Source organism: Syngnathus scovelli, chromosome 5 (assembly GCF_024217435.2).
Source record: "Syngnathus scovelli strain Florida chromosome 5, RoL_Ssco_1.2, whole genome shotgun sequence".
In the NCBI taxonomy this organism is placed as follows: domain Eukaryota; kingdom Metazoa; phylum Chordata; class Actinopteri; order Syngnathiformes; family Syngnathidae; genus Syngnathus; species Syngnathus scovelli.
In genome coordinates this window covers 12702101-12838789 of record NC_090851.1, presented here as the reverse complement: position 1 = coordinate 12838789, position 136689 = coordinate 12702101, and the positions used below count along the sequence as shown (strand labels likewise).

The 136689-nt window shown below is 39.9% G+C and overlaps 5 protein-coding genes and 2 long non-coding RNA genes across 13 annotated transcripts; 3 read left to right on the top strand and 4 right to left on the bottom strand.

Moving 5' to 3' along the window:
• The first annotated feature begins 15359 nt into the window (after window positions 1-15359).
• On the top strand, window positions 15360-19944 carry LOC125968771 (uncharacterized). Of its 2 annotated transcripts, none has more exons than XR_007481362.2 (3): window positions 15360-16609; window positions 16732-16850; window positions 19176-19944. It is a non-coding gene; the product is annotated as an uncharacterized lncRNA (long non-coding RNA). The 2 variants fall into 2 exon arrangements; XR_007481361.2 differs by having other exon boundaries at window positions 15364-16609; window positions 16732-16828.
• On the bottom strand, window positions 17381-26661 carry LOC125968755 (multidrug and toxin extrusion protein 1). 3 transcript variants are annotated; one of them, XM_049720135.1, is made up of 17 exons: window positions 26484-26626; window positions 25749-25999; window positions 25510-25611; window positions 23496-23564; window positions 23164-23312; window positions 22442-22484; window positions 22317-22361; window positions 22103-22200; window positions 21512-21609; window positions 21035-21216; window positions 20207-20315; window positions 19869-19944; window positions 19586-19655; window positions 19380-19512; window positions 19192-19286; window positions 19039-19105; window positions 17381-18061 (listed from the first exon to the last, which is right to left on the bottom strand). In XM_049720135.1, the coding sequence occupies exons 2-17, from the start codon at window positions 25893-25895 to the stop codon at window positions 17847-17849; spliced, it is 1698 nt and encodes a 565-aa protein (XP_049576092.1). In that variant the 5' UTR covers window positions 25896-25999; window positions 26484-26626; the 3' UTR covers window positions 17381-17846. The 3 variants fall into 3 exon arrangements, with proteins under 3 accessions (XP_049576092.1, XP_049576093.1, XP_049576094.1); XM_049720136.2 differs by lacking the exon at window positions 25749-25999 and having other exon boundaries at window positions 26484-26661; XM_049720137.2 differs by lacking the exons at window positions 25510-25611; window positions 25749-25999 and having other exon boundaries at window positions 26484-26661.
• Window positions 26662-35191: 8530 nt separating this feature from the next.
• LOC125968753 (multidrug and toxin extrusion protein 1-like) lies at window positions 35192-47642 on the bottom strand. The gene is made up of 16 exons (XM_049720133.2): window positions 47364-47642; window positions 46501-46602; window positions 44265-44333; window positions 43898-44046; window positions 43312-43354; window positions 43170-43214; window positions 42970-43067; window positions 41733-41830; window positions 41133-41314; window positions 40484-40592; window positions 39854-39929; window positions 38466-38535; window positions 38255-38387; window positions 38087-38181; window positions 37932-37998; window positions 35192-36030 (listed from the first exon to the last, which is right to left on the bottom strand). Exons 1-16 carry the CDS (start codon window positions 47517-47519, stop codon window positions 35804-35806), a joined length of 1719 nt encoding a protein of 572 aa, XP_049576090.1. The 5' UTR covers window positions 47520-47642; the 3' UTR covers window positions 35192-35803.
• Window positions 47643-52380: 4738 nt separating this feature from the next.
• On the top strand, window positions 52381-55615 carry LOC125968763 (RIB43A-like with coiled-coils protein 2). Of its 2 annotated transcripts, none has more exons than XM_049720149.2 (2): window positions 52381-52646; window positions 53958-55615. In XM_049720149.2, the coding sequence occupies exon 2, from the start codon at window positions 54058-54060 to the stop codon at window positions 55060-55062; it is 1005 nt and encodes a 334-aa protein (XP_049576106.1). In that variant the 5' UTR covers window positions 52381-52646; window positions 53958-54057; the 3' UTR covers window positions 55063-55615. The 2 variants fall into 2 exon arrangements, with proteins under 2 accessions (XP_049576106.1, XP_049576105.1); XM_049720148.2 differs by having other exon boundaries at window positions 52381-52661.
• A 700-nt stretch (window positions 55616-56315) lies between these two features.
• Window positions 56316-76477, bottom strand: LOC125968746 (coiled-coil domain-containing protein 40). Of its 2 annotated transcripts, XM_049720118.2 has the most exons (19): window positions 76125-76477; window positions 75950-76037; window positions 75619-75740; window positions 75250-75333; window positions 74901-75120; window positions 72755-72912; window positions 72561-72683; window positions 71663-71784; window positions 71224-71467; window positions 70964-71146; window positions 63783-64028; window positions 62589-62802; window positions 62324-62493; window positions 62142-62233; window positions 61927-62041; window positions 60189-60377; window positions 59939-60097; window positions 59301-59556; window positions 56316-58968 (listed from the first exon to the last, which is right to left on the bottom strand). In XM_049720118.2, coding segments are annotated over exons 1-19 (2916 nt in total). In that variant the 5' UTR covers window positions 76254-76477; the 3' UTR covers window positions 56316-58966. The 2 variants fall into 2 exon arrangements, with proteins under 2 accessions (XP_049576075.1, XP_049576074.1); XM_049720117.2 differs by having other exon boundaries at window positions 56316-59556.
• Window positions 76478-76850: 373 nt separating this feature from the next.
• On the bottom strand, window positions 76851-96996 carry LOC125968742 (testis-expressed protein 2). 2 transcript variants are annotated; one of them, XM_049720109.2, is made up of 14 exons: window positions 96265-96996; window positions 96038-96176; window positions 95518-95609; window positions 88326-89832; window positions 88002-88202; window positions 87218-87521; window positions 86821-87044; window positions 85942-86106; window positions 82648-82747; window positions 80878-80995; window positions 80207-80314; window positions 78856-79071; window positions 78618-78738; window positions 76851-78474 (listed from the first exon to the last, which is right to left on the bottom strand). In XM_049720109.2, exons 4-14 carry the CDS (start codon window positions 89811-89813, stop codon window positions 78331-78333), a joined length of 3189 nt encoding a protein of 1062 aa, XP_049576066.1. In that variant the 5' UTR covers window positions 89814-89832; window positions 95518-95609; window positions 96038-96176; window positions 96265-96996; the 3' UTR covers window positions 76851-78330. The 2 variants fall into 2 exon arrangements, with proteins under 2 accessions (XP_049576066.1, XP_049576065.1); XM_049720108.2 differs by having other exon boundaries at window positions 80207-80320; window positions 96265-96981.
• Window positions 96997-99229: 2233 nt separating this feature from the next.
• LOC125968778 (uncharacterized) lies at window positions 99230-111894 on the top strand. Its single transcript, XR_007481369.1, has 2 exons — window positions 99230-99279; window positions 108426-111894. It is a non-coding gene; the product is annotated as an uncharacterized lncRNA (long non-coding RNA).
• Window positions 111895-136689: the final 24795 nt, after the last annotated feature.

The following is a 136689-nucleotide window of genomic DNA, read 5'->3' as shown; positions in this document are numbered from 1 at the left end:
GTATATATAAATAACATAGGAATACAATTAACATCTTAACACAACATCTCACCTACCTGTTGTGTTTGACAGTGACTGAACAGCCAGCCTGACACCTCGCACCAAAAACCTCACACGCTCACAACATATAGGAGAAAAACATCTCCTCTCTCAGGCTGCCTGTACTGTGTTGCTTCCTTACAGTTTGATTGGTGTGTACTGTGTGGATGTGAGTGCCTCCTTTCTCAAGACTTCCACAAAGCCCTCCTTGTTTCTCTCCATATGGTTTAATGCATGAAGTATTAAGTAAATCACATGGGAAGAAACGTTGCTACAGCACTGAAGAATAGAGTTCACAAAAGAAATGTACCTCAAGCTCTCTACTTTCACTTTGAAACGCATCTAGACCCCGGCCGGGCCTTGTGTTTGACACGAGATAAACATTTCAATTTTAATATCTGCCTTACACACACTCATCCTATCATATAATGCTACGTTTGATCAGGAATTAAGACACATTTCTTAAGAAGTTGGTAAGACTTCAGGACAATTGTCTGTTTGGGAGCAGTTAGGGTAAATTAAGGCCTTTTCTGTTACAGTGCAGAAAGCAAGGTCACTCTTGGATGAATTTGGTGTGAAAGAACAGTTTCAGATAGGGGCAACCAATCGTTTACTATATATTTTTCTTACCTTTTTGACTTTCTGCTCATGCAGTGTTTGCATGCTCTAATATGATTACAAGTCTGACCAACAATATCGTCAAAAACCAAGTCAATGAATGCACATATTAAACACTAACAGAATTCATTGGCGTCATCTGATCAAACTTTAAACAAACATTACACACAACTGGCAAAAATAACAATGTACAATGGGCACTGTCCTGGCACTAGAAGTGAACTTTGCAGAATGCTGTCGTGGAGATTTACAAGTTAACAACTTCCAGGCATTACTTTTAATATGCCCAGCGGGCATGAAAAGAACAGATCATATTTGACTGTCACTCTAAAAAAGGCAACAAAAACACCAGTGGTGTGAAATAGGTCCGAATTAAGTACATGTCATGATGTTGACCTACAATTTCATAGAGTGAGTTTAACAGATAGTTCAAAATAAATCAGGATAATCAAAAGCCATCAGTCAGTTTAGGTAAGAGAGATTTTCCTCTTGTAGTTTGCATGTAGTACCAGCAATGAAATGCATCAAAAGGAAAATTGAACTCACAGCGACTGGTCGGCAACAAGTTTAAGGTGTACCCAACCTTGCGTAAAACATGGAGTCAACTGGTAAATTTCCATTCCCAAAACTAACAACTACACCAGATTAGCTCTGCTTGTTTGGCTGCAGTTAAACAGGAGTGATCACACCTTGGAAGAGCTGTTGCATAAAACATGAATCATGGCTCCAACATGAGAAACAAAGGAGAAGATTAGCAAACTTCTCAAAGAAGGTAAATGGTTATTCACAATCAACAGTGATAAAATCTGGACCAAGAACAAATTGATTTGGTTTGGTAAAGACAGAAAAATTAAAACAACCTCTTACTAGAAACTACAAAATGCACAGCAGAACAAATGAGGAACAAATGGAAGGAAACTGGATTCAGCTCCTGTGATCGAACTATTAGAAACCACGTAAAGGAAATAGGATTTACATATCCAAAAAGATTTGAGAAAATGACTGCCTGAAGAAAACATTTCAACAGTCATATGGAGTCATATGGCTCGCATGCATCATCCGGACTGCTTTTTCTCCAGAGTTATGGGCTTGCCGGAGCTTATCCCAGCAGTCTTTGGGCGGTCGATGGGGAACACCTTAAATTGGTCACCAGCCAATCGCAGGGCACATGTAGACAAACATCCATTCACTCACACCTACTGAAAATTTGGAGTGCTCAATTGACCTACCATGTATGGGACAAAACCCACGCAAGCACGGGGAGAACATGCAAACTTCTCACAGGAAGGCCAAAGCTGAGATCAAACACCTCAGAACTGTGAGGCGAACAGGCTAAGCATAATATACATATTTAGATTTGGATCCTTTTTTTTTTTTTTTATCTATCAATTGAATGTGGAACAAGGAGATTCGGTAATGAGTAAATCATTTTTCAAGACAATAACACATCTAGCCGTAATGTAAAAATTGTCAAAACATTCCTTAAAGACACATACGGTCAATGTCAAGTCCTGCAAATGGTTCATTTCTCAATGTAACTGAAAATCTTTTCTATCTGGTGAAAGTTTAAGAAAATGGTCCAGGACAAGAGACTGATCTGACAACAACAGAATGATGAAGAGTTCTGTTTATCACACATTAAGTCTATGCCTCTGAGACTACAAGCTCTTATATATATAAAAAAAAAGCCAGACAATATATTTGTGTCATTTTGAAGTGTTCTTTTGTTGTTGTTTTTCCATAATGTCATAATTCTCTCCTCAGAATTAAGTGATTCCATAATTTTTCCTAGATTAGTTCTAGTTGCATGATTGAAACAATTGAATAAAGATTCTCCAAGACTGGTAATTCTATAATTTTCACTAGGGGTTGTATGGAAAAACAAGCGTACAGACAGAGTTTTTGTTTTAAGGGAGCAACTGACAATTGAACCCAAACTTCAGAACAAGGCAGACGTGTTAGCCAAATGACCACTGCATGCTAACAAATACACATCATACACTACAAAACACTTCTAATTTCAGGGATGACGCTACACTAGCCCGAGGGGGTGTTATATTGGCCCACCAGTTAAGCCCCCCCAACATTTTATTTGATAAAAGATTTTCTCACACTTAGAGAAAATGAGTGAATAAATAAGCATTCAATAAACATGTTACATGCATGAAAAACCCACAAAAGTCCAGGTGAGAAATTGGAAACTACATAGAGCAGGTATGGGGAAACTACGGTCCGCGGGCCACATCCGGCCCACGGGACCGTTTAATCCGGCCCGCCAACCCTAAATAAATTGTATTAATTTTTTTTTTTCTTTTTCGGCCATTTTGCCTGCAATGACTGCGTTTCCCCAGTAGATGGGGAACCACCCGCCTGTGCATTTACTACCGGAAGCCGTGTCAGAAAGCTCAGTGCACGCTCACAAGTGCGTGTACGTACTCACTAGTACGGAAATGGCGCACTCGCGCTCTATTTGTATCAGTGCCGAATTTAGAGCGTGGGCTGTGACGACAGCATTCTTGTAATTTGCGCGCCGAGCTTTCGGATACAGTTTTACGCTAAAGCCACCCACAAACCTTCCCCTGGAATCCTTCCATTAAAATGAGTCGCCCAAGGAAAAGCAAGGTGGACACAGTGCCGAGTGTTTAAAAAGAGTGGCCAATTTGGCTCGACGTACGCGACGTGACGTTCAGCCACATGAACGTCAACATCAACCCGTCACAGATCTAGGTAAACGGACCAACACCTCGGATCTCTCCTAAGAATTGCCACAACAAATTTTACTCCAGACTATGACACACTAGCAAAAAAAGGGAGACCAACAACACTGTTCCCACTGAAAATGAAGGGGAGGCTTTCAAGTTTGTTGTAAAAAAATGCATTTTGAATGTGATCTGTACAAATAGCAGGGATTGAAACTAGCGACCATTCTCATTTTCAAACAATGCAGGATGCTCAAGGACATTGATGCGCCACCTGTTTGTGACTAATCTTAACCTGTAAAGTTCTTAAGGCTTACTTTAAGGAAGTGTTTCCCGTTTCCTCACCTCTCTTACCAGGTGTTTGTGAGTTAAAACTCTGCTCTGATTTTCAGATACCCCTCACCGTGTTGCCGTTTTGATTACTTTATTTGGATGTATGCTTTCACCGATTCTTTAAGATGATATATTTGGTCAGAATGTTTGCCGTTTGATGTGATCTCATAAGATAAACATACATCTGACCTGCAGGCACTGAAGTGATGGAGACTGTTATTCATAATAACAGTGTCGTATTTTATGAGAATCACTGATAGCAGTTTTTTAGGGATGTTTTTTTTTAATGCTGTTAATAAATGCATTTGTTTTCAAAAAACCTTTTTTGAATATCCATGCTTTACTACCTACTAAAGGCCAAAACCTTTTATGCAATGACCTTTACAGGTCGTTTATATTACTTCACACAAACACTACATCCATCTGCTCCTGGTTCGGACCCCCGGTCAAAATTTGGAACCCAATTCGGCCCGCAAGTCAAAAAGTTTGCCCACCCCAACATAGAGTAAGGCCTGAGCGGAGGTTCCGATATTGGACCTTCCTCTTGACTATGAGGCAGATGCGCTAATCACTGTCCATCCATCCATCCATCCATCCATCCATCCATCCATCCATCCATCCATCCATCCATCCATCCATCCATCCATCCATCCTCTGGACCAATTATCCTCGCTGAAGTCACGGTGTGCTGAAACCTAACTCAGCTACCTGCATGAGGTTGCGTATAACCCTGAAATGGGTGCCAGATTGCAGGGCACATATAGACAAACGACCATTCATACTCACATTCACAACCATTTACATTCTTCACTTGACCTACCATGGATGCTTTTTTGAATAGGGGAGGAAACCGGAGTACCCGGAGAAAACCCACGCAGGCACAGGGAGAACATGCAAACTCCACGTAGCAAGGCCGGAGGGTGGATTTGAACCCACAACCTCTGAACGGTGTACAAATGTGCTTGATTAGTTCTTTCCCACGTACTTTTTACTATACTGCATACTCATCAGGCTACTTTTTGCTTTTATTTGTTACATTTAACACCAGTATCTGTACTTTTGACTTGATACATTTTCAAAAAAGGTTTATTGTTACATTAGTTCCAATGCCTCTCATCATTTAAATTAAATAGATTAGACTGAGATGAAAAAGCTGCAGTAGCACATTCTGTGCTTTTGGGCATATGAAACATCCTGCAAAAATAGTTTACTTTTACTCTTCAAGTACATCAGTGCCTGTAGTCAATTTCTTTTTTACTTGAGTAGATTTAACAAAGTTGTTTCTTTACACTTCTGTTCAAGTAAATGTGAACATATTTGCATCTGCGCTAGCCGCTAATCACTAAATAAACTAAATTTTACATGCTTAGTTTAGTGAATTTACTTGACACAAACTATTAATTTTCAAGTCTCAAATAATTGTAAAATCACCACCGTGTACATTGCATTACAAAGTGTAATATTGTAGAAAGTTACATTTTAGCAATTTAATTTATATACTGTCTGCATGTACAGAAGTATATACATACATAATGTTTAAATGAGAGTTTTGTAGTGTAACGTTGCTATTTTCTGCAAAATCGGTCCGACTCGAGAGTAGTCAGACCACGAAGAGACCCCATGCAACGTCCAAAGCTTCGACTGATCCCCACCACATCCAAAACGGCTTCCATAGCAACCCCAAGTGGTAGTGCATTAGTATTTATTTTACCATATTGAGTCCATCATACTTACATTTCTGTTTAAATTCCTTTCTAAGTAAGACTGTTGCTGAGTACTGAAGTAGTTTCTATTTGAAACGGTGCGTTTATGCGACACCTGTAGTGCAGTAGAATTTTGAAGCAGTTTATTATCAGACAACGTGACCTAATGCTGTAGGCTACGAAAATATGTGGCGTTTGACATAACGTTAAACCTTTTGTGGTCATATTTTTTTAGCATCGACATATGCCGGCTATGTTTAGTCATAAACTTCAGATAACACAATCGAGACGCGTCGTCCTTTCTTTCTCTGCTGCGAATATGCGTAATTTACGTCACACGTGGGTAATATGTTCATGACAAGGTGCTTGTTTATTTGGATTATAAATGAAGTGCTGAGTTGTTTCCGTAGAAAGATAAGCACTCCTGCAATTTAGAATGTTGCACATCTCATAAAAATATAAACTCTCTAAAAAAAAAAAAAAAAAAATGTACCAAGCATTTTGTCTACTTTTATACGCATGGATAATAAAAGCAGAACATTTGGACATTTTACGACAATGACTAACATTCATTCATTCATTCATTCATTCATTCATTCATTCATTCATTCATTCATTCATTCATTCATTCGTTCATTCATTCATTCATTCATGACAGCATGTGTGTGTGTGTGTGTGTATAAACTAGCAAATGCACGTTCATAAATTAACACAATCTTATATGTAACATCGATACATATTAATTTCTAACACTTAATTTTCTTATTTTTATTTTAAGAACTGGTGTCCTGTTCTCTGTGAATAAATGTTGATGTGAATAAATGTGCAACTCGATGTTGACGTCAATACTATGATGTGAATAAATGTGCAACTCGATGTTGACGTCAATACTATGACAGTGATCTGACTTCCTAGGTAAATGGAACGTGACACCATTCCATGATGACGGGGGTTGTGCCGGGCTGTGAGGGCACGCTGCCTCATACTTTCAGTGGGTAAACATGCCAGTTAGTTCTTCACTCTGCTGCCTTTGGCTTTATAATTCATAGAATCTCTTATTCTTTGCTCGTTCATTTACTTGGATAATATCTAATGTGTCACAACTAATCAGTTCCTGTGCCAGTCAATCACACGAACAAGAGTAGAATAGAAAAGCTTTTGTCATTGCACAATACATAAAATAAATTTGTACATTTCCAAACTTGAGTTTGGTTTTGGTGCTCAGGACTCAGTTCTTTGCACCACCAGCTTCCCGAGGAATTTTATTGGAGGCGGTCATACAATTTGGTATTCCTGTGGGCTGTCAAAAATGTAGTAATTATTAAGAGCAATTAAATGCTTGTATTGCCGTTTGCTTTTTTTTTTAATGTAAACATCTTGCAATCTGAAGTCCAAAGAAGACCTACCCAAGATCTTCATATAGTCAACAGACTAGCTTCATTCTGTCTATCCAACAACTTGATCATTCAACTGACATGGCTTTGACCAAATGGGAGGGACCAGAACCAGATTGACCACCTAATGATCAATAGCAAATGGAGACGTTCATTGAAAGCTGTCAAAGTGAGAAGGGGAGCAGATGTCTTCAGCGACCATCACCTTGTAATAGCAGACATCAAATTAAAGTTAAAAAGATCAGGACTGATGCCCAAAGGTGGCCCTAGATTTAACGTCGGCATGCTGAAAGACCCATCCATCAAGAAGAAATTCACAATACAACTCTGGAACAGATACCAAACTCTCTTCGGTACTACAACGGACAATGTTAGTGAGACTGACATCGACCAGCATTGGACAAATATTGTCGAAATATACAAGGGAAGCAACAAGAAGACTATTGGACACAAAAGGAAACAGCATAAAGAATGGATCAGTAGGGAATCATGGCAGACTATTGAAGAGTGGAAAAACTCAAAATCCAGAATAAATAACACTAAATCAGCAAGGATCAAGTAAGAACTCAAGTCCAGTACCAAAATACCAACAAACAGGTTAAAAAGCTAAGAATGAGAGACAAAAGAGCCTACCTTGAAGAACTGGCAAGTTTACAAAATAACAAACCAAAAGTCAGAAACACCACGCGCATCAAAACCAAACAAGGACTACTCACCACAGAATAATAAGACCGCTGAACAGAATACTTCAGAGAGATCATCAATAGACATCCCTCTCCACACCCAATAGAAGCACAATTAACTGAAATTGTTGATCCGAACAAAGCAATTAAGTGTGGCCTGCCGACTGCATATAGGCAGGCATACGCATATCATAAGAAAACGGATGGATATAAAACTCCAACTGCACATACAATATCTTGTACTGTGTTATTTGTACTGAACAAAAAAAAAAAAACACGGCACAACCATTAAGAAAAAAGCCAATGGCCTCAGATAAAGTAATTGGATAACAAAGGAGAGAGTGTGGATATTTTGAGAGATGGATTGCAGTGATCACTCACTACACAGGTGCATTCCAGCTACGAAGACTCAACATGTCGTTGCAACATGGTCCAGCGGCAAACCACCTGAAGATGTATAGATATATGGTACACTGTCAAGCTGAATGCAAAGCAAGGGAAAAGATTAAAATAAAGAAAAAGCAGAATCAGGTGGTTGGGTTCACCGCAATGAACACTGGAATAGTACTGGAATGCAGGTCTATGGGTATGGTGGAAGTTACAGACTAAACAGACCAGCAAGTAGGTGGCAGGGGAGGATAAAAAGACACCAGTGATACATATCAGGGCAGGGCCATCAGCCACAGCTGCAAGAGAAGCCTTAGAGAAAATTCAAGAATCAACACTCGATGAGGGAAAAAGCTTACTGGTGCCAGGCGAAATTGACGAGAAATAGCAGAGAGTAGAAATTGCTGATCTGATGACAAACATGACATAAATGAAAAATGAAAACGTTACCCCGACAGGATCTAATTTATAAGGGATTTTGTTTAGATTAGGATTTTGCTTCAGCAACCCGCAAAGATGCTAGACACTTTAAACTATCACCTAATTAATCGCCTTCTTCATTTCATTTTGTCTGGTGGTCATGATGGTGGTAACGCTGCCACAACATGCATCGACATCTTTGTTGACCCCAATCGGACCATCTGAATTTGTTCATTTTGTGTACCCTCCACCTGCAGGAAACGTGTTCTTCCCCAAATATTTACTAAACGTTAAAACTACAAAAGTCACAGTTTTTTTGATATTGATAATCTCTCTATTCAATGTTTTGGGGGAAAATCCTTGACAACCCGATAGTGGCTCCACAAGGGCGCACACGTTTCCTATACAAACACAAATGAACTGATTTACGAATCATGCCAGTAGAAAACAATTTTTTGTCCCAAGGGTAAGAAGTAAAAGTTCATGCTAGCTTCACTTTAATGATTACAACCTGAAAAAAAGTAAAGGTACAGAGAATTATGTGCTGATAAAAGGAGCTATATTCAAATCTGCAAAAATTAAAACTGTTACTCTTCACAATGCAGAGTTCAATCACAGCAAGCAAAGGCAATGAAAATAGGAAAAAGCAATGTTGACAATGTACTGAATCAACAGACACTATGGCTTTCCAGACAAAACAGGTCCGTTTACAACACATCTGAAAGAATGGGGGTCAAATCTTGGTCAAGGTGGAAATTATTATTGCAGTGGTGCTGAATGAAGTCAGAGGGATTTTATTGTTTCAGATTCTTGGATTTCAGTCCAGCTTTTTGCCCTGTTTAGACTGACTTTTGCGTAAACAATTTCCCCTCAGCAAAACAAATAAATACACGCGTAAAGGAGGCAGAGAAAAACAGACTTCAAAAATATTTTTGAACACGTGGCTGCCACACTGAAGGGGAGTATGAGTGCACACAGCTCACTCTTCTCATAAACATACTGTATAAATGTCATTGGACAGACAGGGCCTTCAGATTTTTGTCCAAAAAGGATTTGATCCAGACTATTGGATGTGGCAACCAACTGTGGATTATTCTTGGTATCAAAATGACTCAAAACATTCATAATTAGAATGGGGGGTAGAAAGAAAGACTGGAAAGGTTTTACAGAGTTGGAAAGACTTTCGAAGCTCAAAGATGAGGCTAGCCTTTTAAATAGATGCGAGAATTTTTATTTGGAATTTCAATTAGCAATATTGCTGATGGTGTAGGGGTACGCGCGGCTGACTTGTGTGCGGGCAATGTGGAATTGATTCCTGCTCAGTGGCAGTGTGCATGTGGGTGTGAATGGTTGTTCGTCTCTTTATGTGCCATTTCAGGGTGTAGTCTGCCTTTCGCCCGATATAAGTTGGGATAGGCTCCAGCGCCTCTGGCACCCCTGAACAGGATAGGCAGTGTTGTAAATGAAATGAAAATGGATGGATGAATTTCAATTAGTAAACGGTGAAGAGTACCCTGAGAAAAGCCACACTAGTAGTAAGAGCAAAGCATGAAAACTCCATATAGGAGGGCTTTAGATTTGATCCCATAACCTTTTGACAATGAGGCCGACCAGCTTACCACTACTACAAATTTTGTGCATTATTTTGAGCACAGAGTCGAGGATGAACCGAACCTAATGCCCTATTGAAGTTATTTATTTATTTATTCATTCACTAAAATTCTGCTGTTTACTTATTTACTTGTTTATTTGTTTACTTACCCAAATTCTGCTGCTAAATACATGTAAAGTGAAGCTTCAGTCCGTTGACTATTGTCAATACTTACTGCTCTAATGCTTCGATTTTTGTAATAGAGTGACCTTGAAGTACGTGAATGCAACAAACATTTTGTAATGTTAAAAGTCATTTGTGAGTGTTTGTCAAATTGAAGGTTGGTTTATGTTGCCGTGTTTACTCTGAATCGTATTTCTTAACCTTCACATGTTCGGCAGCAGGTGTGCTTAGAGTCACCCACATGGCCCATGTACCCTGACTTAATGTGTTTGGCGTGTTGCTGCGTAATTAAATAGCTTTGATAAGGTCACTGCAACTATTATTGTTGTTCCCAGTAAGGATAGGGTGTGAGTGGCATTGTGAACACATTCTGATTCTGTGGATTTATTTCATCTTGGCGATATGTGCCCGTTGAGAAACCTCTACTAAAACCCTATGACACATGCTGATTGTAGTTGTGTCAGTTCTCAACCTTCCAAATGATGACCTCAAATTGGAAAGGCGTTAATTGATAATTTGTGAATAATTGGTAAATTGGTTGGTTTCCTTGTGTGGCATTGACGCATTTTTTATAGATCATCATTTGAGTTGAGATGAAAATGTGTACATCTATGTACTTAAAAAAAATATTGAGTGTACCTGTTAATAGCCACGTCCACAACAGCAAAAATTGTAACTTTTTTCACGTACACCACAACATTTCCACTTTGAGTAACTTAGGGTTGAGTTTCTTGCCCAAGGGCACATTGCTCATTCAGATCTGAGATTCAAACCAGCGACCCTTCAGTTACTGGACCGGCTGCACCAAGTGAGTCAACATCTTAAATTTTGCTGTTTGCAAGTGACTCAAGAATGAATTAGCTCAGTTAGTCCATTTATGGCACCGGTGTCAAACTCAAGGTACGGGGGCCAGATATGGCCCACCGCATCATTTTCTATGGCCCACAAAAACAAATTGTGCATTAAATTTACGTCATACTAAAATTGCAAATTGTCTTAACTTTTAAAAAATCATCTTTTTAAAATATTTGAGAATTTCCACTAGTCTGATTTGAAAAAAAATATTTGTCAGTTTGTTTTGTGTATAATGTGAGGCATTCATTTATTTGGGTTGACAGTTATTATGGCCCTCCGAGGGAAACTATGACTACAATGTGGCCTGTGACAAAAATGAGCTTGACACCCCTACCCCTGATCTATGGCATTTCCTACTCAAATAGATGGAAATGGCAGTAATGCTGTATTGTAAGTACTTTGAATGGAAGCTGTGAAAGAACACTTTGCCTTTCATTTGGAGAACTGATTACATTTTTAGCAGTTCACTTTTGAGGGAGGGCAGACAATATACAAGAGAACAACAAGAACTGACGACCTTAGTGTAGGAAATAACTGGAAATGGCACAAAGCACAACACACATGATAATATACTGCTAGTGTCACAACAAAATATGTGCAGTAAAAGTATTACGTTGCCTTTTTGGAATGAAGAATGCATGCACTTCAGTAGAGCATATCTGAATACAATCCAAATGCTTCAATGTGCACGGGTTTAAAACGGTGAACTGATAACAACATGGAGCTTGTTAAAAAGCCATAAACAGTAAACACAATTTTGTTGAGCCGGGAATAGAAAATAATGTGACGTTATCATCTGCAAATGAAACACATCTTTGGTGTTCAAGCCACGGGGTTAAAGCTTGGGAAAGAAGTTACATTTACAAATTTGAACTTCACTGTAATTGAACTTTTACTACATGTACAATTCAGACCCTGTCAAAAACAATGACTGAAATACAGCATTGAGATCCTGAAATTAATATAATGATTTCATAATGATCCCTAATGAAGGCGTTCTACTGTTTTGGCAAGTACCAAAAACAAGTTAGGACAATCTGCACTGATTTTAACAGAAGAATGGTTAGTAAGAACATTTTTTAGATTCAGATATGTCATGCGGTCGCGTTTATTTTTCCGGGTTTCTGTCTCGTCGATGTCGTAATTTTACTTCCGGTTTTATTTTGTCGTCCCTTCCGTTTCAGTTTGTGTTTCCTTCCTCGGTGTTGGTTGTCTTGTCTTCCCTGATCCCGATTGTGTGCACCTGTGTAATTGACAATAATGGTCAGCACCTGTGTCCACGCCCTTTTGTGTGTATTTAGTCCGTGTCTTCCCCTTGTCCTGTGCCGGTGTGTCTTGCCTCGTCCCGACCACCAGCGATTCCTTGATGTCCGAGTTCTCAGTAAGACCCCTCCTCTTTGTCTCGCCACCGAGCGACGCTTTTGTTTGTGCCTGGATTCCCATAGCCCTTTTGTCTCGCCTCAGTGCGACGCCTTTTGTTTGTACTTTTTGCCACGTGTTTTCCCTCGTAAGAGGCGTTTTGATTTGTACTTTTAGCCTTTTTTCTCGCCTCAGTGCGACGCCTTTTCCCTCGCCAGAGGCGTTTTGATTTGTACTTTTGATCAGTGTGCTTGCTGGAATAAATCCAAGAAAGAAACGACTCTGCATCCGAGTCCTTCGCCTTGTTCCCTGCCTGACAAGATATAGTTGAAAGTTGCATCTTAATGGCCTTAATGTAGTGAACTTTGCTAATATAGATGAGAATGTGCAAAATGTGCCAAAGCAATTTTGAAGGCCTCATTTTCTCATTAGTGGCTGGTGTGTGAGAATCACCTTTAGTGCTAAACATTTATTGAAGTTTTGTTTTTACTTGTGATGTCTTAAATTCAGCAGTCTTTTTCTTGGCTATTGGAGGCTGTTCTTTTGTTTCATTTCTGAAGAGGCTCTCCAAAGTTGTTTGCTTGTCATTCAGTTTTTGAGTGCTTCCATTCTTACAACCGTAGAAGAGAACCGCAAATATGCGAAGGTCACTTTTACAGACTTCCACGATCACCAAAACGGGATCACCTAAATGCGTTGTGGAATTTTACTGTCCTTGTATGCTGTCCCACTGAACTAGTGTTGTCCTCGCAATGACCGGGTGTCACATTTCTCTATCACCCGTCGTCTTATCATTGTTTAATTTGACCCTGAGATGTTCATAACTCATTTGCTGAAGCTAAAGAACTTTCCAGAGTATTACTTCCCTATTACATCCCTACTACAATGAGCTAAATAGTTTAAAGGTGGAAAAGTTTCAGTCAGTTTAAAAAAATTATAATTTAGACAGAGAGACCCCCCAATTTTTATTCGGGACTTTTATTTTTAAATTTTGCACCCTCTTCCCGCCAAAAAAGGAGGTAAAAGAATGATATGAACACTTTAAACTTGAAAGGGTTTAAATTATTATTATTCACTACCTCACTTTGTGATTGGCTGCACGTCACTGTCAGCCAGCTGCGTGTTCATTCGCCCTCGGAGGACACAACACACAATGCTAAGTCAGGTCAAAACAATCCAACACATTGAATATCCCCAATTTGGGGTCGGACATCCTCCAAGCAGCTGAGATCAATCCGAGCACATTCTCTGCTAAGTTTATCTTTGAAGCCATTACGAGATTTAGGGCTAAAATCTGGGCAATATGTATCAATGGAACTGTATTTGCTTTTGAGATTATCATTCCCAGTTGACACTGTAACACCTATGTTTATATAATTGTACATATTTTTGTACAATGTAATGTAATTTGTATGCGATTCACTCCAGTTCAGGCTTTTCCGAAGCTCAAGCTCATGACCCTCCTGTAAAAAACTAAAGGATAGAGGTCAAATCTTTATGGTCAAGCAAACAATCATACCCATTCTTTATTATCAACACCAAATATGAAACATCAGTTAAAAGTATCACCAATTAATAACTATGCAAGGAACTCTTCATCTTATGTTGCTCAGTCTTTCAAAATCTTTTGGAAATGAAAACAGACACACCGTTCCAGCTAGTCATTCATTAATGGCCTAGTTGTTTTGAGGATGTAACTTAAAAGATGCTGCCCTTTCCAGTCAAAGCTTGAGAATTAAATGTTCACACACAACATTTTAAATTGTAGTGGAGCTGCCTGATAATTAACTCATATCAATAAATAGTCACAACCCATTGAGCGAAAAAAAAAAAGCAATCTCTCATCTCATAGTTATCATAGAGTGTGGATAAGTGACTTACTTGTGATGGAGTGACCTGAGCTTCAATCTGTTCACCATTAAATACCGTATTTCACGTTGAGTATGATGAACTACTGTAGCCTACGAGTTTTGCTTTTCAAAGCAAATTATTAAAATAAATTGACTCTCCCCTGGTTATTGGCCATGCACTTGGACATACGATAGATGTGTATGCAAAAAGAATAGCTTTAGAGTAAACAAAGGATCAAGGAATTTGAAAGGCTAGTGTCTCAGCCAGAATGCCATCAAGTGTCAGAATGAACATCCAGGTGCAGACAGGAGTTGATGGCGGAACTTACATTTAAGTTCCTCCATCAACTCCTGAAGAAACAAAGCAAGTATAGAGCAACAAAGTAATTGCTTTTATATGGATCCATGTACATATATTGATTCAGGGCAATTACAGAGCAGATAAAAAGCCACACACACCACAGGGAAACAGCAGATATGTTGATTTCACGATCAAAAACAGAAGGGAAGCAAGTGACAGGGAAGAAAGTAATGCTTAATGAAAACAGTTGAATCAGGAAACTAAATGAAGACAAGCAGTCAAATAAAGAGGGAAATATGAGTAGAGGAGGCAGTAGCCAGAAGGGGGAGTCCAAGGCAAGTAGACTGAGAATAGGATGTTCAAAATTGAACATTTTTACACTTTTTATTACATCTAAGAGTTTTGTGAAAGATGCCACGACATAGGGCAGCATGTCATGATCAGAGGCAAAAAATTGTACTTATATTCTAAAATCACTCATTTTGAATCAGTTAAGAAACTATATACTTCTATTATTGCCATATTTGTAAGCAACAATAATTTTTTTGTGGCCGGTTTTATCATCTTACGTCTGTGGTCCTCACATATTCCCGTAGCAAAGTTAGGATGAACATTTAGCTTCCAGTAAATGCTAACACGCGTTAATGGTCAGCTGTACACATGATCCACTTTTATAATTTGAGTAGTTTTAAAACAATTACTTTTATATTATCACTTAAAGCTGCTTGACACACTGATCACTTGTCAGAGTAACACGATCTCATATACTGTGAGACATCAAGCCTATGACAGAATAACGGTGACATAATAAAAGAACAAAGCACAGCAACTGCATAGCAACTGATACAGCAAGGAATTCTGACACATGGAATGAGCAAATAAAGTACATAGCATAAAGGATTTAAGACATAAAGGACAAAGCATAAAGGATCTGCAACTGTATAGCAACCGCTACATCAATAAACGACCGACCAGTCACCCTAAAGCCCCAAGTCCAGAACAAGAACCAAAGCAACTAAACAAACACAAGACAACCAGCATGGCTAGAACAGAAAACAAACAGCAGCTAGAAATGACAAAGACAAAGGAATTAAAGAAATCAAGAAACTAATGCTGATTCAGAGGGCGGCGGAAAGGGTTGCACTGCTGGAGGAGGGTAGAAGGACGGCGACACAGCTTGTGCCACCTGAGTGAGGTCAGAGGGTAGCCGCAGGGCTTGTGTCGCTGGAGAGAGGGTTGGAGGCTTGTGCGTCCAGAGAAGGGTCTTGGAGGCTTGGGCAACTGGAGCAGGGTTGGAAGACGGCCGCGGTGCACGCAACACCGGGGCATGGTCGGGCGACGGTCGCCGAGCGTGCATTGCTGGCGAGGGTTGTGTGGTGGTCACAGGGCATGCATCTCTGGAACAGAGTCTGGCAATAAAGCTAATTCTGATCTGATTCTGTTTCTGAATGAAGTGGCTCGGGCACATGCTTGCAATGAAACAATTATGGGAGGAAAAGACTGAGCTTACACAAAGAGCGTGGGGGTGGTCGGCAGGCTGAGGGTGGTAGTGGTGAGTAAGATGGAGTTTGTGATGGTCTGAGTGACCCATCAAGGAGGAGCAACAAGAGGCATTCCTGGCGAAAAGGTGAAGCAGTAGCTGGTAAGATTATCACTCTCTGATTGGAGGTGAAGGGATTGCTAGGAGAAGGTGGTGACATCTCTGTCTCGATGGAATGTGTCGTTGTCGTAAGTCTGCTGGGTCCATGACAGGTCAGAGACGCACATATGGAGCAGGTTTGGACCCAGAAGCAGACATGACACGAAAGTTGAAAAGGAAGTTTTTACCAACTATCATGAAAGAGCAGGGCTGGATGCAGAAGACATGGACGAAAACTAGACATTTCAACTGCAAGAAATCTCGACAGACTGAAAACCTGAGCATGCGTATATACCGTCAGACATCAGGCCTATATGACAGAATAAAGGTTGCCATAACAGGACAAAGCATATAAGGGGAAACAGCGACTTCATAGCAACAGATACATTATGTAATTAGGCTTTTGACAGAATCAGAATGAACTTACAATAAAAGGATAGAGCGTGAAGGATCAGCAACTGTGGAGCAACTGCACCATCGAGATACGACCATTCACAGTCTGTTCAGACAGTGAGTACCCTGTCTTTCGGCTTAAGTCACCTGGAATGGCCTCCAGTAAGTATTCCGATTTGTCTCTCTGTGCCTTGATCAAATACACGAAAATCGATTTTGACTACCTGCGCTTGGAAGAAGACCCGCTTTTCCAAAGTCTAGACTTCAAGCCATTTCTTTTTCAGCACCCTAGCGACGGCCACAGTTGTTTTGATGTCATCAATGGTGGTTCTGACATCATTCAACACCACTCTCATCATACAAGGAAGAATGTGTGCCAAGGTATCATGTTTAAATGTATGATGTAAGTATATGTGCTTTTAAAATAGGCTGAGCCATCTCTTAGCACAGCAGCCTTTTTAGGGTGTAAACAATCTCATCAATTTTTGTCAGCGATATAAGGTGACAGTCTAATAATACCAAATAATTCAGAGGGGTTTACTTGAAATTATTGGTTACTTACTTGTGGTGTACAACATATAGTATTCAGTGGTCTTTGACAAAAGCAAATGAGATGCCAAGCAAATGAACATTGGCATAATGAATCAGTCACTGTCTTTTTGGTCACTTTGACACTCATGATTTCCCGGTGTACAGAATGTTACAAAATAATGTTTCACTCTTTGGTTGTTAGTCACATTTCAATTTGCATCATGTACTTTTTATATTACATATACAGCATATAGGCGCACCCAAGCGCCATTGAATTCATCACAACTCCGAGTAAACTGAGCAGACAGCAACCTCTGGTGGCAGTTTGGGAAAGAAACAAAGAGGAAAAGACGACCCATTTTGCAATCAATATAATACAATATAATTACAATACAATTACAATACAATTACGAGTCTTTATTTATATAGCATATTTCACAGCTGTGCAACAAAACACTTTATATATACATAATGGTACAACCACAAAGACAGCAAAACAGTCAATTAAAAAAAGTTAATATTCAGTATTTTCTATATTTATAAAGTAGACGACAATAGAAAAATAACAATAGTCAGTCTAATGTTGAGTCAGAAGCCAAAGACTAATAAAAAAAAATCATTGGCAATATGTAGAAAGGTTGTCTATATTGTCAAGTAAATACTAAATTAACATAATTCAAAGCCATTCTAATGTACTGTACACACATAATTATTATGATACAGTGATTTATGATATTGAGTTTGATCACAACGATAAAGCACGTGATTACTGGAAGTGGTATATAATTAGAAACTTAGCTCTTTCACAATGCTCGGGTCATCATAACATGGTCACCTGATAACTCTCAAATATAAACCAAGCCGAGACTCACTTCAATTGTCCGACAAGGAAGTGACTGGTAATGATTCCAGCCACACAGATGACAATCATGACAAGTAGAACCAAGCTACGACGTAAAAGCAGTTGTTTCACTGTGAGAACATCGCCGACTATGGTGACTGCAGTTTCATGCTGGTCTGGAATCTGTTGGTCCTCTGCAGTATTCTCACATCTGGGTGCAGGAGCAGGACCCACTTCAGAGTCTAGAAATGAAATAAAAGCGTGATGTATTGATTGATGGCCAAATAATATTACAATGATGTAGCTTCTCATCCAAGTATGTTGCACTTGCTGGCAGTTTTGACAAATTTGACCTCCAAATCATTGTATCCACTTTCATGTTGTCTAAAACAGGCATTCAAAAGTTTGAGGACACTTAGAAATGTCCTTGTTTTTCAAATAAAATCTTTATTTTTGAATGCGAATATCATTAAACTGATCAAGAAAACACTCTATACATTGTTAATGTGGTAATTGACTATTTTAGCTGCAAACGTCTATTTTTTGATGCAATAAAAATATAGGGGTATAAAGGCCCATTTCTAACAGCCTTCCCTCCAGTGTTCTAATGGTCCATTGCATTTTCTAATTGTGTTGGATGATTGAAACCTAGTTTCATGGAACATGGAAAACACCAAAATGTGTTGCAGACGGCACGGGAGAACAGTGTTTAGTACGTGGATTCCACCTGAGGCCCTTACTGTGTGGAGTTTGCTTGTTCTCCCTGTGCCTGTGTGGGCTTTCTCCAGGTCCTCCTTTTTCCTCCCACATCCCAAAAACATGCTTGGCAGGCCAATTGAGCACTTCAAATTTCCCATAGGTGTGAGTGCAAGTGTGGATGGTTGTTCGTCTCTGTGTGCCCTGCGATTGGCTGACAACCAGTTAAGGGTGTCCCTCATCTACTGCCCGATGACGGCGGGGATAGGCTTCAGCACGCCCGCGACTCCCGTAGGAACAAACGGTACAGATGATGGATGGATGGATGGATGGATGGATGGATGGATGGACGGACGGACGGACGGACGGACGGATGGACGGACGGATAATTTATTGCCCAGTTTTTGATGTTACTGATATATATGTTAAAACTAGAGAACCATCAGTATGTGCATGTTCAAGCCAAGTATATTACGTAATTGCAACATGGGGATAATCTGCATTATTGTAAGCGTGGACTTGCCTGTCTCGCAGTCTTGCATTTCCACCGTGTCTTCAACCTTGACCTGAACATCTGCTCTCCTTTGAGCCTGACCAGACATATACAAATATGTCAAAATTAAAATAATTTGAATTGCATGCCATGTTTGTGTTTTCCAGCAAATTAGTTATTCACATCTTCGGCAGCCTTTCTCCAATCAAGACGGCACAAATATGCCACGAAGAAAATAGCCTGCAGTACCACACAGATCGTAAGACCAGTCCAAAGTCCTGTTCAAGAATCAACAGAAACAAACAGAATCTCATGAGCCACACTGTTGTGATGATTGTGTAACGTAAAAGACGATTATGCTTGTTTCTTACCTACAACGCCCAATTGTGTCTTAAACAATAACGACACACCTATTGGAAAGCCAATGAAGTAGTGTCCAACCAGGTTGGACACAGCACCGACCTTTTGTTTTCCAACTCCTCGAAAAACACCTCCACTCACACCCTGTGATGAGAATTGCAGTTAATTCTTTTAGATGTCAACAGTGATCACTTTCGCATGAAATTAGTTTTCTCACCGCAATAGCATCAGCAAGATGCATGACACCAAAAACAACCATGACATCAGCAGTCCTCTTCAAAATGTCTCTGAAGGAAAGAGGAAGTTGGAAAAAAAACACAAAATACAATACAATGTTAATGTCAGAGGTGGGCATTCTGTACCAGTGATGGAATGGTCTATCGGTTGCTCTTTGTTTCACGCTCAGATAAGAGTGTGGCTGTTGCCTGTAAAGCATCAGTAACCACGCCATCCTTTGACGACAGACAAATTTGTTATATTATCAAGTGAAGGTGACTCACGGATCTGTGGTGAAAATGTAGCCAACTACATTTCTGGATAGTGTAAGGCTAAGTCCAACACAACAGGCGACTGCAACTACAATGGGAAAGAGACAAACAGAATAAAATTTGTGAAATGGTAACTCAGCGTGATCCAAGAATGTTTTTGTATTTAACACTCTCCAAATTCATTTTACAGCATAATTTTTGGCATGGATGGCAAATCAGCTCATTTGAGGGGCCATGAGACAGATGTCATTCCACATCACTGGCATGTTCTCTTTTTATTGCAGTGACAACCAGTGGGCTGAATAGTTTGGGCGTTAGCTGTCTTGCTCGTCTGTGTTTTTGCCTCTTACATGTACAGATGATGGAAACTTTACAAGACAGCTTGGCTTGCATACTGTTTCCTGCACCAAGAGCATTCCCTACACGGACACTAGCTCCAGCTGCCATTCCAATGGGGAACTGAAAAAGTCAAATGTATAGAATCAGAAACACTTTTGAGTCATTCAAAATTCCATAATGTAGATCAGAGTGGCCAACATAACGCTCATAAAACACATGCAACTCTTTGGCTGTCTTTTTTCTGTCAGTCGGTCCATTTTTAAATGTTTCATATTTTATATATTAATATTGTGAAGCCTGGTTTCATCTGCACAGCCATCTTGGAAATTGGAAGGAAAAGAACTGAGCAGATTGATCCTATATTTCAAAATTGGTACTAAATCTTGATTGACTGGCTTTTAGTTATTATTGGAAAGATACGGTATCCCTGTTAGCCTGCTCCGTTCTCTACACGGCTTAGTTTTCAGTGGCTGAATGAAGGCACATGTTCCACTTTAGAAGATAATCACAGACAAGGACTTCTGCATTATAAAATTTTATATGTTGTGCAGCGAAATGGAGAATTCTGCTCTCCAAACCTAAAAATGAGTGCAAAAAATAGTTGAATCTCCTACTGTATAAACCGAGATCAGAAAAGATCAACGCTATTCAGGTATGGTTTGAAATTTACTATATGTCCCATAGCTAAATCCACAGACCAGCAAATTTATTTGTTGTGGACACAAAATCTTCACAATATCGCCTTACAAAGATAATGTTTAGGTTCAAGAAACACAGTCAGACTTTCAATGCTAATTGAGTTGGCCACCATTGAATGACATGAATTCCATTTGAGTTACCATGAAAGCTACAACAGTCAGGTTATAGATCACAGATTGGGCTCCCAATTCAACTTCACTAATTATGCCAGCAAGACATCCTCCCACTTCAAATGCCCACCACTCAAGGCAAAACATGAGCATGCTTGGCATGGCCAGCTTGACAAAGGGTCCCCACTCCTCGAGACACTCACGTGACCAGCCTGAGGGTCAAAAATTAAAGTCATCAACAAATATTTGTGAAGTGTTACATTTGATTATATGATGTGAAACCACTACTTTTGACCATCGTGACTGCCTCCATCATTTAATCTGCCCATCTCCATGTATAGTTACAGTCATTAACAATTTAGTTGAAACATCATCACATATGTACTACACTAACTGCTGGAGTAACAATAAATACTGTACACTGTACAGGCAGTGTACTATTATAACTTAATAAGATACATCCACTTCTCCATTCATCATTGCATTTTAAGTTAGAAGGCAACTGACCTCCCCATGTGGCTTTGTGCAACCCCTTCCACCAAATATAGGCCAGTAGGATGATGGAAAAAACACACTGTGACATTGCATTTGCTGCGGCAGACCCACTTTAACAAACATAAACAATGAATGTTTTAAACACGGGTGTGAAGTTAGAGTGGTTAAGAGCTAATGAGACAATATTGAGTTGAATGTTAGAAGCAAGAAGAGAACGAGTGCCAAATAAACTAGGACTGCAGTGTGACCCCCGTCTCCCTGTAGTGTGGAGGACGGAAGGGTGCTGGACAAAAGACAGAGGGCGAACTGGCAAAATTGGTCAATTGGTCACTAATTAGGAGGAAACAGTTACATTTTGGCATCTTTACAAATCATATTTTGTATAGTAACACTGAAATAAAAATACCTTCAAAATACATTTAGGCAAGTAGAGCGTGCATTGCATTGTGGCAATTAATATCAGCCCAAAAATATCAAACACCTCTGCATGTTAATGATACTGAGTAAATATTACACAAATTAAAAGTTGATCTTCACCGTATTTGCAAAACATACAAGATCTGTATTTTTCTAAATAAAAAAAATATATTCTGGGAAACTTACAGAACTCCTAGTTGCAGAAGATGGAGGAAAACATAATTGACAAATGCGTTTAAAATGTTTCCAATTACACCGGTTACGACCTGAGGCCAAATGATTCCCTGCAAAACAAACAAAACAATGCACGCACACACACATGCGCACACACAGGCTCTTGAAATGTATTATGTCTATTATTAACTTTCATATAAAAAAATATTGTATTGCTACACAGCACCTGGTTCTGAAGATATCTTCCCAGCAGCTGGTACATAAATGCCGCCTGATGGAGAAAAATCATAATCCGACTACATGATAGAAGCAGTCTACATAACTTATGGACAGAGACAAAAGGGAACTCACTGGCAGAGAAGGCATGACGATCTTCACATACATTTGTGCCAGACTGTGAAGCACACAAAACGTCACGTGAAATTGTGGTATGGAGACATTAAAATATAGATCACATGCATTATTACATTATAGTAATGTTTAGGATGTCACGATATCGCAAGGTATCTCGGTTTCAAAATTCTCCCCATTATATTGCTGACTCTGCACACTCGGACAAACGTCACCAATGATATTGATTGAAGTGAATAACTGAACTCTGTTGTCAACTTTGGCTAAGGCCAAAGAACTGTGTGCACCGGTGTGGTGCATCATCATGCATGGAGATAGATGCTTACATGCATAATGCATGTTGTATTTTTTTATATTGCCCAAATTTTGAATTCTTAACTTGACTGTTGATGAGCTGTTTGTGTGACTTTTTATAAACTGAATCCAATTCAATAAAAAATGAGTCTGCATAGGAAAATCAAACCTCCTCTTCATGTTAATGGTAATAAAATTTGCTAAAAATCAAGGGATTTTTTTACAATAAATAAAATGTGCGATTAACAATGAGTGAACAATAAAAAAGGAATTAATCATGATTACATATTTTAATCGCTTGAACACTAAAAAATAATAGTCGCATTACCTTCTTTATTATACCAATTGTTAACTAATAAAAAATAAAAAATAAAAATGAATAAGAAATAGTAGGCTAAAGGTGATGGGAGGATTAAAACGTGACTTACCTGGCAACCTCTGGGGTCTGTTTAACGGCAAGTAAAAAAGGTTCAGTATTGATGAGAACAGCCCAGCAGGGGAAACACGCCAGAAGGAGAATCAGAACCCCTCTCTGAAGGATCACCCCCACACGCTTCAGGTTTCCACTTCCAAAGGTCTACACAAGAGCAGAATCAAATAAATAGCAACACCGGAAGCCCACTAATGAATACTGTGGTTTTGATAGATGGAAGAAATCTTGATAGAAAAATCCAAGGTTGAACTGTTTTGAAGTGGAGCTGAGAGTGAGCCCAAAGAGGTTTTGTTTCACTAAAAGTGCAACCTTTCGTGAGGGCACTACCTGAGATATAAGGGTGTCACAAGTCAATGACAAGCCAGTTCCAACGGCAATGCCAGTCACATTAACCACCTGCAATTAAAGAAGCATTAATAAAGACATGGCGTATTACGGCCGATATTTCTTTGACACAGAGGTTTGAGCACAGTATTCAGTCAAACGTCTCTCTCAAATAAGCTAATTTACAATGTTTTTCCATCGTAAATGTCCTGTCACCGAGGCGCCATCTCATGGAAAAATAATCCAAACTTCTGGCATTCAAAAAGCACTACCTCTTAACTGTGGAATTCCCATTGTCACTCTTTGCATCGAAGTACTACACCTTAGCCGATATCTTTAATTACAACGGCCAACTACAGAAAAGAGCATACCATCTGCCAGGCAAGGTTATTTTACTAAATAATTAAGACTAAAATTGAAGAAACATTTTGTTAACGAAATGAAGTAAACATGAAAACAAAAAATTAACAACTTACTTCTTACATTTCCCCAAACTAACTAAAACTAATAATAATTATAGTGAAAATGTCCTTTGTTTTTATCTTTGGCACTGAGTTTCATACAGAAGCCTTTGGGGTTGATTTAAAATGTATTTATTTTGATATTACTGCATGGTCGTTTCAATCAGTTTTACTCATCGACAAATGCATACCACTTATCCCGCCCATCTGAAAACAGAGGTTATGAAATAATTATCTTTTTATAGTATATTATGTCTGTGTATACTGTATATGTTATACACGCTTTAATAAAACAAACACACTAATATGTTATTGAACAGTTTGTCTATAACTCTCGCTGGTGAGATCACTATTTACCCAACAATTAAGTCAGAGAAGCAATGTTTTGCCATCTATTTCAGATCGTTAAATATGATTTTTCATAGTATCCCTGACTCAAAATGTCACCAGTTTTTGTTGACTAAAATTAGAGGTGGCAAATCCAGATTCAGAATGGCAAAGCCTTGTCACAACTTGGAATTCAACCACAGCTGCTTCTACTCAACTGGCATTCTACAATAAAAAAACAAAAAACAAAAAAAAAACATAATAATGTAACTTTTGCTGCTGCTTTACAGCAATAAGTTCAGGAATGCTCTGCGTCACTTTGGAAATTACCACCCTCACATATTTTTGTATCAGTCAGCTACTTTGTTTTATTTTATTTTTTTTGCTACAATTTTTGAAAACAATTTAGATACGTCAAAAGGATGGGAGTGTTGTTTTCTTTTTGTCTCAAATCATACAAGTGGTGTGGACAAAACAGACTGCATTTGTTCTTTGTCCTCCCCTGAACCCTTGAGGCTGGCTCACAGAATATCTGAGTAGTAAAGAACCACTTCGGAAGAATGTGCAAAATATACAGAGAAACAATCACATCTCACTGTTGAGTCAATCTTTTCTTTCCAACGAAATCAAAATTTTGTCTATACATTATCTTGCCAATTACATCATTCTAAGATCATTTTATGAACATTTAATACACTGTTGCTCATAGATTTGGAATACAATGATCTTGTTTTACAGCGGCAAGCAAATGTTATGAACATTTAATACGTCGTTGCTCATAAATTTGGGATACAATGTCTTGTTTTACAGCGGCAAGCAAATGTTATGACATCATTTCATCTATGCCTGATGCATGATGAAATCTGTGCCTTAGGTTAAAAGTGATAAAAGTAATTCATTTCGAGAACTATAATTATGGCCCAATGTTTTCCAGCTTTAAACAAGCCACTTCACAGTTTCAAAACCCTAGCAAACATTTCAAAAGTTCCACAAACTGACACACGAGTCGTGCTGCACATGCTCAATCAAAATGAGCAAAATGATTGCTCTGACAATTCCCCATCCAACCGTTGTTCCGGCTGACAAATTACAGAGCACTTTAAGGTAAAAAAAAACACAACAGCAATAAAACAAAAATGCATTGATTTTTTTTCTGAAAGTAACGTTTGTCAGGCAAGTTAATTGTGTCAATGTACTAGTAGAAATAACAATGGGGCAAATGTCCTCACCGCAATTGCCAGTGATACAGCTGCAAATTGTGTTTTCCCTAGATGACCACAAAACACCATGCTGATGATACTGATCATGAAGATCATCATCTGGGAAATGACCTGGAGTAGTTACAAACAAAGTGGGAAATGGTTTATCACCAGTATTAAGATTGATCAAATATACCCACACATACATATACAATTACACAATTCGAGCCAAATGAAGCTTTGTCAATCATTTCATCTTGGGATCTTACCACAGGTCCTGCCAGCTTCAAAAGGAGAATCACTTCGGTGCGGTAACTGGACGGGATAAATCCTCTAATGCGTCCCAAACACAAGGCGCAAGAAGAGGCTCTATTCGCCTCTGAATCTTGTCTCACCTCTTCAGAAGTCTCAACCATGATGCTTATAGTGGGCAGAGTAGGAGATCATACAAAGGCTCATTTGAAGCTAATCTCCTGTGCAGTTGTGTGCCAGTGATGCAAGTTACTTGATCCTGCTGTGACTGACCCAGTGGAAGGGAGGGTGAGGAAAAGGGAGTCAACTTGGAGGACAGCATAATCCCATGAGAATTAAAACCAATAGTTGTGCAGTCACAGCCTTCAAGGTCTTCTCTGCTGCTCTAAATACACTCAGAAGCACTGAGCTGCATTTTCAACTTACATTAAATTGTATAAATTTATTTCCCAAAAATATAGCTTCATTATATAGCTTGTGTCTTGGCTGCCCAGCTTCCAGCCAGAGTAATGAGGAGGACACCTTTTACAAGTGAAGTGTGTGTATTTGCTAGTTTGTTTATAATTTAAGGTAACATTTTCAATTGCATTTGATCTTTTTTTCATTTTCAGTGTGAAACATTCTACAGTCGCACATTTGCACAATTTTCAACTAACCTTGCCATGCAACCGCTCTTTTTGGATGAGCTAACGTGTCTTCACAGTGCTACCCCATCGAAAAGTTTTCAATTCAAGCAAAACTTAGTGTCTTACCTGCAGACATGGAGCGGCGCTGTGTTGTTTAGGCTGTAGTAGAAATCGCACAATCGGTAAGTTGGTTGACAACTCCAACGACAGTTGCCTCATCTACATTTTAGTTCCTGTAAATGTCCTCCAGCCCCAAAGCCCAAGCCACTACAGACTGAAATCCTGCTGCCTGATGATACCACAATCTCCTGGCAAGAAAACCTGTTGTGCAACATCACAGAATGTTTACATATTGTAATTACAAGGTATAAAAAGACCTGCAATTTTTTTTTAACAGAAAACACATGTTCTGAACAGTTAAGGGAAAACTTTCTTGTTGCCTCTGTTGTTTATGTTCTAAATGAGAAGCACAACATTTAGCTTTTTAGTCTTTTGTTACATCAATAAAACATGTGCTAACGTGTAGTAGGCCGATTGTGAACTCCAAAATGCCCGTAGGTGTGCGTGTGAGAGCAAATCTATGTGCTCTGCGATTGGCTAGCGACCAATTCAGGTTGCCCCACGTCTACTGCCTGAAGTGCCAGAAAAGAATACTACAGTAAAATATTAAATGATAATAAAAATAACACCAAAGAAATATGGAATATAATGAATACTGTAATAAAAAATGGCTCTAAAAAAATTAATTATCCTAAATATTTTATTATCAATAACACTGAGAAGCACGATATGCAAGAAGTGGCTAATAACGTTAATAAATTCTTTGTAAGTGTGGGACCTGATCTGGCCAAACAAATCCCAGATTCAGTGACATCTGAGGAGCAGCGTAATAGTTTAATAGATAGGAATCTGAGCTCAGTGTTCCTCAAAGCAGCGGATGAGAAAGAAATGATAAAGATAGTCTCCCAATGCACAAACAAGACATCCAAAGACTGCGATGACATTGCTATGACTACTGTAAAACGAGTGATTGAGGGGATTTCTAAACCATTAACATACATCTGTAACCTATCATTTCAGACCGGTATATTTCCAGATAAAATGAAAATAGCAAAAATCATACCTTTGTATAAAACTGGGAACAAACACCACCTGTATCATTACTATCACAATTTTCTAAAATACTGGAATAACTTTTCAATAACCGACTGGACAAATTCATAGATAAATATAATTTACTCACTGAAAGTCAATATGGATTTAGATCCAAAAGAGCAACATCACTGGCACTAATTGACTCAGTGGAGGAAATTACTAACGCAATAGACCTAAAACAATATACAGTTGGGATATTCATAGATCTAAGAAAGGCATTTGACACATTAAATCATGAAATATTATTCAATAAATTACATCGGTATGGCATCAGGGGGAAACCATTAGAGTGGATCAAGAGCTATTTAACAAAAAGGAAGCAGTTTGTGAAGTTGGGTGACACTTGTTCAACGTGTTTGGACATTATTTGTGGCGTCCCTCAGGGGTCAGTGTTGGGCCCTAAACTTTTTATATTATATATAAATGATATATGCAAGGTATCACATATTTTGAAGATGGTTTTGTTTGCAGATGACACAAATATTTTTTGTTCTGGTAGTGATTTACACACCTTAACAAGACTAATAAATAATGAATTAAGCAAATTAAAGGTATGGTTGGACAGCAATAGATTATCCTTAAACCTAAGCAAAACAAGAGTAATACTTTTTGGTAATCACAGAACTAATTTGAAACTAGAGATAAACCTGGATGGGTTTTGAAAGAGTGAATGAGATTAAATTTTTAGGGGTGACAATAGATGATAAGATCAGTTGGAAATCACAAGTTAAACATGTACAAACTAAAATCTCAAGATGCATCGCAGTATTAAATAGAGCAAAACAGGCTCTGGATCATAAATCACTCCGCATCCTTTATAATACACTAGTTCTTCCATATTTCATGTATTGTGTAGAAATTTGGGGTAATAATTACATAAGCACAATATATCCACTTATTATTTTACCAAAAAAAGCAATACGGATCATTCATGGGGTAGGATACAGGGATCACACAAATTGATTATTCTTAGAGTCAAAACTCATCAAAGTCAAAGATATAGTGGAATTCCGGACAGCACAAATACTTTACAAAGCAAATAATAATCTGTTGCCAACTAATATTCAGAATCTTTTCACTGGAAGCGAAGGGGGTTATAATGTAAGGGGGGCATTTAATTACAGGATAAGGAAGGCACGCAGAACAAAAAAAAAAAACATTCTGTATTTCAATTTGTGGAGTTAAGTTATGGAATACTTTGGAGGAAACGCTCAGGGAATGTTCAAACATCTATCAGTTTAAGAAAAGATATAAAGAAGAAATTATTTTTACAAGGTACAGAAATGAGGGTGTATGAGTATCAGGGGGGGCTGAGTAATTATTGATTTACGTTTCTTTGTTGGTTTTGTTTGTCTGTTTGTCTTTGTTTCGTTCATGCTGTTATTTTGTTTATTTTTATCATTCAGGTATCTTTGTATTGTATTTAAGGTATGTATGTATGTTAAATGTCTGTGTGTAAGATATACGTATGTATTAATATTGTGTAGCTACATGTTTAGTGTTTAGCGATCAGCAGGTGGGAGATGATTTAGTAATTTAGTATTTTGTTGGGATAACTGAGGCAAAATGATTTATAGCTGGGTATTTGGGATTATTAAAAGGGGGTGGGATTAAATAAATTATACTTCTTCCCACTCCTTTTCAGGCATGTGAATGTGATTTATGGTTTCTTTGCGGTTATATCTTTATTTCTACTTTTTTAGTTTGCGTGTATGTATGTGTGCATATGTATATATAGGTATATGTACGTATATTTTATAGGTATATATATATATGTATATGTATGTATGTATGTCTGTATGTGTATATATGTATATGCATGTATTTTGTCATGTCTTTTCATTGTGTACAGTAATCAGATTTTTTTTCTTTCACGTTTGAAAGAAACGAAAGTCAACTGGAATAGTCTCCAGCACGTCTGCTACCCTTGAGAGGAGAAGCGGTTTGAAAAATAGATGGATGAAATAAGACAATTATGCCATGTGGATTATGTAAAACTGTGTGTGTGTTTGCGTGTGTGTGTGTGTACTAGTTAGCACGTCTGCCTCACAGTTCAGAGGGTTTGATTCCACCTCCGGCCCTCCCTGTGTGAGTTTGCATTTTCTCCCGGTACCTACGGTTTCCTCCCACATCCCAAAAACCTGCTTGGTAGGCCAATTGAGCACTCCAAATTGCCCCTTAGTGCGAGTGTGGATGGTTGTTCGGCAGTGTGTGACTATCTACATGAAAATCTTTACTGTATTCATTCAGTTCAGCTACTTGAATTGAGTACATGCCGAACTACTCACAGTTTTGCTCAGCCGGCCTCTATGCACTACATAAATGTCAGTAAAACACCTTTTCATAAAAACTACTGTATGTATTTTCACAATTTCTACAACATACTTTCAGTTCCCCTGATTGAGCAGAAAAGATTTTATATGAAAAAATATTTACATCTCAAGGACATTATTCATTCTTAGCAAGAGCTCGTCAGTCCATGCCGTTAGTTTTGGCTGCTTGTCTTTCTTTTGGACTGCAATTATTCCAGAGAAAATCTGTATGCATGCAAGATTTTTAAAGTACAGACTAATTACGAAAGGAAGGGGCACATGGATGTGACAGAATTTGTCTGAATTATTTATGTTTTGTCATTATTGCAAAATTTCACAGCAAACAGGCTGAGTATGTTAAATTGACACATTGGGGGGAAAATATCAGAGAAGTTTACAGCAAGAGCCTTTTTAAACCAACAACAGCATCTACAGTAATCTGGATTTAATTGAAGAAAATTATGAGAATAAAATCTTTCTGATGTAAAATACAATGTTTCCTTTATTTATTTATTTTTTTCCCTTTATTTAGCCAGCCATATAACGAGCTCATTAGGTATACCATAATGATAATAGCATTTTCAATTCAATCAATACAGCATAGCGAGTAGTTATTGGATATTTATGTCATGATACCGCATGGTGAACAATGAAATGGGCATGGCGGGGAGGGTATGGGCCCATTGGGCCACTAATAATCCCCCCCTCTCAAAAATCTCGAGAGATCTACAGCTAACAATCTTTGTTTGAACACAGCCAAGTTAGGTGAAGAAACCAAATCTCAGATAAAAAGTTACAAGGGTTAACTACCCTATTTGAGAAAAAGTATTTTCGACAGTCTAGCCTCGATTGCTTTTTTGCGAGCTTGTGTGTATTTGACCTGGTCGCGGCATAGGGTGCCCACTCGAAAAGCGAATTGAAAGGTATGTCAACTAACCCATGAATAATTTTATAGACCATGTGTAAATCAAAACGTAATCTTCTAAGTTCTAACAACTCAAGTTTTGCAACCTCCAAGCGAACTGCGTACGGTACTTCCGACAACCCAGGTAGTCGCCTTGTGAACAATTTCTGCACGCTTTCAAGTTTCTTTATGTCTCCGAGCAAGTATGAATTCCAAACTTGCGTTGAACTTTCAAGTATGGGCCTGATACAGGACTTGTAAATCAAAACGAGAGTGTCTATATTTCTTGACTTGAACGATCGATAGAGGAAACAAATCATTTGCTTAGCGTTCCTGCTGATGTTCGAAACATGCGCTGAAGATTTTAAATTTTCTGTGATCGTAAATCCTAGATCCTTGAATTGGTTTACCGAGGGTATTAAATTTCCATTGATGAAATATTCTTTTTTCGGGTTGCTACGCCCTAGATGCAAAACTGCGCACTTAGCGTATGATAAATTCAGTTGAAATTTTCTTGACCATTCGAAAATACTTGTCAGGTCATTTTCTGCAAACGCAGTGTCGTTCAAATCTTCAAATACAAAAGAGAGCTTCGCATCATCTGCAAACATTTTTACATCACAATAATTGACACTACTAGGTAGATAGTTGATAAATAAGGAAAAAAGGAGAGGACCTAACTTCCCACCCTGTGGTATCCCTGATCCAATAGATAAATTACCAGATTTTCTCCGTCTACGAACACAAATTGAAAACGGTCACTAAGGTAACTTTTGAGCCAGTCGAGCGCGCGGCCAGTAATTCCTGCAGCATTCAGTACTTCGATCAACTTTGGGTGAGAAACGGTGTCAAAAGCTTTAGATATATCTAAATAGAAAATATCTACATTTCTATGCGCATCCAAGGCTTTCGTCCACTGGTCTAAACACATCAACATTTGGGTTGTACATGAACGGCCTTTTCTAAATCCGTATTGCTGGTCCGATATTATATGATTGCGGTCAAAAAAATGATTTATATTTAACTTAACCGTTTCTTCAAGAATCTTACTCAAACCTGGTAACAAAGCGACGGGTCGGTAATTTTCACATTCTGATCGGGAACCTTTTTTAAATATGGGGGTTATCTTTGATTGTTTTATACAATTTGGGACAATGCCATCTCGCAGCGATGCCTCTATGATTTTTGTTACGGGCAGAATAAGACTTTGCTTCAATTCTTTTAAGAGAAATTGTGGAATTTCATCGACACCAAATCTCTTTTTGCCCGCCAAACTTTGAATCGCCTCCAGAACTGAATCTTCATCAACATCAAATTGATCTAAGACATCAGTGTCAAACAGAGTTGGTAAGTTCGCCATTATCAACAGTAAAAACGGTTGAATAATACTGATTAAAGGCATCGGCTTTTTCTTTCGCATCGGTTAAGATCTGCCCATTTCAGAGTTTGAGACATGGAATTTCAGCCTTGACTTTGAATTTGCCCTGCACAACATTCCAGAAAGTCTTTGAATTAATATTTTCAAGCATTTTTGTCTCGTAGGTCAAATAATCTAGCCTTTTTCTATCGCGAGCTTCTTTCGAAGCAGCCTTCCATCTTCGGTAACAGTGCTCCGTTCCTCGTCTCCTGTAGACGCGGTGAAGACTTTTTTGCCGAACATGCAATCTGTGAGATTCTGCCGACCAAGGAAATTTGTGATTTCGCAGATTGCATGGAGGCACGAACCTACTTATTCCCATCTGTATAATTTCGGTAACTTTCTTCCACATGGATTCGCAATTTAGACCATCGAACTCTCTAACCCAATCAATTGAATTCAAAAAATCTCTGAAAAGATTTAAGTCAGTTTTGGAAAAATTTTTTGTCACAGGTTTGGATTCGTTAAATGAGACGAAGGGACCAAAGAAGCCTTGAACAATGAAATGGTCGCTGAAACCTAAACGCTCAGCTTGGCCTTCGTGGGTGTAGAGGTTAGGCTCATTACAGAAGACCAAGTCTAACGTATTACCATTTTTGTGGGTTGGGCCAGTAACTTGCTGCATGAGGCCGTTGTCTTCAATGAAATTGATAAAATCGGACAAGGCAGTGTTGACAGAATACGGATTCTCCCATTGAATCTCAGGGTAGTTAAAATCACCCAGCAAAGCGATGGGGCCTTCGAAACGGTATTGTCAGGCGCAGAGCAGGGAGAGGACTCGAATGCAGAGATTCCAAAGTTCAACAAAGTGTTTATTGTCTCCACTGATGGTCGAACAAAAAACGCCTCACGAGGAGGGAAAAAAGGGGAAACTAAGGCGCCTCGAACCGAGGGAGAAAAAGGAGAAATCAAAGCGCCTTGAACCGAGGGAAATACAAAAACAAGATAGCAATGTAACCAAGTTAACATCGGTGATCAAAGACGTTCAAACAAGGCTTCTACGTGGACTCAAGGGTTTCGTGATCGCTAGTGTTCTCAGCAAGGCAAGACGCACTGGCACTGGATACTAGGAAAGACGCGGGTTATATGGACACAGGAGGGGAACACAGGTGAAGACAGTTGGTCATTGACGCAGGTGCACACACTTGGAATCAGGGGATCACGTGACCGGACGCACAGGGGAAGGACACACTGACTGGAACGAGAGGAAAATCACACAATAAAACAGGAAATGATCCGGACTACACATGACAGCATGACAGGCATAAGTTATATAGAGCTTGAATCAAGGCTGCAGTTGAATTAACACGATTCGGAGTGGGGGAACGATAACATACAATCATTCTTATAGGCTCCTTATTTCTAGCACCAGGCGTTACCAAATCAATACACAAAAGCTCGAAAAAATCATTAGCTAATGCATCAACTAGTCTGTACTTAAGTATTTTTGGGATCAAGCATAGGACACCACCTCCCGGGCCCCTCCTAACACTGTCATCACAGCGTTCTAAATTAAATTTTTTCAGGATTTCCGAGAAAAAAACGTCACGTATAATAGATGATAGCCAAGTTTCACAGACACAGTAAATGGCATCGGGTTGAATGTTAGTGAGGTATAGAAACTCAACGAACTTATTGCAAATACTCTGAGCGTTCAGTAAAAATACGGTATACGAACACCATTAGTTTCACCTTTGCGAATACTATCACGAAATGCCACATTGGCTCCATTCTGACCAAATGTCACTCGTTTCCCTGTTGAGAATTTCCAAATTGCAACGGACGATCAATTATCTTCCCATTTCGAATAATCACATCCCGCCCTCCCTCGCGCAATTTTCTAAGATCTTCTCGGAGCTTCTGGTCTTCACGTCGCTGTGTGAATGTCAAGTCAAATCGCACAAATGGGACAAATTTGAGTCCTCTGAAGTTGGAATCCTTTTCGAAACATTCCCGTTTGGCATTCTTTAGAAATGTCATTCTCTGGTGCCCACAGCCATCGTCGAATACTACCTTCATAACCCTGAAGCCCTTCTTCCTTCCATCCCGAAATGTCTTTTTGATGGATCCGGGATCCATGCCCAAAGTGTCACAGTACTTCTGAACCATGGCCAGATCCATACGATCCTGTGTCGCCTTATCCGGTTCTTTCTCGGGGACACCCACGACCACTAAGTTTTTCCGTTTTTCTCGGCGCTCGACGAATTCCTCCATATACTCCATCGCAGCTTTAACCGCCGCCGTTGTGGCAGCTTGAATTATCTGCGACAGCTGATCCGGTGCCACAGAACCCACAACCGAAGACCCTGGTGGTCCTGAATCCTCGGTGCCTGATCGGTTCACGAAGTGGTAGACGTTCCCGTTTTCACTCAGACCGGCAAACGATTGTAGATCTTGGCTGGACAACGAAGTAATGCAGACTTTGCAGATGTAGCTTGCAAGTTTATCGTTGATCACCGAGCTGATTTCTGATACCGTTAACCCCAGGCATTCGTAGTGGATGAATGCTTTACAGTTGGCGCATTGGATCATCGCAGCATGGTCGCCTGATCCGCAGAAACAAGGCTTGGATACCGGTGTCCTTCCTCGCGGCATTCCAAATTATGCAGTTGATGCGGTGAGCTGCTGATTTGATGCGGTGAACGCCAGGCAAAACGCGCAACGACGCGACGCTAGCTAGCTAGCATCTGGTCCAACTCCGATGGCTGTATTTAATTCTTGTTTGTGTCACTTGTCTGACACAAACAAGCGACAACCAGCCAGTTGAGAATTCTATAATAGGATGATCTATTTGTTTTCTTGACCGTTTATGACTCGCTCGAGGACGGGGGTGTTCGTGCGTGCGTGTGCGTGCGTGCGTGTGCGTGCGTGTCCTCTCCGACAAGTTCAGACACACGTCAAGGTGTGGCGAGTCATGGGGAGGAGGCCAGTGCCTCAAGTGTCACTGGAAATACTTTGCGGAATTTCCCCCTCATGTCTTGTTGTCACTGTGTGCCATGGCTATCTTTTGAAGGAGGCAAGTCCCAATGCGACGGAGTAGCAAGAGTGTCGACGCTGCTTAAGCATTTAATTACACAATAAGTTGTCACGAAATGAATCTGCCACATCTGTAAGATATACGATGCATATTACATACAAGAAATATGTATAAAAAAACATTTTTACAATAGGAGCCCATTTGCTATCACCATAACTGTCTCATCCATTGAATAAGCAACCCAAATTTATACATGTTTCTCATCTGAAAAAAATTAATCAAGACTTGTCTCCTTGAGTTGCCGTTTGGAGTTAAACTTCCGTTCCCACTCACAGAGCTTGATTGTCTTTTCTTTCTCAGGTGGAGTGTATTCTTCAGTCAATGCTTTGTTTTGTTTAAGCTCCACTTTTGTGCACGCTCTGCCTGCACCTAGTTTTCAGTCTTGCAATCATTGGCCCATATCAAGGTGCAGAATGAACACTATTGCTGAATAAACACCAAACACAGTGCAAAGTGATTGCATTTACATACATTATTGACACGTTTATGATCGTGGGTTTGATCGTGATGATTTACTCATGACATATGAGATGAGTTGATATTAGAAGCAACTAATAAAAACCCACTATCGAGTCCTCCAGTGTTCACTTAATGACTGTCCGTTACAAACCAACACGAGGCTCATTTTAGCAGTTTGACAAGGAAGTGACTGGCGATAATTCCGGCCGCTAAGATGGCAACAAAGATAAGTAAAATCAAGCCACGCTTCAAAAGCAGCTGTTTTACTGTGAGAACATTGCCGACTATGGTAGTTGCAGTTTTATGTTGATCTGGAATCTGTTGGCCCTCTGAAGCGCTCTCACACCTGGATGTAGGGGAAGTAACTGGGTCCTGGTTGGTGTTTGACTCTGAAGATTCAAAAACACAACTATAGTTTTAACACTTAACAGACAAAAATATTTGCTTCACTTTGTACTCAACCAGAGACAAAATACTCATATTACGATATATCGCATTGCAATGGCTCCATATACAGAAATAACACTCGAGATACTGACACAGTTTCTGGCCAACATCCGAGTATTTGCAGTTGCAACTTAATGGTGAATTGAACTTTGTCACCTCAGAATGTCTGTATTCATCTCCATGTTGAAAATATTTTCAGCACTACTTATTTATTTAGTATTATTTATTTATATTTTTAGTATTGTTTGCCGACCTACTTTCTTCCTTGTGGTATTCAATGGCGCCCAAATAATATTTTATATTTTTCAGCCATCTGGTTTAAGTGGTTACATTTTGGTTACATCAGGTAAAAAATACCTGTGTGCTCTAAAGATTAGGTTCCATCCATCCATCCATCCATCCATCCATCCATCCATCCATCCATCCATCCATCCATCCATCCATCCATCCATCCATCCATCCATCCATCCATCCATCCATCCATCCATCCATCCATCCATCCATCCATCCATCCATCCATCCATCCATCCATCCATCCATCTATCCATCCATCCATCCATCCATCCATCCATCCATCCATCCATCCATCCATTTATTTTCTGTACTGCTTTATCCCCACGGGGGTCACGGGCGCGCTGGAGCCTATCCCAGCAGTCATCGGGCAGTAGGCAGGGGACACCCTAAACCAGTTGCCATTCAACCGCAGGCCACACAGAGACAAACAAGCATCCGCGCTCGCACTCACATCTAAGGGCAATTTATGGTGTTATTAAATAGTTATAATGAGAAATGAGTCATAATGAGAAAATTTTAGTTTTTTAGGTGCGCCTTATAGTCCGGAAAATACGGCTGACTAGCTCAATCAGTAAGTCACGTGACTTACAAACGGGAGACCCGGGTTCGATTCCCGGCAGGGGCACAATATGAGCAATGAGCGATTACCTTACCAACAGTCAGTGTGGGTCCTTAGGCAAGACCCTTAACGATACCGCCTACCTCAGAGATAATGAGAGTACAAGAAACGAAAGACATGCCGGCTCAGACGTCGCGCGGACAAACAAGGTCTGCGTCAGGTGCTGGGGAACCAGAGCACCCTGATGAAAAATGGGCTACTGGAACAAGACACAAATGGGCGAGATGCGAGAATAAGGATCTGTTGGTATGCTACTACTCCAGCAACCCGAGCGAGAGGGGTTACATGCGGAGAATGCAGGAACAATGGCAACTTCAATACCCACAGTCAACACTATCGGCCAAGCAACTAGTAGCTCAATGTTCCAATATCCATAAACGGCACCTGCTATCACAGCTCGAGATTGATGAGATACAACAAATGCCATAGCGAAGGTCAACCAGAGCACCAGGTCAGAGACGAGTTAAATCCATGTACAAGTCCAGAGGTTGGGTACGAAACCTCCGAAGTTCATTCAATATATTCAAGGTTCATTCAATATATTCCGAAATTCATTCAATATATTCCGAAGTTCATTCAATATATTCAAGGTTCATTCAATATATTCCGAAATTCATTCAATATATTCCGAAGTTCATTCAATATATTCCGAAGTTCATTCAATATATTCAAGGTTCATTCAATATATTCAAATATTAATTTCCTGAACGGCATGCCATATGTGTGTGTGTGTGTGTGTGTGTGTGTGTGTGTGTGTGTGTGTGTGTGCGTGTGTGTGTGTGTGTATGTATATATATATATACACACACACGCACACACACACACTATATATATATATATAGTATTGTAAAGTGTATTGTATAGTATTGTAAAGTGTTTTTTTTGTTAAATCATCAAAATAAAGATGGCTATTTGTACGCCTGAACTTACCGAACTTGCAATCTTCTGTCTTAACTGTGTCATCATAGGGGACCTGGACCCCGGCTCTAATTTTAGCCTGATTGAAGGCATTAAAAAATGTTACAATGCAAATCACTTGATTTCATAAAGTCACATTTGTGTTTTCAGAGAATTGAGTAACCCACCTTTTCAGCAGCCTTGCTCCAATCTAGTTTGTATAGATATACGAGTAAGAAAGTAGCTTGCATTAAGACACAGACAGTAAGACCTATCCAAAGCCCTGTTGAAGAAACAACAGCAGCGTTTCTGAAGCTCACATGACACATTTTGATTCCAGAACATGCAAGTCTTACCTAGGATGTTCAATTTTGCCGCAAAGGTTAAGGCCAAGCCAATGGGAAAGCCAATGAAGTAGTGCCCCACCAGGTTACAAAGAGCACCAACTTTTTGTTTCCCAACTCCTCGAATGACACCACCGCACACACCCTGCAGTGATTGTTGCAAGTTCACACAAAGCACATTTAAAACTTCTCCTAAAATGTCAATAGGATTTTTTTTTCTTACCGCAACAGCGTCAGAAAGATGCAAGAAGATGAAAACAATCAAGATTTCAGCAACCCGTTTCAAAATGTCTCTGAAAGTTATGAAACAAATGTGATGAGATACAATATGAAAATTCTAGCAAAAGAAAAGCAAGAAGCTCTGTGAGGTGCTGACATGTAAAAATATTCCAAATAATTTATGGCTAATAATATGTACGTAATGCCTTCTTCACAAGCTATAGTCTGAATTTGTGAACTCATTGTTTTTCATTGTAATTTGTTCCCACTTGCATAGCATGGTATTAATTATCTGTGACTTTAAATTTTGATCTACAATCACATCAGATTACATCTTAATTTTATTCACTTATATATAGTAATATTTTTCTTTTTTAACATTTTTAGTTTAACATTCACTGGTTTGATAGTTCATCGAGAACTTTCATTCCTTTATTATTCACTGGCAATGGGGTGCATTCAATGCAATTGCATTTGAATTAGATTTAGCACTGTAGGAGAATGTGAATAAGTAATTCACATTAAATAAGTGTAAATAAGTGTTAGTCGTAACAAAAACATAATACAGTGAGCCCTCGGTTTTTGCTGGCGATGCGTTCCAGAACCACCTGCAAAAAACTGAAATCTTCAAAGTAGAAACAATATATGGATTATTTATAAAATAAAACACAATTGTATTGAAATTTCCAACACGTAATGTTATTAGTTGGTTGCTAGGGAGCACAGGTGTAATGGAAGTCATTTAGAAAGTGTCTGCCTTCAGAAATACCACATTACGCTAACCCAGGGGACATCATGCATAGCGAAACCAAAGTGAGTCGGTTGCGGATGAATCTCCTGTTGCATTGTGGTCATATACACAATATTAAAGGCTCCTGAATACTTTTACGCTTCATAAACTGTTCCCATTCCTTAATAACCATTCCCACACTGTTCTGTACATGTATGGTACCTTTTACAGTAAATAAAAGAACAAACACGTGATATTGTCACGTGCTCCGATTTCATCTGCACCAGTTTCTGCCTCCTGCGCTTGAACTCAGTCACGTTCACAGTAATGCACATTGCTCAGAGGCACGTGTGTATTTAAACGCTATTCGCCCGTTACTTATAAACCTGTGAAGTAGCGCATTCGCAAAAGGTGAAGCGTGAAGTGGCGAGGGATCACTGTAAACACGTTTTTAATCTCTATCACAACTTTATATTTATTCACTTTTCACCCCCACAACAAATGACTGTTGTTTTAACTTACTAGATTATAATTAAATAATTCATTCATTTACATATTCTGATAGTTTTTTAATGTGAACTACTGTATTCTTTAAAGACAGTTCCTCGGTGTGGCACGTATTACGAGCGTCAAAGTTACTAATATGTAACAGTATAACTCACAGGTCTGAGGTGAAAATGTAGCCAATGACACTTTTGGCAAGGGTGATGGTAAGACCAACAAAAAAGGCCACGATAACTGCAATGGGAAACAGATACAACCAATAAGAGCAATACATGTTTACATTTCAGTCACCAGATTAAGGATGACAAAAATGAAAATAAGTGTCCCAAAGGTAGTGGTGGTGGAAGGGTATAGACCAGGGGTGTCAAACTCATTTTTTTCACGGGCCGCATTGTAATCATAGCTTCTTTCGGAGGGCCATTATGAGTGTCAACCGAAATAAATGTATGAGCACCTCATACTATATACAGTAAAAGCTACAAAACAAACTGTCAAATAACCCGTTTTTAAATCAGATGAGTAAAAACTGGTCAAATAATTTTTTTTAAAAAAGATATTAAAAGTGAAGACAATTTGCAATTCTAGTAATGACACACGAATTTGATGCACAGTTTGTTTCTTATTCAGACATTTCTGTTATCTATTTCACTACCTGCCTATTACTACATGCCATGTGTCCAATCTCCAATTAAGCAGTGTTTTTATGGCCTTATCCTTGCTGCTTAGCAAATGTAAAATTTACCGATATCATTTCCAGTTTACAAACGTACATACAAACGTTTTCTTACATGCACAGATGATGGAAACTTTGCTTGACAGTCTGGCTTGCTCAATGTTTCCTGCACCAAGCGCATTCCCTACTCGAACACTAACAGCAGCAGAAATTCCAAGTGGGAACTGCAAAGGTAGAATGTAGAGAAACAATTATGCATTATTTAGGATTCCATCAAATAAAACTGTTTAGATCAGGTTGTGGCCAACACGAGATTTGTGAGATGAATGCAAATCATCATTTATTTTTTTATTTGGTTATCAGAGGTTTACCACTTTCACAAACTTCTGAAAAATGCTTTAGAATATTATTTGTTTCAATGATTATACAGCATACAGCTGCTACGCCAAGCCAAACACTGATTGTGGCAAGACCAGAAACTGGTTGTGTAGCTTGTTTGCATGCATTTCTTCCATGTCATTTACTAGAAAGTAGTTTCTAAATAAGCCCACAGTTAGCCTAGCACCTTCTAGTGTTTGTTCTACTACACTTTCTTCCCCATTTTGTTTTGGCAGTCTGGATGGCCTGTGCTACCATTATTATTTATTATTATTTGTGTCCACTACTGTAAGATACTTTTATTGTGGTATCGCAGGCATTAATTTGTTGTGTGGCTGCCTGTGCTTATGATGCTGATCAAGTTTAGATGAATTTGTTTCACTTACCATGTAAGCTACAACTGTGAGCTGATATGTAACGGACTGGGCTCCCAGCTCTACTTCACTAATTATACCAGCAATGAATCCTCCTACTTCAAATAGCCACCATTCCAGACAAAGCATGAGCATGCTCGGGATGGCCAGCTTAACAAAGGGTCCCCACTCTTGTAAACAGTCGACAGACCAGCCTGTGGATCAAACCATTAAAAAATAATAAACACAACTTTCATAAGATTGATGTGTTAAAGATAAATAAGTATAATAATTAATTTATTAATTGAAATTGAGCATGCATACAGTATGTGCTTAAATGGATAAATGGAGAAAGTAATCACTGAATATGTGCAGTAATGTTATGTTAAAAATAATATGTAGTGCTTCTTGATAGGCAAATAATGAAAGTGGGAGTCATCACCTCTCGAATCTGTTGCATTGTTTAGTTACAAAATGTAACCAATTTTGTTCAAACATCACACATTTGGACTTTGATCACAAAAGTACTGTATCATCAAATGAAATAATGTAACTGGATAGGAAAATAAATCATAAAGAAACACTAATCATTCATTCATTATCAGGCTTAAAGTGAGTGAGAGGGAAACTGACCTCCCCATGTGGCCTTGTGCAACCCCTTCCAATTAATGTAAATAAATAAGACCACAGCCAACACGTACTGTGAGATTGAATTGGCGGCAGCGGAACCACTTGAACAAAGACATAAACAGCAGGATTTAAACACAGCTAAAAAATTCTAGAATATATTAACGGCATTTAAACTATTCATTTTCTAAAAGGTGATATCAAAGTAGAAACTTATTTATTGACCTGAATTATTTTTATAATAATTGACAATCATTGGAGGCAATCACAATTGTCCAACAAAGAAATGAGGGAAATCTGTTCAATAGTGCCATCCACAATAAAATGTCAAACAAAAACATCCTTGGGATTATAGATGTATTTAAAATTACGCAAAGGGGAATGCGCTTTGCATAATTAGGACTACAATTACAATGAATTATGCAATGAGAAAAAACCCTGTTCTGGAATATTAGCAGGCGAATTTCAGGTCTGGCTCCACTATATCAACAAAACATATTCTGACTACCGTAATTTCCGGACTATAAACCGTGACTTTTTTCCAAAATTTTGAACCCTGCGGCTTATAGTCAGGTGCAGCTTATATAAGATTTTTTTTCGTGATTTTTGTGACGACTTGATCACTTTTATACACTCGTAAAAAAGCTGTGGACCACTGTTGTGCGGTATCTTGAAGAAAAAAAACAACAACAAAAATACTATTTTGAAACACTACTATGGCTGCTGCTTATTCTGGCTGTGTTGCTTGTGACTATTATGAGCTTTAGTAGGAATGCACGCTAGGTGACCTGCGTCAAAGGGCTCTAAACCCTTTTTCATACTCTGCCATGTGACTCAGAGATTACACAAAGCAGTGGCGCTGTTTGGACCATCTGCATTGCATTAAAACCCAATCAATCAGCATTTAAATTCAATTCTTCTGACATTTTGCTCACCAAAAACAAGTTGTAATGAATGTGAACTTTTAATGCATTTTATTCAGAAGGTTACTTTGAACCCTGAGGCTTAAATGGCGGCGCGGCGTATTTATGGATTTTTACGGCTTTCTGTGTACTGTCTTTCTTTGTAAAAAAGTCATGTGCACGTGCGGCTTATAGTCCGGTGCGGCTTATGTAAGAAAAAAACTAAAATATCCCTGAATTTTAGCTGGTGCGGCTTATAGTCCGGTGCGGCTTATAGTCCGGAAATTACGGTAATATTATTTTCCCAAATGAACTGCTAATACTATTAAAAAAAAACTTACGCAACTCCCAAATGTAGAAGATGTAGGAAAACATAATTGATGACTGCATTTAAAATGTTCCCAACTGCACCGGTTATGACCTGTGGCCAAATGATTCCCTGCAAACAAACAAACAAACAAAAAACGGGAAAAAAAAAACACACTCGCAAACATGTTATTTTCATGTATATTATGAACTTGTGTGCCTCGCTTTACGGAACCTGATTTTGAAGATATCTCCCTTGCAGCTGGTACATAAATGCCGCCTGAAGGGGGAAATCATAATCTTACATGATAGAAGCACACAATGTATGTTAAGTCTAGTGCTATAACTCATGCAAACCAAGATGAATGTGAACTCACCGGCAGGGCAGGCATGGAGATCTTCACATAAAGTTGTGACAGACTATGCAACACACAAATAGCCATGTGAAATTTTGGGTTGGAAACATACATGAACATATGTATTACATTGTACATTACAGCATACAATATAGGTATTATATTTATTTTGTTAACTTCCATTACTAAACTGAACATATGTATTACATTGTACATTACAGCATACAATATTACATTGTACATTACAGCATACAATATAGGTATTATATTTATTTTGTTAACTTCCATTACTAAACTGAACATATGTATTACATTGTACATTACAGCATACAATATAGGTATTATATTTATTTTGTTAACTTCCATTACTACTACTACTAACTATTACTTTTACGATAATTCAAATGGGCATTAAGCAACTGAAAGAAGCCATGAAACACAGTGAAGCATTGGTTTATAAAGTATCCAAGAGTCTGACTGATTTGATAAAATGGGATAATAAGAACAACAAAAACAATTATTAATATTATTGTCATTATTATGATGAACAATAGGCTCTTTCCAAAATTATTGTAACCAAGATGCTGCAGATTGAAAAGTGACTGACCTGGCAACCTCTCGGCTCTGTTTGGCTACGATTAGAATGGGTTCAGTGTTGATGAGAACAGCCCAGCAGGGGAAACAAGCCAGCAGTAGAATCAGAATCCCTCTCTGAAGGATCACCCCCACACGCTTCAGGTTTCCGCTCCCATAGGTCTACCCAAAAGCAGAATCAAATAAGCAGTGTCAGGAAACACTAACATCACACTAATGATTTGTTTAGATTCATGAAATGTAAACTAACTTGATACAATATATTATTGTTTAACTGTTTTAGTTGGAACCCGTACAATCTGAGAGCCCGGTCAGAGTGGTTTGTGTTTCAATATCACTAATATAAATAAGGTAGAAGTGCAAGAAGTTGAGGACACTACCTGAGATATGAGGGTATCACAAGTTAAGGATAGCCCGGTTCCAATGGATAAACCAGTCACATTAACCACCTGCAATTAAGGAAGCATTGTCAATAATATGTTATTTTACAGTAAAACACAGTAAAATGTTTACCGTGACCCTTTTCACAACAGTCATTTTGACATTCAGTAGATACATACGTAACAGAGGATAAGAGTTCTCCATGCCATAAATATATGCTGAGGATCTGTATGATTGTGCAAATACAGAAATCAATTTTCCCATTTAACTTGGTCCACTTCACAGAATGATCATCGAATCATTTGATTGTTTAGAATGATCTTAGCATGACAAAAAATACTAATGTATCCTTTCTTCCTTTTTTTCCACCTTTCCTTTTTCCTTTCCTCCAATTTTTTAAAATGTTGGTTAAGTAGTTGACCAAAGTCTCCATTTTACAGTATGCAGTATGCTAGGGATCAGCAACTGGTGGCCGCACAGACCCCTCAATTGATTAAACTAAAATAATAATAATAATAAATACGGAGGGGGGGAATTATAAACTATTTTCCTCTATATCTTGTAACCTTTCCTCTATTATGGTGGACAACATTTTTTTATTTATTTATTTTTTTGTTTTCCTGTTAATTTTTTTAGTTTTTGTTTTTTTTGTGTGTTTTTTGGGCTTACATTAAAAAAAAACTGTTGGGACCCATCCCCTCACCCGAAGGAGGAGTGACGCTCTTGGTTGGAAACTGGAGTGAGACCTCATCTGCTTGTTTGTGTCTGTATTTGTGTTTTATGTGCCCGTAATTGATCTCTGCACATCATTGGACAATTGCTTTGCCGTAACAACCCTGCACATTGACTGCTGGAAGAGCAATGATTGTTGTGGGCTCAGCTGAATGGCAAGCTTCAAATTATGCTGCTGTCAGTGTCAAGACTGGCCTCGTTGACATGTCCCTCCTTGTCACCGTCACCTTGAGTTTCTTGTTATTGTCTTGCCCTTGAATAGAGTAGATCAGGGATTGTCAATCGGTGGTTCGTGGCTCTCTAGTGGTTCGCGGCGGTATTGCAGGTGGTCCGCAAAATTGGAAATGGAACATAATTGTAACGTTTTTTTAAATGAAACTGATGCATTATTTTTGACTTGATTAATTTTCCAGATAATTTTGTGATCAATCAACTGACTTTGAACAGGTTGCCCCCTCCCCAAGCCAAGTTACAGGGGGGTACTAACTCTAATAGAAGCCCTATTAGAATATGTCAGCTCGTGAAAACAAGTACCCCCTCCCATTTTCAAATTCCTAGCCATCAACTTTTTCCATCCAACGGTGATTCCTGACTGCCTATTTATCACGTGGCTCAGTCGTAGAGTGAAAGTCTCCAAACCTGTCGGTGCTGGGTTCTATCCTCAAGCCCAGTGATCATGTCAAAGTGTCTTTGAGCAAGGCATATTTTGCTCTCAGAAGGGCTTGGCAGCGCCATTCATGGCAGCATCAATTTACTTTTTCTGTCTTCTTGGGTTTTCACCAAGTGTAGCATATTTTAACAGGTTTCTCCCTCCCCAAATGAAGTACAAGGGTCGGCTTGGTTATAGAGTAATAGACTTCAACCAAGAAGGTGGTGGGTTCAATCGTCAAGTCAATTTAGACTTGAATTTTTTTGCAGCTAATTTTGTGAATCAGTTACGCATCCAAATTATGTCAAAAGTAGCTGAGATTCCCAAAATAGATGCAAATAAATAGCCTCTATAGGTCTGTCCTCCTTCAGTGCCAAATAAAATAATATTCTGCCAAAGCAGTGGTCCCCAAGTTGCTTCTTGGTTATATTGGTGGTCCCTTGGACATAACCAGTTGAAAACCCCTGGTGTAGTTTTTTGGTTAGTTGAATTTGTGAAGACTGTTGGGATAGGCTCCAGCACGCCCTCGACCCTTGCAGGGATGAACGAGCGGTACGGAAAACAGCTGGCTGGATGGATGAATTTGTGAAAGCTAGATGTGTTTGTTATTTTGGCCCTGGCTTACTCTGAAGGAACTCTTCACATGGTATTAATCCACTTCTGATCAACCGTGTGGTATTTTATGTTATATAGTAGACCAACTTTTAGATAGTGGAGCAACTTTGAGGTGTACCTGAAAGCCAGTGAATGAATGCTTTTCCTCACCTGAATGGGAGAAAACTACCAAAATGTTGTGGATTTGTGGACATAACCAGTATGTATTAATCACAGATAATTGTGAAAAAATAACTTACTGCAATTGATAATGATACAGCTGCAAGTTCTACTTTTCCCAAATGACCACAGAACACCATGCTGACGATGCTGATCATGAAGATCATCATCTGGGAAATGATCTGGAGGAGAAAAACGAATACAATAAATATTGTCACTTGTTTCACTGTACTTTAAAAGTAATGGCTGCCCATTACCCCCCCCCCCCCCCCCACACACACACACACACACGCACACACACACTCTAACTACATTGATTTGTGCTTGGCAAATTGGTCTTCTGGATTAAATACATCCATTTTAAATAGAAATTTGAAATACCAAGCATGGCGGACTTTATATGAATCTGGGGGTGCAGCTACCGATTAGTTTTGTATTCTAGTTATCTAGCGATTATTTACACCAATTAATCAGATAAAACATGGTTTTAAATACGGTATTTTGAGAGAAGGTTATGGCAAATTAAAATATAATGTATTTTGTACAGATAGGTATGAATATTCCAAAATACTGATATGCTAGTAACTACAAAATATATGGGGGTCGAAATACTTACACTTTTGGACATGTAAGTAATCTGTATGTATAAACTGATTTATAAGTGGTTACATTTATTACCCATCTTGTATTCATTATTTCGAACCATTTTTTCTGTCTTTATTTTTGTATTAGATGAGTTGAATTTAGTTGTTTTTCCCCAAAGTTGCTGAATTATCCTGTACTCTTTTGCATCTTCGAAATAAATCTTAAAATAATAACATAAATAATATAATAACTAAAAAGACTGGAAGAAACACAGAAATACACTGTAAAGGAAGAAAAATACAGTACATTAATTACGTCTATGGAAGGAAACCTGGTGCTGCGTTTATGGTCATCTTACCACGGGTCCCGCGAGTTTGAGGAGCTGAATGAGTTCAGTGCGGTAATTGAGCGGAATGCATCTGCCAATGCGTCTCAGACAGGAGTCCTTGGAAGCCGCCTCGTTAACTGAATAAACCCCCTTGGAATTTTGCATTGTCTTCAAGTTGATGTCCATGTTGACGGAAAGTGGCAGCGAGCTCTTATTAAAGTTAATTTGAAGCGTCCTGCGTGGAAGCGGCTCTCAGTAGAGGTGTCAGGAGGAAATGAAACTTCACTTGGAGCGTCGCGGCAATATTCCCTTCTCCCGCCCCCTGTAGGAGTCGGTGTTTAATGCACGTGGATGGTGCACAAGACGCATCCTGTCCAGGACGGCAACCGCGGGCTAAATCGTTCTCCAATAATATATGTACACTTGAACACGTCTGACTATTGTGATAACATAATGACATATGAACTTGGGCATGATAACCTTACTGTAGTATCCAACAATTGGGTGACCTTGACTCATTGAGCAAATCTATCAGCTGCAGATGTCATGGAACGCCGACCAACATACATTTTCTTTGAGACGTTTGACTAATTCTAATAAAATCAGTGTAATCAATTGAGGATAGCAGATTTCAAGAGCGACTGCATTGTTGCGAGAGCTCAGTGGATGGGCAGTACAAATATAGTAGAGCAAAAATATCGATATGTTGCAAAGATATGGAATGTTGTTCTTATGGAATTATTATCTGAATTTCACCAGTTAGACAAAAAATTTAAATGTGCGTCATCATCCACAGTTAAACCATTATCTAGGTCAGTGGTTCTTAACCTGGGTTCGATCGATCCCTAGGGGTTCGGTGAGTCGGTCTCAGGGGTTCGACAGAGCCCCCACTGAGGAGGTCCGAACAAACCTGTTTTATCGTGTAGCTTCTGATTTGCCAGTATGCAATTTGTTGCGAGTTCATGCATTGTGTTGGTTTTGTTCTTTGAACAAGGTGATGATGTTCATGCACAGCTCATTTTGTGCACTAGTAAAAAACATCTATGTCTTGAATTAATAAAAAAAAAAAAAAAAAATTCACTAACGAGGGGTTCGGTGAAGGCGCATATGAAACTAGTGGGGTTCGGTACCTCCAACAAGGTTAAGAACCACTGATAGGTAATTACTAGGGATGAGCGAGTACCAATAGCAATTATCGGTACTCACGACATCGGCTGATACCCTATTGTGGCAGTTTTATGATAAGAAACTAAAAATGAGAAATTATAAAGAATAGAAAATTGTCATTCATTTTCATACAATTTTAAGGTAGATGGCTATATTGGGATATACGTAGGTATTTTCCCAAAAATTATGTCATTGTTTTTGGGGGAAACTTGATGTAGCAAAAGTACTAGTGGTATCGGTGCTTGGTATTGGTGACTAGTCATGTACTGAGTATTGTACTTGTATCAGTCTGAAAAAAAAGTGGTATGGAACATTAATTGGCTAAGCATTGAGCTTACTAAATTTTCTGCATGAAACATGATATGCGATATACTAGTTGTTGACTATAGCAATATTGATATTGTTGCAATATTTATTGTACCTAAGAAAAATGATATTTTGTAACAAAGGAATTACTTTATTAGAAAATGTCATTTTTCTTAAAGTAAAGATTTTTTTATGCATCAAAAGTTGCCACTGAATATTCCCTCAGGGTGAAATCGACTGCAACAGAAACTATTTGTGGTCAAAGGGGCTGTTAAGGATCACTGAAGCTTATTATACAATGACGCTCTAGTGTCTGATTTTTGGTTAATGTAAAACTGTCTGTATAACATTGTGAAAACAAGCTGCAGAAAACTTTTGTACAACACAAATGTGACTAAGCAGTGACAACCGATGATGCCAGTTAAACTGCATTTCAAGAGGACATTAGTTTGCAAAAAGCAACTGATACAGCATCATAGGACACATAAAAAAAAGTCAAATATATGTGTATATATTTAAAAAATCCGGTAATGTGACTGAGCAGAATGACAGCAGCAGTGTATGTGTCAACGATACATGAATAGACACTGCAGTACGATGTAAATACTATATAATATTATTGTGTTGTATCGTATCGTATCGCATCGCATCGCATCGCATCGCATCGCATCGCATCGCATCGCATTGGATTGGATTTATTACTTTTGAGGTACTTTTTAGTTGTCAATTAAATGTTTTATCTCCCATGTTAATAGCATGGATTTCCATCTTGAAAATGCTAATCTCTCTCCTTCCTCCATTTTTCATGGAGTTGAAACGTGACCTCATGCATTTCACTTTCCCCAGACGGAACACTAAATTGTGACGTTCCAGAATGATTAGCTTTCAAGATCTACATCTTTTTTATGTATTCTAAAATGTACCGGTGTTTGCTGTGTGTCGTCTACTAGGAATGGGGTCTCCTGTAGTTTTTGTTAATTAGTAGTTTTGTTCCATGCACAGGCATGAGGGAAAGAACACCGTGGTTGAGAAATGTCATTTCCATTCACGTGCTGTGAAATGTTTCTCACAGTCACGTGCCACTTGATAGTGGATGACAAGTACTTTTTCAGCATGTGAACTATTGATAAAATGATCAAGTCAGAATGATCTACCTATATGTAGTATATGCTCGTGTACCTTGTACAGTGGTACCTCTACTTACAAACTTAATTGGCTCTGTGGTCAGGTTTGTAAGTGGAATTGTTTGTAAGTAGAAGCAACGTTTTCAATAGGAATCAACGTAAAAGCAAATGTGTGCCGGACTGTCCAAAAGTCACACTTTTTTGTAAGGATTTGTAAGTAGAAACGTTTGTAGGTAGAAGCAATGTTTTTCATAGGAATCAATGTAAAAGCAAATAATGTGTGCTGGACTATCCAAAAAGTCCTACTTTTTGCCCTATTTTTCCATGTAAAAAAATACACAAAACCAAAACAATACCTCTAGTTTTGCTTTTTCAAACCTTTAGAATAAAAAATAAATGTCACTTTATTCTTGACCTCCAAACTTTGCTTAGGGAGGTTCAAACTTATTAAAAAATACCCCTGAGAAGACACAGAAAAAGTCAAGCTAAAAATTCACCACAAACGGCGCTACCAGGCCCTACTGGGAGCAAGATAAAGTTCAATATCTTGCGCAAAGACAATATGATACGATAACAGGGGTTAATGAGTTTTCTGACTGTGTGAGTGGTCATTGAAAGCGCCATTCATGGCAGAATCAATTTACTTTTTCGGTCTTCTTGGGGTACTCACCAAGTGTAGAAATTTGAATAGGTGCCCCCCTCTCCAAGCAAAGCTTCAAGTGGCGTGGTTCATTTATAGAGTGATAGACTTCAACCTTGGAGGTGGTGGGTTCAATCTTCAAGTCAATTTAGACTTGACTTATTTTCTAGTTGATTTTGTGAATCATTTACCCATCCAAATGATGTCAAATGTAGCTGAGATTCCCAAAATCGACATACAGATGCAAATACTAAATAGCCTGTATTGGTCTATCCTCCTTTGGTGCAAAATAAAATAATTTTCTGCCAAAGGTGGCTTTTTGGTTATAATGGTGGTCCCTTGAACAAAACCAGTTGAAAACCCCAGATCTACTTAATAGGCATTCCTGTTCTGGGTTTCCTAAAGCTTGTTGCTAATAGCTTGCATTGCATCTAACAATTTGTGAATATGTGAAGAAACTGAAATTTGATTATTTCACAGATCTAAATAATGTCTTAGATTATATAATACTGTACAATTTTGATTTTTAAACCAACCCAGCATTACTGGTGACATCTGGTATTGCAATGCATTCTCAGACTCAGTAATTCAGTAACATTTACTCATTTACCGCCTCAAAGCAATATATTACTGTAACGTGACCTCCAACACTGCATGTGAGCGTAGGGAAGCAGTGGACTTCCCCCTGCTTACATCACAAGCAGCGGTCTTGCATAGTGACCTCCCCTCCAAAAAAGGCTTCAAGTTGTTTAATAACACTCTCAGTTAATGGTTACTGTCAAATTAAATGAAAAACCTTGAATTCTGCTATTTCAGTGCTATTGCATGATAGTAGACGTCATAGACAGCCGAACGATTAAGCATCTATGTGGCAGTGTTTTGCTTTAAGTAAACCGGTGGTCTGGTGTGGTATTGCAGGTTGTCTGCCAAATTTTGAAATGGAAAATAATTGTAACTTTTTTAATTTACTTTCCAGCTAAATTTGTGAACTATTTGCCCATCTAAATGATGTCAAATGTAGCTGAGATTTCCCAAATAGACATACAGGTGCAAATAAATAGCCTGTATTGGTCTGTCCTCCTTCGGTGCAAAATGAAATATTCTGCCAAAGCAGTGGTCCCCAAATTGCTTCTTGGTTATAATGAAGGTCCCTTTGACAAAACCAGTTGAAAACAGCTGCCTTAAGAGACATGTAGCGAGACAATACTCACAGATAACAATAATCTCACTTCAGATCAATGAGTCATCTAGACTAGTTCTTCATTTATCTGCACAAGTATATTAAACTGCCTCGCAGTGGCCAAGTCGTGCATAACAGAAGAGCTTCAATGACTTGTTCATGATGCACAAACTGTCAAAGCTTATATTGTTTTTACCACAAGACGTACAGTAGAAATAATGTTTACAATATGAGTTTTGCAGTATTGCTTACAGTGAACAAAATATCCATGAAATACATGACAGCATTCTGAACAACAACAAAAATACAACAATAAAAAGCCCAAATAAAAAGGGGGCACTAAAAAGAATCGCAAAATTACTGTTATCCAATGTCAGTGAACTTCAGGCTGAGACACATTTTCATCAACATCGCATCTAATATTACTGTAAATCCGTGATACAAAATACGGTAAAAAAATATTAATTATTCTCCATGAAAATACCTTGAGGTCATGATGTTGTTTTTCGATGATGTCATCCTTTGTACTTACTCTGGATGATGTATTACTTTGAAAACTTTATGATGACAGAAGTTGTAACAGTACATGACGGATGAGTTCATCTGGGTAGTTAGGCACTCAGGGCTATGTCAAAGGATGATGTCAGTCTTTTACACAAAAGGGTGACAGTAAATTCCCTTGAGTTTGAAGGTGATGGGATGAGTTGTGTTGATTTTGTAGTAGAGTACAATAGATTAAGTAGAAAAGCAGGAGGTAAAAGAAAGAAAGGATTTTGAGGTGGAACATTTATAGCTTGACTATTGTTATATCAAGAAAGTTCCAGGACTTAGCGGGTTTATTTTAATTTATTTATTTTTTTAACAAAAAGGAGGCTATGACAACACTGTTGCCTATGGTGAGACAAAAACAGGTGATTGAGAACCACACTGTTTATGAATGCTAATGTTTAAAAGGTTTTTCAGGGTGCACTTTTCAAGAAAATAAGTGCCACCTGGACTGCTGATGTTAGACAACAAGGCAACGAGAACTACTGCTGTAGTTCCATTTAGGAACAGGAAGGCATGAGCTCTTACTTACACTTGACAAGTTGAATTGGTAACATTCTGGGATTGCATACAATTAAAAAAAATGTGTTCCTAGTCCTACAAAGCAGTTGAAAGGATTTGAAAATTGTGGCTGATTGTGGAACGTCAAGTAGCAAAATTCAACAATTCAGTGTTCACAAAAGCTCTGATACAAATTGCATTCTACTTCAATTTTTCTTAACGTATTTCATATTTCAGTGGAACTTTTTGGACTTGTGTCTTGTAATTATGTTACTTTAAAAGTTGGAATTCTACTTTAATAATTCCAATGAAAAACAAAACAAATTATGAGCAATTCAAGAGTTTGATTGTCTTCCATGAATCTACTCTTTATAGTATACTAGAAACCCTTAATTTTATTCATTTCTTGACAGTCAACAATTATTTCATTTGAAATAATTTCAGGAAATTTAAATAATCTGAGCCTTGCAGAGTAGTAATTAGGAATGTGTGACATACCCTCATATTCTAACCCACTAATACTCTTACTATTTCGTGTTAGATTGCTTCAAATCACAAGGTCAGAAATAGATGTTTTTTGATTTTGTGCTCTCCTTATCACAACCTGTGCAAGCTTGCAATTTTAAGACATCAGAGATTTTAAAATGAAAATAACTAAAACAGCATGAGGAGGTAATGCATTTTTAGTTACACCTTGGCCTTTATTTGTAAAGAAGTTATACTGTGTGTGTAGTTTGAAAAAGTCATTGCTCCTTCCTGATTTCTTATTTCTTTGCATGTTTAGTGTGAAACTATGCAAAAATAAAAATTTAAAAGAAAGCAAACACTTTTTCATGGCAATATAGTGGCAGTGTAATACTGCATATATTGAATTTTACCACGTTCAATGTCCTTATCATTACCATTCCGCACAAAATAAGTATGCATTTAGTGAATGAGTATAGTGTGTTTAATGGGCAAAGTGCCAAAAATATAAGATAATGTTTTGAGAAGCATTGGTTAATTTTATTGATTAAAATATTTTAATTGTCCCATGTTAAAATGTATATATTTTTTTTTTTTACAGTCTTGTCTCTTTACAGCAAGTAGACACTTATTCAGCACATGAACATTTGAGTGAAAATCTTATGGTATTGTTTTTCTGTGTGTGTGTTTTTCAGGATCAGCCATAACAGAAATCAAGTGAACCGTACATCAGTGTGTTGTAAACCACTCTGAACAAGCTGGTCATTTTAACACAAACTACCTTTGTGAGCCAAAATGTGGAGTGGCTCTAACTTTGAACGGGCAAGTTTAGAAAGACGCAAATACAATGAGCGACAAAGAAAAGAAAGAATTTTTAACGACAAACTGAGAACCATCGGTATTGACAAGCAAGGCCTTGACAGGCAGCTGGATGACAAGAAAAAATGGAAAGATGCAGAAAAGTTTGAACAAGACACTTTTGAGGCCCAATTCCTTCATGATAGCAAGCAAGCGTATCTTCTTCAACGCAAAGAAGAAAGGGAGAAATTTGAAGCGGAGAAGAGCAATTTTCAGGAACAATATGCGCGTGCCATTCAGGAGAAACTGAACCGGGATGAGTCTGAGGAGCCGCTTGAAAACATGATGCCTCCGGGAATGGCAGGCGAGGACCCAAACAGCGAAAACCGAGTATGCAGGCAGAAAGAGCAGCTGAGGGAGTGGCTGCTCCAGCAACAAATAGAGCTAGCCAGAGAGAAAGAAAGACAAAAGAATGAAAGGTTGAACGATGACAAATTCAGAGTACATATAGACAATGTCGCTCAGGGACTGGAAACTGCCGTGTTAGAGAGAAGGAGAAAAAATGCAGTTGAACTGAACGAGTTCAATCAGGCATTGGCTGAAGAGAGGCAACGGTATGAACGGGAACTCAGAGATGACTTCAGAGAGATACGGCCGAGTCAGGTGGGGGTTCCTGGTATGTTGCACGCCTTTGATAGAAGGCCACATCCCGAGAGCTCTGAGCAAATGAAAAAGTTCTGGAACCTTCAAGTTGAGGAGAAAATGATGACAAAATTGGAGGGGATCAAAGAGAAGCAACAATACGACCGTTGGTGCTCCAACACGACACGTACGGCTATGATCATAGAGAGGCAGCAGGAGCGACTGAAGAAAGAGCAACGGCAGGAGCTGGACTATAACAACACCACCACTGCTGAATATGACAGGCGCAATAGACCTGATATTAAAACAGGACGCATCGATGAAAGCTTCTTCGCCAAATTTAACACCTGCAGTCGCTGAAACGGCACTCGGACATCTCCATAGATTCCAATGGACATGTATTATTTCATAAGGGCAGATTCCAAATCATATTCTAGAAATGTTTACTTGCATCTCTGACTAAACGATATGTTAAAAAAAAATATCGGCGTAATTAACGTACCTATAAGTAATTATAATTGTCCATGTTTAAAATTTACTGGAAGCCATAAATGTATCACAAACTATGATCCGAAAATACTTTTAATAGCATTTCAAATGCAGAGAAGAATTCAAACATTGCTGTTGATGATGGTGAAAAAGAATTACTGTAGCGGAGCAGTCCAGTGGAAAACTATGAAAATTTGACTTTAATGATTGACATTTGATTGTACTACAACAGGCAGGAGTTACATTCATGGTGCCAATGATCCTGCGGGACTGTTGGAGAGAAACTTATCTTGGGCTGACGTAGAAGCTAGCGCTAGAAGGACTAGGTTTTGTTTTATTTACTAAAACGTCGGATTAATTTGTGCGCATCAAAAATGCTTTTGTATATCTTTGAGCAAGTTACAAATAAATTGGAATGATTGTCTGTTTTCCCTTACATTATCAATGAGCCACTTATGGGTTGTGCAGGTTGGAGCATTTTTTTGGGCTTCCAAAGTGGCATTCAAAATTGTTGGGAAGCAATGCAGTCAGCGCTGATTTGGACTATTTTCACCCATTAGTTGATGTGTTTTTATTTATTGTAATCAATTTTAAACATGCATAGCGTGTTCAGTTTTATATTCAGTACTGCCCTCTTCTTGGATACTACATTATTATTTTTATTATATATATGTTATTTTTATTACATCATTTCTTCAGTGAGGGATTAAGCGGCTGAGAGGTTTTAGGCGCGCCTCCGGGGAGTTCCGTCCTTTGTGTCCAAAATAAGCCCTCTGAAGCTACTTTAACAGCACACAATGTATTTGTAGTGCTAATACCATGTTCTGCCTCTTGCACTAGCCACTGTCTTTTTCCTCAGTTATAAGATAGTGACAAAATAAATTTACATTAGTCCATCTTTTTTATCCATCCCAACCTTTTTAGTCAGGAAAGTATATGGTTTGCTGAAAAAGATATAACAAAGACTGGAATGATTAATCCACATCTAATTGATTATCAAATCAATCGATATTTATTTTTGGTCATTAATCATTTAGATCAGGGGTGGGCAAACTTTTTGACTTGCGGGCCGAATTGGGTTCTAAATTTTGACCGGGGGGCCGAACCAGGAGCAGATGGATGTAGTGTTTGTGTGAAGTAATATAAACGACCTGTAAAGGTCATTGCATAAAAGGTTTTGGCCTTTAGTAGGTAGTAAAGCATGGATATTCAAAAAAAGTTTTTTGAAAACAAATGCATTTATTAACAGCATTAAAAAAAAAAAAACATCCCTAAAAAACTGCTATCAGTGATTCTCATAAAATATGACACTGTTATTATGAATAACAGTCTCCATCACTTCAGTGCCTGCAGGTCAGATTAATGAAAGATGTATGTTTATCTTATGAGATCACATCAAATGGCAAACATTTTGACCAAATATATCATCTTGAAGAATCGGTGCAAGCATACATCCAAATAAAGTAATCAAAACGGCAACACGGTGAGGGGTATCTGACAATCAGAGCAGAGTTTTAACTCACAAACACCTGGTAACAGAAGTGAGGAAACGGAAAACACTTCCTTAAAGTAAGCCTTAAGAACTTTAAAGGTTAAGATTAGTCACAAACAGGTGGAATAGGTGCATCAATGTCCTTGAGCATCCTGCATTGTTTGAAAATGAGAATGGTCGCTAGTTTCAATCCCTACTATTTGTACAGATCATATTCAAAATGCATTTTTTTACAACAAACTAGAAAGCCTCCCCTTCATTTTCAGTGTTCATTTGATGTTGATGTTCATGTGGCTGAACGTCACGTCGCGTACGTCGAGCCAAATTGGCCACTCTTTTTAAACACTCGGCACTCAGTGTCCACCTTGCTTTTCCTTGGGCGACTCATTTTAATGGAAGGATTCCAGGGGAAGGTTTGTGGGTGGCTTTAGCGTAAAACTGTATCCGAAAACTCGGCGCGCAAATTACAAGAATGCTGTCGTCACAGCCCACGCTCTAAATTCGGCACTGCTACAAATAGAGCGCGAGTGCGCCATTTCCGTACTACTGAGTACGTACACGCACTTGTGAGTGTGCACCGAGCTTTCTGACACGGCTTCCGGTAGTAAATGCGCAGGCGAGTGGTTCCCCATCTACTGGGGAAACGCAGTCATTGCAGGCAAAATGACCGAAAAAAAAAAAGTTTAATAATACAATTTATTTAGGGTTGGCGGGCCGGATTAAACGGTCCCGCGGGCCGGATGTGGCCCGCGGGCAGGATGTGGCCCGCGGGCCGTAGTTTGCCCATACCTACGGGCATGGGCAATTTAGATACTAAGTATCTAAATTTAGTATCTATCTAAATTTTAGATACTGCTTTTCATTTAAAACTGTCAAAATCAAGATATCAGATTTTCAACAGTATTCTTGACCAAGCTAGGGACTGAATCATTATGATTGTCCATTTTCTGCACTGTCAATTTGAAATGTTTTTTTTAATATAGGAGTGGAAATTGAGACATGTTTTGTGTATCTGATTCACTGACTAGGGCAAAATAATTGACAGATTAATCTGTTATTAAAATAATATGTTGCAGCCCCAAAATACATTTTTCCTCCATCTGAGGGGCTTGCGGGATAACTGCACTAAGGTAGTACTGCAACAACTGCGCTAAAGTATTTTACGATTTAGAATAATTGTATTAGATTGTATTGTATTTTTTTTTCTCTGTGTTTATTTTGCTTTCCCAATTACATTTGGTTCTATGAAGGGATTTTGACTGATACCAAACGGGATATTGTTTGTGTATTTGAATGTTCGGAATAAAAGTTGTCAATCGATCAATCAATCAATCAATCAATCAATCAATCATAGTCATCAAAATTTAAGATGCAGTTAGAGCTGAGCGATGTGATGACATACACTGCCTTCCAGAATTATTGTCACTCCTGGCTATTCTATAAGATTTTATGTGACCAAATTTGAAAAAAGTGGACAATCCAACCTTTAATTCAAAGGCATTTATTTGTGTGAAAAACAATCTGAATTGATAAATATTTATTTACATCAAATCAAGTGTGCCACAATTCTAAGTATCCCTGATGTTAATACATTTTACAACCCCCATTTGTTGACAAAAGACCACCTAATTCTGTAATGTCTCACAAGATGGGACAACACAGAAAAACGGATCTCAATCATTCCTCATTCTCGAAATCATCCAGCGACCTTGTTCTACATTAAACTCTTGAGCTCACTTGACGGGCTTTCAATGGGGTTGAGGTCTGGAGATTGAGATGGCCGTGGGATGAGCCATCCAGACTGATGAAGTAGCCATAGGGTGGCGCAAATCCCTCGACTTGTTCTATATATAGCAGCTGTTCCATGCTGGAAGCTAATTGTTACTTAGCAACGCTTCCTGCCGCACAATCGGCATTTGTCAAATTACAATATATAATTCAAAATCGAGCTTTCCATGACCATTCTTAGAATGAGTGCAGTTGTAAGCTGAATTTATAGACACTCCAAGTCGCCAGCACAAGTCAGCGACTGTTCGGTCACGCAGGTTTCATCAACGGAGCATGAAAGCGGTTAATTGAATCATAACGTTATGAGTTTCACTTTCAAGATGCACAAGTTCTTGGTACTTCCTCTTGAGCACGCAAGAGAAAAGATGCTTGACAGTCTGGGAGGATCTCCATTTGACAGTGGCCCTCTTTATGTGCCCCGTGACTGTCACCAATCCAGTCCAAGATGTTTTCTGCCTTTGTGCCAAAGATACCTCGCCCTTTTTAATAACATATTTCTGAAATTGCAAATTTTTTAATTTTCTCTCTCCCCGTGTCCAAATTCACAGGCTGAATCATCTGAAGGCCGCAGTTTCTGCAGCATGTCACTTTCCGGCATGACTCGACCCCACTTGGTGTTCAAATACACATCAAGCCTGTCCAAATTCTTCACAGTTTATGCATTCATGGAGGCTCCATAAGGAGGAGCCTTAGAAGATATCAAAAGAACTAGCCTGCAAGTTGTCTTTCTAGAATTTGGAAACCATGTGCGGGCGGGTCTTCCCAGAACTGACATTATGCACCTGAAAAATGCAGCCTGTATATCTCCTATACTTTGCATTTCACTCACATGTTGTTGCTTCCTTCTCCAGGAGACTGTGTGTGCCTGCTGCCAATGGCAGTAACAACGCACTGAGAGCTGCTCGGTGATCCGGAAGCTCCTCACACACACGTTCTATAACGGCGCTGACAGCGAGCAAACGTTCCTTTAGGCTCCGCGTAGCTGCTTCCACCGATCCAGATGAGGATGAAGGTCGATACTTTCCATCTGTCACCTCTTGGAGTTTCTTGGCCTTGCTCTGAAATTCCATCAGATGAGCTTGGTCCTAGAGAGGAGGTAGAAAAGAAACTATGTGAATATGGTGGTTTTGGTGAGAATAGATGGCTCAAGCTGATGTTGTCCTGCTGTGGAAAAAATATATAATTTCCCAACATTCATTTAACCAAGGCACACGGTGTATTTATAGCTTCTGCCACCTTGTGTAAGATAATTATTATTTGCAGTCAATACTTTTTAGACTAATGAATTTCACATAGCACACCACGGATATTTTCACAGCTAGGAAACATTGCTCAATAGCAACAACGCTTTTTGTTGAGATTATCTGTCTGGCTATTGAACCTGCACAGTCTCAGGTTGAACCTGACTATGTTAAAAGAGGAAAATATATGAAAAAAAAAAAAAAAAAGTTGTTTGTTGCATCATACTGTGGTTTTAGCATCCTGGATTTTTGCAAGATCAGCTTCAAGGACCCCACTGATGCCAGACAGGTCCATCAGCTGCTGTTTGTGATGTGCGACAATGTTGTTCAGATTCACCCAGCTCTCCTGCAGTTCTTTAATTTCCTGGTCCCACTCTTTGACCATCTTAAAAACATGTCAGGTAATGTCAGGTAACAAACAACACAAGAACAACAAAACAAAAACAAAGGTAACATAAATCACGCAAACAGACAACCTTTTGCGCTTCTTTTATTTTGCGCCGCAAGCCATCATTGATGAGATTTAGCTCGCCCTTTGTAATTTGCTTTTTAGCGCTTCCGGTCAGGGCATCATTGCGCTCAATGATATTTCCTCTCTTTTCCACGGCCGCGACACTCTCCCTCACGAGCTGCTCCCGCTGCTTCATCAGCTGGTTAAGCTGCCGCTGTTAAGTACATAAAAGAACACATTTTGTTGGCACAGATGCAGAAATTTACAATGACATGAAACACCAAAACAAAACATTTTTAATTGGGGAAATGTAATTTCTTTTCAAAGTCAAAATGAAGCATACATTACTTGCGTGCAAAACCACTGTGTTCAAAGAACAAAACAAGCAAAATTATTAATTCCACATACAAAACAAAAACTTAATAATTTCCGGCAAATAAGTGTGACTTACAGAGACGGGTTAAGAAATGTGCGGCAGGTGCCACTCTTACCATTTCCGCAACAAAGTAGGAGGACTGCTTGCAAGATATGTTGTAACAAATTGCATGGGTATCTTGAGGCCTTTCTTAACAATGGGAGACTATGCTAAGATGAGTGTTGATCCGCCACTGCCGAGCAACCATGGCCCACACATGCTGGCAAGTCATTTCAATGGATTTTGATGGTCATTGATCAAATAAAAGCAAATGATTCAAAATCTAATGAAATTATTTGTCATTGCCGCTTTCAAACCCTCGCTGCCATGAGCATAAGGAAATTCTCCTCACATATGAAAACAGTCCCTTTGGAGCTGAATAATTTCTTCAGCAATTAACGTGATAGAAGGTCAATGTTTGGGCACAATATGGCCGATATGCGCATGTATGGGCCAGGTGTGTTGTGACGTACATACATATATGCACTACTTGCTCATTTTCATTGTGAGTGTGCACATGAGCACATGTCTTACTGCAGCACTGCCTAGATCAGGGGTCTCAAACTAATTTTTGTCGCGGGCCGCATTTTAGTCATAGTTTCCTTTTACTATAATATTTATTAATATTTATTACTATTATCAACGCATTTTAGAGTATAAGCTACACAACAAACTGATGACCAAATAGGTTTGAAACTGGAGACTAAAACTGTTCAAATATTTTAAAAGATCAATGGTAAAAAAAATTCTAGCAATATCTGTATTTCTTTAATAGTGAAGACATTTTGTAATTTTAGTATTGACACAAGAAACCGATGGGCAATTTGTTTTTGGGGGCCACATAAAATGATGTAGTGGGCCGTATCTGTCCCCCGGGCCTTGAGTTTGACACATATGGCCTCGATCGCAACAGGATGGTGGGGAGCCACATTGGGGGCTTGGGTCTAGGCCCCCCCCCCTCCTCCTCGAAACCACCACTACTGACTGGCCACATAAAATCATGTAGCGGGCCGTATCTGTCCCCCGGGCCTTGAGTTTGACACATATGGCCGAGATCACAACAGGATGGTGGGGAGCCACATTGGGGGCTTCGGTCTAGCCCCCCCCCCCCCCCCCCCCCCCCCTCGAAACCACCACTACTGACTGGCCACCCCTGAGAGATTAAACAGCTTGCTCTCATTTTACCTAGAGCCACCTTGAATTAAGATTATATGATCATTGAATGTTTTATAGATGAGGACAGTTATGCCATCATTGTATTGCACTAGATTATGAAGGACATCACTCTTATAATGTGATGATCAACACTCGCATTTTTTCACATATTGAACCAGTACAGGCACAGTACCTCCATACGGTGAACGTCTTCCTTCATTATCTGGATTTCTCCATGACTCTCCTCCACTACTAAGCGTGTCTCTTTCATAAGGTGAGTCTTCTTTTCCCACAGCATGATCTGTCGCCTGTCATAAAACACAGAGGGATGTTAGTGAATACTGCATTCGTTCCAGAGACGTTTTTAATATGAAAGATAAGTGAATTGATATTGAGTAAACAACTGACTCAGCCTTCAGCAAACTGCTGAGAAGTTTCTCTTTTTCCCCCTGGGTCTTCTCCAGTTTCAATTCCATTGCAATAGACTCCCGTTCTGCCTCCTAATCACATTATATTGCAGATCATTAACATTTAGCATTACCATTCAAACGAGAACAAGAACGTTGGTGTGTCAAACAGAAAGGGTATGCCTTGAGTTGGTGAAGGAAGTCGGTCTCTATCATAGCGTTCTCCTGCTCGACAGCATGGCCCAACTGGGTGTTCTTGCTCAGAAGCGTGTTGAGCTTCAGCAAGTCTCTTTGAAGCATCTTATTGTTCTTCTCGACCTCATTTTCGTCACGGTGCATGACTTTAAGCTGACCTGGTGGGGTTCGAGTCAGCATGTTAAGAATTACATTTTACAAATGGTAAATCTGATCTTATTTGTAAAAATGTGTCATAAATTACGTAACGTACGCTCCAGATAAATCTTCTTCTGACACATCACAGTGTACTTTGCCTGAAGTTTGTTGTATTCTTTGTTGTGTGCCTGAATCTCTAGCGCCAATCCGACAAGTGTTCCCTGATGCTTCAGCCACAGTTGCTGATCAGTCTTGATTTTTTCTGACAATTCCTCAGATTGAGTCTTGATTGCCTCAACTTTGATTTGCAGAGGACTGAGGTCTTCATGCTGGCAAAACAGGTACACGCACATTTAAAATTTAGATTCTCAAAGACACATTCTAAAGGTGTCAATCTAATTTGTATTCCCTACTATATTTATACGCTTGACATTACCGACTATATACTTTCTATTTTTTTTCTTTCAACAAACTGTATTTGAAATTAGATTTGACTCAGATCTGATAGGCTAAATTGGACTGCCAGATATTTTGCATTTATGCAAAATTGGTCATTGTTTGTAATGTCATCATTTGTTAATCGATCAATGGCGTCATCCGCAAAATAAGACATTGGGGTTGTAATGTGTTGCCTCACTTAATAATCCAAGGTTTCTACAGTCATATCCCTCCCACACACAAACTATTTATTTCCAATATATTCATTTTCCTCCCATTCTGCTGTTCTGTGTATTGAGTGTTTATCAGTGTTTTGGGGATATTTTTTAGGACTGAATTATTATTTTTTTCCCCAATACATTTCAATGGATGTGAAGTTTACGCAAATCTGGGCTAGTTGTGATTTAGGCCAGTCCCATTCACCAAGGAAACGGGGTTTAAAACTTTAAATACATTAGATAGATTGGTCCACCTTTTAGTTGAATTGTTGAATTTAGTTGACCTGTCAATGTTTTTTTTAAATACCTGCTGATCGTGATCGGCAACAAAAGCCTGATTGTGTACAGCCGATTTGTAATGAGAAGTACATTTCATTATACAATTGTAGTTTAATCCATTTCTATTTATGAAGAAGGGATTGCATTAAAATGTTTGTCATGTCTGTTAAAAGTGAGGAAAATTTGCAAATTTGGTCCAGATTTCCTGTGAAAATTTAAAATGTAACAGATCCATTTAGTAAGAAACAGCACGACATTATTTGCTTTCTCAGGCTAAATAAAATGGTGTGATGAGCCAGATCTGTCCCCAGGGCCTTGAATTTGACATCAGTGCTCCAAATGTTCAACAAGTTAACCAATCAAGGAATCCTTACCCCAGTGCGAGCTGCGATGAGATCCTTTTTTTTGTTGTAGTTAGCAATAGCGGTTTCTTTCTGTGTGATAAGTGCATCAATGGAAGAACTGTCAGCCTGATTAGATGCGACCACCTTGTTGTATTTTGTGATTTCCTCATTGAGCTCCCTCTGAGATCGGGCCAGGTTTTTCAGTTTCTCATCGATCACTTTACTTTCCACCTTAGCTGACATTATGTCACTCTCCAAATGCCACAGCTGATAGACCTAATAGGAGAGAAGGAATTGTGATGTCATGCTGGTCTCTATCTTAAGTAAGACCCAGATGTAGGAAAACATGTATAAAAAAAAAAAAAAAAAAGAAAGAAACATTTCATATAGTGTTGTTAGAGCCCATTGGGCACCATAATGTAGTGTTTGCAAACTTGTCATGTTTTGGTAAGGTTTTATGGACACGTTGTAACGTTACAACGTTGGGTGGGATGGGTAGCAGAATTTCCTGTAGGCCTCGTGTGGTCCTACTCATTGTCTAGTCAAGGTAAACTTATTTGCTCCTATGTTAGACAGCTAAGTTCATTTACACAGTATGTAACCTGAATAATGACAGCATTTATCATATTTTTTGTGGTTTTATTTTTTATAAAGTAAAATAAAAACAAGATTACATGTGCAATGCAATCAGGCTAGATACACTGGCTTGTAAGTCACGCTCAGTATACTAGGTGCATGCAGAATCAAGGCTAACACTACTTCAAATATCAAGCCACTTCATCTTCTTCTTCTTCCTTCATTAGCAGTGATAATCCCAGAAACAGTTCCTGTCGTCTTTGAAACAAAGATGGACATCACACTTGTAGCACTGTGTGTCGGTGTATCCTGTAGGGCAGTGTCTGCAGCACCCTCTCTTCTTCGTCTTCATTGGGAAATGACCAAGAAGGTCCTTAGGCACATCCGGTGGTGGGTGTGGACATGTTTTCTTGGGTAGGACGCTGATTGGATTCTCATTAGTCTGGATTGTGCCCTTCAGAATGTGAGAGGATGCTAGCTGTGCCTGGAACAGTCTCAGGTTCAGTGTCTCTTTCAGAGAGACCCCGAGAGCCTTAGAGTCCCGCTTGTAGATGAGCCAGGCGTTGGCCACAGCAAGGGTGATGGTGTGCCAGAAGATGTACATGTACCAGCGGCAAAATTTCACAGGGAACTTGTATTTGGCTGTGAATGAATCCAGCAAATCCACACCTCCCATGTATTTGTTGTGGATGCCCACAATGTCAGGCCTTTCAACTTCTATGTAGGTCTTGTTGATTTTGTCCCAACGTTGGATCTTCTCCACAGGCTCAGTTTCAGCAAAGGACGACACAAGTGTGACCGCTCGGTTGTCATACCATTTGACGGCAGAGATGTTGTGTTTAACCTCCACTCTGTGGTCAAAGGCTCCTCTCCCCTTCTTCTTCAAACTCTTGTCATCTTCAAGGTTGCAGTTGGTTCGGCGCACCTGCCTGGCTGTTCCGACGTAATGTATTCCTTGATCAAGGAGCTTCCACCAGTGGAACAGAGGTGAAGAAGTTGTCTGCATAGACCTTGCAGTTGTAACCTTCTGGCAGTGTTGAAGCTAGCGTTGTCACAACATCACCAGACAAGCCATGTTCTGATTTGGCTCGCAGTCCATTGTTGCTTCCTTGGTCAACATCAACAGAGACTCCAGTTCTCACCCATACTTTGAAGCCCCATGGGTGTGGCTTGCCTTGCATGATGCTGCTGAATCTCCCTTCGAAAGGAATCATCATCTCATCCACAGAGTGGTGCTCTTCTGGTATCACCTGCAGGCAGCTCTATCCGAATAAATCAAGCCAAGGTCTGATCTTCCACAGTTTGTCCTTCCTTTCAGTCTCTGGTACTGTCAAGTTGTTGACGAAATGTAAGGTTGTCAACAAAGACTGGAATCTGTTCAGTGGCATCACGTCAGCAACAGGATGGTGTCGTGTGTCTTCCTCCCAGTACATACGGGTACCAGCCATTTGTACTAGGCCCATCTTGAGGTACATGCCCAACATTTTCTCAATTTCCTTGGAATTGATTGGTGTTCACACATGTTCCCTTTGTTTGAAAGCTGTACTCATTTTTGTTTGTCGTCAGAGACTGAATCATTTCTTTAGAAACAAACTGGTTGAAGTACTTCAGTGGTGTGTGGAGAGAAATCACATCTTTGGTGAGAGGTGGACCAGACAATTCAGTATTGGGGCTAGTGAAATCCTTTTTCTGCTACCGATATCTGTTGGCCTGTTTGGATGGTTGTGGCTCAATGTTCGTGTCAGTGGGTGGTTGGTTCTCTTTCACATCACCACAATCTTCTTCATCTAACTCAGTTTCATTGAAGTCAATGTCCACATCACTCTCTCCGTTCTGGACAGCATCTATCACATCCTGCACACTGAAGCGAGAAGCTTTCCTTGGAAATACCATGCTGAAAATGAAAAATAAAAACCATGAGTGCATTTCAAAGTCAAGTCAAAGTCAGCTTTATTGTCAATTTCTCCACATGCCAAAGACACACAAAGAAACCGAAATTTCGTTCCCCCCTATCCCACGGTGACAAGACATGGCTCACAACAGACAAACAAGTAACAAGTATAACAAAAGCGTGCTGAATAAATAATGAATAAATAACACAACAATAAATAAATAAATAAGAGGAGCAGAAAAAAAAGGAGCAAGTGCGCGTACAGCAGACATTCCCGAAAATAGCGCAACAGTGCCACACGCTACGCAGAAGGGGGTAGCGAGTTCAGGGCCCTAACAGCTTGGGGAAAGAAGCTGTTGGCAAGTCTGGTGGTGCGGGAGCGCAGGCTCCTGTACCTCTTCCCAGAGGGCAGAAGGTCAAACAAAGAGTGAGCCGGGTGACTCACATCTCTGGCAATCGAGGTTGCCTTGCGGGCGAGATGGGAGGTGTAAATGTCCTTCAGGGAGGGGAGCGAAGCACCAATAATCTTACCAGCCGTATTCACTATGCGCTGCAGGGCCTTCAAGTTCTGTTCAGTGCAGTTACCACCCCAGACAGCGATGCAACTGGTGATGACGCTCTCAATAGTGCCACGGTAAAATGTAGACAGGACTGCCTGAGGAGCACATGCACGCCTGAGCTTCCGCAGAAAGTACAGGCGGCGCTGAGCTTTCTTTGCCAGTGACGAGGTGTTTTCGGACCAGGAGAGGTCCTCACTGATGTGCACCCCCAGGAACTTGGTGCAGCTCACCTTCTCCACCGCAGCACCGTCGATGATCAGCGGCAGGTGTGTTGTGTGATCCTTCCGGAAGTCAACAATGATTTCCTTGGTCTTATTAACGTTCAGCAGGAGGTTGTTGTCCCTGCACCACGTGGTCAGAAGGTCAACCTCCGACCTGTACCGAGTCTCGTCGCCCTTTGTGATGAGACCCACCAGAGTCGTGTCGTCAGCAAACTTCACTATGCGGTTGTCGCTGTAGGTCGCAGTGCAGTCATGCGTCAGCAGGGTGAAGAGTAATGGACTGAGCACGCAGCCCTGGGGGGCCCCCGTGCTCAGCGTGATGCTGGCGGAGATTTTGTCGCCAACACGCACCACCTGAGGCCTCTGACAGAGGAAGTCCAGTATCCAGTTGCAGAGGGAGGTACTGAGGCCCAGCTCGTCGAGTTTGCAGATGAGTCGCTGCGGCACAATGGTGTTGAAGGCAGAGCTGAAGTCCACAAACAGCAACCTCACATATGAGTCCTTTCTCTCCAGATGGGTGAGGGCCGAGTGGAGGGCAGAGCAGATGGCATCCTCAGAGGACCGCTTGGCACGGTACGCAAACTGGAAAGGGTCAATGGTGGGGGGGAGAACGGACTTGATGTGCTCCATGACCAGCCGCTCAAAGCACTTCATGATGATGGGCGTCAGTGCCACAGGGCGGTAGTCATTGAAGCAGGACGGTGCAGGTTTCTTCGGCACAGGAACGATGGTGGCAGCCTTGAAACACGAGGGGACGATGGCCTGCTGCAGGGAAACGTTAAAGATGTCCGTGAAGACACCCGACAGCTCCCCAGCGCAGTCCTTCAGCGCTCGACCCGGGATGTTATCAGGGCCCGCCGCCTTACGGGTGTCAATAGCGGCAAGCGCCCTCCTCACACCGTCGGCAGAGAGGCGCAGGGGCTGCTCGTGTGGGGGGGGAGTGGTCTTCAGCGGGCAAGTGCTGTTCTGGGCGTCGAAGCGAGCAAAGAAGCGGTTCAGATCGTTCAGCAGACGGATGTCGCCCTCACAGCTCCTCGGCGCGGGCTTGTAGTCCGTGATGGTCTGAATGCCCCGCCAAAGGCTACGTGCGTCCTTGCTGTCCTTGAAGTGGGTGGAGACCTTGCACGAGAACGCCTTCTTCGCTTCTTTGATGCCTCGGGACAGGTCGGCCCTCGCTGTCCTCAAGCCAGCCTCATCCCCCGCTCTGAAAGCCTTGTCCCTGGCCCTCAACAGTCTGAGGACAGCCCCCGTCAGCCACGGCTTCCAGTTCGCGCGAGTGACGACGGATTTCAAGCAAGTCACATCATCGATGCACTTCGTGATGTAAGAGGTAACAGAGTCTGTATACTCCTCTATGTCCGTCCAATCGTTGTAGGTGGCTGCCTGCTTAAACAAGTCCCAGTCAGTGGTGTCGAAGCAGTCACGAAGTGCATCGGAGGCACCCTCAGGCCACACTCGAACCTGCCTCCGAACCGGCCTGGATGCCTTTACCAATTGTCTGTATGCGGGCAAAAGCAAAACGGTGAGATGGTCAGAAAGCCCCAGATGGGGGAGGGGGGTGGCTTTGAAAGCTCCCTTTTGCGCCGAGTAGACTAGGTCCAGGAAGCTGTCGCCACGTGTCGGAAAAGGAACATGCTGGTGAAGCCTCGGGAAAACAGACTTCAGGTTGGCATGATTGAAGTCTCCAGCGAAGATGGTGAAACCGTCAGGGTGCGCTGTTTGCTGTTCACTGACAGCCTGGTACAGTTCACCAAGCGCCGCGATCCTGTCTCCTTCGATGTTGGAAGGCGGGATGTATACCGCGACTAGCAGAATCGCGGTAAATTCCCTCGGCAGATAAAAAGGACGGCACTTAATGATCACAAACTCCACAAGCGGCGAGCAGTGCTTACATACCACCACAGAGTCCCGGCACCATTCTTCTCGGATGTAGACGCATATTCCACCTCCACGCGACTTTCCCCCTCGTACAATGGCACGGTCCGCCCGATAGCACGCTAGCCGCTCCAGGTGCACCGCAGAGTCCGGAATGTTGTCACTCAACCAGGTCTCGGTGAACACGAGCACACAGCAGTTCCGCACCGTCCGGTTCGTAGACCTCAGCAGGCGAACGTAATCCATTTTGTTGTCCAGCGATCGAACATTCGCCAGAAGAATGGAGGGCACCGCCGGTCGCGCTGGGTTGGCCGCCAGCCTGGCCCGGACGCCTCCGCGCTTGCCCCTCTTCTGCCTCCTCGCACACCGTTTCCGACGGCTCCCAACCGGAGGAGGAATAGCGGGTGAGGTCGGCGACGTTTCAGGACGTAGCAGTCCGAGCGCCTTTAATGTCGACGCTTCAACATTGCATTTACACATTCCACTGCAGTAGTCTATTAACATGCCACACAAAAGTGTTTGACCAACCTATTGTTCTGTGACGATCATGGTAAAATTAACCCCTCACTAACGACCCTACCTTCACATTCCTCAACATAGACAAAGAGGTTAATAAACTGAGTTACTTGGATATATCCTCTACACCAGGGGTGTCAAACTTATTTTTGTCGCGGGCCGCGTCATAGTCATGGTTTCCTTCGAAGGGCCATTAAAATTGCCAACCCAAATAAATGTCTGAATGTCTCAAATTATATATAGTGTACGGTACTCAACAAACTAGTGAATGACTAGATGAATAACTAGTTTTCAAAACAGAGACCAAGAAAAACTGTTAACATATTTTAAAAATATGAATGGTAATAAAAATTGCTATTTTTAAAAGTGAAAACAATTAGTAATTTTAATATTGACATGTGAATTTGATGCACAATTTGTCTTTGCGGGCCACATAAAATGATGTGGCGGGCTGTATCTGGCCCCCGGGCCTTGAGTTTGACAAAAGTGCTCTACACCCTTGTTTACAAATGTTACAAATACACACAATGTGTAAATATATTAGAAGATAATATAAACGGGAAGATCCATGCTGATTTACACTCCACTTTTCACAATTCGGGCCTTTTTTGCTACCACGCTCTCCCGGTGTTGCATATCTGCAACACATATACTACATGCACTAATTTACATTTGGGGTATATATTTAACAAAATAAGCATATGCACAGGTTCTAGACATTCTAATGATCACCCCAAAAAATATAAAAGCATTTTACTTACTTTTCTTTGATTAATCCAGTCTAGTGTAGCAAAGAGATGTGTCCTTCACGCTGTCCGGTGAGGTGTGAGCTGAACAGCTTGTGGGTGGGGCTTAAATAACAATGTTCTAGCCAGTAGCAGAGAGGGATAATAAACAATAGGACTACCTGACTTATGTTTATGTGGAAAAAAAAGAAAAATAAAGAAAACACTATTTTTAATAGTTTTAAATTTTTTTTGCAGATCTCCCATTAATTCAAAGAAGAATATAAGAGTGGGGAAACAGTATCAAGTATCAACCCATGTTAGGATAAGCAATTTTCAAAACTGTTTTCATCATGGGCCACATCACTGCTATGGTTGCCTTCTGGGGGCCTATGAAAAGTGTGAAATCATATACAGTAATGTAAATGTACCGGTAGTTGCTTGATGTCTCTTTTTGCACGTGTGGTCTTTCAACAAATTTTGCCATGAATGATTACAATGAGAGTATTACAGTTCAAAATAAAGTGTTTTATGTTCCCATTATTGGCCCTGCAACTTCTTGTCTTTTTAAGACAGCTCATTCATGGATAGCTCATTTTTAAAGTCAGAAGTCAAGGAAAAATAGTAGCAAGACATTTGGCAGTGAAATCCATTTCCATCAATACATAAAATGATGCAGCCTGAATTGTTCCCACGGGTCTTGAGTTTGACTCCTGTTGTCTAGTTTCAATTCGGCTTCTATACTTTCTAAACGAATTGCATTTTGAAAATGAAAATTATGTGAGGGTTTGAACCTGTAATTGTTACCACTACAGCCCGTTACCAAAGATGCTTCTTTTAAGTATACCTTCTCTTTCTTGAGTGAGGCTTTCTTGTTGGTGAGTCGTTGGTAATACTGAGCGGCCTTGTTGTCCATGAGCTTCTGTAGCATTTGAGTCATGATGTAGTTCTCCAGTTCCAGGTGTTTTTCTTTGTTTTTCTCCAGCTTTCGTCTCTGATCAGTCACCTCAGCCTCAAGAATGTTGTCCTCCTTAAGAATTAGAGAAGGAGACATTCAAACTCAGGCCAATCAAGTCACAACTGCCTCATTTGAGGTGTTTTGTCAACCTTCGTGAGTTCAGCGAGTGTCCGCTCCGTCTGCCCCAAAGCACGGAGGTAGATGCTGTATTGGGCCCACAGAGTTTCATGATGGGTCTGCTTCTGAGTAATCATCTTTTTAGTCACATCACAGTCCATCTGGCCACAGTTCAGCAGCATGGTCAAGGTCTCGCTTTCTTCCTGTAGCCCAGAGATGGATTTCTTAATGCCTTCAATCTCTCTGTCCAGCACAATCACTTGGTGCTCAGCCATGCTGTGGGAAACATAAGTAGCGGTAACTAAATGAAAGAAATTGATGCACACCTTTGTTTTCGTATTTATGTCTTGTGAGCAGTAGTTTTGTGTATTTTATTCCTTTTTTCAGACCATCAATCACATTTTTGCTAAAATGATTTTTCCACCTGTAAGAGACTTTGACATCAATCCATTGTTGATGTAGAAATCTCACCGTATAGCCTCCTGCATTGCTCTGAAGTCTTCATCTCGTCTCTTCAAGTCCACCAGGCTCTTGTTCCACTGCTGTAAAAGCTGTTTCTGTGACATTGCCAGAGACACCATTTGCATTTCCGCCTGTAAACGAATGTAAACACGCACGCACGCACGCACGCACGCACGCACGCGCGCACGCGCGCACACGCGCACACGCGCACACGCGCACACGCGCACACGCGCACACACACACACACACACACACACACACACACACACACACACACACACACACACACACACACACTGATTTACCAATACCAAACAGGGTTACTGCATTTTCACAGTTTTGAAGATTGTCTGAGTTTCTCTGACAGAGAGTAGCTGGAGATAAACAAATATTTTGTCCAATCAAAATATTTGGTCAACCTAAGATCTTCAACAAATCCTTTGTGAGACAGCGCATCAGTATATAGTATACAGCACAGGTGTCAAACTCAAGGCCCGGGGGCCAGATACGGCCCGCAACATCATTTTATGTGGCCCGCGAAGACAAATTGTGCATCAAATTCGTGTGTCATTGCTAGAATTGCAAATTGTCTTCACTTTTAATAATATCTTTGTTTTTTAAATATTTGACCAGTTTTTACTCGTCTGATTTGAAAACGAGTTATTTGTCAGTTTGTTTTGTAGCTTTTACTGTATATAATATGAGGTGTTCATACATTTATTTGGGTTGACAGTCATAATGGCCCTCCGAAAGAAGCTATGACTACAATGCGGCCCGCGAAAAAAATGAGTTTGACACCCCTGGTATACAGGCTGGTCTCTACTGCTTGAATAAAGAATGTTTGTTTTAACGACAAACTTCATTTAATTCACAGTCCACAATTGAAGGTATGCTGTGCTGTACTTACCTCAGAAAGAGCTTCCTTGGTTGCCTCAGTTGTCTCTGCCTGGGCTTTGGTCTGAGCCTCATACATATCCTTCTGTTGTGTCAGTCTCTCCAAGACCTTTGTGAGGTGCTCCACATACATGTCCTGTTGGTGTTGTCATAAAAGTAAATCAATCAACAATGACTGATCATGGATAGAGCAGATAATGTGTTCACCTGGTTGAGTTTCTGGTCTTCGACTTGGGACTTTTTAGCTGCTGTTTTGCGTGTGATGTTCTTCATGGCTTTTAGATTAGAATGCAGATCTTCACTGATTTCTTGAGTGAAATTGAGCTGTGAGTTCAGTTTGTCTAGCTCGGTTTGTAGGTTGGATACTATGGATAAGAAAACCACATGTTTTTAAATTAAGCTGATGTGATCATTTCCAGCACCAAGCAGTAAACATGTTTGCTTCAAAGCTAAGGTTCTGGGTTAAAATCTCTGCTTGGGCCGACATGTTAGCTAATGTTAGCTAGGACAGGCTCCATCTCACCCGTGAGCCGATTGAGAACTCACGTTGCAGTAAATGAATGAATAGTTGGATGATATCCTGATTTTATTTAGTAGGAATCTATGTCCCATCAAATGTTTATGTCTCTATCCATATAATGACTTCTCTGAAGACAATCATCTTCAGTAGCGATGTTTCCTTGCACAGGATTGAAATCACAGCAGAAGGTGCAAGTCTTCTCATTTATCACAACGACCAATCTTTGGAAGGTATTAAAAACTTTAAGATCATTTTAAAATGTGGAAAGACAAACCATTTTTTACCTGGTTGAAAGAAGTCATTTAAAATGAAGTTTTTATAGGGGCGTGATTGGCCAATACGGTATTCATATCTAACATTCACATTGCTGGTGTCTGGCTCGATCCTCGTATCTCCAAAATCATCACTTTTCAGGAGACGCCCAAAATGGCAGGTTTGTTCAACCATTAGCATTCCACCGTGAAAACGAGCAAGCCATTGTCAACAATTTTGATCGGTCAATATTTTCTAAGAACTAACACCCACACGTCGAGACAAACCAAAACTGTAGACTTTTAAAAAGATGACAATTCCACCAAAATATGACTTCTGAGTTTTTGGCCTGATGCGAGCGACATGCATTAACAATAACGTGATTTAAAAATGCAAATTCAAGCTGAACATGTAGGAATTTCCTGACAAATACTACATCCTAAGTCCACAATCACAAGACGAGGTCTGGTAACAGTCTGTGACATCGGCAGGTCTGTGTGTGTCCCTGACAGACGTTCTGTCACTTATCCATGTTGTAGAAACAAAAGCATATATAACCTGTCATCTCTCCCAAATGAGGTGTAATGTATGAAATAATTTGCCTCATTACAGAAATATCGATCATTTAATGAACACAGAAAGGTCAGATTTTGGCAAGACAAAAGTTTTGTCGCCCACAATAAAGTAATGTGAAAATCAAACAAATGATTCAGTTCAAATACAAAAATGTTTCATAACATTGGTGAATGGAGTTGTTATGCTATTATAGACATATTTAATATTTTGTCTGACTTCCATGAGCTTGAAGGACTGCACCCATGCAGTTTGCTAATGATTCATACGATTTATTGATGAAGTTGTTATGCCGTCTTACATGGCTGTCAGAGTTCATCAAGATTTTTTGCTTTTGTCTTCTAAGCTTCCTCTTTCATTCTACCCCAAACATGCTCAATGATGACTGGGCTGGCCAGTCCTGGAGCAACTTGATCTACTCTGCCTTGAGGAACTTTGATGTAGAGATGAATGTATGAGATGGAGCGCCATCCTGCTGCAAAATTTGACCCCTTTTATGATTGGGAATATAAGAGGTACGTAGCTAACTTTTGTCTTACCAAAATCTGACCTTTTTGTGTTCATTAAATGATTAATATTTCCGCAGTGAAGCAAATTTATATTCATACGTTACACCTCACTCGAGAGCATCTCAGCTTTAATACGAGTCATTTCTAAAACCAATGGTTGAATTTAAAGTCAGGTTATAAGCTTTTGTTTCTATACAACATGGATAAGTGACAGAACATCGGTCAGGAACTGTATCTGGGTGAGAGCTGTGGCGACCATAAGTCAAATGTGAATGTGCCCACTGCATTTTACTGTTCTCCTTGCGTTCAATAGATGACAATTATTTAATAGCTTAGAAGCATTGCTTAACTTAAGATTGTCAAAATGCTCAGAATTTCAGTCTATTGACACTAAATATGTTCTCAGAATTCTCTCCTCTTGTATGAAAACAGACACTGTGTTTATTCAGAGTACTAAGTGGTATGGTAGATAAATCTCAGAGCAATTCAAGCATCTCACCATCAGCTCTCGTGTTACTGCACTGGGTGGTAGCGCTGGACTGGCATAACTTTACTGCCTCAAGTTCATCTTGCACTTTTTGATGTTTGCCTTCAGACAAGACCTTGGTCTGCTGTTGGTCATCTAGTCTTGTCTGGAGACGTTTGAGCCTCTCCTGTTCACTGTACAACTGCACGTATATTTCCTCTGTTTGGCTCGCCTCTGCCTTCTCAAAACCCACCTGCACAGATATCCGAAAGCACACACACAAGTCTATAAATATCAAATGAGTGATCACAGAAATGTTGACAATAAAGACATGTGAGCTACACATTATCTGCCTCAGCATAAAATGGCAATCTAATCCAACCTCTTCCCTTAGATCCAGTTTGAGTCTCTCCAGATCCTTGATGAGTTGCTTCTTCAGTGCAGCTTGCTTCTTTGCAACCAGAGGCTGTCAACAGACCAAACATGACATCTGAATCATTCTGGACACGTGTGCAAGAAATCCTGATCTCTGCAGAGCACTGATTCCCAACCACCAGACATCATCATTTCAGTATACATAGACTTTTTGTGAGATTGGGAAACAATGCTGCAGAGAATCAAAATTGTTTTGGCAGAATGTACAACCCATGTACTGTTGGACTGAATTGGATTTCATCATTTGAGTTTGAAGTGAGCTTTAAATGAAATCTACAATGACATTATTTGTAGAAATATTGAAGAAGCTACAAACATGTTCAGCATCAAGAACAATGAGCTCATCCTCATCCTCCATCATTGGTTCTTCTTCCTTCATGTCCTCTGATGACTTTGCAAAATGGGTTGGTGATCCAACCTGGGAAGTATTGTCCTGCTCTGATACAGAAGAAAACATTATACAGTATTTTTTTTTTAATACTGTACTGAAGAGTTATACAAAAATCAATTGTGATTATTAGTTTGCCTGTATACTGTACTTTATTTTAAAGTAACTCACAATGGATCTTTATGGAATATGCCATTACATACAACTTTGTTTTTAATTGCAAGAAATTTGACAGTTTGAGTTATTTTATAAAACAGACCAGTACGACGAATAGGAGCGGGGGCTCTATCCGCATCAATGACGTCAGCCTGAGACCGTGGGGTCACATCAACAAGTTCTGATCTTGGCTGGTGTGAAAACAATGAACGTTTTAGTGCTCATGAAATTGAATACCTTATGTTCAAAATCGTTTCTTGTCTATTCTAAACATTTACCCGTGGAGGAGACGCATTTGCTCCAACGTAGTTTGCTTCTTGTTCACTGCCATCAAGCAGCTCAATTTGTTCCTCTTCGGCCTCCACCCATCCATCCCCATCAGCTGATTGCGCTTCGGCTCTCTGCATTGAGGCTGTCAAATCAACAAGAAAACCATCATATCATTCTTTTGACACGGCATGACAATAATTAACAACCGACTGACTAGTGCTAATAACAAGTGTCGTTTTGCTAGCCTGGCAATCTATGCACAAAACTACTCGACGTGTCTTAAACCAATTAGTAACAACCTCAACCAGATCCACATTTCATTCCAACACTGAACAAACTGATAATATTGACGCCCCTCTAAAACTCACCAGCCTTTCACTTTCGTCGCAGTCACGTACCACACAAGGTTGCTTAGCAACCCTAAACATCCGCTGCAGGAAGTGCAATAACAAATCGTCGAAACTAACCTAATACTTGTCTGCGTTTCCGCGACAGGAAGTGCAATAACAAATCGTCGAAACGAACCGAATACTTGTCTGTGTTTTGATAGAATTCAAGAAATATTTAAGGATTTGGCGTAAAGAATTGTCTCCACACAAAATGACCATGTTCTGAAAATTTCAAGTCGGGCAAGGGTAGACAGGCAGTCTATTGTTACAGTTTATTGAAACCTCACATTTACATTCAAACCCTTAACGTCAAGGGACAAAATCAATAGACTTGGTCCAATAAAAAACATTTTATCAATTGAGATTTATTTATGCTTTATAAATAAGGCAGATACACAATCACTGAATTTGGCCTTAAAAATTGCACAATGAGATACAAATAGCTGTGATCTTCATATACCCCCAGAACAGTGATTCTATCAATTCCAAAGTAGACAAAAACAGAAGCCACATGCCACCTCATGTAAAAACACTTTCCAAAAAGCTACTGTGGCATACGGATAAACAATATCAGCTCATTAGTATGCTTAAAATGAAGAAACCAAAATTCTGTAAACAATTATAACTATGTTGTAGCAATTGTAACTAGCAATACATTGCAATAGACGCGTGTACCTTTTAGCAGAGAGGACTGGCACTTCATACCCAATGGGAGGACTTTGGTGATTATTGTATGAGATATCTATTTTATTTTATTTTCCATAAAGGTTGCCTATAAGCCTTTACTTGGCAAGTGAGGTTTTTCTATTAAGTACCATAGTATTATCATCAAGTAGTCAAACTTAAATGACACGTTTACAAATGGTGAGTAGCTCTCTGCAAGCATGGCCTTTCATGTTCAAGTTGCTTAAACTTACTTCATACTTAATTTACTTCCGACGCTGACAAGTTTGTTAAATATAAATGTAAAGATAATTACGCTGCATAATCACTGAGACATATTGTATACTTTTTACCACAAGATGTCAAAAGGAAAACGTCTTCGCACAGACACTTGCATACCTCAATACAAAAAAATTAACAAAGACAAAACCATCCACACATACATTCAAAAGATCTGTTAATCAAAGTCGTCAGTAGACCTTCATACATCTTCCACATCATTCATTAGTCAACGCAGCATTTATATCATTGCACTTGTGTTCACTTGTATATGGAATGTACACAGTAAATTCAAATCTGCCTTTGAGCATTATTTCCATACAGACATGATGGATAAAGGACATCGGCATAAGTGGCATCCAGGTTGTAGTCACAGCACAAATGAATACTGTTATTTAACACCTGATCAACACCAATCTGAGCTTTTACTTGCTTACATTAAAGTTAACCCTCAACACCCGACACATTACCTGCTCGCTTTCCGTGGCCTCAATAGTCCCGTTATTTGCAGGCCTTAAGACATCTGGTGAATGCTTCTATATTTGTAGAGCAACAAGGTCATACATTGCACCCTAAGAGCTAAAATTAAGCCTTTTCTCTACCAATACAATCCTTCTTACATGAAAATCCTTCAAAGACATGACAAATGCTAAAAAATTGAGCAGCATATACATTCTCATTAGTGACAGTATTTGTGTATCAATCTTGATCGTTTATATTTTGTTGGGTGATAAGATAACACACGGCGGTTGTATTTTTGTCAGTAATTTCTCTTCTATCGATTTTGGCCCCAACTTCCATTTTGAGTTATCTGTATTTTATCTTTTGGGGGGGGGGAGTGGGGGGGAAATACTGGATCGTAAACAGGCATTTTTTTTTGCAGCTAGCTGGTGCTGTCCCTCTCCGGGTGAGACGGCTCTTGGTACACTGCAGACCAAGCCGAAGGTCCAGCAGCAGTTCGTTGGTCCATAGCTGAGTGCATGATAGTCAGCCACACATCATCCATGTTTGGCATTACAAAAATTTTCTGAAATATGATGAGAAAGAGCGAGATCATTATTGTTCTTATTATTGTTCATACATTTGGACTTATGTACGAGTCATCGTCTTATGCAGAACAGAGCGCTCGAAATGTAAATGCTATGCGAGAAATATACAACGCATCAGTACCTGCAGCTCCTGCTCCAGTTTTTTCTCAATCCAGTCAGTAACATGAGCCAGAGTGACTTCTCTTTCTCCTAGTTTTGGTCGTGCCTTCAGTTCCAAGTGGGGTGGCTTTCTAAAGCCATACCTGAAAAAAAGAAAAACACAGTTTACATTTACTATATCAAGAGGCCAGATAACACAACTGCAGTTTTACATTTGCAGTGCATGACATTTATTTCACAGGTCATGAAGACAAACATACCAAATCCTGTCAGTGGGCGGGGGAGGTATGTTGACAGCAAGCGTTCCTTGGAGTTTCTGCAACTCCACTGTTAGGAGGAGAGGCGTGTTGGATACCTCTTCCATCTTCTTTTTGATGAACTCTGTCTCCGTGGCTTTCTGGAAGTATTTGGACTTTGTGATCTTGTCAACAAAGCGCATGATTTTGCTGGGTTTGTGGCCTCCAACAAAAGTATAGCTAGGTAAAAATCACAAGATAATATTTTAAAATCGGAACTCGTTTACTCACTCAATTATGCAATGTTAGGATGGAATTGATTGGTTGGAATATGCAAACCCCAATTCCGTTGAAGTTGGGACGTTGTGTAAAACAAAAACAGAATACAAAGATTTACAAATTATTTTTGACAAAATTTCAAAAACATGCACACATAAATTGTCAACTCAGGCAGTTGTTGCAAGCACTCACACAAAAAATGTCGCTGTTTGTCTTCCTTGTGCCAACATGTTTTATCACACATGTACTGCATATCACATTCAACAGTTTGTCAAATATATGTAGTGAATGTGTGTGTGACAAGGCTTTTTGATTAGCAAGAAAAGAATGTGAAAGTGCACGGTCGAGAAGAGAGATGGGGGGGGTAACATTATGAACTTGCGATATATTAAATATTCTTTTTTGGCTATCGCATTGTTGAACACTGTTACATTGATTGAAAAGTAATTAAAGCCTTTGAAAAGAAATGTTTCAATTAAGGTCCAAATTGAAATGCTTTACAGTGTAATCTTGTTCTTTGGGTTCCTATATTTATAACCGACTCCAGAGTATCATCACCTCACCAGTCATGAACCTCACCACACATCACTGTTAGGGACCTGACTGTATAGTATGTTGCCTATTGTATTAAGATTCCTTTTACAGATTACAGACAAAAGAGCAATTTTACGAGGTCATTGAGATGATCACATTTGGACTGTTTGACTCTCATCTGTGCAGGTTTCATCAGTTCATTTATATAAATATATAAATATATGTATATAAACTAGACAGAACAGGTCTAGCCTGACAGCTCTGCTGAATGAATTCTCACAGGCAAACAGGAACTGTGCATTGACTTTTCTAATCAGCAGAGGGGAGCATGGTGCCTAAAAGATGAGGCAATCACTCAAGTTTAAAGGTACAAGGAAATTCTTTGGTTCCGCAGTAGAGCAAGTGACTGATACCTAAAGTATTATTAATCAGGAGCATGGTAGACATGGGTCACTGTACAGTAACACACAAGAAATCCCGCTCTTCATATGGAATACTTCAGTAGAACACAACAAAGTGCCGAGTACAAGCTTATTTGATACATTTCGAAACCCTTCCTCACCCTTCTGCTCCAGGAACTTCATTTGATTGCTCAGTGGCATCTTCTTCATCTGACGAGCCTGCACTGGAAGACTCTTCGTCACTGTCAGCCAGGCAGTATGTTCGTGGTCTGGACCTATCACACCACCAACAGACATGCAAAGGAATGACTTCGGGGCCCCTTATTTATCCACCACATCTAAGTGTGTTGTGAAACACTTAACGTCAACTTCATGACTTAAAAAATATAAAATGGTGCATTGTAAATTAATTTATTATTATTATTAACTCAACATATTATTCCTCTACATTTATGAGAAGTGGTTCTTGAGAATAAAATAATGCCATTAAGAAGTAAGGCCCTTATTAAACTTATGGACAATAAATTCCACATCCCCAAATGAGACAGGCATAGAATGTTGAATGAGGTCAATCAGCACTTACCAGTAACAGAAACGTATCCATTTAACAGCAGCATAAAAGCAGAATCCAGCAAAGTGGAGAAAAGAGGAAGAGAAGGTATAGGGAAAAAAAATTAAGACAAACAGGTGAGGTCGGCTTGACAACAGGTGATTATTGAAAAAGAAAGGTAGTCTTTTATATTATATGCAGGGGGGAAAGCCATTAAATCAAACATGGAAACAATTAAGCCCCTTTTTGCAAGTAGTGATGATTTGCATTTGGATGCTTTACCCATCTTCCCCGAAACGGAGGCTTTCTCCTTCCTTGCCCAGGCGAATCAGGTTCATCTTAGTCTCAAGGGTCATCAGGAAGGACCCACTGTAGGAAATGTCCAAGTCAAACCACAGACCTGTGAGGGCAAAGTGAAAATGAGTGGGGTACAACCGTACAATTTCGAAAGTTGCCTATTTGGGGGGGAACATGTAGATTAATGCTTAAAAGATCTGCCTTGAATTTTTGCTCATGTTTCAAATGTTTACATGGGTTTCCTCCCATAGTCCCCAAACATGCATGTTAGTTTAACTGAAGATTCATGTTAATTCAATACTTTTTTTTGTAGCTCCTTTGGCATGACCTACTGTATTAAACATGAAAAAGTTTTGAAAAGAAGGCGTTACGATCGAAATTGACATGAAGGCAACCAGCCTTTGGTGCTGCTGAGATGTGATGAAAGCATAGATTGCTTTGGTCACGACAGTAAATCAGGTCTAGTGTCTCTCAGCATTCTCTTGGAAATACTCCATATTTTTAAGGGCTTCAGGTCTCGCCAATCAAGCACAGTAATTTCGTGGTTATGTAACCAGCTTTTGATAGTTTTGGCAATGGGCCAGATGCCAAGTCCTGTTGGTACATGGAATCATTTGTTTTTAGTTTCATAAAGCTTGTGAGTAGAACAATACCTCTTTATTTCATAACAGCCGTCACTGTACTTCACTGACTTTATAATAGTGTGACACATTACATAAAACCTTGGCAATAATTCAGCTATAACTATTCCCTACATAGGCAGCAGGTTGTTTGCAGTGGGAATCACAGTGTCCTTTCACCATCAGATGCATCATGATGCGTGCATGAAGTCACACACATGTCTGGTTAAAGCTAAGTTTGAAAAGTAAACAATCAGCAGTAGCATGCATTGACGGATAGAGTTCTCCTGTCCCATTTAGATCCACTTAAATTCTAAGCACCGACGCACAGTTCTAGGTACACATTCAAACTGATGCTCTTTCTCAACTCAGCCTCAGCTCTGTCAGCCATCCATCCAGCCAGCCACACAAATGCACTTTCCAACAGCCCTGATATTTCCGCTGAAAACAGGGTCTTGAAAAATGCTGCCCAACACCAGTGCAAAAAAGCTACACATATGCTGGCAAGAAGGCGTTACCAGTACTTGCTGATCTGTTTTGCCATTCAAGCATGTAATAAAACATAATCTTTCAAAGCCATAACTTTTCTCATAGTGCCTGTTTGTTCTCAGATGGATGTTATGTAATCTGCTAGTCAAACATCAGCTTAGGCTATGGCTGCAAATACTGTTTGTTTTAAGGCCAAAAAAGATAAAGCAAAGATTTGACAATGATAGCAATGGGGACAAAGGTAGCTAGAACTGTATGGATTTATGAGATATGGAGAATTGACTTTATCAGAGATGTTTGTAAACAAATAGCTGGCCTCCAGAGAGCTTGAACAAGTGTGAAATTAAACGACAGAATATCTGCTGCATGACAAACTTCAAAAGTAGGTCTGTGAGCAAGTTTTTTGTAATTTTACATAATACACGACTGTGCAACAGTGCTGTGAAAAGCATTTTTGTCCTTCACAAATTCTTCTTTTTTTTATAATTTCCCAACTTTAAATGTTTAAGATCAAACAAATATACAAAACAATTTAACAATATAAAATGCAGGTTTTAAACAGTGCTTTTATTTACAAAGGACAAAAAAGATGGAATAATCGATAGTGATTTGATGGTGACAGTTTTAATTCTTTCCTTAAGCGTACCTTTGTAGTCAATTAAAGGATTGGATGCTCCAAGGATCCTTGGTGTGGCCACACCCATGTCTAGTTCTGTCAGGGTTAGCTCATTCATGAAGTATGGCAACTGGAAAAAAAAAGACAAAATTACTCGTTGCAAAACAAAAATTACGATTTTGTCAATTTGGAAAACAATACGATGATTTTCAAACACATTTTGACACGTTGAATCAAATTCACTACGAAGGCATGGTAATGAATGTGGCAAATGATGAATGTCATTATTACGGATGTTCTGATACCCCTTTTATTCTGATTGATGCCAATACGATTGCTTAATTATTAAGTAGTCACCAATACCCATACCAAGGACTGATCCCTGGTATGGAAGATATGGCAGAAGATACTTAGTGGTCTGCGTCGCTGTCTCTCCGTTACGATGTATTTTTGTCATTTTTTCCAGCACGGGGTGCCGACACAGGGGTTAGGTGTTGATCTCATTTGGCCGACAAGACATGAGAGACCCTGGACTGTGAAGCAACTGAAGACACATCAAGCAACACTTGGGCGAAAATATTCCACCTACAAATGTTCAACAATTACTGTCCTCAGTTACCAAATGCTTGATTGGGTGTTATTAGGAAAGGAAAGATTATGCAACATACTAGTAACATACCCCGGCTTTTGTGGAACATATTAAAAGGTATCCAATTCAAAATTAATGTTGTCCCCCCCCCCCGACAAAATAAACAACAAAAAAAGTTGGCCAGTTTGAACCTAAAATACAATACCGTATTTTCCGGACTATGAGTCGCTCCGGAGTATAAGTCGCACCAGCCATAAAATGCCCCAAAAAGTGAAAAAAAAACAAAACATATATAAGTCCCTCCGGAGTATAAGTCGCATTTTGGGGGGCAATTTATTCGACAAAATCCCACACCAAAAACAGTCATGAACGAGCAACAACAGGCTAAACGATAGGTATGCTAACGTGACAAACACAAAGAGCTGAGAACGGGCCTGATGTAAGAAATAGAGTGATTAAGGACAACTATTACATGAATAACATGTTTATAAAACCATCGGTGTCACTCCAATTCATGAAATCCATCGATCGTTCGATACGATAGCAACAGGCTAAACGATAGGTATGCTAACGTGACAAACACAAATGAGGAGCTGAGAACGGGCCTGACATAACATATACAGTGATTTAGGACAACTATTACATAAATAACATGTTTATAAAACCATCGGTGTCACTCCAATTCATTAAATCCATCGATCCTTCGATACGATAGCCACAGGCTAAACGATAGGTGTGCTAACGTGACAAACACAAACGAAGAGCTGAGAATGGGCCTGATGTAACATATAGAGTTATTAAAGAAAACGATTACATTAATAATACGTTTATAAAATCATCGGTGTCACTCCAATTCATTAAATCCATCGATCGTTCTTTGTCAACAATGGGTGCGCGCGGCTGAGGGCGCTTGCACTTCAAAATATTCCACAGGCTCATATAACGATAGATAAACTATATTTCAAATAACTATAATATAAGCAATAATATTATCAAACCATCCGTGCACTTTAAATCCATCGATCAAATTCCTCGTCCTTCGTCAACATCGCCGCGCGTGCGCCCTGACGTCAGCCTCGTCTTTATTTCACAGATCTAGTATATAACTATATTGTAGCGTTAACAAAGTACAAGGATAGACGTGGGTTTGGTAAACGGCTCTTTATTAAACAAAACAAACTTCCAAGCGTGTGGCGGCGTGGACTTCCAGACACGAGAGCTCCATGGCATAGGACCGGGCGTGCGTAATGGCCATGTCCGAGCCCCATGCACCGTTCACGGACAGCCACTCGGCCGAGCGTCGGCCCCCGACTCAGTAGAGTAAGACCTGGCGTGCGTAAAAGCCATAATAGTTTTTCAAACCTTCTATGTCACTCCAAATCCTTAATTACTTCAAACTCTTTGTCCTCCGTGTCACTTAGAAATGATCACCGCTAATGATGCCGGTAGTCCTTACGTGGGTACGTTTGTCCTTTATGTAAACAACCGCCGCACCGCGCCACTGACGTCACTTGAAATAGTAATCCATTGGTACATCACGGTTCTCCAAACTTTCTTTCTGCTGCTCGATTACTGTTTTCAGCTGCATATTTTACAACTTGAAGTTTGTAACCTGCAAAATATGAGTTTCTTTTTGGTGCCATTTTTCTTAAGCCCACCCAGTTGATGAGTCACGGCCAACGGTGAAATTTAGAGCGCCCTCATCCAGTTTCGTCTGAAAATAATTATTTTTCAGATGTAGTTTTTTGTTTTGTTTATTTGGTTGTTTTATCAAAGTCAAAGTCTGCTTTATTGTCGAGTTTTTCATATACCAAGACACACAAAGAGATTGAAATTACGTTCCCACCATCCCTCGGTGAGATAGTACACATATGCATACAAGCAACACAAAAAAACCCAAGAAGGCACAAACAATGAATAAATAAGAGTGTTGAATAAATGATAAATAAACAAATAATAATAAATAATAAATATAAGAGGAGCAAAAATGGAGCAAGTGTACATACAGCAGACAGTGGACTTGGATATGGTGCTTTAAAGTGTTAATTGCTTTATTTGATGTTTTCTCTATTTTTTAATATGTTCAAGATAAAGATATAAAAGCATGTGAAGTGATCAACTATACTAAAAATAACATGTATAGTGGTCAACTATACTTGTAAGTAAGTGATGTCGTAATGATCAAGTAAAAATTTGTGAAAAAAAAACATAAGTCGCTCCTGAGTATAAGTCGCCCCCCCACCCAAACTATGAAAACAACCGCGACTTATAGTCCGGAAATTACGGTACCTTGCTTTTGTAGTGCACTCAATTGACTATAGATTGAAAACGATTTGCTAATCAAATATTCTGTTTTTATGTTTTACAGGTTTCTACTTAATTGCAATTGAGTTTTGTAAATGCCACAGATACAGAGACAACACATTAACACACCTTGTTTCTACGTGTAAGTCCCTTGTGGATATGTGTGTGCTCAAAACATTTTTCCAGCGTGGTACTGAGACAACAATTTTAATGACCTCAAGATTAAAATAATAATTATTATCAAATAATGACAGTGAACAAGCTATAAATTAATTTAAAAAAGAGCAAGATTAATACAATTAAAACACAACTGACTGAATCCTTTGCACATCCCTTTTGACGCCTTAAAACAATGCAAAATTAAACTTCCAAAAAAAAAACTTTTGTTGCACTTTTAAAAAGAATGACACAACAGGCCTTAATTTGCTCACCCGTATCTTGCTGAGTTTCATTTGAATCTTCTTGGAGACAACTTCAGCCCAGTAAGGCTCCCGCAAAAAATCCCAGAAGAGTCGACCAACAGCTGCATTCACCCAGGCAACGGGATCCTCTGCCTCCTTCTTGAGCTGTTCCTGCGTTGAGGTGGGGCTTTGTAGCTATAGAAACAGTATAGTTATGCTGTAAACCTGCATACAAGTAAGGTTATTAAACAGCTCATAATTATATTGTTATGCTATGCGATATACAGATGTAATAATTTTACATGCGGTTCAAACAGCTTATGATTAAACTGTTATGCTATGCTCTGCAACATACAGTTGTGATAATTTTACATACCATGGCAGAGTTTGTGAAATAGTCACTATTTTAGTTTTTTTTTGTGGTGGGGCGGGGTGGTCACTGACCATGCGGGAAGGTTTGGGGATAGTGATGGAATGAATTTGTTATTAGTATTACAGAAGTGTGTGTCCTTTTAAAATAACAATGACAACCACAGTCCTTCATTGATGCTGTAGAGGTCGAACCCCATTATTAAAAGGTATGTGAATGTTTGAATGGGACATCTCATTATTTTCTTCATTCCTATTTTTTTTCCAAACGATTCTGCTCTTCTAAAAGGACTTATTGTTTAACATGAATCCCATAAAAGACATAATAAAAGTGTTTAGCTGATCTTGTTTAAATGGTACACATTTCACATTCTGCCATGGTATGTAAAACTTGGAAGCATCATTGTATAATTTTTTTCCATCTAACATATTATTTCTTAAAAGTATTTTAAGCAGATACTTAAAGAATGACAACTGATGTCATCTTACAAAGAACTTTTTTTTTTTTTAGTGGACGATGAAGATTGGAATATGCGACACCTTCTTTTCAGCTCCAGGGCTGCTCTGGGGACAGATGAGTTCAGCGCTGGGAGTTGAGGATCCGAGTGCAACTGGTTTTGTCAATAATGAAGCCATGTAGACATTGTAGTCCAACAAGTGGGTTTTGGCACTGCCTACTGTTGGGGAATCTTTTGTCTTGGGCTGTGATGCCAAGACATCATCCATACTGCTGCGACTACTACTACGACTGTGAGAGCTCAGAGCTGTGGGCAATAATTAAAAGAAAAGACTGAGAAATAGACAGTTTCCAGTCCCATCTGATATTCAAATGTTATTATGGATAATATTCATGTAAACAATAATGTATCAATTACTAAAATCAACAGTTGTACGGGAGCCACAGAACATGTTTTAGAGGAAAATATTTTCTACTCACCACTTTTGGAGCTTGCAGGGCTTGCAACTTTCTTCAAATCCACCTTAAGCATAGAAGCTGACATAAATCTCTGGAACCACTCCTCCTTCTCCCTCCCAGTCCTTCCAAACAGATACAGAGTCAGATCTCGACTGGAAGACATTGGCCGGGTCGGCTCCTGTGTTCCTCCTGTCCCTTCTCTGTTCTCACTGGGGTCACCTTCCACTTTAGATATGAAATCATCCTGTTTGCCAAGTTCAATGCAGATGGGATATTTTTTGTTCCATATCCGTTTCCTGGCTAGGCTCTGAGGCACGAGATGGACCTAGAAGATGATTTGGTTTGGTTTAAGAGTTGTTGTGTTTAGTTTAAATAAGATTAGCTAGTCCAAGAGTTTAAAATGATCATGCATGAAATTAAAAAAACAAAAAACTATGTGGTACTCGTGGACAATGGGTAGCCCCCAAAACTACATACAAGTAGCCAGTGGGCCTGTTTATCTGAAAATATAAACACTGGCAGAGTGCTACAGAAATAGTGTTGCATATTGATATTTATGTTTCTTAAATATTGTGAAAACTCATTGATTGTCTTCACATATATGAATAGAAGTTTATTCATCAATTCATTATTATTTCTATTATTACTTTATTACTTCAGAAATGTGTATCAAACAGGTAGCCCTTTGCATTAATCAGTAGCCAAGTGGCAGCTCTCAGTCTTGAATGATTGACGTAGTGGTGTGTGTACGTGCGTGCATGCGTGCATGCATGCGTGCTGATGGCGGAATCATTCAATAACATACTTTGCTGTTTGTTAGATCATAGATCTTCTGACTGATGTAGGTCACATCTGGTTTTGGTTCATTGTGTATGGCACGTCGAGCAATATTGTGGTTTGGTTTGGACAGACGGATGACGGAGCCCTCCAAGCGGACAAACACAGAGTGTGTCAATGTGGCATGGTAGGTGTCTGGGTCGTAGTTTGTAATTTCATTCATCCAGCCCTGAAGAAGAAGAATATTTTAGAGGTTTAAGTTTTGACTTGAATGAGTTTTCAATAAATGCATAAATGATGACATTTTCTAGGATCAAGAAAATATTAAGTTTCCAAATATATTTTCACTCACCTTGAAGATTTCTGGTTCTTTAATATCTAATTGTGTAAGATTCCAAGATTTCCCATATTTTGTAGAATATCTGAATGGTCTCTCAGGTTTTGGTCCAGTCAGCCACACAACTCCTAAGGCTACAAAGAATCCTAATGCCACTCCAAGCAGCATCCCTCTGACATGGTCTGGCAAAGGCAATGTAAAACACCCATAGACCAGAAGGGTAAGGATGAAAAGGGTATAGTGAGGAACACTAGGGGAGGGCTCAGTATCTTCAGATTCATTCTCGCTGCAAGGTTCAGTAGTACCGCTTAATGGCTCTTGATGCTGCCTACCAGTTCCAGTACAAACATCAGCATCAGTGTCAGTAGTACAAGATTCAAAGTCCTCGCTGTACAAAATACAAAAGTCTTCATCCTCCTGTTTCGCAAGAGCAGACATGGAACACTTGTCCAAAAATATCGGGAATGAGGATGATTTGTTGGGGCTCTTAACGTCAAAAGGTGCAACAGAGGCTGGATCAGACGTTCCACTGTTTGGAATTTCCCCCTCCAATACACTGCCTTCTTCCTCTTTGATGCAGTCATTATTGTTGCTCTCAAGTTGGCCAGTGACAGAATTCAGGTTGCAGAGTTCGGATGCACTGGCAGACAGAGCCTTAGGTCGACTAAGGCTGCTGCTGCCGCTCTTTTCATCCATGATCTTACTCAGGAGTTGAAGTGGTTCATAAATGGCCTCGGAAAAACGACGCTTAGTGTCTTCAATTCGTGCTTCAACCTCTGAAACTTTAAAGAAGCTGCGATTGTCTGGTGAAACTAGTGGTGAAGAAGGGACTGTTTTTGAATCACTAGCTGCTGATGTCGTAGCATTCTGCATCCTGGACTGAGTGAATTGTTTGAAGAGTTGCAGATTAAGGCGGGACTCTGAAAGGCGATAGGTTGACGAGTCCTGAGATGTGTCCGACGATAAGGATTTAACCAGAGATTTCATGAGATGCCTGTGCCTTGTTGAGGAAGCTGGAATAGAAGAAACTCCATCTTTAGACTCAATGTCAGAGGAAAAAGATTTCACTAAATTTAGTAAAGACTTATCAGCTGAGGGAAAGCTCAAAGATTTAGTGGGCGACGAATTCGAACTTGTGCCTTTTTGCTCAGCGAGATTCGTCAATGAAGTCGTGTGAGAAGTGGAAAGTGGTGAAGGTCTGATAGAGTGGGATGTGGGAGCCACATCAACTAAAGGCTCTGATTGCTGTGCTTCAAACATCTCTTCACTAGCCTCAACTCCTGTCACAATATTTAATTCATCCCGAGTGGTAGATGTGGAAGAGACCGATGTTGTATACAGCTCTTCCTCCTCCTCCTCTTCCTCCTTCCCAAGAGCTGAGAAGTGGATTGTAAGGGTCTCATTTGAGTCAGATCGATGGACATGGAGCTTAGAGGCCAAAGCAGGTGGTTGTTTGTCTGTGGAGTAAGTGCTTTCTGCATGGCTAGGGTGCTGGCTAGTCATCGCAGTACTCCCACTTAATCTGCCAAGACGAAAAAGACACTCGTTAGTTTTGCAAAAATATTAAATCATTGTAAAACTGTTAAAAATACATACAGTTGTTGATACCCGCAGTGTTTGCTTGTGCACATTCTCCAATTGGTTTGATCGCCAATGTGGTGCCAGCATGCAGTTACCATTATGTTGCATGCAGAGGGTTTTATTTGTGCACAAACACACGTTATACGTTATAATGAAATGTGGTGTGATTTCCAAACAACTCCATCCATTTCTGATTATTGGCATCTTTGTGACACAGTGGCTGTGTCACACAGTAAGTACCACATGTTAATGGGCAATGACATTACATAATGGTGCTTTTGTGTACGAGTTCATTCTGGCTTACTCTCACACAGACAAGTTGGCCACTTATTGTCACAAGGCTGGGTAGGCAGTCTGCCAGCCAACTCTTTCCAAAAGAAAACAAATCTTGCATTGTTTGAAATAACCTTCAATACTATGTATTTGTATAATTGGGTGTATAATTTATACCATATACAAACAATGTCTAATTGTACAGAATTAAAATAATGTTTTTCAGAGCAGCATATGAGGTTAGTAGTACGTATTAAAGAGGAGACTTGATTAGGTCGAATATTGGGACTGACTGTATACTGTACTGTAAGTAAAAATGTCACATTTGGCTTTACTTAAACACTCAGCAGCGATTGAATGCAATGTTTATGACTACATTTAGCATGTCTTAATGATGCCCCTTATTTATGGGTGGTAGGACTCTTTTTCGCACTTTTCAGCCTGACTACATAATTGAAGGAAGAATGCAAGCATTGTAATATTGTTTCCTGGCTTCTCACTGTCTGTTGTCACCTAGTGTCTAAAAACAGTGACCACCAAAATTCATATGGACAGCTCTACAGGTATCCACTTCAACCTGTGACAATATATAAGCGATGGGTACAATATTCTGGATTTGATTACCATTAAAAGTGAGCTCTATGAAGAGAAACCAATATCATCATCACCATAAAATCTAAAATATTACGCCAATGGTTTATATATTTTTACAGGTTGAAGTGGACAAGAGCAGGAATGTGCTTATGAATTTTGATGTGTCGATTGATCAGTTTTCAGTGACATTTAAGTTTGGTAGGGACATTTAAGTTTTGTAATAACTAAAACAAAAAAAATGATGGGCCATCCCAGCTGGATGATCCCTTTAATTATTATTTTAGCGCTCTCTCTTGTACATGTCACCTGTCTTCAGCCAAATTTTATACCAATTGTGAACTGATTATTGAAATAACAGATGATGAACTGATATATACAGGCTAAAGCATGTCATTTTGTATTTGGATTTTCACTGTACTAAGGGTGGCCATAATAAGATGGCAAATTATTGAGGCACGTCAACAAAGTCTTCCTTGACAATTTGACATGCTCCTCAAATAACAACCATAAGTAATCAAACCAGCATGATGAGTTGAAAAAAACAAAAAGATTATTTTACTCAAAGAAAGAAAGGGTCAGACATTATTGGTTTTTGCTTAAGGTTGCAGGCCATTTGACTGAATGATTGATTTTTACATTGCAGCCTTTGTGCGCTTTTGCAAGATTATAAACAGACTGAAGATGTTTTACTTGCAACTTTGAAGATGAAAACTTTATGAATACACAGACATAAATTAGTGATCGACTACAGCATGTTCTGACTCCAAAGGTTCTAATGGTAAAATCATATTCATTTTATATGACATTTCTGTTCAATATAATTTACCACCAAGTTCCTACTTGGAATTAACAAGATAAGGGACAGGTAGTGTGATGACCACGGGGCATATAAAAGCTTAAACATTGGTTTCCAGGTACCGCTAAATCCCCCAAAATTAAGACGCTGAGAAAAGAGAAACCTCCAACCAAGTTAAAAACAACCACATGTTCAAAAGAGAGAAACTGCTCCCTAATTTGTCGACAATGACTCTCCTGTTTTCTCCAAATTGTACCACATACAGTACTTCAACCGTCATGAGTATTTTGAACCTCCATATATACACTGGATGGTACATGGTAGTACGTATGTTGTCGTGTAAAAGCAGAATTAATGTTGAAGGGCTCCATTTCCTTCTATATTGACATTTCTCATTTGTACAAGGCTGCCTCATCTTTTGGCAAAAGAGTTTCCATATATTGGGAGGGTTATTGATAAACACAGAAGAAAAAAAAAACAATTATGACTTTGCATGGAGAAGCAAAAGTAAAAATCTTAACATAGCATGTTTCACAATGCTCATTTCATTTGTTAAAAGTAGTATGTACGTGCGAAAACTCTTGAATCTTGAAAGATTCTTTCCTATCTTATCGGAACTGAGCATACATCACCATGGCCATTCAACCATGACAAAACGTCATTGTTGTCAAGGCAATGTAATTGGGCAAAGCATTTCTTGTTTGGTAACAGAGTGACCAGAGTGACAAAGGGCGACATTGTTATTAGGTGAATAAACAGCTCATGGCAGAGTAAAACAGTGCAGGGATGAATCAAAATAATAATAATCTGTAGCTCATGAATGACTGCTCCAAATTCTTAAACCTGTTATGTTAGATTGTGCAACAGATAGCTGCACTATCTTTCTGGGCACAAACTGAATGAGTAAAAGTGTTCACTGGTGATCTGGCTAAATGCTCTCCAGCAAAACATTGCCAATTTGGCATTATAGAGACAGAAAGATTATTTTAACTCTATGAGGGAAGACAACTAAGCGATATCTTCATGAATGTAAACACAAAGGTTTTAGAACAGGGGGTCCCCAAACTACGGCCCACAGGCCACGGATAGCGTCGTGCCAACGGCACTCAAAAACCATCCCTGCACACGCGGCACAGACAAGGGCTGGGGGCAACAAGCGCCCACGACAAAAAAGGCGTGGCTATGGAAATTTCTGCATTGACCAATTGGGCGGGGACCCACTTCACTCAAGACGTACTCTTGAAGCGCTTTACGTGATTGAATGGACTTTCACATTATTTTCGTAGCTACTTTTGTCTAGTATTATACTATGTCTTAAATGTTAGCATCCATTGTAACCTGGTCATCCTGAAAGGGGGATTAACCCTTCTGCAGTCCCATCTCAAGGTCTCTTATTTGACCCCAGATGGCTTTTTGTTGTTGTGTTTCCTTGCCTTCCTGCAGGATAAGATCAGGGGATGACGTTAATATTGTCAACTGTGGGTATGTGAAGGGATGAGGACGATAAAAAAAATATGATTTATAAAAATAAAGAAAAGACGCTTCCGTGCATTCATTCATTCATTTTCAGAACCGCTTGTCTTCAGTATGAATACTGTCTTTTATAATAACAAAATTATAATGATTGAACAAAGTTACATGATACAAAAGAGTGGGGAGAAGGTTGAGGTTTTTTTTCAAAAGAACCCTGAAAAGAATGAATAAACCTATTCAGCTCTATATCAGATGGTCAAAGTGTTGCCTAAGCCTGACTTGTAAAAACATTCAACAAACGAGAGAAAACAAAACCTAAAACAAAACTGCCTCTACCTGTTTTACAGCATTTCAAGAAGCAGACGCAGCTGTTTGCCTTTTAAACAAACCACACACCAAGTTCGGTATTTCGACTATTGCTAGATAGCATGCACTCCAACTTCGACAAGTTGACATTTAACGCTGGGCCCACAATTATATTTAACTCACATTCATCGACAGATCCGATTCAATCAATCAATCATTTGGATAAGCCACCACTGCATTGTCTCGAGAAATCAACCTGCGACATTGCTTCTCACCTCACCTGCCACTCATAACATAGGCTACCCACACCCTTTCTTGCAGCCGCAGGTGTTTGATTTGTTTTCCCTTTTTTTCTAACCAGGTGAGACACAAGTCTATTTTTAACAGCGCAGAAGATGCCATGAAACAAAAACAAAATTGTGAGAATGACTCAGATTTGTTACAATCAGGCGCTGTCTACTGGCCGAGTGGATCCCGTGGACATCTCATTTCGAATGAGGAAGCAGGCAGCGCAATGAACTCCCGTGGCCCGCCTGACAGGCAGTGGGCTTTGTTTTTATTATTATTATTATTTTTTATCCTTGTACGACAGGTTAAGGTTACCTCGTGATTTTAAAAATAGACCTCCATCCATAGTGATCCGGTGTATCACTCAGTAGCAAGTGCTGACTGAAAGGCCCTGTCAATTACATGATGTCATCCATTCCCAACATGTCGCCATGCATTAGATGGTAGAGAGGGAGATTATTTGGGCAAATACAAAACTAGACACAAAAATGGGAACACAGATCTTCACCAAATGTACAATATTGCTCCTTTCACCATCATCACCTCAATGTGGGGGGCAAACCTGTTGCCAAGTTATTTTGGGCAACAGCTGTTCTGTATGATGTTGGTCATTGTGAATGCTAGCTTCCCAAACACGGTGGTCATTCGATAAAACTGGGTAACAATTTGAGGGAAAATAACTATCGAGTTGCATTTTTATGCACATTAAAACAAAAATGTACATACTGATTCTAAAGCAGCAGTCTGATTTTCTCCAGCATGTGATTTTTTTTTCCCTCAGCTACAGCTAAGTAAAATACCACAAATTAACTGCTAATTATGACGAGCCTCATCTACAGCCATGCAGCAATTTGTTTGTGCAGTCACAATTGAGAGAGTGCTGTGAGAGGTGTGCGTGTGTGTGTGTGTGTGTGTGTGTGTGTGTGTGTGTGTGTGTGTGTGGGGGCAGCTCTCAGTAGGTCAGTTCAATCAATATCTGAAAACAGAAAGCTAGCCTAGTAGGAATTAAGAGGATTAGTTCTGGTTTTTCTTTTCGCTCGTTTTGTTTTTTTCAAAGCTGGTAACTATTCCATCCTAGTGTTTTATTTCTGCACATACACATATATTTGATCTTTTTAAGGACAAAACATGTTTATTTAGCGCTTTTTACTTTAACAAAGCACTTTACAAAAACTTAAAATTGATCCTAAAGCTAAAAAATGTTACATGATGGACAAAACTGGATTTTACAGCCAAAAATCAATCCAAAATAGCCATTGAGAAAAATAATTAGAAAAATGTAGGTTGGGTTGTCTGGGCAGAAGGTGACAGTAGAACTTGTATTAAATGTATAGGAGAAGTAGAAACCTGATCGATCGTCTGTTGAAGGGTGGGCTGAGTTTCTAGATAAAAACCTTGCAAGGCGGGTTATTAGCAAATAAACCTGCAAAACACCTTTCTCCTATTTACTATTCACACTTTTAAACCCATTTAAAATTTGGTTTAAGGGAAACTATGTGAAAACTTTTGTGAGAGAGAGGTTTATTCTCTCATTAGTCCCCGAGGTCTGCAACTTTCTACATATTTGAGTAATCGCCTTGAGGCTATATTTCTGGAGCGCTACTTTGCCTATTGCATTTCCAAAAGTTTCATGCACATCTTTACTTTCCATCCGTATCCTTTACAGTCTGTATGAAGATGTACTGTATGTTATGTACTTTATCCCTAACTATGCATTTGGATTCTAAGAAATACTTGTGTGTGTATTTATTAGTATTTTCATCCTACTCAGTTTCCTACTATATTTATTCCACTCTGAGTCACGTTCTCTAGCCTGCTGGACTTTGTCCTCACATAAGGTCATTTGTAGCTCAGCAAACCGATCGATGAGTTCACATTTACTGGCAAAGTGCTTACCTTGTATTCTCAGTGCCATTCAATCCAGCAGGGGACGTACATCTGCCCAGTGCAGAGTCAAGTTTCAAATGTTCATGATATTCAGGCGACTTCTGTAAAATATCACCCAAAAAATTTATTCGTAAAAACAAAAACACACATTTAACTCATGGACAGTAATAGCCACATAATGAGTTGTTAACTTAGCAAGCGTAGTGCAAACATTAGAGGCTGTGGCAGCTGTTATTACCCGTGTTCCAACTCGAAGGAGTGGTAATTTTGCATAATTGGGCTTCAAATGTCTTCTTGAACTCTTAACAAATATAAGGCAACGATCATATGGTTAATCAAACAGATTGTAACACCAACGTCAACTGCCATTCTTCCTCAAGTCTTTAGCTCAAACGTGCGGTTAGACAATACGTGAAAGAGAAAGTGGTTAGCTCGCTTCAACTTAAATCCCCGTGTTGGTCAAAGTGTTACCTCGACACTAGTGCTAGAACAGGTTTGTTAAAAAACAAAACAACAAAGAATAGCTTACCGCGGGTGACCAAGTTGATTCAAATGTCCAACAAAACGTGACAGATTCCAAAATTGTTCCGTAGCACAATTAGTGTAAATGTCATCAGCTGCCCAACTGTTCACCGTCTTGCTTAGCCTGTTGACAACTGACTCAATTCCTTATAGAAAGAAAAAAAAAAAAAAAAAAAACACTGGATGTTGGAAAGGCCAAACTAGTCAAGCACCGAGTATTGATCAAAGACTCACCGTGAGCTCAAGTCACTTCGAGCGATGTTTCGAAAAAGCTACTTAGAGAGTCTAGAACAGATGAGGCAGATGTGAACAAAAACACTCAAAATAATTAATAAAAATAATCAAAACCCGTAGTCCTCAAATGGGGGCACGTGTATCCCTGTGGGTACGTGAAGTAAGGGATACGTATACCATTCTATAATATATCTAACAAGTAGCATCAATACAAATATCCTTTAAAATATCTCAAATTATGTAAATATTTCATGGAAATATAAATTCACAAAAATAATCTTATATTCAGTTGGCTCTTTAATTCCACTATCTGAAAAGCCCAGAATCCGCAAGAGCAGACCCACCTTGTCATATCCCAGTGTAGCATCTTGTCACTTACTTGAAAACTTAATTTGAAATAAACTTAATTATTTCATTTTTAGAACAAGTCTATAATACCCTGTGATCCCAAAACGACACTTTATGTTGATTACAGTTTGATGCACAAATCAAATATTTCATTATTTTTTCATTTCTTCGCAGATATATTTTTCCAAATAGTTCGTGAGACCAATATACAAGTTCTAAAGTTAAATACATCAGAATATGATGGCACAGCACTCTGTTTTAGGTCTTTGACTTTCAAACAACCCTGGTTAACCCTTGGCTGAAAAAATATTTCATAGGGGGCACAAAACTGAAAAAGATTCAGCTCGACCGCTCTTAACATTACAGTGTAGGGTTTTGTATTTTGTCCCAGCGACAAAGAATAGAAAAATACAAAATAATGATTCTACCATAACCACCAAGCCGACAAATTGTCTTAAAAGTAAAACATAACATAACACATACATAATATATACAGTGATCCCTCATTTTTCACGGGGGATGCGTTTCAGAAACACCCTTGAAAAATGAAAATTCACAGTCAGTCCTCACCGTTTCGTCGGCTTTGACACACACATGCCTACCACCGGATTCCCGTTTGCCTGATCCGCTGTGTAACGAGATGCCACCGCGACGCACAAAGCGAGGTCGCTGACCGCCTTGTCAGTGGCCTCGTGCATCTGCTCTGCTGGCGCTCCAGCCTTCCTTTTCCCCTTTTGCCCCGCACTATCAACGTGTATTTAAACGCCGTTCTCCCGTCACTTATAAATTCGCGATGCACCGAGGCCGCAATATGTGAAGCGTGACGTGGCGAGGGATCACTGTATAAATGAACATTGACGTTTGGCAAGGCGCATCAGAGTCCATCATTTCAAAGTAAATGTTGTCATCTAGTGTACAGATTTGGTAGCACACCAACTCTGTACCAGTTCCTAAAAGCCCATGATAATTTGTTAATTATCTTTTATCCAGAATGGATGATTGTTGCGTGGGTGGATGGATGGATGGATGGATGGATGGATGGATGGATGGATGGATGGATGGATGGATGGATGGATGGATGGATGGATGGATGGATGGATGGATGGATGGAAGGACGGACGGACGGACGGATGGATGGATGGACGGACGGACAGAAGGACGCACAGACGCACGGACGCACGGACGCACGGACGGACAGTTCGATACCTCATTTACAAGGGAATTTAGGTATAAAATAAGATGCTTAAGGTTGTAGGTCAAGGTGCAAGGTGAAATTTTACTAGACTACATCTTAAGTCCTTGTTACATTAAATAAACATGTTAAAGGTTACAAAATCATTTCAGATCAACATTTTTAACACTCAGAAAAATATATTACCACTTACATTTAACATAAAGAGTTCATTCATGTGTGAAGCCTGTCACACAAAGTTTTAATAGAGAATGTAAGGTCCACGGTATAACATACCAGTGTGATACAAACAACAACTATCTCCATTATAACTAACTCTGAACTTTTGTTGGCACTGTTTTTTAGGTGTAGTAGCTTGTCAAAACAAATCACTGTAGCTACCATGTATAGCAGCAGTCCAATTATCGTGAAGACAACCATTAATCTGTCAAAAGGAACATGACATTTTCCTGCAAATTCACCCAATATTATTACCAGGGTGACAAGAGACATGAGGATACAGACACCATATGATGTTCCAGACATCCACCGCTGCCAACGATTTGGGCCGTAATCTGCTTCCACAAACAAAGGAATCATTTGAAAACCACCCCACAGTTCCACAATCTTGAAAAGACCAGGTAGACTGCCCAAGAAACCTCTTTGTTCCTGGACCTGGGAGCATAGAAAGTAGGATTCCAAGATATAGGCGAGAAAAGTGAGGCCTGATGTTATGACGGCTGCCACAGGACGTGGCCAGGCTGTTTGGTGCTCCATAATGAGCCATGGAAAAACTATAAAGGCATTGAGACACATCAGCGATCCCAAAACTGCCACAGTCACAGTCAGGTTTTTCCAGGACAATGGAAGGAGGCTGTGAAACTGGATGGTGCTGAGAATGTGGATCAGCAGGGTAAGTGTGAAGAAGAAGCACCAGGTAAGTATGCAGAAGGTCTTGATGGTGGGGAGGTGTTGAAGATGCAGCTGATTCTTGGTTAGCTCTGATGACTCCAGTGCACTCACCAGACTGAAGGTAGTACAACTGGATAACACCTCCCATGACCTCACCAAAAAAAGAGGACTTGCAAAGTCTCGGGCCTCGAGTACAATCACAGGCATTGCAACAAAGTTAAATGTAGTGTTGCTAGGCAACAGCTCGGAGTCACTATTTCCTTAGTAGTTTGAAATGTTTCTCAGTCTCAGAAAAACTTGTTGTTAACCAAGCAATATGACCTTCAAAAATGTTAATCCAATTCAGAGTTCCAGAGAAAAACAAGTCTGTCGAAATAACAAATTCAAATGTACAAAAAGTTCATTAAAAATATAATAGTCTCTTACTTTACACCAGCCCTTTCACCAACAACGTACATCATGGAATGTGCACTCTATATGTTGTGCATCACAGTCTGTCAAAAGAAGCCGCGCCTACTTCCTTTTTTGAGGTTTCAGCAGTGCACATTCTCACGAAAGGAAGGTGCAGAGGGCCACAATAAAAGGTAATGCAAACAGTTATATTCCTACAGCTTTTGCTTCTCACGAAATGCTGCTTTTTTTTTCCTCAGTGAAACTAGTAGTAATAAAATATTATCACAGCTTCTTTGTTAACATAATAAAGAGCAATTTATAGTATAAAAATAATCAGCCGTAAAATATCATACTGTGAATCCACAACCAGTCTAAAATGATCTTTACATACTTTATCGTGTTTCAGTAGGAGCAGTATGTGTTTTGTGGACATTAAGAAAATGTTCTGTATCCACAATACAGTTCATCTGTTAAATGTTACGTGCCTAACTTGTACTGTACCTCATTTAAATATTTTTACATTAACTGGAGGAGGAGGGATTGTGCAAAGCAAAAGTGATGGAAAATAACACATTCTTCAATCCATCTATTAATGAAGCTCTCGTAAGTTTCCAACTCAACATTACATTAAAATAAATGTGACCAAGGAAAGCCTGGCAACTACGTATTACTGACTTACCACTTACTGTCTCTCTTTAAAGAAACAGTGTGTCAAATGTTTTGATTTTTCAACGTTCATTAGTTTTAAAAAGTAAAACCCACCAATAAATTTAGTATTTTTAAAAAAAATATGCTCAATCAATCAATCAATCAATCAATCAATCAATCAATCAATCAATCAATCAATCAATCAATCAATCAATCAATCAATCAATCTACTTTTTAAATATAATCCTAGATCTAGTGATTGCGAATTACGTCACATGGGTCATCCCTCACTGTACAGGACCCTAACATGTTTCGTTGCCATCTTTCTCCTGGAGGAGACAATCACAGAAATCTGAAATTTTCTGGATAAATGACTACATCATGTGTAACAATTGCAATGCACTGATTTTATTCATTCATTAGATGAATGCTATAAGTCGCTTGTGATGACATTATGTATGCACCTCTGCTGAAAAATCTGGTGATAGCCTTGTGAAGTGTGGTCTCTTGGTTCAAAATAAAATGCATGTGTGTCAGCTTAGGTCATTGCATTCTCATGTTTCAACGCTAGATGGCCAAAAAGACTGCACATTGCCACTTCCAAGTTTGTGCACCAGTGTTAAGTGGAATCAAAAAAGATACTCTCTGTTGTCATTTTTATTACTCTATAGTGCACAGTCCTTAAGGAATAGGAACCTGTTCTGTGGTACTTTTACTTTCTACGTGTGTGTTCGTATGCCTGGTTGTTTTAACAAGCGGTGATGTGTGATAAAAGAGTATCAGCAAAAATAAAGGGAAATGTGTATAGTGAATATATTGGTAGAAGGATGCTGAGGATGGAACCACCAGGCAGGAGGTCAAGTGGAACGCCAAAGAGGAGATTTATGGATGGAGTGAAAGAGGACATGAAGCTAGTTGGGGTGAGAGAAGAGGATGCACAGGATAGGGTGCGATGGAAACAGATGTTTCGTTGTGACGACCCCTGAAGGGAAAAGCTGAAAGGAAAAGAAGTGCAAACCAAACAGCATTAGGACCCTCTAAAATGGCATAGACAAAGAAACATGCTTACGAGTTACAATTAAAACTTTCTGGAAAGCCAGGAACATTGCAGAAGACTGACGAGATAATGACGAGAGGGAACTTGGCATGTTTAATGGCGAACTTACCCAACTGTTTAATTTGGCTACAGAAGATGAGGATGTTGATGGATTTGCGTATTAATATTGATTAACAATGTGAGTACAATACAGTACATGATTAAATAGTAGAATATAGTACAATGGAACTGACTGCCTTGCTCCTGTGACGTTTTTGTTTTGTTTTGTTTTGTTTTGTTTTGTTTTGTTTTGTTTTGTTTTGTTTTGTTTTGTTTTGTTTTGTTTTGTTTTGTTTTGTTTTGATTTTGTTTTGTTTTGTTTTGTTTTGTTTTGTTTTGTTTTGTTTTGTTTTGTTTTGTTTTGTTTTGTTTTGTTTTGTTTTGTTTTGGTTTGGTTTGGTTTGGTTTGGTTTTTTACCGTAAGTCATGGCATGCATGCGCTCTATAATGCGATATATCCTATGTGTGGATTAAGTACAGAAAACCCCTGGAATTTAGTCTGCGCCTTAGAACCCGAAGCGCCTTATGGTGTGGAAAATATATGCTCAACATCAGCCTTTCTGCCAACACTGTGGCAGGGCACATTTCTGACCTGTGAAGTGACGTTTAATTTCAAATATTTCAGTGCATACTCAGTCGCTCTTGATGAGACCACAGACGTCACCGACACCCCCAGCTCGCAATCTACGTCCGTGGTGTTGCTGACAATTTTGAAGTCAGAGGAGTTGCTCAGGAGATATTTCACCAACTGTGTGATGCCGTTGAAACTGCTAGTTTGCCATGGAAGAGGTTTGTTGGAATAACAACCAATGGAGCGCCATCAATAGCAGGAAAGATGGACTAGTGGCACTTGTTAAAAAAAAAAAAACCTGAAAGAGGAGCGTGTGGAGGAGGCCATTGCTCTGGACTGCATTATCCGTCAGCAGACCCTTTGCATCAAATGCCTGAAGTTTGACAATGTGATGTCTGTCGATGTGAAATGCATCAACCAAATCAGATCCCGCAAAAAGGTTCCGTGCTTTCTTCAGAGGAAATGGAGTCAGAATAGGGGGATGTGCTCTACTTCACCGAAGTACATTGGCTCAGCAGAGGAAACATAAAGAAGAGATTTTTTGAGTTGAGAGCGGAAGTGAAAGCCTTCATAGAGAAAGATACGGTTGCCGTTCCTCTGCTAAGTGATCCCAAATGGCTCATGGACTTAGCTTTTCTTGTTCATATTACACATGGGTTTAATGTACTGAACAATTAGTTGCAAGGCCAGGGACAACTTGTCAGTGCTGTCTATGACAACGTGAGAGCATTCTCTGCCAAACCTTTGCCATTTCCCAGCATGCAAGGCACTCGTGGATGCAGGCGCACCTGAGAAGTATGAGGATGTCATTTTGAAGCTACAGAAGGAATTTGATCACAGATTTGCAGACTTCTAGACCCACAGAGCCACATTTCAAATAATTGTACTAAGTTCATTTTGTTTTTCCTTATTTAATCACTTCACTGGTTTCTTTTATATCAAACAAATTGTTTTAGGTTATTCACCTGACAGGTTTCGGTGGTTTCTTCCGCCTTCATCAGAGTGTCACAGATGTGATGGTGACGCGTCTTTATCAGCTGATGGATGAAGGCGCGGCTCACCTGTCAGATTTGACAGGTGAGCCACGCCCTCTGCTGTCCATTCACCTCTCCAGAATGCTGTTCCAGGTTTGAGAGAGCATATAGGCTCCCTCATCCCTCATAATACTGGTCCACCCAAAAGACAAAGTCAACCCGGATAACAAATGCAATTCCATATACGAAATTCCATGCAAATCATGCAATAAATCATACATTGGAGAGACAGGGAGAAACTTCATCACAAGAAAAATAGAACACAAGAAGGAGTGTGAGAAGGAGACGGCAACAAGACAAACAAGAGCAATAAAACTACAAGCAGAACAGGAGCACTACAAGTCAGCCATAACCGATCACTGTAAAAGAGAAAACCACATCATGGACTAGTAGAAGGCCAGAGTCATCCGCACTGAAGAAAATAAACATCAGTGTTGGATCAGGGAGGCTATCGAGATCCGCAAGCGGGGCCCGAGAACCATCAACAGGGATGAGGGAGCCTATATGCTCTCTCAAACCTGGAACAGCATTCTGGAGAGGTGAATGGACAGCAGAGGGCGTGGCTCACCTGTCAAATCTGACAGGTGAGCCGCGCCTTCATCCATCAGCTGATAAAGACGCGTCACCATCACATCTGTGACACTCTGATGAAGGCGGAAGAAACCGCCGAAACATGTCAGGTGAATAACCTAAAACAATTTGTTTGATATAAAAGAAACCAGTGAAGTCACATTTCAAATGTTTGTGGACCCTTTCTCCTTTAATGTGCAAGATGCTCCTCCTGTACTTCAAATGGAGCTCATTGAACTGCAGTGCAACTCTGAACTGCATTTCACTGCGCAGGCCTGGACTTTTTATGCGGCCCTCAAAGTCCGGTTGGACGGGCTATATTTTTGTGTCGGAGCCCACAATGACAGTGCCAGTGAAGTTGTTCTGCAGGGTGTTCCACTTTGAGACTTTCATTCAAATCCAGTTGGTAGGCAGCCCAGGGAGCTCGCTCTTGGGCCATAGCGTCAGTTCAATGCAGCAGCCCTCATGGACACGCTTTGGGTGGTTACTTCAAAGTGACTGTGAAAGCATTGAGAAGCTGTGGCAGAAGACGCACAATCGAGTTTCAGTATGTTTGTCAGGGGATTCACACCCATCTAGACTTGAACAACTTAAACATGTTTCCCCTTTAAATTAACCCAACACGTTTGTGTCGCACAGGACACTAGTTCCGTAGTTCCACTCTTTGCCACTAGATGGGTTTGTAAATCCATTGGCTTTGTACATATCAACAAAGAATTAATGAGCTGAGAGATCAGATTTGAATGCTACAGAAGTTTTCCTCATTCCACTTCTAAGTTTTATTGGTGTGGATTTTCTTAGTTTTTCTTTTAAAAACAAAAAGATCCTAGAAGTTTTGTCATTCACTGTATATGAGGAATGTATTTGCCACTTCTCCTACTTTACTAGACTGATCTTGTGTGCAAACATCTAGCCCCACCCAGTGTTCACAAACACTAAAACAGCATTTTACCAACTGAAAACCAAATGGGGCTGAATATTTGCAGACCAGGAGAAACTCGGAGACTCGGAGAGTGATAATGGAACACGATGTCTTCAGAGCTGAAGTCGTCTTGTAAATGTTTTTAAATCCAGATCTACCCCATCCCCCTTTCTGTCTGCTGTCAAGCAATTAAAGTATTTAATCACGATTAATTACATGTTTTTATAATTAACCTATAGTTAATCATGCATTTTATTTATTGTAAAAAAAATCCCTTGAAGGTTTTTTTTGATCCATCTATTAACATATTTTAATAACCTTAACATGAAGCTTCTTTTGCACACACATTTTTTATTGAATTGGATTCAATTTATAAAAAGTCACACAAACAGTCGATTCTAATAACCCGGACTGTCTCAGTAATTATAGGCCAGTTTCAAACCTCCCATTCATAGCAAAACTTCTCGAAAAAGTAGTAGCACAGCAGCTTATTGATTACATGGTCGATAATAATCGATATGACTCTTTTCAGTCTGGTTTTAGAGCCAATCATTCTACAGAGACAGCACTTGCTAAAGTGACTAATGATCTCCTCATAGCTATGGATTCAAATACGTCGTCTGTATTGTTACTACTTGATCTTAGTGCTGCCTTTGACACTGTAGACTTCGATATTTTATTAGGGCGTCTTAAAAGTTGTGTTGGTATCTCAGGGTCAGCACTAAGCTGGTTCAATTCCTATCTATCAGGCAGGACGCACCGAGTGGTCCATGGTAATACGTCCTCTGAGCTTTATAATGTTACTTGTGGTGTCCCACAGGGATCGGTACTCGGACCGATTTTATTTAATATTTATATGATTCCGCTTGGGGGCATAATACGTAAATATAATATTAGTTTTCAATGCTACGCGGATGACACCCAATTATATATGCCGTTATCGATGACAGATCCACAGGACTGCTGTAATCTCGAGGCGTGCCTTGCGGAGATTAAACAATGGATGTCTCTCAACTTCCTTCGTCTTAACCCGGATAAAACTGAGATGTTGATAATTGGTCCTACTCGTTATCAACATTTATTTAAGGAAACCACTATAACTATAGATAACCGTACTATCACTCAGAGTGATACGGTAACTAATCTCGGGGTAATATTTGACCAAACGCTCTCCTTTCAAAAACACATTAAGAATATAACCAGGATTGCGTTTTTTCACCTTCGTAATATTGCTAAGATTCGTCCTATCCTCTCGACCGGGGATGTGGAAACTATTATACATGCGTTCGTCACGTCGCGCCTGGACTACTGTAATGTATTATTCTCTGGTCTTCCTAAATCCAGTATTAAAAGTCTACAGTTAGTGCAAAATGCCGCTGCGAGGCTGCTCTCACGGTCAAGAAAATTTGATCACATTACCCCAATATTAGCCGAATTACATTGGCTCCCGGTCCATTTAAGATGTGACTTCAAGGTTCTTCTACTAACCTATAAAGCACTGCATGGCTTAGCGCCTTCATATCTCGTCGACCTAGTCGTTCCTTATGTTCCGTCTCGTAACCTTCGTTCGCAAAACGCTAGTCTTTTAGTTATACCGAGGGCCAAGAAAATGTCTGCAGGGTCTAGAGCATTCTCTATTCGGGCTCCAGAGCTTTGGAATGCCCTACCAATGGATATTAGAACTACTACCTCAGTAGAAACATTTAAGACACGTTTAAAGACACATTTCTATGAGATGGCCTTTAACTAACTTGTGATGGCCGATTTGGCCGGAGTTTGTTCTGTTCTCTCTGCCCACCTCCTCCCCGGCTGGGGAGGGGGTTAGGTGGCTCAAAAGCGGATAGCGGCTGGCTGGATTCTCGGGGACCAGTTCGGGATGGGGGAGCTGCGGCTCGGCCCTCTTGAGGACACTGCCAGGACAATCGAGGACACCTCCGACATCCATTTTTTTCATTGATTTTCATATTATGTATTACTTGTGTACTCTCTGCATCCATTATAACCTGGTGATCCTGAAAGGGGGATCCTTCCATCTGTGGTCCCTTCTCAAGGTTTCTCATTTTCCCCTGGTAGGGGTTTTTTGAGTTTTTCCTTGCCCTTTTGGGAGCTTATGATCAGGGGATGCTTTGAGAATAATTGTCAATTTTGGCTATGTGAAGCCCTTTGAGACTGTTTGTGATTTAGGGCTATACAAATAAACTTGACTTGACTTGACTTGACTAAGAATTCAAAATTTGGAAAAGATAAAAACCTACAACATGCATATGAAATGTAAACAAGGACTTACAACAAACCATTGTAAAGGTTTGTTTTGAACTTAGCAGCAATATAACCCTGTTTCTGATTTTTCAAGGAAGAATGAACAGACCACTCGCCATGCTTTTATTTCCCAAAACGCACAGAATCTCTGCACAACACACCCAGACGAGTGTCACCAGTGTGGCGTGGTTGATGCTTTTTCCGGCCTCACAGACAATTGCCAATGGTCAAGTTTTTCTGTTAAATATTTTAAATGTTTTTGTAGGTTCTTTTAGTGATTTTGGTAAGCCACTATTTTCTTGGCTTTGCTTCTGAATGTTGTTAAGTGCTCTGTTTGTAAATGGTTTTAGGTGGTGTGTCTTTGACTGTGTACAAAAACATAAAAATAAAGCTCCTACATTCCTACATCAGAAAATCATCCATCCATCCATTTCCTGAACCGCTTAGTCCCCACGGGGGTCGCGGGCGTGCTGGAGCCTATCCCAGCTGTCATCGGGCAGTAGGCGGGGGACACCCTGAACCAGTTGCCAGCCAATGGCAGGGCACACAGAGACAAACAACCATTCGCACTCGCACTCACACCTAGGGACAATTTAGAGTGATCAATCGGCCTACCAAGGATGTTTTTTGGGATGTGGGAGGAAACCGGAGTGCCCGGAGAAAACCCACGCGGGCTCGGGGAGAACATGCAAACTCCGCACAGGGAGGGCCGGAGGTGGAATCGAACCCGCACCCTCCTGTGAGGCGGACGTGCTACCCAGTGCGGCCACCGAGCCGCCTTCAGAAAATCATAATAAATGTTATTAATATTAATATTATTATTTATTGCATTTTCATAATTTAATTGTCAATACTTATTTTTCAACAGACACATTTGAATATATTTTCTACTTCTCTTTTCATTTATAATTTATATAGATATCACAACCATTATAGTTTTGTACAACAAGATAATTTTACTGATTCTATTTCGTTACAGCTTATTCACATTGTGGAAAAACGTGACAGTCCTAAATACTACACGAATCTAGTCTTCAGATCCTGTTAATGTTAAAACTGTGACGACAAGGTTGTTGCTAGTGCTGTCATCTGCTGGCCAATAGGTTGAACTGCATTTCCCGACTCAAATCATTATGCATCACAGGATACTAAGGAGCAGGGACATTTCTCGACCCCCTGGGAGCCCGAGATAAAAAAAGACTATGGAGAACCCCTCTACACGCAAAATACTTGGACAAAGCACGATTACTGATACTGTTTCATTTCATCTTTGACATGTAAAATAAAAAAGTAAATTGTAAAAATGAATGAAAAAAATAAATGTAAATTGGTAAATAAATGTAATTTTCATTTTATGATGGCTGGCTGGCTGGCTGGCTGGCTGGCTGGCTGGCTGGCTGGCTGGCTGGCTGGCTGGCTGGCTGGCTGGCTGGCTGGCTGGATGGATGGATGGATGGATGGATGGATGGATGGATGGATGGATGGATGGATGGATGGATGGATGGATGGATGGAGATGGATGATGGATGATGGATAATGGATGGACGGATGGATAAATAAATAAATAAATAAACAAGTAAATAAACAAATAAATAAACAAATAAATAAATAAATAAATAAATAAATAAATAAATAAATAAATAAATAAATAAATAAATAAATAAGCTGGCTCGGTGGCGCACTGGTTAGCACGACCACCTCACAGTTCGGAGGGTGCGGGTTCGATTCCACCTCCGGCCCTCCCTGTGTGGAGTTTGCATGTTCTCCCGGGCCCGCGTGGGTTTTCTCCGAGCACTCCGGTTTCCTCCCACATCCCAAAAACATGCTTGGTAGGCCGATTGATCCCTCCATATTGTCCCTAGGTGTGAGTGTGAGTGCGAATGGTTGTTTGTCTCTGTGTGTCCTGCAATTGGCTGGCAACCAGTTCAGGGTGTCCCCTGCCTACTGTCTGATGACTGCTGGGATAGGCTCCAGCTCGCCCACGACCCACGCGGGGACAAGCGGTACAGATAATGGATGGATGGATGCAATTCTTTTTTTTAAGTAAATAAATAAATACATACATACATAAATACATACATACATACATTTCTGATTCCATGTATTAAATTCGAAATGTTGATCGCGGCCACAAATAATCCTGAATCTTACTTTTCAACGCAGCATTTTCAAGGCTGTATGCACAGAGCTGTTTTTAATGATGCATTCTCTTCTTTCTTTCTTTGTCACTCGTCTAGCCGTCCCACCTGCAGCTGCCCCCTCAGTCACTCTAATCCACTGGTGGAATTTCACTCGACAAGTGATCAAAGACGAGTCACACACTGCCAGGTGCGGCTGTAGCTTCAACCATTGACAACCACCTTGCTATCTCGCCCCTTCTTTTTCCACATCCCCGGAAAATAACCTGTGGCAAACATAAACAAAGCTAGGCAAACCGCTGTTTGTGTTTTAGTCAGTTTGTCCTGTTTCCACCTCCTCCATTATTTTTAAGCCTTTACTCTTTTTTTCCAGCAGAGGAAAGAAATAATTCTTTCACTCATTCTTTTTTACTGTGATCTTTGTTACCTTGTCTGTGGTCCCCCGTCAGCACTCTGTGTGGTGGCCAGTTTGAGGAGTTCTCTGACAGTAAATTACGACACTGTTGAGACTGACGACCAGCAGGAGTTGTAGAACAGAGAGAGCATGCACGGCAGGGTTTTGCCTTTATTAAGACTCTCCTGCCAATGACTGGCACAACAACTCAGCATCCTTGTTTGCGCAAATGAATACAGCACAAAGTCTGTCTCTTCTCTAAACCTATAGGTGGTCTGCAAGTGAAAACATATCAGCTCTAATAAGTATCTCATGTCTTTAAGTGGCAGGTACTTGTTTACAGAGTGTCAATGTATTCTGGAGGTATACAATATTGTTGTACATGGTGATATCGACTACAAATTTAACCTCCTGAGACCCAGAAAAAAATGTTTTTCAATTTATATTTTTTTTCACAACATAATTCTTAGGGGTGAAAAAAAAATTACTGCAGTAAAAAAAAAAAAAAAAAAAGTCAAATAATGTTTTTATTTATTTTTTACAATATGTATGTCCTTTTGAGAGGACATCGGTCAGTTATGGCAACTGTGAAAAGCCGAGGATGTCTTCTGAAAGGCCCAAGAGGAACTAACACAATGACACGTATGGCCTCAGAGATACTAACCAAAAACATACGCTCTCTTCGGAGGACAAAAATTAATTTCTGGGTCTCAGGAGGATAGTATATGATTGCTCTATCATTTATTTGCCTGTCTTAGTTTGACAGATCAAACAAATGATCATGTGAAAATCAAACCAGCTATAATGTCTTTGTCTCGCTAACAATACATTACTGACAATGTGCCAAATTTATCATTGTTTATACACCTGAATTAACAAAATTGATAAAATAGCTGCATAAATACCCTATCCTGGGTTGAAGGACATATTTGGTGCACTCTGAATAACAGCACAATGGAACAATGCTCTTGAGTTTACCAACTGTCGCAGTGAAGCAGTGCACACTCTGAATGTAGCTTTAAAGGTCAGAGAGCAAATATTCAAGTTTTTCTTGAGACCTCTAGAACCCTTTTGCAATGCATAACTGTCACTAAAAGTGGTTAGATTGTAGGTATACAGCAGTTTAATCACCAAATTCAATCTAGTACCTTCTGCTCTTGGAGAAAAACTAAACATTTAATGAATTGAAAGATTCAAGGTTGTCGCCGCATTTTAACATTTGATGCACGGCTGAAGCGCTATTGTGAATCCTACACGCGCAGCACGACTGATTGTTCATGTCTCCAAAGCTGTTGTGCTTCCGAGTTGACGTTCCTAGAGCATGTATATATAGAAGCCGGGGTGCACAAACATACCCACTCTGTATTTTCAATCCGCTTCTCCAAGATCCTCAATGACGCTGTCACAGTTACCGCTTTCAATTTCACTTTCTCTTCTACGATAGTATTTAACAACGGCCTCTTTTGTCAGTGTATTAAAATCCTCCTCCTCCTCAAATTTCAAATCATTGCTCGCCAATGAACGGCCCCGCATTTGGCCCCGAGCCTGACTTTGGACATACTTGATTTAGAGTTCAATTAAATTAACATGCACGTTTTTGGATTGTGGGAGGAAGATAGTGTTGCTGAAGAAAAATTCACACAAGCACAGGGAGAACATCCAATCTACTATAACCCAACCCAGTGTCGAGTAGTAAAGCCCCTAAGTACCGTAATTTCCTGACTATAAGCCGCGACATTTTTCCAAAATTTTGGACCCTGCGGCTTATAGTCAGGTGCGGCTTATATAAGATTTTTTTCTTGATTTTTGTGATGACTTGATCACTTTTACTCTTAACACTATTATATACAGTAAAAGCTACAAAACAAACTGACAAATAACTCGTTTTCAAATCAGACGAGTAAAAACTATTCAAATATTTTAACAAAAAGATATTAAAAGTGAAGACAATTTGCAATTCTAGTAATGACACACGAATTTGATGCACAATTTGTCTTCGCGGGCCACATAGAATGATGTGGCGGGCCGGATCTGGCCCCCGGGCCTTGAGTTTGACACCTGTGCTCTAAACCCTTTCTCTTACTCTGCCATGTCACTCAGAGATTACACAAAGCAGTAGCGCTGTTTGGACCATCTGCATTGTATTAAAACCCAATCAATCAGCATTTAAATTAAATTCTTCTGACATTTTGCTCACCAAAAACAAGTTGTAATGAATGTGAACTTTTAATGCATTTTATTCAGAAGGTTACTGAAGGAATGAGGTCGAAATACAAAAAGTCCTGTCTCGCTACAAAAACAGATATGCTCAAACCTCATTGAATAAAGTACATAAGCAGACAAGTATATTCACATATTAAATAAATAAAAGAAACATTTGAAGCATATAATTATACCTACACACCAAATCAATAAAGAAGACATAACTAGACATTTTTGATAAGTAGTGATGAGAAAGGTTTTTATAACTTTATGATCTGATATATATATTTCTGAGGACTTTGAAATAACAAATGACTTTTGATATATTGCCTAAATACCTTAATGACCCTTAAGGAACTGTGGAATGCATGCCTGATGTTTTTTCTTTGAATCATGGACACGGCCAGAGTCGTCTTGACCGTTCAGTACTTGATTGTATCTTATGTTTTGACTAATGTTAGACGCCAGTTTTTGATTACTACTGAACGCTCTGCACAGAGGGAAATAGTTTGCCTAACAAAGAAAAGATACGGTTGAATGCGGTACGGCAGTGTATGTCCAAGATTGGAGAAGAATGTTCACAGGAAGGTCACGTGGAGATAAAACCAGTGGGTGCCAGAAGGAGCCACCCGAGAACTCGGCCAAAGATGATCGCCAAGGCCGAGAGACGGGATGGAAGACAACAGCACCCTCCACACACACACACACACCAACAGCCCCCCACCAACACACCGAATCGCCCATAACCAGCACCACTCCCATGGAAGCAGACTCTCCTTCGAACTTGCCCCACCCCGAAGACTCATCGCCCATCAATCCCAGCCCACAATGTGCTACTGAATATAAAACTGATCTAACAACCTTGGACTTTGCCTTTTCTGAATGGAGACTTTCCGCTCTTGAAGGGCCCAGCGCTGTATTGTACTTTCCTGAAAACAGAGCTTTTTGAACAAGAATTGTGATTGAACTCAACCAATCTGTCTAAGTCTAATTTCTGCTTCAGTGTCTTTGCATTTTCCTAAATCTGAAGAAATCAAACGAGCACGCAGTGAGTAAATTGGATAACAGGTGATTGGCAAAGGCTTTTGCCGTGAGGTGCAGATAACGCGCTCCCTAAATTGTGGACAGAATCCAACATTACTTTGAACCTTAAAAAAAGGTGATTATTGACATTTTGTTGAACCAGTGCTAAATTCATTTGTAGCAACTTTTCATCATGTATGGTGTATAGTAATCCAAAATTATATTTTAATACTGTATTAGTCATACATTTGTCTTAAGAATAATAATAGAAGAATGTATCTTTGCTGGTTGGATGAGAAGCAGGATGACTCCAAATGTTTGGAGCACCATCCCAAGCATTTCTTAATAAACAAATCCTATAGGAATTTACGTGAGGTAAAAAGATGTCAGGTGAGCTATATTGGATCAGCAAGTCTTTTTTTGGCAGTACTGTAGTCTTTTAGAAACCTTAGCTGTGACAGTGATAGGAAAGTTCAAATATAAAATATAGCCCATTGTGGAATACCCCATTGTGGAATACTTTGCAAGATGTAATGTCGTAAGTGGACCCGACCTCCTTATTGCTGAGACCCCCAATGCCAGACCTTCATACCATGCTGGTGTTTCACTCAACTTAAAAAAGAACAAATTGATGCAAATTAAAAATTGAGGAATGCACAAAGGTTTTAACAGAGTAGTTAAATACTCAAATCTAACTTAAAGTATAGGTCTCACCTGAAACTTGACCTGTGAGGTTGGGGTACTTCGCTCCTCTGCCTTAAAAGGGACCTTTCGTCGCATTTATATTTTCTTACTTAAGTCGTATTTATTTCCATTCTATACATTTATTTGTTATACAACATTTATTGTTTTTTCATTTGTTTTGGTTTGCCTTAGGATAGAATATTGTATGGTGTCCTTTGTGTTTCACTAGCATCAGTTAATCAGCAGTGTCCAATACAGAATTCAAGTATAAATTGTGTGATTTTGGGTCAAAATATTGACCTGTATTTTGCTAAAAGAATTCACAATTTATTCTAATGTAGCACCCTTTCATATTTTAGACTGATTCATCATTTTCCATCGAGCAATCCAAATTGGATGTGGTGCCTCTAGAGGCAAGCGGGAACAATGGTGAGTCAGTTATTACAGTAAAACTGACCTAAATTACCTTTTTTTTCCACCTAAAATTCATGCACTGTGGTTGGCACAGTGAATTAAAGGAAAAGCAAGCACAAATATCCAGCTAAATCCTTTCAAGTTTATTTCATATTTTATTGCAGTGAAGAAAAACATGGGCCCAAAGTAGAATTTCTGACTGTTAAATTGAATGTGCATATGACAATTTCAAAGGCTGTCAAAATAGAAAAAGAGGGTAAGAAGAAGAAAGGGTTGGAAAAAATACATTTACATCATAAATGCACAGGTTCGCTTTCAATAGGCCTCTTCAAAACTCTGTCTTCTAGCTTTTAATGGTGGGTATCTTCAAAGTGGCACAAGACTGCCACTGCTTCCTCAGATAAGTGTGTGAGTACATGCGTGTGTGTGTGTGTGCATGTGTGTGTGTGTGTGTGTATGTGTGGGTGTGTGTGCATGCGTGTGTGTACATGCGTGTGTGCATGCGTGTGTGTGTGCGTGTGTGCTCACATTCATGGTAGGAAAAGTATTTTAGTTGCACTGTAGTAGCCGTGGAAGTATTGAAAGCTAACTCTAAATCCATTCGAGGCCCCACTTTCTATTTACTGTATGTCATGTTTCTTTGAGGGATTGCATAGTAGTACATGCTGCTGCCTTTTTTTGCAGACAGCATGTGTTCCACTCCCAGCTAGTGGACCAAGACACGTCAGCAAGGGCATCCCGTGTGAAAACTAAAAAGATCATGTGAGTGACTCCCTGTGGCGACCCCTGATGGGATAAGCCAAAAGTAGCAACAGAAATGTTGGGTTTCTTTGTGCAGCTATGAGGTCACCAAAGCCTAGACCAAGAATGTTTCCAAGTGCCATTGTCATATTCCCATCGACTGATCATTATGGAAGGAACGTGACATATCATATTGCTGTTGAAGTGAGGATGCGGTGAAAATTAACAGCACACATGCCAATAATATAATAAAAGAGATTTGCAGAAAACTACTCGATGTATTCATCCAGCCTTTTGAAGAAATGTGGCTACACAAAACAGATGTGGATTCACTGACAGTAAAGGCTGGCTTCAAATCTTGAAAACATGGATTTTTCTCAAGACCAAGTTGTGGATGTCATTGAATCCTTTCAAGCAGTCAAAGCACACTTTCAATTTGAAATTTCCTTATGTAGTGTAGCAGATGTGTACTCTGCTGGGACGTGCAGACTAAACTAGCAACATATCACACAACTAGCATGCTTTTTTAAAATCTTATTTCATCAAGCGGCTGCACAAAATAAAAGCATCTGGATCCAAATACATTATTTATCTACTTATAAAATGTATTTTTTTTGCGACCCTACTATAAAGCAAAGTGACCCCGTGTGGTTGGCACGTGCATGTAACAGTTCTCAGGCTCATCTGGGCTTCGCCTTCCTGCCCGGACGGACGGACAGACGGGCAGGCGGGCGGGTCGACAGACGGACGGATGGATAGATGCGCCAAGATTATTTATACTTTAGACATTTAGGGAGGATTTTTAAATCTATCTACAGTACTTGTGTCGCTGGTACAACCTCATTTTAGAACGTAAGTGGCGTAAAAGTGGATTTAAAGTACTTTTGTAAATAAAATAATAAAAAAATATAATACCTGATATGGATGATGAATGATACTCCACAAATTTTCCTAAAAAATTAAGAAAAAACAACAACCATAAAGGTTCATCTGTAAATAAAAACACAGAAAATATTAGACTTGGACTCTAACAAACAGATTTGTGTTGTCAAAGTCAAGTCAAGCGACATCATCTGGTTCCGCTTCTATAGCCAATCACAGCCAGCCACAATAGCCTCCGCAGAGATTTCTTTTTAAAATTGGTGCACTCCCCATGTTTGCGTCAGCTGTCAGCAAAGGACGCAAGTTTGCCATTGATCAGCAAAATGAGCATCTGAGATGGATTGATGAACCTTCCGTAAATACTGACCAAACCTGGTACATATATATGTACTCTGTAACTGACTAGCTGAATGTCACATTATTCTTTCTATTTTCTTCTTGTTTTTTTTATTTTTATTTTCTTGTATTTGAGATTGTTGTTGATCGAGCCCACTCCCCCCCTCATCCATTACCTCAGAGAGCTCCCCTTTTCAGCCCATTGTTGTCATTGAGTTCTCTTTATTCTACAGCACACCTCTCTGCACTCCAGTGTTTCTTCTGCTTTACATTGCAGCCATTTTGGTGAACATTTGCACAAAGTGTTATCTTCGGAAAGGTTTTAAACTGAATGGGCTCCGGATCTCAGTAACAGCCAGCCAAGCAGTCATGCCCCACGGTGAAAGCCCGGCATCAAAGCCACAAATCTTCCCCTTTTTCTTTTCCTCCCTCCCTTTCTCCATCTCTTTTTCCACGGTGGCACTTCTAGCAGATGGGAATGTTTAAACTTCATATATCAGCCTCATTACGGAGCCTCAAAGCCTTGCATTGATTCTAAAGGCACTCATTTGAATTTTTAATCACACGTTTGTATGACTGCTGCACTCAGCAACTATCTCGACGCAAGTGTGCGCATCCACACCCTAACACTCTCATCTCTGCTCCTTCAGCTCTTTCAAAGTGCTCTGCCTCTGAAGTTGTGAAGTTCAAACTTCCTCTCAGAAGAAGTCTCAGCTAATATTGTTCCAGCGTGTTTGAATTTGTAGCGACAAGCACGGGCACATGCAGTTCAGACTCAATAGTTTGCATAGAGTTGATGCTTGTGGTGGTGGGGAAGGGGGGGGGGGGGGTGATTGATTTAACAGTACCATTTGAATCCACAGCCAAGGTGTTACTATTCAGCGTTACTCTACTCTTTGATGTCAAATATGTAGTTGGAGGATAGAAAATATTAAATATTATATATACACGGTTACACACCACTCACTTGCCCGAGCAGATAAAGTGTTGCTATGTAGGGCCTCCTCATGCTCAGTTACCATGTGCATACAAAGTCCTGGATAAGCTACAGAGACTTTGTCACTCAAGCAATAACAGGGAGAAAGAATCCTTCAGATCTTTCTGCAAGAAATACACCTTTGAATCTGAATTTCCTTGCAGAGAAAGGGGCTTTGAAAATCTAATGCATAAACATCATCTTCTTTCCTCCCGCCCCTCTACTTCTTGCTCTCTCCATTCTCTCCCATCACCTATAAGTGCGCAAGCTTCTAAGCGACTTTGGAAGAACTTCCTTTTTCAGAGTCCTCAGTAACTTAAATAAGAGGCGGTTGGGGATTTGGATATTGTTCTGCCTCATCAAACGCCGAAATGTGCGGCTACCCCCCCTTGCCTATTCTCTTGCTGTCTGTCAACACCCAGTCTAGAAGAAAGATGCTTCTCCTCAAGATTGATGTACTGTAATTTGATATGCCCCACCCCAACCCACCGTAGCTTTCCCACTACAGGGGTTTGGAAAATTTTTTATTAAGACACATGCTGGCTCAAGCGAATGCAAGTAAGGATGTTAACACAGGTTCTGTTAGTTACTAGTTAAGCCATTTAATAGCAAAATAAAATATAATAAACAGTGAAAAGGGCTATTCAGTTGCAAGAAATATATAATAAAATAAGGGTCATCTGACTGCAGCTCAGTACACACAGTCCGAATGAAGTTAGCAGTCACAACCATTTTTTACTAATCTAAGAATAAATAACAATTAAGGCACTGATTTCCATACACGTACTAGTTGTGAGGCTTTTATTTTGAATTGTGGCAAGGTTTGAACAAACAAACAATTGGGTTCAGTTGGGTTGTTTAGTACAAATTTCCTGGGTTTTAACCCAAATTGGGTTGTTTTAACTTGGCTTTTTAACAGGTGTAAGTACAATTTTGGCCCATTTTTGCACATTTATAGGAGTTCTATTTTAACAAACTCCTCCTAGAGATTTTATCTGATTGCTTTCAAAATTTGGATGTTTCTTCTTAGTTATTAAAAGGTTTTTATTTGACGCACACTGTTGCTGTGGCGATATGCTGTTTACAAAGAAAAATAATGTTGTATTTGAGGACCTGAAACTGGGAAAAAACTCGTGAAACTTTGCACATACATCAGACCTGGTACTAAAAGTAATATTTTAGACATTTTTCAAAAAATGGCTCTAAAGAAACCCATACAAATTTTCCAGTTCTACATGTCACCTGGATCTGTGAATATTGGGAGACATGTGTAACAATGCAAGACCAACAAAAATTTATTTTGTGGCCATATGCTACAGTTAAAAGGAAGTCTTCCATTTTGACTTTTTGGAATTAGGCTGCATTTTTGGCCTATTATACAGGTCATATTTGATCAAATTTCTCCTGGAGATTTTCTTCAAACGTTTTCAAACTTTGGGTGTTTCATCTAAAGATGTTGAGGATGCAAAATTATTGAAAGTTTTTTATTTTGTTGCACGTGGTTGGTTTGGCGATACAAAGAAAAATGAAGCCGTCTATTAGTATCTGAACCGGGGGGGAAGAAATCATGAAACTTTGCATGCACAACTGACCTGGTACACAAATGAATATTTCAGAGATTTCTTGTGCCAGTTTAAAAATATGGCTCCACTACGCCCCCTACGATTATTTTCTCAAAGCATTCCTGGTTTCATCTACATACCATATGCTAACCCTGACATAAAGTCTCTATGTGTGAGTACCACAAACACGCAAGTACCCCAAAGTACCTCAACGTGGCCAGGGTTGGGAAGGCCCTTTAAGGCTGCTCGTAGCTCTAGCTTTGCCTTTAATATTTCAGCCTTTACTGGGATGGCATCAGAGTGGCAGTTCTTGCTGTTTATGGCCTCTTGTAGTCTAAATATCACGAGACAGCTAAAGTTCAGTGGATCTTAATGAAAGGCCTCATGATAAAAAAAATCAAACAGGGATTCCATTTTATAGAATCCCATGCTGAGAATTCATCTCATTGCAACTTCATTCAGTAAATGCTACGCATATCTTGCGCCCACAGCATGCATAATCTTTTTCTCTTTTAAATAAAAGTGCATGGACCCCCCTTTCCATCAATTCCCTCCCTCTCCTCTCTCTCTTGCACCTGCTGCTGTGAACAGCAGGAGCCCAGTGTGTGTTTCTGTTCATCCCTTGCTTTTTTCCTATTGCTCTCGCCACTCCATTCCTCTGTGCCTTTCTTTCATGTGTGCTCTGCTGTCAAGCCCAGCTGGATCAGGCCTGTCAGTGTAGACAGACACAGTCTTTGTTGGTTTGAAACAAGTAGTTTGAAAGCAGTGATCAAGTCTTTTGCAAGAGACCTTTCCGTCTCAGTCCGAATTGACATTGTATGTCCCCCCCCCCCCCCCCCATCTGAAAATATTTACAGTACATTAATATTTCTCTTAAAATAATTCATTATATATTCATCCAGTGTTGAGGTAAACTGAGGCTCAGACAAACCCAACAGCAAAAGCTAAATTAATTGTAGTATGGGTTATAGGTTATTACAGAACTGAAAAAAATTATTGCACTTGAGGCTTTGGAATGAGTTTATGGTTTTTACTTTCTCCATGTGGAGCTCATGTGGTGGCAACTGGAATACTTCCAGGTAAATACCATTATGTGAGAAAGAATATACATATTGTCCAATTCATAATAATTTTGACTGCATAAGAATCTGTCAGGTATAGCAGCTTATCCATATTCTCCTCTTCCAGTTTGCTCAGTCAGGTCACTTAAAAGACTCAAGTCAGTCCTTTAATAAACCAAATACCAACAATTTCGGATTGTATTTGTAGTAATTAAATGTTTATTTATCCAGGTAAGACAATTAAGAACAATTATATTTTGTAATGTACAGCCGATAGCAGACTCAAACAAAGCAAAATGAAAGCAAATGCACAAAAATACAATGAATGCAAATACAGTGCGATTATTGCAAAGGTTATTGCAGGGGTTACGTTCCCAAAAATGCTGACGATAAGTGAGTTGAGTAGAACCACCTGTGGCTAAAGCTTGGCGTATGCTTGGCGCATGTACATTCCGCGTGGATGTGAGATGTGCAGAGTCCGGCCAGCACCGCTTTTTATACTCTACGCGGCTTGCCGTCAAAGTGTGGTCGATATCCTCCCAGACAAAAGGAGGCAATGAAAAAGCATCCATTGCATATGAATAACAAAAAAAGTTAAAAAACAACAACTCCATTTTCAACACCGCTGTTTAGGGTCGCAGGGGGTGCTGGAGCTTTTTCACAGCTGACATTGGGCGAAAGGCAGACTACACCCTGAACTGGTAGCCAGATAGTCGCAGGGCACAAACCAGCCACATCCACATGCACATCATCACTGCACGGGAATCGACATCCCGCTGTAAGTCAGGCCATTGTACCCATCAGCGACCCTAAATACAAAACAATGTTATCTTACTTTTGTATTTCAACAAACTATTGTTTATGGGTGAACAGTCCACATACGCTTAACATAAATGAATGAAAACAACGAATCTAGCGGTAGGAAACACTATTGTTTGCAACAGCTCTTGTTCATTTGCTTTGTTTTCTGCACGGGAGCTTCAGTGGTTCAGAAATCTCTTACGCGGTGCGGAGATTTGGCCCATGCAGACACCGTGCAGAGGTGCGTGGTTGCGTAACTTGTTTCATTTTTCCGGCACGGAGCTGTGCAGATGCGCCTATGCGTCAAGCATAAACTAAGCTTGAAGTCAAAGAGTTTTGACTTTCTGAACCTGGATTTGCTACCTCTGGATTTCAGACTTGTCTAGTCTCATTTTAGTTGACGAAAGCTGATAACGAAAATGGATGAATGGATGGATGGAAAATTTTGTTTTCGACTACCGTAATTTTCGGACTATAAGTCGCTCCGGAGTATAAGTCGCACCAGCCATAAAATGCCCCAAAAAGTGAAAAAAAACATATATAAATCGCTCCGGAGTATAAGTCGCATTTTGGGGGGCAATTTATTCGACAAAATCCCACACCAAGAACAGTCATGAACGAGCAACAACAGGCTAAACGATAGCAACAACAGGCTAAACCAGGTATGGGCAAACTACGGCCCGCGGGCCACATCCGGCCCACGGGACCGTTTAATCCGGCCCGCCAACCCTAAATAAATTGTATTATTAAACTTTTTTTTTTTTTCCGGTCATTTTGCCTGCAATGACTGCGTTTCCCCAGTAGATGGGGAACCACTCGCCTGCGCATTTACTACCGGAAGCCGTGTCAGAAAGCTCGGTGCACACTCACAAGTGCGTGTACGTACTCAGTAGTACGGAAATGGCGCACTCTCGCTCTATTTGTCTCAGTGCCGAATTTAGAGCGTGGGCTGTGACGACAGCATTCTTGTAATTTGCGCGCCGAGCTTTCGGATACAGTTTTACGGTAAAGCCACCCACAAACCTTCCCCTGGAATCCTTCCATTAAAATGAGTCGCCCAAGGAAAAGCAAGGTGGACATTGAGTGCCGAGTGTTTAAAAAGAGTGGCCAATTTGGCTCGACGTACGCAACGTGACGTTCAGCCACATGAACATCAACATCAACCTGTCACAGATCTAGGTAAACGGACCAACACCTCGGATCTCTCCTAAGAATTGCCACAACAAATTTTACTCCAGACTATGACACACTAGCAAAAAAAGGGAGAGCAACAACACTGTTCCCACTGAAAATGAAGGGGAGGCTTTCAAGTTTGTTGTAAAAAAATGCATTTTGAATATGAGCTGTACAAATAGCAGGGATTGAAACTTAGCGACCATTCTCATTTTCAAACAATGCAGGATGCTCAAGGACATTGATGCACCACCTGTTTGTGACTAATCTTAACCTGTAAAGGTCTTAAGGCTTACTTTAAGGAAGTGTTTCCCGTTTCCTCACCTCTGTTACCAGGTGTTTGTGAGTTAAAACTCTGCTCTGATTTTCAGATACCCCTCACCGTGTTGCCGTTTTGATTACTTTATTTGGATGTATGCTTTCACCGATTCTTCAAGATGATATATTTGGTCAGAATGTTTGCCGTTTGATGTGATCTCATAAGATAACCATACATCTTTCATTAATCTGACCTGCAGGCACTGAAGTGATGGAGACTGTTATTCATAATAACAGTGTCATATTTTATGAGAATCACTGATAGCAGTTTTTTAGGGATGTTTTTTTTTTTAATGCTGTTAATAAATGCATTTGTTTTCAAAAAACTTTTTTTGAATATCCATGCGTTACTACCTACTAAAGGCCCAAATCTTATATGCAATGACCTTTACAGGTCGTTTATATTACTTCACACAAACACTACATCCAACTGCTCCTGGTTCGGCCCCCCGGTCAAAATTTAGAACCCAATTCGGCCCGCAAGTCAAAAAGTTTGCCCACCCACTCCAATTCATTAAATCCATCGATCGTTCGATACGATAGCAACAACAGGCTAAACGATAGGTATGCTAACGTGACAAACACAAACGAAGAGCTGAGAATGGGCCTGACGTAACATATAGCGTTAATAAAGAGAACTATTACATACATAACACGTTTATAAAACCATCGGTGTCACTCCAATTCATTAAATCCATCGATCGTTCTTTGTCAACAATGGGTGCGCGCGCTTGCAATTCAAAATATTCCACAGATCCTTATAACGATAAATAAATTATATTTCAAATAACTATTATATAAGCAATATTATCAAACCATCTGTGCACTTTAAATCATTAAATCCATCGATCAAATTCCTCGTCCTTTGTCAACAATGCCGCGCGTGCGTCCTGATGTCAGCCTCGTCGGTATTCCACAGATCTACTATATAACTATATTGTAGCGTTAACAAAGTACAAGGAAAGACGTGGGTTTGGTAAATGGCTCTTTATTTAACAAAACAAACTTCCAAGCGTGTGGCGGCGTGGACTTCCAGCCACGGATGTGGAAGAGAGCTCCATACAATAGGACCGGGCGTGCGTAAAAGCCATGTCCGAGCCCCATGCACTGTCCGCGGACAGCCACCCGGCCGAGCGCCGACCCCCGACTTCGATCCACGGAGGTGAACGAGAGCTCAGTAGAGTAGGACCGGGCGTCCGTAAAAGCCATAATAGTTTTTCAAACCTTCTATCTCACTCCAAATCCTTAATTCCTTCAATCTCTGTGTCCTCCGTCTCACTTAGAAACAAAGCCGCTAATGATGCCGGTAGTACGTACGTGGGTACGTTTGTCCTTTGTGTAAACAACTGCCGCGCCGCGTCGCGCCACTGACGTCACTTGAAATTCAAATTACAGTAATGCTTTGGTACATCACGGTTCTCCAAACTTTCTTTCTGCTGCTCGATTACTGTTTTCGGCTGCATATTTTGCAACTTGAAGTTTGTTACCTGCAAAATATGAGGTTTTTTTTGGTGCCATTTTTCTTAAGCCCTTCCCATTTAGAGTGCCCTCATCCAGTTTCCTCTGAAAATATTTTTTTTTTTCAGATGTAGTTTTTTTGTTTTGTTTATTTGGTTGTTTCATCAAAGTCAAAGTCTGCTTTATTGTCGATTTCTTCATATGCCAAGACACACAAAGAGATCGAAATTACCTTTCCACTATCCCACGGTGACAAGACGTACGTAGTACACAATATGCATACAAGTAAACAACACAAAAAAAACCCAAGAAGGCACAAACAATGAATACATAAGAGTGATGAATAAATAATAAATAAACAAATAACATAATAAATATAAGAGGAGCAAAAATGGAGCAAGTGTGCATACAGCAGACAGTGGACTTGGATATGCCGCTTTAAAGTGTTAATTGCTTTATTTGATTTTTTTCTCTCTTTTTTATGTTTTGAATATGTTCAAGATAAAGATATAAAAGCATGTGAAGTGATCAACTATATTAAAAATAACATATGAAGTGGTCAACTGTACTTGTAAGAAAGTGATGTGTTAATGATCAAGTAAAAATTTGTGAAAAAAAACATATAAGTCGCTCCTGAGTATAAGTCGCCCCCCCACCCGAACTATGGAAAAAGAAACGCGAGTTATAGTCCGAAAATTACGGTATTTAACCCCAATACAGTATGAATCCCAAAAGAAGCATAGATGAAAGAAACTTTTTTCTCATTATATACACCCATTGCAGTTATTTCAACAAAATATTGTTAACAGGGACTTAAGAGATGGTGGCACTAACAAAAAGACAGAAGGCAGAGCTGAGATGAAGATATTTTGCTTCTCTCTGGGAGTAACAAGGGTGGATAGGATTAGGAATGAAGACAACTCAGGTGGGACGATTTGGCGACAAAGTCAGAAAGACGAGATTGAGATGGTTTGGACGGAGAAGGGACCCAGGGTATATAGAGAGAAGGATGCTGAGGATCGAGCCACCAGGCAGAAGTAGAAGAGGGAGTCCAAAGAGGAAGTTTAGGGATGTGGGTGGTTGGTGCGTCAGAGGAAGATACAGAGGACAGAGTGAGTTGGAAATGATTGATCTGCTGTGGTGACATCTGACGGGAGCAGCCGGAAGATGTACACCCGCTGAATACATTGAAGATGCTCTGATTTGAATTATGTTATACACACATATCCATTTAAATTAAAGATCAGTATTTTCGTTGCGGCTCGTCTTGCCTCGTCTCGTCTCCGTCATGTGATAGTCCCGTAAACAAAGATATTTCGTCCTAATTTTCGTTGATGACAGCAACACAACCGAATAGCAAATTTACATGTTGTATAAAGAAAATAAACTTCAAAGATGCACAACTCACAATTAGCAATGCCTCAATTAACACTCACACGTTTCTCTCTCACGAGCTCCAGATGGAACACAATAAAAGGTGTTAGCAAGTCTTTGAAAAATTATACTTTTCCCCTTATCACATCATCTCACTTCAAAACAATTTCTTCGTATTATTCTCACAGCAGGGAGCTCACTGTCCTGTAACGATGTGCTGCTGTAAAGCTTTAAAGGTATGAGCAGGAAAAAAAAAGTCTTTATTCTTTGCACTTTGTCGCCCGACTACATTAAACAGAATCAAAGATGCCATTTACATACCATTTGTGTTTCATCTTTGAGAAGTTGAGACAGAAACAGAGCTCATCCTGTCGGAAAGTACGGATGCTTTGACTTTCTGAACTTTTTTGCAACAACGCATAGGAGGTAGGCATGATTGAAAGTTGGAAGAGGAGGAGGAGGAGGAGGAGGAAGAGGAAGGGAGATGAGAGCAAAATTAAATCTCTGTATTTCGATGTAATTTTTGCTTTTGTCATCTTGTCACCACATCTCCTCCTTATTATCCAACCATACAGAGTATTTGTCATGAATTAGTGACAAAAGGCTCTGCGGTGTTCAACATTATTTTACCTGACAACACAACATGACACGAGTGGTTAACCTAACTGATGTATGAGGTAAAAATAATGGCATCTTTTACAAGTGGGATTCCCCCTTCAAAGATACTATATGTTTTAGGTGGTTTTATGCCAAGCTTAGACTACTTGATTTTTTTTGTCGTTAACAACGGCAGCTATGTCAGATTGCCAGACGTGGTGTCATAAATTATTTCTGTTCAGTGATCAGAATTTGCTCGATCATTATGTGCTGCCACTAAACGCACGATTCGACGGCACCATTCAGAAGGCTGGACAAAAAGAAAAAAATACAAAATCATTTGTGTGCATGTAGGACCACAGGACAGTGCCAGAGCTTGGCAAAAAGGAGATAGAGCACGCTGAGCAGTGAATGACTGGCATTTCACCCCCGTACACTATTGGTCAATTTCTAGGAATAGATTGCGGAGACACATTTATAGCAAATGTCACACAATGCAAAAATACATGAATCCGACCTAAAGGTTCCAATCTTGGGAAGGCGGGACAAAAAGAGTCCAGGATGCAAAAAAACAATTTGTGGCTTGCAAATAGGACCGTGGGGCAGCACTAGAGCTTGCCGCATGCCTAAAAAGACACCAAAACTTTGTTCTACATTTATTTAATGTCACACTTTTGCCCATTAGATAAAAAACTGAAACATTTACGGAAACATAGCTACTTAGCATTCCTCGGCTTATAGGTTTGCATTATCTGTTGTGACTGAGATATTATTAGTATTGGGTCTTTCTGTCCTCCATTTGGTCACTGTTTCTGGTAGTACCTGCACCAGATTTATACCTGACTCACATAGAGGAAGTGTGTCTACATCATAGGATTCATCATCTCCCAGTCTAATCCCTGTTGCCCTGGAAATCCACTCATTTGTGGTGAGCGTAAAGTGGATACACAGGAATTTGTCTACATTTTGTCCCCCCATCTTTCCTGTTGACAATGATTGGGCACGATCATCTCACTGAAATGGGTACGCAATGGAATTTCGTAAAGATGCTCAAGCACATACAGCATCTGTGCTCATAGTTTTTGTGATAACTTTAGATCGGTTGGATTCTTCAACAAAGGGCTGCTTCACTGCTGGACTGATAAGCGGTTGTTTAGCAGCCGACTCTGACACACCACCAACCGATCCACGGATCATAGATGGTCTTCTTGCCTTCAGTGAGCCAAGGTCTGCAACACATGAAAAAGCTTTTCACAATCAGTTGCAGCGTGTGTCCCTTTTCATCATACTGTACAGTCTTGGGCTTTGACTCTTGTGACATGATCCGCCCTGTTCCACATGTCTGGCTGGCTTGGTGTTGTTGCTAATCGTGTCATTTTTGGACTAAGTGCTGTTATATTTTCCATATGTACAACACCCTTGTGATGACATTACCACAGATGTTTGTGGATAAACGTCACCTGATTGAATTCTTTAGTCTTGTCTATTATCTCGTGTTCAAGCTGCATTGAAAAACTACTTTAGAAATACATTCCGTAAGATACCTTATTTTTATTTAAATTGTATAGTACGTTCATCTGATTTGTACCATGTTGGTGATTCACAGAGCTCATATACTAAGTTGATAGCTAACCATTCACACTAAATCACTGGCACTGTCTTAATCTAACATGCTTATGAAATTTAAAAATAGACAAGAGTGCCTGCATAAAGCCTGCAAAAGCACGAGTAGAGCAGAAATTGAAGTCCAGAACCTTTGATTGTGCTGCAGTGTTAGCCACTTGCACCTGAGTAAAAATGTGTCTTGCTAAAATAACATTTCTGGATCATGCGGTCAGAAGTTAGGTTTTGAACTTTTGGTCTATGACGTCAGATCACATCCACTTAATTGTGGACAGATTTGACTGAGCTGGTTACAGACAATTGAGCGATCCATCCAGACGTCCATTTTCTACCACTTCGCCTGTTAAACTGAATTTGGGCGACAGGCAACCCACTCGATCGGTTGACATCACTGGGCTCAGACACCAATTGCCTTACCGCTCACATTCACACCAACGTTAAGTGCGGACCTACAATAGTCTATGGACCCAGATGATTGATCTATCTCAATTTATCAGTGCTAAAAGGACTGCTAGACAGAATGAGGAAGGCACAATAAGAGGATTGAAAAGCCTTATGGAAGCAAAAGAGTTGTTTGTAGACCGACATTTAAACACTGAATGGGTGCCCATGGTTCACAGTTAGTTGCAAAAGGTTAAACTATGACATGCACACTATTTGTGTAGCAACGTTGCTGGGTCAAATTGACCCAAAAGTTAAGGGTCAATAATCCTCCGAATGCAATTTTATCATGACTGGATTGCTGATGCATTTCAGATAACAGAATGAAAGTACAGTTTAATTTGATGTAACAATTTTCTATTGACCAGTCAACAAATTGCAGTGTTTTAATTTTTGTCCAACTCCACCACTATTGTACGACTGTGTTTGCGTTCCTCACAATTTGGTGCTGAAGCAATCAATTGTTTTGGAACCCTTTTTGACAAACTAATTTGAATTGAACTGTACTGCATTAAGAAGGTACCATAAAAATACAAAGCCCTTCTATCTTGTATTTTTCTGCACCTCTCTGTCTCACTTCACTTCTTCGCATACCTGCCCCAGGTTTAATTAAGTCTGCTTTTCTGTATTTGGGCCCCCCCACAGGCCCATCCCTGACAGATTTGGGTGTGTACGCCAACAGTGATCTATTGTTCTCTATATCCTCTGGTAAAGCCTACCTGGCAAGGACACACTCCTGTAACCAAAACAATGATACCTTTATATACAGACGTATACGGGAACACCCTAAAAATCATTGGAATGAGCTCTAGGGCAACATCGATCATGCTTTTAAAATCATTGCTCTTCTAACTTCTAAGTTGTTGTTTCTATATGGGTGTCATTTACTCACTCCTTGGATATGATCTGCTAAATAGGAGAGAGAGAATAGTCGTAGACCCTTATAAAACTGTGCCTCACAAGTATGGGCACCAGCATGTTTTCTCTGTATTTATGACAGGGACATAACACTTTTTACATTCCTTTGCTCATTTTGTTTTTACATGCTCATGGGCAAGTCATCTATAAAACTCAGATGATCCTCACCTCAGGGCAAGAGTATCAGGGGATTTCCAATTCCGATACACCTGATACAGTTAATATGTTCAAATATATGGTCAGCATATTATTTTATTGTGTCTGCCACTGAAATCTGAAGTAAAAAGTCAAAATGACAACAACAACAGAACGGACTGAGGGGCAGAAACTTGCGGAAGGAAAGAGGAGAAAGGGAGAAAGATGACGGTTAACAGGGGTGGTAATTGAAGAGAACATAAGAAAGCAAGGGATGGGGGCCATTCGCTGAAGCGCAGATGTAACATACTTGTATCACTTGTTTAGCGGCCTGCAGGCAGGATTTTCACAGTTTCACATGTCAACATGCGTATGTGTGCGTGTGTGTGTGCGTGCATGCCCCGACGGGATCACCACCTTATTGTGGTGGGGCACTTTGCGTGACCCGTCTGTCCGTCCGTCTGGACAGTAAGGCCGAAGCCCAGATGAGCCTGAGAACTGTTACATGGACGTGCCAACCACATCTGGTCACTTTGCTTTATAGTAGGGTCGCAAAAAAAATACATTTTATAAGTAGATAAATAATGTATTTGGATCCAGATGCTTTTATTTTGTGCAGCCGCTTGATGAAATAAGATTTTAAAAAAGCATGCTATTTGTGTAGTATGTTGCTAGTTTAGTCTGCACGTCCCAGCAGAGTACACATCTGCTACACTACATGAGGAAATTTCAAATTGAAAGTGTGCTTTGGCTGCTTGAAAGGATTCAGTGATATCTACAACTTAGTCTTGAGAAAAATCCATGTTTTCAAGATTTGAAGTCAGCCTTCGCTGTGAGTGAATCTACACCTGTTTTGTGTGGCCACATTTCTTCAAAAGGCTGGATGAATACATCGAGTAGCTTTCCGGAAATCCCCATTATTATATTATTGGCATGTGTGCTGTTAATATTCACCGCCTCCTCACTTCAACTGCAATATGATATTTCACCTTCCTTCCATAAAGATCAGTCGATGGGAATATGACAATGGCACTTGGAAATATTCTTGGACTAGGCTTTGGTGACCTCATGGCTGCACAAAGTGCCCCGACGGGATCACCACCTTATCGTGTTGGGGCACTTTGCGTGACTCCATGACCCCTTCTGCTAATTAGGGAGCCTACCAAAGCAAACTTAGACGAGAGGCAGCGCAAATCATATTTATACTTGTGTTACATTCCACAAAACAACTGCAGACACATGACAATTAATCACTTTGGTAAACACTGGCCCTGACTGTAATCCTTTTTCTGGGTGTTATGACATGCACACCGACAGTGGGACATCATGACCAATCAAAGTGCTGCATAATATAACTGACTGTTGAGTCCAAACTACACAAGTTAATTATGGAATCAAATAATACATGCTGAGTGGGATAATGCAATCCTGGATGATATTAGAAGTCCATTTTGTAGTTCCTGAAAAAAAGCACAAAAAAAGCAAAAGGGAGCATCTCCTGACTGAATGAATAATATCAATTGTAACACTTGTCCATGAGTGTGTATTTGGTGTAATATAACCAAAGTTATGGTTACTGCCCCAGATTACTGCTGGGCTGCCCAAGTCCTATCCAGGCTTGCTTTAGATGCATCACAATTGCATCACACCTGATCCAAAACATCAACATATCGTTCAGGCTTTCACAGTGCTACCTGAGGATCATTTGAATCACTTGTGTTGTAATAGGGCTACCCCATAAACAGGATGATACAGTCTGTACACAATGGAATAGAATGCAAGAGAGAAGTTTTAAATGTGTTTTGTTACTTTCATTTGGATATGTTTTCACCTTGATTGTACACAATTGCTGACATGGTTGAATTATTTTAGGGTTTATCAAAATTCATATACTATAGAGAAGACTGAACAGTTGCATAAACAGTGTAGTATCAAATGTATGATTGGACTTGGATAGTATTCATTGAGGAGTACCTCATGGGTCTGTCCTTGAGACAAAATTGTTTAATTGGTATATTAATGATTTAATTTTGTACATCTAAACACTCTCTCACACACAAAATTGTTTAGTTTGTATATTAATGATTTCATTTTGTGCATATGAACACTCTGGAATGTTGTGTTTCTGCAAAGGGAGTCATTTTATGGAACAATCTGAACAATGAAACCAAAGAACCCAGGTCAGCATCACAATCAATAGAATAAGTCAATATGTTAAGGAATTATGAAATATGTTCACAAGTTCCATTGGACACCGTTTTAATTTTTGTTCTTATGAATGGCATTAACTGAACTATAATAGTTTAGTTAGCAGTTTTTTATATTACGTTATAGCAATTGAATAAAATAAATAAGACTTGTCTTCTTTTAGGATTGGAGAGTATAGGTGTTTGTATTGTGATGTTTTTTTTACACTCAATGAAAAAACGATGGAAATTATATGAAAATGAAAGATCACTATAAACACAAAAGGAGTCCAGACTAGTCCACCAATACAAGAAACAAAAGAGGGGTTCTTATTTCCATTCGCATGTAAAATCACAATATATTATAGCAGCAAACAGATAAAGGATTAGTGTCTAGTAGTGCTTGTGTCTTCTGCCACATTCTTAATTCCCCATACACACATAGATATTTAGATTTTTGTTTTCCCAGCATGCCACACTAAGTACTATACTATGTTGCATTCTGAGTCCCATAAAAGCATCAAACTGCATCAATAAAATAGGCCGCCAACTTGACTGTGGATCGAACTGTTTTGAACTGAGAGTTTCAACCAAAATTTCCTGGTATGTGTACCATGTTTACTCTACTTTTATCCTGCTACGATCAGGATGTGACATTGCTGTGACTCTGTTTCAAGACATCTACTTGGTTTGAAACCGTCATGTTTGTCACATCCTGGCGATCTGTCGCTCAGCCACACGGATACAAAGATTTCCTCTTCAGAGAGCCGTGTATATGTGTGTGCTTGTGTCTGCGCCAAAGAAGAGGGGTGCAGCGATATGAAGTGGAGGGGCTTTTATCAGCTTCTAAGATGGAAGCCTTTGAGGGCCTCCTCAGAAGCTCAGCACTTCTTCCATTGTTCTATTTCCATCCCTCATTTCACTCCTGTCACATGTAAAATTACAAAAGGCCTCCTTCCTATAACACACCCCCTTGTGTACCCCTCCTCTTTGCTTACATCCCACCTCTTTCCCCCACGTTCCAACGTCAGAGGAGCACATAACCCACTTAGAGTCTTCTCAAAATACTTCATAACTTTACAGTCTTCACTTTACAAACTGGAGTTTGGGTAAATAACTGTAAAGCAGAGGTTGCGAACTTCTAAGTGTACCTTGACTAATTTAGTGTCAGCCCTGCCCTAACCCATTACATTATTCGAAAGTAAACCCGTAATGATTATTGTGGTTAACGAGTTTGTGTGTCCCAATGATCCTGGGAGCTCAGTTGTTTGGGGCTTTTTGGCTCCATGGCAAACAGGTGAGGGGCCAGACAAAACACGGCCCCTTTTGATGAGAAAAATAATTGGTCATGATCCCTCGGCCGGACGCGGGTCACTGGGGTCCTCTGGAGTCTGGCCTGGAGGTGGGGCTCTTTGACGAATACCTGGTGGTACAGCCCAAAAAGAAAATGTGGGTCCCCCTTCGCATGGGCTCACCACCTGTGGAAGGGGCCAAAGGGGTCAGGTGCACAGGGAGCTAAAGTTGGGGACCGGGGGACAAAGGCGGTCGGATCTCTGGCTACTGAAACTAGCTCTTGGGACCTCTCTGGCAGGGAAGGAGCCCAAGCTAGTGTGCGAGGGAGAGCGGTTCCGACTAGATATAGTCGTGCCCGTCTCCACGCACAGCTTGGGCTCTGGTACCAGTCCTCTCAAGAGGGGTTAGAAACTCAAACTGTTGTTTGTGCCTATGCACCAAACAGAAGCTCAGAATTCCCACACTTTTTGGAGACCTTGGAAGTGTACTGGAGAGCGCTTCGCCTGGGGACTCCATCGTTCTGCTGAGGAACTTCAATGCTCACGTAGGCAATGATAATGAGACTTTGTGGGGTGTGGGAAAGAGGAACAGCCCCACAGCTTAGGCTGCAGTTGGATGATCAACTTTGTAGTCGTGTCATCGGATTTTCAGCCACATGTTTTGGACACTCGAGTGAACAGATGGGCGGAGTTGTCAACTGACCCCCACCTGGTGGTGTGTTGTCTTCGATGGTGGGGGAGGATGCCGGTTCGACCTGGTAGACTGAAACGTATTGTGAAGGTTTACTGCAAATGTCTTGCAGAATCCCCTGTCAGAAAAAATGTCAACTCCCATCTCCAGTAGAACTTTGCCCTCACCCCTGGGGAGGTGGGGGACATGAATCTGGGTGGACCATGTTCCGTGCCTCCATTGTTGAGTCGGCCGCTCGGAGCTGTGGCCTTAAGGTGGTTGGTGCCTGTTCTGGCGCCAATCCCTAAACCCACTGGTTGGCATCAGAGGTAAGGGTTGCCATCAAGTTTAAGAAAGAGTCCTATCTGTCCATTTTGTCCTGTGGGGAGCTGACAGGTACCACCACGCCTAGCGGAACGCAGCTCAGGCAGTCACTGAAGCAAATACAGTTTTTTTTAAAACAAGGATTTCTCCCGCTTTAGGAAAAAATCCACTCACTGTACACATAGACTTTTTTAGAAAGGTAAGTGAGAGCCTGTTTGAATAAATTAGGGATTTTTTTGTTTTTTTGTTTCCACTACTGCAGGGTATCTTCCTGTGTGTTTATGTCAGGTTCTGCCAAGTATTTCTTCAATTGTAGCATTCACTGTTCAGATGTACATGGGGTTTTACTATTTTGCATGGATTTGTCCAAGCGCTGCCACAGTTTGCTTCCTGAGAGAGAAAATCGGTCTGTAAAGCCTGGGGCACACGGCAAGCTTTAAAAATTGTCGGCTGACTTCCAAACTATGAGTGATCCCACACGAGACAAGACAATCTTTGGGGCAATACCGTGTGTGCTGTTCAGCCACACGACAAGACCAACACATCACACACGAAGGGATTTCATTCATGAATATTCCCACACCGGACGGTAAATTTTGCAAAGCCTCCCGAGATTAAGTGTGACTTCAGAGTAAACAAACATGTCAGACATTTCAGACATCCCACTAATGTAATTCCCTCTGGACTGGCCATATTTATCAATTTTCCTCCTTCTAGAGCAGCATAAAGCATGGTCAGCATAAGAAAGACCTTAGACCCTGACACATAATTTTCCTTGAACAACTCAATTGTCGCATCATTGAATGGTGCCAGAGCCTTCAATGAATCAGAAAGTTGAGCTGCTCGGAGGAGAGAGGAGAGATATCCATACTTAAGCCAGAAAGGGCAGCAGTAACTGGCTCCTTTTTATCAAAGTCTCTGCAACATGTTGTAGGAACTAATCCATTGTGTTTCCACTTTCAGGATAAGCTTCAGCGGAGGCGTTTGAACCTGTGAAAGTCAAGCAAGATTATTCTTATCAAAATTATGCTTATTTACACATTAGTGTGATGGGGAGACAAAGATGGAAAATATATTACCTTTGTTATAATGCTGATCTTCAAGTACCCAACAATCTTCCCGCATTTGTGTCTGATTTCTGATCACTCATCAATCATACATAGAATGCTTTTTTTGACAATCTAATTTAACGTATGCGCCATGCAGATGGCATGCTCCCATCTCTTTTGCACACACAGCCATACTGGCAGCTCCATCTGTGACTAAGCATGTGACCTTGTCATTTAGTCCCCACTGTAGAAGAAGGTCTTTAATCACAACAGCCAAATTCAATGGAGTGTGTGATGCCGGGAAGTGTGTAACACCCAGCACAACAGACTTGAACATGGTGTTCTCATTAACAAAATGGACAGAGATGGCGAGGAATGCTTCAGTATTTATGAAGGTCCTCATGTCGATTATTAAGCTCACCACAAATAATATACTCACAGTGGCTTTTAACTTCTCCTTGGAAACATCATAATTAGTTTCCGGCATGGCTTTCAGGGCCTAAAAACAAGTTGAAAATACATAAAAGGAGCAAGTACAATACACAAGCAATAGAAGAACTACTTGTAATTGATTTAAATTCACACTTGGCATGTACGTAGGAGAATGTAAGATGGGTTCGATAATTTTACACCTTTTTTTAAACCCACTCGTCTCTACAATGCAGAAAGTCAGGCGGTCTTCCACAACCATATCAATTAACAACACTTCGAAGCACACTTCGCTTTCTGGCATTAGTTACTTGACAAACTCTTCAGATTCTCTTTTCATTGTTGGACATCGATGATGTAGAGGACATGTACATTTTTGCATTCCTGATTCTTGGATGAATCAGTCTGATCAAGAATCACTATGATGCAAGCTGAGGAAAATGGCGTCTGGCTCTTCTGGGAATGAGGGAATAATGACCATCCTGAAAACAATGAAGGTTGACCATCCGCAGAGCAGGCAATTGATGGTCACACTGCCTTTGAAAATGACTGAAATAAAGAAAATTCAAAATCTACTGGCTTGGTGAATCTGGTGTGGAGTAGAAAACTGTGTTTTGTGATCACACTTATCACAAAACTGCTCTGCACCTCACATCGGCCAATCACTTTGGGACATTGGAATGAATCAAAAACTGTGTCAGGGGGTGATGGTTTCTCTTGTATGGCGCTCTCATGTCCGGATTCTTGCAAGGCGCGACTCTCAAAAATCCTTGACATTTTGAACACTCGCTCTAAATAATAAATAAATAAATAAATAAATAAATAAATAAATAAATAAATAAATAAATAAATGAATGAATAAATAAATAAATAAATAAATAAATAAATAAATAAATAAATAAATGTTTCGGGAATCCATCATTGTAGTGGACTTGTGTTAAAATTTGTTAAGAATATAAAACGAGCTTTCATCTAATGTCTAAATCATCTTATTCTTCTCAACTGATAACCTCCTTGTGAAACATGGTGAAAGAGGGAAACCAATTACAGTTGCTTAGCCTTGGAAATTGTGTGGAGGCGGGGTAGTCGTGCACATGGTTCAGTGTGACATGATTGATTTGGATTGTCACACCACTTGGCTGGGTGTCACTGCATGGCGACAAATAAAGGATTACATCGTCTAGCTGTAAGTAACCCCCAGCAATGCAGACACAATAGTCCTTCCCACATCAAAGTACAAAGAAGACTCATTAGCATTTTTTATCAGAGGCGAGGGAGGGTCCTATGTAGGCTGTCACCCAGCAATGGATTGTTACCCTATTCAGTACCACTGCTCGGGCGAAAGCTCCCCTTATGATGCGCTCACCCACTCTCATTACTACACCCTCATTTAGACAAATGCCCATTAGATTTTCAATGAAAATGTCATGATAAGCAGTGTAAACTGGAGGCTGGGAAACAAGATCCTCATTCACTTTGAAAATTAGCATGTCTGGAAAAAAGTCTGCACTTTTCAGTATGACAATCAAGCACTAAGAGGACAGAACAAAGACTCTGTCTTGTGATCACTACTTCTATTTAAACCTAAAAATGTATCATTAGGACTATGCTCCCGGTGTGATGCTCATGTCCCTATGTTGTGTGTTAAAATACAGAATACAAAGTGTGTAAAAATACAGAATACAAAATCTACCCTAAAGGTCTTGAAACACGTGTTCCTCAAGGTTCAATCTTGGGTCCAATTCTGTTTTGGCAAAACTTTCTGTGTGCTAGAGCTATAAGGGTATTATGTAGTCAGATGATATAGTTATTTTTGGAACGAGTAAAGATCATTCTGAAGTTGCTGAACACTTTAAAAATGTCATGGTAATTGTTTCAAAATGATTAAGTCACTACCAGAAGGAGCGTTGAGAAGCGAAACTGTTGAGTTCCGAAGCAATTTTCCCCATTAGAAATAACTGAAAACGCAATCATCTATTCTCAGCCAGCAAGTGCCCAGAGTGCCTGGGGAAAATCCAAGGAGAACATGCAAACTCCACACAGGGAGGGCCAGAGGTGGATATTGTCACAATATTTATTTTTATTTTGCCTTCATTAGCACGTTTGGTATTAGAATAATCAAAAAGCAATTACAAGTATTCAAGTTACATTACTTTAGTATTACAATACTTTAATTACATTAAGTAATTTTTTTAACAGGTAACTAGTAACTACTACTTTTAAAAGCAACCCTCTCAAACTGGTCAGATCATGTAGTACATCGAGCTGTGGTGTTTAACCAGCTTCAAAATAGTTTTGATGAACAATGCATTGTTACCTACTGAAAACCAGTCTTTCACCAATGGCATCATTATTATAAAGTACACCACTTTGTCTCCTGCAAGCAAGGTAAAAATTGCAGATCCCTAAAGAAATAAAAGCGAGGGAGTTTAGTGGGGCAGCCGGAAGAAAAGAGGTCTAATCTGCATGATCATCACTATGGCACGCACTAGTGGTCTGATGTGGAGGGGGGCTAAATAATAGATCACAATGATTCTGTCACTCTCTTCTGTTTTGATGTGTGCACAGTGATGAGGCGCCAAAAGTGCTTTGCTGTTTAACTTACACGGGGCTGCTCATCCCCGGTTGTGTGCCACATTTGCCCTGTCATCCACAGCACAAGGCTCGTTTCAAGAAGAGAACTGTGCGGGATAAAAGAGAGCTGTCACACAACGAGACGATGCGATAGCTACTAAATTTAACTTGTGATAACGCTTTGTGGCAATGAGCTGAATGAAAGTGAACACACCGAGGCAAAGGTCATCTCACCCTATTGCAAGTGGTAAGACGACAGCAACAGTGACTGTGATTTTGTCTGAAATGAAAGTAGCGAGAAATAAAGGCAAGAGCAGAAGGTGCCTGATTACAATGATGAGAAGAAAGAGAGGCAAGGGGAGGGGCGACAACAAACTTGAGTCATCGCCGTTAATCTTGTAATGGTACCTTTGATGTGTCAGTAGCATACACGCTATATTTCTATCATTTATGAGTTTTGGTGAGCGTGTGATGGCAGAGGATCACATTTGTTATGGGGAGGGGGAGGAATGCTTTGAAAGAGATATGCTAATTTAGCGAAGGAGCAAAAGAACAACATCAAATATGTCCCGATGAATAGCCAAGAGACTTTCAAGTCTGCGTATCCTTCAGAAGTTTTTTATCTCCTCACCACAACCTACATTTAGAGCACAAACAGGAAAAGAGCTTCAAAGCTTTGTTGGTCCATGAGTTTAATTCCAGATCAAGCTTTAGAAAGGTTATCAG

Excerpts from the sequence above, each read along its gene's own strand:
- LOC125968755 (XM_049720135.1), bottom strand. The coding sequence starts at position 25,895 with ATGGTTGAGACTTCTGAAGAGGTGAGACAAGATTCAGAGGCGAATAGA. Across the intron at positions 23,565-25,509 it reads CTGTATCACTGGCAATTGCG|GTGGTTAATGTGACTGGCAT; the intron begins GTGAGGACATTT and ends CTTTAATTGCAG. Across the intron at positions 20,316-21,034 it reads TGACTGTTGTAGCTTTCATG|TTCCCCATTGGAATGGCAGC; the intron begins GTAACTCAAATG and ends TGACTTTTTCAG.
- LOC125968753 (XM_049720133.2), bottom strand. The coding sequence starts at position 47,519 with ATGGACATCAACTTGAAGACAATGCAAAATTCCAAGGGGGTTTATTCA. Across the intron at positions 43,068-43,169 it reads GGAGATATCTTCAAAATCAG|GGAATCATTTGGCCACAGGT; the intron begins GTTCCGTAAAGC and ends GTTTGTTTGCAG. Across the intron at positions 41,831-42,969 it reads CTTCTACATTTGGGAGTTGC|TGGTTCCGCTGCCGCCAATT; the intron begins GTAAGTTTTTTT and ends TCTTTGTTCAAG.
- LOC125968763 (XM_049720149.2), top strand. The coding sequence starts at position 54,058 with ATGTGGAGTGGCTCTAACTTTGAACGGGCAAGTTTAGAAAGACGCAAA.
- LOC125968746 (XM_049720117.2), bottom strand. The coding sequence starts at position 76,253 with ATGCAGAGAGCCGAAGCGCAATCAGCTGATGGGGATGGATGGGTGGAG. Across the intron at positions 62,803-63,782 it reads TCATCGCAGCTCGCACTGGG|CATGAAGACCTCAGTCCTCT; the intron begins GTAAGGATTCCT and ends CTGTTTTGCCAG. Across the intron at positions 62,042-62,141 it reads AGCAGTTTGCTGAAGGCTGA|GCGACAGATCATGCTGTGGG; the intron begins GTCAGTTGTTTA and ends GTTTTATGACAG.
- LOC125968742 (XM_049720108.2), bottom strand. The coding sequence starts at position 89,813 with ATGACTAGCCAGCACCCTAGCCATGCAGAAAGCACTTACTCCACAGAC. Across the intron at positions 87,045-87,217 it reads CCCTGCAAGCTCCAAAAGTG|CTCTGAGCTCTCACAGTCGT; the intron begins GTGAGTAGAAAA and ends TATTGCCCACAG. Across the intron at positions 79,072-80,206 it reads GAAGTTCCTGGAGCAGAAGG|CTATACTTTTGTTGGAGGCC; the intron begins GTGAGGAAGGGT and ends ATTTTTACCTAG.